The 144,179-nt window shown below is 43.5% G+C and overlaps 1 protein-coding gene across 4 annotated transcripts; it reads left to right on the top strand.

The window, feature by feature from the left end:
* The first annotated feature begins 30,271 nt into the window (after window positions 1–30,271).
* On the top strand, window positions 30,272–125,543 carry asph (aspartate beta-hydroxylase). Of its 4 annotated transcripts, none has more exons than XM_060897974.1 (10): window positions 30,272–30,498; window positions 97,180–97,332; window positions 98,178–98,246; window positions 103,973–104,026; window positions 109,245–109,313; window positions 110,084–111,031; window positions 121,524–121,553; window positions 121,757–121,795; window positions 122,986–123,021; window positions 123,937–125,543. In XM_060897974.1, the coding sequence occupies exons 1-10, from the start codon at window positions 30,459–30,461 to the stop codon at window positions 123,942–123,944; spliced, it is 1,446 nt and encodes a 481-aa protein (XP_060753957.1). In that variant the 5' UTR covers window positions 30,272–30,458; the 3' UTR covers window positions 123,945–125,543. The 4 variants fall into 4 exon arrangements, with proteins under 4 accessions (XP_060753957.1, XP_060753956.1, XP_060753955.1 ...); XM_060897973.1 differs by lacking the exon at window positions 30,272–30,498 and adding an exon at window positions 92,496–92,599 and having other exon boundaries at window positions 121,527–121,553; XM_060897972.1 differs by lacking the exon at window positions 30,272–30,498 and adding an exon at window positions 92,496–92,599.
* Window positions 125,544–144,179: the final 18,636 nt, after the last annotated feature.

Genomic DNA, 144,179 nt, shown 5'->3' with positions numbered 1-144,179 from the left:
TTGATGTTTTATTATGAGCCATGTACAGTATCCTAATGTTTTTTGTTTCTGAGTTACATGTTCGTTTGAAGGACTTGATGTACTAAATAACATAGTTGCACCCAGTAGTGTTGAAATTGGTAAACACCGCAGTTGCGGACATTTTGTAGCCTAAAATGATGTTATGATAAGCTTTAATAAAGGGCCCGGTCATTTGCCCCGCCCCCGGCCCGGCTCTGACTTGTTCCGCCACTGCTTAGGTTTGACATAGACTGCTTCGACGTGGACAACTTCTTGATGGCCGGCAAACACTGCTTGCATTGGACAGTTAAATTTTAGCCATTTTCAGTGATGTAGATGAAATGCTTCTTAAATTTCCAATGCTTGAAGGCGTCTGACATGACTGCTGCTTGAGCTGAACTGAACCGAACCGCGCGCTTCTTGCTGCTCTAGTGCTCAAGCACAGAAACAGAGTGGCGCTGCTGTTGGCAAACATGATAGGAAAACCCAGGACAGACAAGGAGCCATGGCGGGAAACGGCAAAATTATGCGCAAAGCAATAAAAATATCCTTGCTCATGTCGCAAAGGTTTTTGTTTTTCAAATGTAACTAAAATTGTAATTCTCAATATTTCCATAAGTAACTGTAACTGAATTACATATTTTCCTGTTGTAACTGTAACGAATTACAGTTACACTTTTTTTGTAATTAAATTACGTAACGTCGTTACATGTAATTCGTTACTCCCCAACACTGGCTATAAGACTGTATTAACATTGTAATTAGTGTGTGTAAATTATGCTCTTGTATTTAGAGGATAACACACTTGCAGGACACTGTCAACAATAAACTGGTTTTTCAGTGCAGCTTGTGCTATATTCTCAGTGCTGTTGATTAATTTATATACAAGGATATGAGATATGATCAAAAAGTTCAGAGACTGTTCCTAATGCTAATGAATGGAATGTAGAACAGTCAAGTGTGTGCAGCAGGAGAGAGCAGTAACTTTCATGAGTCAGTATACTGTGTGACGTCATGCTGTCATTATCAGGACCTGTGTTACATGTGTTTTTGGGACAACGTGCATATTTACGATTTTACTACGGACCTCAAACTTGAGCAGAGAGCAAACATCAAATTTTGTGTCAAATTCGGGAAAATGGCAACAGAGGTCCATGAACTGTTTCAGCAAGCCTACGAGCAATGACGCAGTGAGCCTGGCGAGGTGTTCTGAGTGACATTCGTGTGTCAACAGGGGCAGGAGTCAGGGCAATCCGACAATCCTGATGCACAATACACTCCAATTTCTTCAACCTTTTTGAGAGCTGTGCTCGTGAAGCATTTCAAAGGTCTAAGTTCCTTTACTAGATATAGCTCAGGCAAACAAATCTAAAATAGTGATCTGAGTTCATGGTCAGACAAAGACAAACAACTATCACTAATGTGATCCAAAACTCAAGAACAGGAAACTAAGCACAGGGTAGAACCAGGATACAGGATATATTTAACAGAATATATTTAACAGTTATTCCATGAAATCAAGTTGTAAATGAGCTGATAGGTGATGAGGTGTGTAGTACTGAGTTGTCTATAAGCCATGTACAGTGAGATTGAATGGAATAGGGTTAGTTGCATTTTGCGAGACGTTCACGGGCACATTGGGCACCTACGAAGTGGTCTCTCTTCTGCTCTGCACATTTTATTGAAGACTCGTACGAGACCTCTGATCTGTTGAGGAGCATTGGCTATAAGCCCGTATTGAAAGAGGGTGCAGTATCAACAATTAAAGGAAAATAAAACTATAAGAAAAGGAAAGTAAGTTCAGTTAAAGCTGAAAAGGCATCATCATCTAACATTTCTTCATCCTGGTCCATCTCACCTTCTAAACCCACTGCTTCTGTCTCTTTAACCTGTTTGGTTTGCTGGGGCATTTCCCCCTGACTGGGCTGGGGAATATTTGGGACAGTGTTTACCTCTTGCTCATCTTCTGTCACGGCATCACTTCTGGGTGTTTTCACCGCAGATGCCCCCTCAGTGCCCAGCTGAGCCACTATCCCCGGTGTTTCCACTGCAGGTGTCCCCTCAGTGTGAGTCTAAGACTTGATCCTGACCTGAGAGGAGCTGCCCTCCCCAGCCTCAATGTCTAAACCTGAGTTTTTGTCTGTGGTCTCACTCTCTGCCTATGCACTATACGGACAGAAAAAGCACTTATGTCCAACATCCACACACTCAAAGCATTTCATATTTCCTGAACTAGGGTAAACCATATAATACCCTTCCTCATATTTTACCCTAAAAGTGATCTCAAGTGATGGAGAGTTAAGGAACATATAAACCTGTCTCCACAGAGACTGAACATGCTGCAGCTTCGGGTCTTTATAGCTGAGGCGAACAGTTTTAAATCCGCTTGTGAGCTTCCCAAACTGCTGTAACTCTCTCTCCAGTGCTTTGTTAGGGATGAAGGGAGGCACTCCCTTCTGATACGGTCACTCAAGTGGTTGGTACAGCTAGGGTAGTGGAGAAACTACAACTATAAGAGGGTGCAGTATCAACAAAGAAAAATAAAACTATAAGAAAAGGAAAGTAAGTTCAGTTGCACCAGTTCTCCTGGAGTGTGAGCTGAGGGTTGTTGCTAAAACCCGGGACAGAACAAGACATATTATCACTCGGGCAGTGACCTCCCCACGGTTGTTGCTAAAACCGGTGACGCCCCGAGTTTTAGTAATTGCCTGAGCCGAGCAGTAATGGCAGAGTACTCAGTATGGAGAAAATGGAGAATGAGTGGAGCAGCCATCTGATTTCTCTGCCGGATATGCTTGCCTCAGCAGCAATATCTCGCCATTACGTGGAAGAAGCGAATGAACGGATAACTGAACGACCAACTGAAAGTCAGATTGTTTCAAAGCAATCGGCCACAAGATCGGCCTTCAAGAAATGAGAACACAGATGGGTAAGCTGCGACTCTCATTTGGATAGAAAACAACAAAAATACTCGTTTACCTACATTTAGATTAATAAATGTAACTTGTATTGTATATTTAAGTTACCTTATTTAATTTGCCTTTGAATGTGATTGTCTCAGTTCATCTGATTATTTAATTAGCCTTCTACGTTTTATCAGTGAAAATGCATGCATGTCCATGTATGTTGCATAAGTTATAACACCTCTCCTGTTTTAATGAGAGCCAACCCACAATCAATGAAGTCAAATCAGTCTTAGTTGAGCAAGTCGGTAACGGTATTTCTTACTTTCACCATAAATTTTTATTTATATGACTTTGGTCTATAGCTATCAAAGGCCTCGGCCTTAAAACCGGTTACTGCTGTGATGTCACATACTCAAGGCTGGCTGGCTCAGGGCTGGGGCAGCTTGAATGTCAACTTTGCAGTCGATTTTAACTCTCAAAAAAAAATTATATACTATATACTATATATTGTGATATCACGAGAGGCTGACCGGCTCTCGGCGGGACCCTTCAATCAGTGCAAGGACACAAGGTTAAAATAAATCAAGGATTTTAATGTTATGCCAGGAAATTAAACAGAAAAGGTAACTCAAAGTCCAGTGTTCAAACAAAGATGGACTCCCAAAAGTCAAACTCAAACAATGTCTCTGGCTTTAGAGCAACAAAATTATAGGCAGGTTTCCTTCAGTCCAATATCCCGTTCTCAGAACAAATAAAATCTTCTGCCTTACTTTGAGTCCAGTCAACAATCCCTGTAGTCTTTAGCCCGGTGGCCACCCAGTAGCCGGCATTCATAACACAGGTAAGTCCTTCGGTGCAAAATCCTTCAAGTAAGAATTCCAGATAAGCTTTTCAACAAATACTCCGCCCAGCAGGTTCCACTCAGCAACAGGAGTCCATGAACCTCTCTCCTCTCCCCTCCACATTCACACTGGGAGTTTTGAGCTCTCACAAAGCCCTCTTACTCATTAGGCCCTCATTGGCCACAGGTGTGTTGTCGTGTTGGGTGCTGAGGGTGAAGTTCCCAACTCCACCACCAGATGGAGTTATAGCTGCCAGAAGTTGGAGCCATCTGCGCGTGACATAGTGCCCCTCGATGACACAGCCTCTCGGGATATCACACATCCCCCCCCTCGGGACCGACGTCCTCGTCGGGCTGAAGGTTGCGAAGAGGACATCTCGCTGGGACAGGGCGTCCGCATTGCCATGGCACCTGCCAGCCCTGTTAGCAACAGAGAAGTTAAACGCTTGCAAGCTTAAAAACCATCTGGTAACCCTACTGTTTGTCTCCTTGTTCTTGGCCATCCACTGCAGAGGGGCGTGGTCAGAGATCACCGTGAAACACTGGCCCAGGAGGTAATATCGCAGGGATTCCAGGGCCCAGGTAATGGCGAGACACTCTTTTTCAACCATTGAATAGTTCTTCTCTCTAGGGAGTAGTTTTCGGCTTAGATATAGGATGGGATGCTCCTTACCTTCATGTACTTGCGCAAGTACAGCCCCCAGCCCCACCTCTGAAGCGTCTGTCTGCACCACGAACTCCCGCTTGAAGTCTGGTGCCACCAGAACCGGACTGGAACAGAGGGCCTGCTTCAGGTTGACGAAGGCTGCCTCCACCATGGGATTCCACTTCACCATCCTTGAGTGTCGTTTAGTTGTCAGATCTGTCAGGGGTGCAGCAATGGAGGCAAAATCGGCAATAAAACACCGGTAGTAGCCGGCTAGGCCCAAGAACAATCTCACCTGCTTCTTGGTGAGGGGTTTCGGCCAGTCCTGTATGGCCCGCAGCTTCGCCTCCTGGGGCTTGACTAGTCCCTGGCCAACGGTGTACCCCAGGTAATTGGTTTCACTGAAGGCCAGTCTGCATTTTTTCGGGTTTGCCGTCAGACCTGCATCCCTGAGGGAATCAAGCACAGCTTGTACACGGGGTAAATGACTGTTCCAATCCGGACTTTGAATGACCACATCATCTAAAAATGCAGCTGCATACCTCTTATGGGGAGCCAGGACCCGATCCATTAAGTGCTGGAATGTGGCCGGCGCTCCATGCAGACCAAATGGGAGCCCTGTGTACTGGTAGAGACCCTCTGGTGTGGCAAAGGCTGTCTTCTCCTTTGACGCCGGGGTCAGGCGCACCTGCCAGTGTCCTTTTGTCAGGTCCAGAGTGGTGAGGAACCGGGCATGTCCTAAGGAGTCTACTAAGTCATCAACACAGGGCATAGGGTATGAATCAAACTCTGACACCTCATTCAATTTGCGATAATCATTGCAGAATCTCACTGACCCATCTGGTTTGGGAACCAGGACAATGGGGCTTGCCCAGGCACTTTTGGACTCTTTGATGACTCCCAGCTCTAGCATCTTTCTCACCTCCTCCTGGATAGCCACCTTGCGAGCCTCTGGCACATGATAGGGACGCTGGGTCACTGTTCGGCCCAGGACGGTGCGGATCTCATGTTGGACCACCTCTGTGTACCCGGGGAGTGAGGAGAAGACATCTCAGTTGCAGTCCACCAGCTCTAGGGTCATCTGCCACTGGTGTGGGGATAGCCTGGCCCCACCTGAACCTCCTCTCTAGCAGGTTCTTTGGAGTCTGTCAGGGGCAAACAACTGAACAACGCCTCCCTGGTGTGCCATTTTTTCAAGAGGTTAACGTGATATAGTTGCTCAGATTTTCTTTGTGAGGCCAGGTGAGGCCTGTGACCACGTGTTTGTGTGTGTGTGTGTCAGGCCTGGTGACCACGTGTTTGTGTAGGCCTAGACTAACCTTGTGTGGCTAAGCTAAGGCAAAGGAATGCTAGCTAAGGTGTGTTTGTGAGAGGCCACGTGTCTCTAAGACAATACACTTAGCTTTGGATGCTAACAGGACAAAATGAGGTCACCCACTTGATGACCTCATACGGTCCTTGCCAGGTTGCCAGGAACTTACATTCCACGGTCGGCACCAGGACCAGCACTCTGTCCCCCGGCTTAAACTCTCTTGGCTGGGCAGGTAGGTTGTAGGAGGCCTGTTGTTGCCATTGAGCAGTCTCCATGTGTTCACGCACTATCGGGTAGACGGCCCTCATTCTCTCCTTCATGGCCCTGACATGCTCAATCAGGGTCCGCTGTCTGCAGGGTTGCTCCTCCCAAGCCTCCTTGGCAATGTCCAGCAGCCCTCTGGGTCTGTAAGAAAGCAATAGTTCAAAAGGCAAAAAGCCAGTAGAAGATTGGGGTACCTCTCTTACTGCAAACAGCAGGTATGGCAGCAGCTGGTCCCAATTCTGCCCATCCTCTTCAGTCGCCTTCCTCAGCATGGACTTCAGAGTCCTGTTGAACCGTTCAACCAACCCGTCTGTCTGGGGGTGGTAGACAGATGTTTGCAACTGTTTGATTTTCAACAGGGCACACAGGTCTTTCATCACCCGGGACATGAACGGAGTGCCTTGGTCTGTCAATATTTCCTTTGGAATCCCCAGACTGGTGGAGAAGAGGAAGAGCTCCTTGGCTATCTGTTTGGAGGTAGTCTTCCTCAGGGGGATGGCCTCCGGGTACCGGGTCGCATAGTCCAGGATGACCAGAATGTACCGATGCCCCCTGGAGCTTTTTGGCAAAGGCCCAACTATATCCAGTCCAATCCTCTCAAAAGGAGTTTCGATAATTGGCAAGGGGATGAGCAGGTTACGGTATGGGGGTTTAGGCGCCACCTTCTGGCATTCTGGGCAACTACGACAGTAATTCTCCGTTTCCTTGTGCACTCCTGGCCAGAAGAAATGCTCTAAGATCCTTTCTTTTGTCTTCTCTACACCTAGGTGGGCCCCCAGTGAATGTGTGTGTGCCAGATTGAGCATAGTCGCCTGGTGGGGCTGTGGTACAAGGAGCTGTTCATGCACTTTGTCATCTTTCTTCACCACCTGATGCAGTAGGCCCCGTATAATTGCAAAATGGGGGTATGTAGGGCTTGCTGTTACCCCCTAACAGCACGCCCTCTAGCACCTGCACATTTCTTAGGGCATTTGCAAGTGTGGGATCCTGCAACTGGGCAGTACCATACTGGCCTGCAAGAGGGGGAAGCTCCTCGATGCCTGGGGCATCTTCCTCGTCGGAGCTCGGAGAGCTTTCCGGGGCCACATTCTCTTCTCCAGTCTCCAGGCCAGTCTCTGTGTCAGCCTGGGTGCCCATCATCCCTGCGAGGGCAAAAGCGGGGATGCAGGGTTGTGCAGGTTGCCCTTGTGTGGTTGCCGGAGGAGTCTTACCTCTCTGACTGCAGGGTACCCAGGCTGGTCTCTGCTGGGCCTCTCTCCACAGCAGGTGGAAGGTTGGGCAATCTTGCCCAATCAGAACAGGAACAGGGAGGGAATCAACCACTCCCACCCTCATGTGTATAGTCCCCCTGGTGGTGGTCATTTTAAGTTCAGTGGTGGGGTACTCTTTGGTGTCCCCATGGACACAGGAAACTGGGAGAACTTTGTCAGTGGTCAGACACGATGGATCCACCAGGTCCTTACGCACCAAGGTGACGCGACTACCTGAATCTAACAATGCCTCGACATCACGGCAATTCACAGTCACTGGGCAGGTGGGGGGTCAATCTGGGGGCCCGTCTGCAGCCCTGACAAGTGATGCAAACAGCTGGGTGGAGGGTGAGCTGGAGGACCCTGTAGGTACAGTCTGTCTAAGAACTACAACAGTCCCTTTAAGGACTACAACTCCCATCACCAGCTTCCGCATTGACCTGCGTCACACGGGGGTGGGATCACCAATGTCACATCCTCCATGAAAGCATAAGAAACCTGGAAACTCCTAGCTCCTCCTCTTTTGGCACCGTGATTTCAACACGGACACAAGGAGGACTTCTCTCTCTCTCTTTCCATCTGGACTCCAAGCCATCTGGATACAAAGAGGATTCGCTCCATGAGCAAACCCAAAATAAGACGTCTTTTCTTCTCTTTCTTGCAAGATCCACAATTCAGCGCGATTTCTTTGTTTACCTTTGGCCACGGTAAAAATCCAAAAATCGCGCGATCTAACTCAAATGAGTTACAACCGTTTTTTATTTCTATTATCAAGTACATACCAAACTGCCACCAGGCAGTTAATTTAAAAGTTAGGAGTGACCGAAATTCCTCCTAATTATAATTCTGTGCACATTGTTTGATCAGAGACTTTCTTTTCATCACGAGCGACCATGCGTCGGACCAAGAAAATCCTCTGCTTCACGGAAGGCTTCACAACGGTGAAACTCCAAAGTCTCAGAACATCTCTTCATAATTTTGCTAAAGGCAAGATACTGAGTAAGACTGGCATTTGGGCAGATAAACCTAGTCTTAGGAATTAGCTTTTATTGAAGTAGTGTGAATTTACCTCAGGAACAGTTTGTTACACTGTAAACACGCAGCGTGTTGAATTGATTTATTGTTTTGTTTTAATCTCTCAGTTGTTTTAATAGATAGACTGTGCATGCTTCTCTTTATCCCTTACTAACATTTTAATTTCCTTATCACACATTTTGACCTTATCAAGGTTTCAGTGGATTCAGTACTGTTATAAGCTAGTGAAATTAGCCTAGGGCTAATTTCTTTTGTCCCGTTAGCATCCAAAGCTAAGTGTATTGTCTTAGAGACACGTGGCCTCTCACAAACACACCTTAGCTAGCATTCCTTTGCCTTAGCTTAGCCACACGAGGTTAATCTAGGCCTACATGAACACGTGGTCACCAGGCCTGACACACACACACAAACACATGGTCACAGGCCTCACCTGGCCTCACAAATACACCTCAGTTAGCATCCCACGCTAGCTTCTTTCTTTTGCTAGGCCATAGGCCTTACCACGTGGTCAACTCCTCCCCCACAAACACACATGGAGTTAGCTACCAGAGCTAATCCTTTTTGTAGGCCACACACAAGGCCTCTCTCTCTCTCCCCACATGCAAACACACCTTTGTCTTAGCTAAACACAAGGCTAATCTAGGCCTCCACACATGGCCACATGTCTCACAAACCCACCTTAGCTAGCTTCCCTTTGTCTTAGCTTAGCCACACAAGGCTAATTCCTTTGTTCTCCTCAAATCCCACGTGGTGATCCCTACACCACGTGGACACACATGAACATACCTAGCTAGCATCCCACGCTAGCCTTCTGCTCAGGCCATAGGGCCTTTCATTCACACACACACACACACACACACACACACACACACACACACACACACATCTCATACACACACACACACACACACACACCTCACTGTTTGTATATATTTCAACTGCCATTATCCATTTTTATCTGTTATAATAAATTCATTTATTATTGAAACTGTGTTTATTTGTGTTCCAATATCTTTGAAGTCCCCAATCTCCAAAGAATTCTAAAAGGTGCATATGATTTATGTAATATGGTAAATTATCATAATAATTTGGAATATACCATCATTTAGCTGTTTGGTAATTTATTATTAAGCACCAAAATTAATGGTATTAATTAATGAGACTGATTCCATGAGTGATTTAATGATATGAGACTGATTCAATGGAAATAATTCACTGAAAATGATTCAAATGAGACTGATTCAATTTTAATTATTAACCTTCAGATTTAATGAGATTGATCACTCAATTACCCAAATGCACCTACAACCCTGAAGTGGGCATAGGCTCGTCCACCAGGTTCCCACACTGCCAAGACATGTGTCCCCTGCCCCCACACCAGAAGCATTGTCGGGTGTCACCATCACGGGGAATCCTAACCGGACCTGGCTGGCTTCTGGCTCCCCCTGGAGCATAGCCAGGTCCTGCTGTGGCTGGGCTGGACCCCTTGGGTTTGTTGGGGTGGCCTCCCCCTGTCAGCAGTGGGGGCACAGTCCTGGGGTCCTTCCTGGAAGCATGGAGTATTTCTGTTGTGGCCTGGTACTTTTCCACAGCTTCAACAGTCAGTTCAGCGGTGGTTAGGGCTTGTTGGCTGATGAAGCGCTTCGCTTCATATGGCAGGGCTTGAATGTAGTGATCCACGACAATGGCCTCCACTACTGCCGCCGCTGTGGTTTTCTCAGGTTCCAGCCATCTCCTCGCGATTCTGGAAAGTTTGTGCATCTGCGCACGGGGAGCCTGGTCTGCTTGAAAGGTCCAGCTGTGGAAGCGTTGAGCCATACTGAACTTGGTGAGCCCATGTCTGCTGAGGATCTCAGTCTTCAGAGCATCATAGTTCGTCGTCTTGTCAGGGGGTAGGTCTCGGACAGCGTTCAACAACTCCCCCATTAAAAATGGGGCTAACAGTCCAACCCACTGTGCCTTGGGCCATCCTTCCCTAGTGGCCGTGGCTTCAAAGGTGTGCAAGTATGCTTCAACATTATCTGTAACCCCCATTTTGGAGATAAAATTGAGCAATCAAATCTTCAGTGTCCTCCTCGTACATGCACTATTATTGATGATTGAATTGCCCACATTCTCCACCATATGTGATATCACGAGAGGCTGGCTGGCTCTCGGCAGGACCCTTCAATCAGTGCAGGGACACAAGGTTAAAATAAATCAAGGTTTTTAATGTTATGCCAGGAAATTAAACAGAAAAAGTAACTCAAAGTCCAATGTTCAAATGAAGATGGATTCCCAAAAGTCAAACTCAAACAATGTCTCTGGCTTTAGAGCAACAAAATTATAGGCAGGTTTCCTTCAGTCCAATATCCTGTTCTCAGAACAAACAAAATCTTCTGCCTTACTTTGAGTCCAGTCAACAATCCCTGTAGTCTTTAGCTCGGTGGCCGCCCAGTAGCTGGCATTCATAACACAGGTAAGTCCTTCGGTGCAAAATCCTTCAGGTAAGAATTCCAGATAAGCTTTTCAATAAATACTCCGCCCAGCAGGTTCCACTCAGCAATGGGAGTCCATGAACCTCTCTCCTCTCCCCTCCACATTCACACTGGGAGTTTTGAGCTCTCACAAAGCCCTCTTACTCATTAGGCCCTCATTGGCCACAGGTGTGTTGTCGTGTTGGGTGCTAAGGATGAAGTTCCCAACACCACCACCAGATGGAGTTATAGCTGCCAGAAGTTGGAGCCATCTGCGCGTGACATAGCGCCCCTCGATGACGCAGCCTCTCGGGATATCACTATATATATACACACACACACACACACACATACAGAGGTAGTCGTCGACTTACGACCTATGCGACTTACGACCGATTGACTTTACAACCATCTGGTTATGACTGTCAAGTGTTTCCCAGCTGAGCTAGCTGAGCATACGACAGTTTCTGCCCCAGCTCCCGGCAGCGCACAGCATCCAGCCAGTGTTGACAGATACTGCTGACGGTTTCCAGCCCAAAATATGTTCAAAACCTGCCAAAATGCACTTAAAACCACCCAATCTGGCAACACTGCATCCAGCCTCTATTATGTGTGCAGTGTTTCGCTGGACAAACAACGAACGAGCTACAGCGTGCGTGCGGCTTAACCAGATCTTGTGCTATAACGTGCGCAGCTGGTAATCAAAGTAACTTTCACTTTTCTGTTCTGTTACACTGTTCTGTGTCCAATGTCCAAAATGAAAAGTTAGTTTTCAATTGTTCAGCTAAAAAAAGTAATTAAAACAATTGTGTTGTTGAAATGATGTGTTTGCAATTTATTTATAATCAAAAACTGATACAGGTGGATGAGTGATAGTGTGATAAAAAAGTACTATACTAGTACTACTGAGTGATAAGAAGTCCTAGTGAATGCTTGATAAGTAGACAATAATAAATAATTAGGTGTATTTTTCAGCGCACGCTGCGCGTGCGCACTATGGCTCAAAATAATATACCGGCAAGAAATAAAAGTTACCTTCACCCCTGAGTATGCAGTGTTTGACTTAAACCAAATAATGAGCCAAGGTAATGAAATAAGAAAATGTTGATAAAATAAGACTTTAAGATGATTACACATCACAATATACCGGTACTTACGTTCATTTAACATAGGCCGACTTACGACCAGATCGGTTTACAACTGGTCAGTCGTAACCAAATGCAGTCGTAAGTCGACGACTACCTGTGTGTATGATTATATATATATATATATATATATATATATATATATATATATATATATATATATATATCACACACACACACACTTAGTTTAAGAGTGGAGGAAGATCTACACAGGTGGACTACATACTCTGCAGAAGGGGTAACTTGAAGGAGATTGGAGACTGTAAAGTGATGGCAGGGGAGAGTGTAGCTAGACAACATCAAGTGGTCGTGTGCAGGATGAGCTTGAAAGTGAAAAAGAGGAAGATTAAGTGGTGGAAACTAAAAGAGGTTGAACATCAGAAGGAGTTTAGGGAAGAAATGAGACGAGCATTGAATGGTAATGGAAGTCTGCCAGAAGATTGGAATAATACTGCTCTACTAGTAAGAGAGGTAGCAAGGAAGGTGCTAGGGTGGTCATCGGGAAGGAGGAAGGAAGACAAGGAGACATGCTGGTGGAACAAAGAAGTGCAGGAAATTATAAAAGAGAAGAGGCTAGCAAAGAAGAATTGGGACGATTAGAGAGATGAGGAAAGCAGGTGGTTATACAGAGAGACAAGACAGAAGGCAAAAAGAGCGGTAGCGAAGGTGAAAGCAGATGCATACCAGGAGTTGTACGAAAGACTGGAGACAAAAGAAGGAGAGAAAGACCTGTACAGACTAGCTAGGCAGAGAAACAGGGAAGCGAGGGATGTACAGAAGGTGAGAGTGATGAAAGATGTAAATGGAAGTGTGCTGACAAACAAAGAGAGTGTATTAAGAAAGTGGAAAGAGTACTTTGAGGATTTGTTAAATGAGGAGAATCCAAGAGAGAAAAGGTCAGATTTGTTGGAGACAGCAAATCCAGGGCTGCCAACTTTTCAAAATTCCTTGGAGTGAGATTTTTTTTGGGGGGGGGTCGACAGCAAAATTTTTCCACACACCACGCAGTAAGTGGGAATTTTGTATTCAGTTTGATATTCACTCGTCCCCCTGCATTCTGGTGTTTTGTTTGTGGGTCGTCCAGCTGGAGATGGACAATGAAGGGGGGGGGTTGAGATTTTGGATTTAGTAGATGTTCCTGCATTCTGGTGGATTTTTGGAGTGGCCTGCTGTGCCATACCTACATTCTTACACGCCCTGACTTGCCAGGCCTTCAGCTTGTGGCCAACAAAAGCACCAAGTTTTGGCTTAAAAGCCCCCACACTAGAAAACTACAGATGACTGCCAATGTTCCTGTAGCCCTATAGACCTGTGTTTCAGATTTAAAGGCAAGTTCATGTTTGAAAATATTTCAGCAGCTAAGCCTAAACACCTTCTGAATTGAAACTAAATGTTAAGTTTTTAATAACTGTTGCAAAAATAAGATTGTCCCTCACTGACTATTCATTATGCATTTAAGGGCTTTCCCCACCACTGGGTTCAGCAGAAGATTGGCATGGGGAAAAATATCAACAGCAAAAGAACAAATAAAATGCTTAAACAGTAAGCAAAATGTGCATGTGCTGAAAAAAAAAAGCTGAACCTTGGCCATAGGTGGGAATGTGCACACAAAGTTGGGCTTAAAAATTGTGGTCATACTTAAATAAGCTATATTAATATATTTCTTATTAATTTATTTCTTATCTATGTTTCTTATTAGTAATAGAGCATTCGTCAGGGCCTGTTATCTGACAAATATTCTCTACCTGTCTTGCCCTCTTTGAAACCCTGTCTCCTCAGTATATTGTTCTGTCTTTTTTTTTAATTATTCACAATAAGTTCAAGTTCTTTGATATTACAGGTGACCATGCTTTATTTACTTTAACTGAGCAATTACATACATCATAAATAATTAAAAATAAATACCCTGTAAATAAACAATAGGTATGGTGGCTAATGGCTCTTCTTGCATTTGTAATATTATCTCTTACTTGCTTTATTTTACAACATTTCCAGTATGGCTTCAAATAAAGTCATAAAGTATGATAACATACAGTAAACAAACTAAAAATGCACCTTAATAAACGTGTGCTAAGAAGGTGCTCTCCCGTGCTGCTGTTTGGGGAAGATAGAGGCTGTGGCATGGCAGTAGGCCTATAATGATTTAGCATGCCTAGTACACAGCTCTCGATATGGCATTAAATATTCTCACAACACTTATAGGCTAAAACGATTAAGAAACTTTATATAAGTTCATAATTATGCCAGTAACACCACACATTGGCGTGCATATGTACAAACCTGTCTGAGACACCCGTCTTCAACTCGGATACCTTCTTCTCTCTCCTCTTCCTCTAAATTGACGGTAGGCAATTATCCAACTTCCGGCGAGTGCAGCATCATTAGATGCACCACCTACCATAGGGGAGTGTGTACAGAAGGGAACACCTCTCTGCCTGTTTAGCCATGCGTAAGGCGTAATTGATCGATCGCAAGTTGTTGGCGCGACGCAATGGGTAGCCGAGATCAGATAGATAAACTAGATTTTTTTCTAGTGTGAGAAATCGGAGGTATGGCGTGTGAGCGTGTGAAGACAATCAAATGCGTGTGTCTCATGCTCATTGCGTGAGAGTTGGCAGCCCAGGCAAATCAGAAAGCAGAGTCGGTTAGTAAGGATGAGTTGAGGGCAGCCATGAAAAGATTGAAGACTGGGAAAGCAGTCGGACCAGATGGTATCCCAATTGAGGCTTGGAGATGTTTGGGTGAGATGGCTGTGGAGTTCCTAACGAGATTGTTTAATAAGATCCTAGAGAATGAGAAAATGCTGAATGAATGGAGAGTGTGCTAGTTCCAATATACAAGAATAAGGGAGATGTACAGAGCTGCAGTAATTACAGAGGAATAAAATTGATGAGCCACACCATGAAGCTATGGGAAAGGGTATTGGAGGCGAGATTGAGAAGAGAGGTAGCAATCTGTGAACAGCAGTACGGGTTTATGACAAGGAAGAGCATGTCGGATGCAATTTTTGCTTTAAGAATGTTAATGGAGAAGTACAGGGAAGGCCAGAGAAAGCTACATTGTGTGTTTGTAGACCTGGAGGAGGCATACGATAGAGTGCCGAGAGATGAGTTATGGTATTGTATGAGAAAGAGTGGAGTGAATGAGAAGTATATTAGAGTGGTGCAGGACATGTCTGAGAACAGTGAAACAGCAGTGAGGTGTGCAGTTGGAACAACTGAATGGTTCAAGGTGAAGGTGGGACTCCATCAAGGATCTGCTTTGAGTCCTTTTTTGTTTGCCATAGTGATGGATCGCTTGACGGACGAAGTGAAAAACAGAATGCATGTGCATCAATGAGAATGGGGATGAGAGTGTTGTGAAGATGCAAGGAGTAGATGTAAAGAAAGTTGGTGAATTCAAGTACCTGGGGTCAACTGTGCAGGAAAATGGGGGCTGTGATAGTGAGGTGAGAAAGAGAATGCAGGCAGGGTGGAGCAGTTGGAGAAGGATTTCGGGAGTCATTTGTGATAGGAAAGTCCCAGCAAAAGTGAAAGGTAAGATGTATAAGACAGTAGTGAGACCAGCTGTGATGTATGGATTGGAGACCGTACCCTTAATGAAGAGACAGGGGGCAAAGTTGGAGGTGGTGGAGTTGAGAAGAAACCTTTATTCATCACATGCACACTTCAAGCACAGTGAAATTCATCCTCTGCATTTAACCCATCTGAAGCAGTGAACACATGCGCACACACACCCAGAGCAGTGGGCAGCCCAGAGCGCCCAGGGAGCAGTCAGGGGTTCGATACCTTGCTCAAGGGCACCTCAGCCCAAGGCCGCCCCACGTCAACCTAACTGCATGTCTTTGGATTGTGGGGGAAACTGGAGCACCCAGAGGAATGTTGAGGATGGAGCTGCCAGGCAAACGAAAATGAGGAAGGCCAAAGAGGAGATGCATGGATGTGGTGAGAGAGGACATGAAAGTGGCAGGTGTGGTAGAGAAGGATGCGGAAGACAGGGAGCAATGGAGATGAAAGATCCGCTATGGCGACCCCTAATCAGGAGCAGCCAAAAGAATAAGAATATATATATATTTTTTTCTTTTTTCCCCATTTATGCAGCATACAAGAGTCAAGGATGGAGATACTATCCACTCAGAAATGTATTTAAAAATAAAGGTTCTGCATATCTCTTTTAAGTTCTTTCAGGTTGTGATGAATGACAGGTTTGCATGAACTTGAACATGAGGGATGACAGTATTCATCGCTCATGAAGGCAGTGTTTGTATGCCGTGAGGAATCCAGAACAGAGTGGGAGCTGATGAGACAGTGTCAGGGGAAGAAATAATTTCAGTGTTCACAACAGAAAGTGAAAAGGAAAAGCTGTGAGCAGAGTGAGACAGAAATACAGACAAAAGATGCAAAAATAAACAAGCTGTTAGAAGGAATGGGTAGAATATCAGACTCAGTTTGGTTTCAGATATTCACAGCAAACAATGTGACAGCCTGGTTAGAGTCGACCCAAAGCTGGGGGGTGGGGTATCCATCCCTTCAAAAACAAGCAGCACTGCTTTCAGAAAAGTGAAAGGTCTGGGAACCAGACAGCCTTTTTTGTGTACTTAATATTTTATTGATCAGTCACCTCACAATCACCTCAGTCACCTCACAACCACCTCAGTTACCTCACAGTCACATCAAAGTAACCTCACAATCACCTCACAGTTACCTCACAATCACCTTAGTCACCTCACAATCACCTCACAGTCACCTCACAGTCATCTGACCAAGGCTTACTTACTGTTCCAAAGTTCACACTAAAAACAAAAGGTGATAAAGCTTTCTCTGTGATGGCTCCTAGACTTTGGAGCAGTTTACCTCCAAGCATTATGTCTGACTCTCTAACTATTTTAAGGTCTCTTAAAAAAAAAAAAAAGGTGTAGATGCTCTTGGCTCTTAATTTATTTCTTGATGTCTTGACAGTTATCTTTATTTATATTCATCATTTTTATATCTTATCTTTATATCTTATTTTTATCTTCCCTTTTATTCGAATCTTTACCTCGCCCTGGACAGATTCCACCAGGGGGTGAGGTATTGTTTTCGGTCGGGTTTCTTTGTTTGTTTGTTTTTTGTTAAGGATATTATGGGAAAATGGTTGGATCAATCTTTATGAAACTTTCAGGATAAATGGGCATTGGTCTCAAATAGAACCTCCAACATTTTGAGGGTCATCTGGTCAAGGTCACCAAAAAGGTCAAAATAGTTTTTGTTGTGGCTATTGCCTCATATAGAGGCGCTAGCCACTATGTCATTGTGCTGTAAGAATGTACGAGTGCAACAATTGTGCACTGCGCATGCGCATACACATGTTCCAATTAAAATGGCCAGTGAGTGTATAGAATTTGGTTCACCATTCGAAATAAATGGATTAGACTAAAGAAATTGCTTTCAAACATGTTTATGCTTATTACAGAGGGAAAGTGCGTTCCACTGAGCTCTAGCACCTGGCCATTTCCGGGAAATAAGAGTTTGGGTCATGGCGACAATGTGTGTATGTCAGCCTCGGTTCGGAGGTTTCAGTTTCGAAAACTGTAAGAGGTAAGAATAGAATAATATAAAAGTACAGACACTTGGTATATTTTACTTCTGTGATTTTTATATTGTTCATTTTTGGATTATGCTTCATTTTTGTGGCTACTGCCTCATAGAGTAAATATATATGCTATATTTACTGTAAGGCGGCACGGTGGTGTAGTGGTTAGCGCTATCGCCTCACAGCAAGAAGGTCCAGGTTCAAGCCCCGTGGCTGGCGAGGGCCTTTCTGTGCGGAGTTTGCATGTTCTCCCCGTGTCCGCGTGGGTTTCCTCCGGGTGCTCCAGTTTCCCCCACAGTTCAAAGACATGCAGGTTAGGTTAACTGGTGACTCTAAATTGACCGTAGGTGTGAATGTGAGTGTGAGTGGTTGTCTGTGTCTATGTGTCAGCCCTGTGATGACCTGGCGACTTGTCCAGGGTGTACCTCGCCTTTCGCCCATAGTCAGCTGGGATAGGTTCCAGCTTGCCTGCGACCCTGTAGAACAGGATAAAGCAGCTAGAGATAATGAGAATGGGATATTTACTGTATGGACATGGGATCAGAAAACTATTTTATTTATAAGCAGGAGCCACATGGACCCAAAGGGGACCTTTTTTTTTTTTTTTACAATATCTTCCTTCATATTCATTATAAGTGCTACCAGTCAATGTTTGTTTGGCCTGGCAACACTTGCTTTTTTCTGGAATGCCATTTGTAATTTGCATGTATTTCTGATTTGATTTAATGCATTTATTGGGGTGCTGGGGTGTCGGGGTGGGGTAGCATCTCTGATGGTAGCACCTCTGATGGGGGAACATGTCATGCTCTTCTGAGTAATTCATCCGCTTTGGTCCCCACCTAACACCCAACTCTCACCTGTGGCTCCTAGTAGCTGTTTGCATGCAACAGTGGCCACACCCCAGGCAATGGCTTCAACAGGCCGGCTAAACCAGGTGAGGGTAGCCAATGGGTCTTAACCCTTGGTGAGCTAAGGCTTGTCTACCTACGCATGTGAAGACTGGACCCAGCGGACTGCTAGGAAGAAACCACCAGTTCGGTTCAACGGGCAGAAAGGCAGACCCAGCAACATGTTGTGGAGTACAATTAGGGCACAGGGAGACACAAGAGGACACTGCTGGCCATCCACTGCATCCTGACCTATCTCCAGTCATCTTGACTACGTCTTGCCACTGGACCCAGATAAGCCAGGATGAGAGTGTGAGGCTGACGATCTGTGTAACTCTCCCTCAATTAAATCCAATTAAAGCACAAGTCAAGACATCACCCATCCCATTCCAAGTCCTGTGGCGATGGGCATGTGATGAAGCAGCAGGTGAGGATACACCGGGAGCTGTAGTCACAAACCCCCACACAGGCAGCCCAGGGCATTGGGTCGCTCTCTACTGGACAGAAGCAGCAGTGGAGTTCAGCAGCCCCCGGGTGTCTGAGCAGCCCTTTTTAGGATCACTCTGCTCACTTCCATGGTTTGAGGAAGGGGCTAGAAAAGGTGCCCTAAACATAGCCTGCTTCATCTTACCCTGGCCTGCATGCTGTAGCAGGCAGGGATCCCAACTTGCGGTCGTAACACCAAGAAGCAGAAAACATCAGTGACGTCTCTCAATATTGGCACATGGAATGCGCAAACTCATGGACAGCACCAAAGCAGACAGACCTAAGAGGCAGACAGCACTTGTTGCAAGGGAACTTGGCAGGTACAACATCCATATTGCAGCTCTGAGCGAGACCAGGCTCACAAACGAAGATCATCTGACAGAAGTTAAAGCCGGCTACACATTTTACTGGAGTGGCTGTAGCAATGAGGAGCATAATGAAGCAGGAGTGGGTTTTGCCATCAGGTCTAACTTGATCAGCAAGCTAACCAGCCTCCCCAAAGGATTGAATGACTGCTTCATGACCCTGCGGCTCCCTCTGAAAGGAAAGCACCATGCCACCTTCATCAGTGCTTATGCCCCCACTATGACAAATCCAGAGGAAATTAAAGACAAATATTATGAAGACTTGGAGACCCTCATAGCAGCTGTGCCTAAAGAAGACAAGCTCATTGTTCTTGGCGACTTCAATGCCAGAGTTGGTACAGACCACCAATCATGGGAGGGAGTCATCGGGAGAAATGGAGTTGGCAAGAGCAACAGCAATGGTCACCTATTACTGATGACATGTGCCACCCATGACCTTCTGATCACCAACACAGTCTTCTGCTTACCTAACCATAACAAGATGTCTTGGATGCACCCATGCAGTAAGCATTGGCATCTCATCGACTACATCATAGTCAGGAGAAGGGATAGGCAGAATGTCAGAGTGACAAAGGCCACGTGTGGCACAGATTGCTGGACTGACCACAAGCTCATCCTCTCAAAGCTTAACCTGCACATTCAACCAAGGCGGTGCCCACAGGGAAAAATGGCAAACAAACATACAACCCCGATTCCAAAAAAGTTGGGACAAAGTACAAATTGTAAATAAAAATGGAATGCAATAATTTACAAATCTCAAAAACTGATATTGTATTCACAATAGAACATAGACAACATATCAAATGTCGAAAGTGAGACATTTTGAAATTTCATGCCAAATATTGGCTCATTTGAAATTTCATGACTGCAACACATCTCAAAAAAGTTGGGACAGGGGCAATAAGAGGCTGGAAAAGTTAAAGGTACAAAAAAGGAACAGCTGGAGGACCAAATTGCAACTCATTAGGTCAATTGGCAATAGGTCATTAACATGACTGGGTATAAAAAGAGCATCTTGGAGTGGCAGCGGCTCTCAGAAGTAAAGATGGGAAGAGGATCACCAATCCCCCTAATTCTGCACCGACAAATAGTGGAGCAATATCAGAAAGGAGTTCGACAGTGTAAAATTGCAAAGAGTTTGAACACATCATCATCTACAGTGCATAATATCATCAAAAGATTCAGAGAATCTGGAAGAATCTCTGTGCGTAAGGGTCAAGGCCGGAAAACCATACTGGGTGCCCGTGATCTTCGGGCCCTTAGACGGCACTGCATCACATACAGGCATGCTTCTGTATTGGAAATCACAAAATGGGCTCAGGAATATTTCCAGAGAACATTATCTGTGAACACAATTCACCTTGCCATCCGCCGTTGCCAGCTAAAACTCTATAGTTCAAAGAAGAAGCCGTATCTAAACACGATCCAGAAGCACAGACGTCTTCTCTGGGCCAAGGCTCATTTAAAATGGACTGTGGCAAAGTGGAAAACTGTTCTGTGGTCAGATGAATCAAAATTTGAAGTTCTTTATGGAAATCAGGGACGCTGTATCATTCGGACTAAAGAGGAGAAGGACGACCCAAGTTGTTATCAGCACTCAGTTCAGAAGCCTGCATCTCTGATGGTATGGGGTTGCATTAGTGCGTGTGGCATGGGCAGCTTACACATCTGGAAAGACACCATCAATGCTGAAAGGTATATCCAGGTTCTAGAGTAGGAGTGTCCAAACTGATCCATAAAGGGCCGTGTGGCTGCAGGTTTTCATTCCAGCCATGCAGCAGCACACCTGATTTGGCTTATTCAATCAACTAACACACCCACCCTTTAATCAAGGGTGGGTGCGGCTGCAAGTATTTGACTGTGTGAAGACAGTTCAGTTGATTGAATGAGCCAAGTCAGGTGTGCTGCTGCATGGCTGGAATGAAAACCTGCAGCCACATGGCCCTTTATGGATCAATTTGGACACCCCTGTTCTAGAGCAACATATGCTCCCATCCAGACGACGTCTCTTTCAGGGAAGACCTTGCATTTTCCAACATGACAATGCCAAACCACATACTGCATCAATTACAGCATCATGGCTGCGTAGAAGAAGGGTCCGGGTACTGAACTGGCCAGCCTGCAGTCCAGATCTTTCACCCATAGAAAACATTTGGCGCATCATAAAACGGAAGATACGACAAAAAAGACCTAAGACAGTTGAGCAACTAGAATCCTACATTAGACAAGAATGGGTTAACATTCCTATCCCTAAACTTGAGCAACTTGTCTCCTCAGTCCCCAGACGTTTACAGACTGTTGTAAAGAGAAAAGGGGATGTCTCACAGTGGGAAACATGGCCTTGTCCCAACTTTTTTGAGATGTGTTGTTGTCATGAAATTTAAAATCACCTAATTTTTCTCTTTAAATGATACATTTTCTCAGTTTAAACATTTGATATGTCACATTTCACTTTATATCTTATAAACTATATTATTTTAATGTAAGTATTAGGCGGGACAAATAATAAAAAATTAGATTCAGTATCTACAAATAATAATAATAATAATAATAATAATAATAATAATAATAATGTGCTGTGACGTCATATACGTGTAATTTAAACAGGGCACAAACCCTTCAGAATTGTTCTGATTAACTTCCGGTTCTTATGGACTCTGTTATTTCTGAATGAACCACATAAAAAACTGAGATGAAGTTTGACACACAGATTTAGTTCTGTAGTTTTACCAGCAGGGAGAGACACGGAGACACAAAACAGCAAAGCCAGCGTCTCCTCCTGATCATTCTCTGTGTCTTGGATCTTGACTGCGTTCTGATCAGATTTTAATCACGTGCATTTACACGTGGAGTTCACTCAGTCAGCTCAAACTCTGAAACACCTATAAACAAGAAAGTGGGTGTTTTAATGCAATCTGCTAATTTGCATATTTATGGTAATAAACAACTATTACAGTAAATCTGCGGTGAAGCTTAAATTTTACTGATAGTTTATCACGAACAGCATTATTCTGTAGCTGTCTGATTTTCTTCTGCTTTGACTTCAGTTTTTATGCGTTGATCATCTGCACACACAATTAACTCAGGATTTCACCTCTATTATAATGTGAGGTTGCACGTGACCCTATAGTCTATGTGATGTGAGGTTTTCCTTTGAGCACTTCCTCAGGGATTTATTTTCTGATTTCTTGACACCATAGAAGAAACCAGTTTGAGGTTGTTTTATGTTGCACCAGTTAAATTGCTGCACTGTTCTTACTGGAGTGAGAGTTTACACTATCAAGGTAAGATTCAGGGGGCACTTGGAAAGGGGTAGGGAATCCCAGTCTGCTTTCACTGTGCTCTTTTCCTCTTCCTGAGCCTGTCAATTATCTTTGTTGTGTTATTGAATGAGAGAGATTTTCATTGTGCCTTCTGCTGGATTGTGATACGTTATGAAAAGTGGCATTTGTCACTCCCAGCTGTAACACTGAGGGATCTCCTGGTCCTCCTATTCCTGTCAAAGCAGTTATCTGGATCTCAATGCTGAAGATAACCAGTTGAATGCTGAACATATTTAGAAGTTTTGTTCCCTGAAAACTTTTTTTGGCTAATTCAGCTGATCATCATTTTTAGCATCATAAATCTTAAATGAAAAGTAATGGATGAGTAAAACATTACTGTTTGTGTTAAAGTGAAAACTGCACTAATTTTACTGATTGATTTTGAAGCAAAATAAAAAATTGCATAATTTGTATTTAGAAGAAACCTTTATGCACACATGCACACTTCAAGCACAGTGAAATTCATCCTCTGCATTGAACCCATCTGAAGCAGTGAACACACGCAGAGCAGTGGGCAGCCACACACAGCGCCCAGGGAGCAGTCAGGGGTCAGGCACCTTGCTCAAGGGCACCTCAGCCCAAGGCTGCCCCACGTCAACCTACCTGCATGTATGTCTTTGGACTGAAACCGGAGCACCCAGAGGAAACCCACGCAGACACGGGGAGAACATGCAAACTCCACACAGAAAGGCCCTTGCCGGCCGCTGGGTTCGAACCCGGAACCTTCTTGCTGTGAGGCGACAGTGCTAACCACTACGCCGCCCACATTTATTTCACATTATGATCGTGTTGACGATTGATTAACTACACTAACTGAACACACCCTGGACTCTACTTTCTGACCTGTCCTTAACTGATACTTGACGTTTCTTTAACCCAGACTTAGTTGATTTCACCTGGTCTAACAGTACTTTGACATTGAAGTCAAGAATTGATCTTTTTTTAATCTCACAGTCTGCTTTGTCTTTAGTTATAAATGTCATTCACTCTGCTGCACCTTTAACAGACCACAAATTCATAACTCTCAAGATGGGTGACCAACATAATAAACCAGCAATAAGGGGATACTGGAAATTTAATAATTCCTTAGTAAATGATGAGGAATTCAATGACTGTATTAAAGAACTTGTAAAAGAATTATTTGCTGATTGTAGTGATGGATACAAACAAAAATGGGAGTTTTTTAAGTATAAAGCTAGACTTATTGCTACTAAAAGATGTAAACTGATCAAGGCTAGAAGGATTCAGTTAGAAACTGAACTATTGCAACATTTAAATGGGTTAACCAAAGAAAATAATACAGAAGAAGAAAAATTAGAAATTAAAAATATCAGTTTACAACTGGATGATATTTATTTGAATCTAGCAAGAGGTGCCTTTGTGCGCTTTAGAGCCAAATGGCTGGAAGAGGGGGGGGGGGGGGAAACTCCAGTTTTTTTTTTTTTTTGCCTTGGAGAAAAGGAATGGTCAAAGGAAAATGCTGAATTCTCTTAATATTGATGGAAAAATCTGTAATGATGCTACTCTAATTTCAAAACATATTTATAATTTTTATAAAGAACTATATACATCCAAATTTAATAGTTGTACGGTACAGCGGAAGTGTTCATTAAAAAAATAGAGAAATACATCCCAACCGTAGATAATTCATATGTATTGCTTTGTGACTCTGGCATAAATAAAGCTGAGATGAAGAAAGCTCTCCTTTCAATGAAGAAAGGCAAAGCCCCAGGTATAGATGGGCTATCTGTAGAATTCTATGTTCATTTCTGGGAACACATTGAGAATATTTTGTATGTTTCAAGAACGCATTGAGCAGAGACATATGACTTCAACTATGAAGCAAGGTGTAATTTCTCTAATCCCTAAACCAGGGAAAGATGCACATTCTGTTGAGAATTGGCATCCAATATCACTGTTAACAATTGACTATAAAATTTTAGCGTTAGTCTTTGCAAAGAGATTTAAGACTGGCCTTGATGATATCATATCAGAGGCACAATCAGGTTTTATTAAAAAAATCGCCATATTACGAATAACATAAGATTGGTACTTGATCTGTTAGATTATTCAGATGAGGTACACTCTGAAGCTCTCATGCTACTGCTGGACTTTTATAAAGCCTTTGACTTGATTGAGCATCAGTTTATATTTCAATCTCTCAAGCTATTTGGATTTGGTCAACCCTTTATTAATATAATTCAGACGCTTTATAATGACAAACAGTTCAGTAATAGTTAACCATAACACTACCCAAAGATTTAATGTTGAGCGTGGAATAAGGCAAGGGTGTCCTCTTTCTCCCTTTTTATTTCTTCTAGTGACAGAGCTTCTTGCTTTAAAGTGCTGATGACACGTTTTTGACATCTTTGGCAATGTTTTATAACATAAAAAGTAATTCCCGATGATCCATATATTAATTCACGAAGGCGCCTATTTTACAAGTTATGATAAAAAACACGGCTATTTGGGCAAATTTGACGGGGCTGCAGCACCCAGGAGACAAAGGAGGAGGAGGAGGAGGAGGAGGAGCTATATGACGTCAGCAAAAGAACCTTCCTCCTAACTTACCAGTTTGTTGTTGATGCGACAGGTGTTCAGTTTATCATTATTAGTATTTTTATTATACATTATTATACATATACACACAGTTAATATGCCTTCGCTTTGTGTTGCAAGCTTTTGCTCCAAAACCCACAAGGATGGGGTAAGTTTATTCAAGTTTCCCAGAGATCCCGAGCTGCATGCGAAGTGGGTGAAGCAAGTCAGGCGCACTCGTGACAAGTGGGAGCCCTCACCAACATCCGTCCTGTGCTCTGAACACTTCGATTTGGATTGTTTTGACACCCTTCCCAGCTTAAAAGAATCTCTTGGGTGTGCAGTTCAGCACAAATGTGTGTTACTACCATCAGCAGTGCCTACACATTGTTGCCAGATTGGGAGGTTTCCCGCCCAGTTGGGCGGTTTCAAGTGCATTTTGGTGGGTTTTGAACATATTTTGGGCTGGAAAACGTCAGCAGTATGTGTTGCCAGATACTGCTGAAGTTTTCCAGCCCAAAATATGTTCAAAACCCACCAAAAAGCACTTGAAACCGCCCAACTGGGCGGGAAACCTCCCAATCTGGCAACACTGCCAGTATTCCGGAGGGGGTCTACTAGTAGCTATGCCGGATCCAAAGACAGTCCTCCTGTCAGAACATGTGTTGTGAAACGACATAAGATAAAGGTACGTAGAGCTATAGATTCTACATGATAATCATAAATGTAATCATAAAGTCAGCATGATATCAGTCGTGTATTTGCTTGTGAAAGCTTGCGGCTTTCATGTAACTGCCGCCTAGCAACGAGAGGCAAAGGGTAAAGAGGGTAGGCTATCATAGATTCTATTCGGAAGAGATCAACACAATTCTAGACTCCCAGAAGAGGAAGAGCTAGCACTAGAGAGTTCACCGGCGTTTTCATGCACCATTTCCATTGAGTAGAACCAGAGTAGAACAGCCAGTGAACCGCAGCGTGTTCTTCCGCTGACGTCACAACATGGCCGCGAGCCAAGGACCCAGTTTTCTTGCGCTGTGCAATTAAAAGTTGGATATTCGTGAAACAACAGCTTCTTTTCACGTAATTATAACAGAAATCTAACATGTTTGCCATGTTGTATAGTTTATTTAAGAAATTGCATAGAGTCATGTTCGTGTCATCAGCACTTTAAATATAGTTAATGACCCTGATTTAAAGGGTCTATCTATTTTTCAGAGGCTAATCAAAATATCGCAACTGGCAGATGACACGATTTTATTTTTGCAAGATAAAGAACAACTTCCCCATGCACTGGCTCTTGTAGAGCAATTTTCTAATGCATCAGGTCTCAAGTTGAATATTTCAAAATGTGAAATATTACCCCTACATGACTGCAACGACACCATAATGAATAACATCCCAGTAAAGCAAACAGTTAAATATTTAGGAATACAAATAACTAAGGACCCTAAGAATAGAGAGGAGTTGAATTTTGCAGGAAAAATAATTAAAGCCAAGAACATCTTTAACTCCTGGTTACAACGAGATCTAAGTATATATGGAAGAACTTTACTGTCTAAAGCAGATGGTCTTTCTCAATTTGTTTATCCCTCTCTTTCCCTATTTTTGAAAGATAAAACAATCAAACAGATCAACAAAATATTTCTGGATTTCATATGGAGAAATAAACCTCATAAATTGAAGAAGGAAGTGCTGACTGATTGTAAAGTTAATGGAGGTCTAGATTTCTTAGACTTCTCTAATACAATTGATTCCTTCAGGATTGGATGGATTCGAAGATGCCTTTTACAGCCTAACTCACTGTGGTTTTTTATCCCTAATCACATATTCAATAAATTAGGTGGTCTTTATTTTATTCTTAAGTGCAACTTCGTCCCATCTAAATTACCTATTAAACTTTCTAATTTCCATGCCTACTTGCCTGGAGAATGTGCTTTGTTCATAACTTCTCCCCCCATAAAGTCGTTATCTGGAACAATTCTGACATTACTGTGAGAAACAAAACTTTATTTTACCCTAAATGGTTTGAACATGGTATATGTGATGTTTTTCTTTGTTTGATAATTCTGGCACTTTGTTGACATATGAGCAATTTTTGTCACGTTATTACTTCCCTATACCCTTTCGTCAATTTAACACAGTAATCAAAGCAATCCCTCAAGGATTAGCTCTTCTTATTAAAAGTCACTTGTCATATCATTTACCTATTAATACTCCTTCTCCAGAAATTGTATTGAACGGCATTAATATATTTGATAAAAAAAATGTGACAATAAACATGTGCGTCAGTCTCTTCAACTCAGGAACAACATTTCTCCTAGAGGGAAATTCTTTTGGAACTCTTTAGTTCATAATATCAACTGGAAGAAGGCTTGGCTGCTACCTCACAAATATTGTATCACTAATAAAATAAAAGAAATTCATTTTAAGATTCTTCACAAGATTTACCCTACAAATGTAAATATTTCCAAATACACTGACATAAGTTTGAATTGTTTTTTTTGTGATAAAGAAGGTGAAACACTTGTACATTTATTTTTTGACTGTAAGATGGTAAAACAATTTCTAACAGACCTTAGTTTCTATCTTTTTGCGCAGCAGGGTCATTATGTTTTCACTCTTAAAGATATTTCCTTCTACTATGAAAACTCAACTGATTATTGTTTGAATTTTTAGTTAATTTTTATATTTTACAGGCTAAGTTTTTCATTCATAAACAGAAATGGAAAAAGAATCAGCCTCTCTAATATTTTTATTCTAGAAATGACCTCTCTTCTCAACTCTCTTAAGTTTGTACGTAATAAGAAAAATACAAGACTTCTGAACGTTCTCTAATATATATTCCTCTTGTTTTTTTTCCTTTTAGTTGATTAATGTAATTTACTTTGTCTTTATGTACTTGTTTTAGTCATTTGTTCTTGTTTTACCTTATTGTCACATGTCAATGTCATTGCTGTTGTTTTATTGCAATTTTAAAAAAAAACCCTGGACTCTACATTACTCGTACTGGTGTGTTTATTGGGAGGGAAAGTGAAACACAGTGATCCTAGTGGTAGCGTTCCTAAGCCAAGAGCCATAGTGAGGGAAAGTAATCTCATCGCCCCCTACTGGATGCGTTCCAACCTCTATGGCAAAATGAATGGGAATATCTTTTCAAAAAATTACATTTCGGGTTACACTTCAAAGTTAAGACAATGGCTTCCATATGTTGTGCATGTCGGGCAGCTCTATCGATCCTGGTGATCATACTTTATTTTTTCCACCGATTTGAATTGTTTTGAATGTTTTTTAATAAGCTGATCAAAGACTACACGGACCCGACGTCGCGTATGTGACGTCACTGCAAGTCTAGCGCCTTTCCAAATGTGTAGCAGGTAGCGGCGGCGAGTAGCCTACATCAACATGCCCATTTGTATCGCGTGGTTGGCGGAGTATTTCTGTACCAATAAGAAATGCATCCCTCGTGGGGATAACCATTACAGATCAGGGCATGTAGTCAACTGCCGCTATTCACAGGGAGAGCTGTCAGCACTCGGAAGGGCGAGTATGAAGAACAAAACTTATCAAGAGCCTACTGCTGACGGAATCTGAGCGACTCTGATAGACAGTTTGGTTGTAGTCCGTTTCTGACAGGTTAGGCGCAATTTCGATCTTTTAAAAGACAGCGAAATTTCACCTGATACTTTCAAATTTAGTAGATAATCCCAACATATACAACATATTTTTGGGGGGTGTACAAGTTCCACGTCATAACTTCGTGAGATTTTTTTAAAAAAAAGTGATCCTAGTGGCAGCGTTCCTAAACTGGGAGCCAGACTACTGAAAATCCCATAGACCCGATTTAAAAAAAAAAAATCCCACGAAGTTATGACGTGGAACTTGTACACCCCCAAAAATATGTTGTATATGTTGGGATTATCTACTAACTGTGAAAGTAGGTGAAATTTCGCTGTCTTTTAAAAGATCGAAATTGTGCCTAACCTGTCAGAAACGGACTACAACCAAACTGAGTCGCTCATATTCCGTCAGCAGTAGGGTTAGCTATCTGATCTGTAATGGTTATCCCCACGAGGGATGCATTTCTTATTGGTACAGAAATACTCCGCCAACCACGCTATACAAATGGGCATGTTGATGTAGGCTACTCGCCGCCGCTACCTGCTACACATTTGGAAAGGCGCTGGACTTGCAGTGATGTCACATACGCGACGTCGAGTCCGTGTAGTCTTTGATCAGCTTATTAAAAAAAAACATTCAAAACAATTCAAATCGGTGGAAAAAATAAAGTATGATCACCAGGATCGATAGAGCTGCCCGACATGCACAACATATGGAAGCCATTGTCTTAACTTTGAAGTGTAACCCGAAATGTAATGTTTTGAAAAGATATTCCCATTCATTTTGCCATAGAGGTTGGAACGCATCCAGTAGGGGGCGATGAGATTACTTTCCCTCACTATAATGAGTGCTTCAGGAGATCCACAGGAAGTTCAAAGGAATGAGCTGGTGATTTAATCCACTCAGCTTCCTTTGGTTTGGTAGAGAACTACAGTCACTAAAACAGTTTCAGTCTGTTCTCATGTGATCAGTACATGGCTAATTTAATTTAATAGTTAGAAAGACATCAAATATTCACTCTAGATAAAATGTTGAAGCAAATATGATCCCATTTGAACAAAATGTTCAGGACCCGTGGCTCACCGCAGAGGATATACACTAAAGTCATTTAATAATTTTGATCATCTGAGGATTTGACTTAATACACAAATATACAAATACACAAGTTGTTGAATTTACACAATATAAATAAGCGTAATTATAATAATATGCTTTTTATTTTTTGTTGATTTATTGCAGATTTTGAATTTTCATTCTAATCTAAAAGTAGTCAGAAAACAAACAAAAAAAATCTGAGATGGAAACCGCCTCACGCCTTTCTGTGAATGCGCTGGACAACTAAACAACCTTAAAATAAATGTATATACAGTTATATTGCACCTTTCTACTTTTATCTTTTATGGAGTAAACGCAGGAGGCGAATTCTCGCGATAAGTTCAAAAAGTAGTTGTAATATCGCGACAAGTGGAATCTTCCATCTTGCCACGTTCCAAAGCATGTAGTGGGCGGGGTTTAACCTGCGGCTATCCACACGATTGAATCAAGGCAGACGGTTCTGCGTAGTGATTGGTTGGATTTTCCTCTCCGCCCCACCTACAACTGCATTCCGCGTTCCTCACTGGCCGAATGCGGTGTCACTCAAAATCAGTGGTCGGGTTGCTATGAAGCTTCAGAGTGTGCAGGAGGAGGGATTGATTTTGATTTTACTGGGCTACGTTATTTAGCTTTCCACAAAACTCTGCCACCCGAAAGTCCGAGTGGGTTTCAGATTAAACGCCGCGGAAAGAGACAGAGGTGAAGAGTCGACTCGAGAAAATGGCCACCAAGAAAACCCCCCGAGGGCAAAGCAAGAAAGGTGTGTGTGTGTGTGTGTGTGTGTGTGTGTGTGTGTGTGTGTGCTAATAATCCCACAAGTTTGGAGTGAAAACAGACAGAGAGCAGAAAAGAGCTTTAGATTAGTGTTTATTACAGTTCAGTTAGTGTGTTTATTAAAGCAGAACTGATGGAGACAGAAGCAGATTTACAGCACACAGCTGATCATCCTGCAGCACTCATTCACCTCAGTCAATACGTTTATACTATTTTTTAAATAAATATCTTTATCACTGTGTGAATCTGCTTTATGAGAGACGGTTGAATGAATGAGAACAGAGTAATAACAGAGTAATAATCCAGTAGTAATCTCCATTAGTAATGTTTCCTTCCCGGCTGTGTGTTTGGCCTTCAGGTGTGTGTTGGATTTATGATTTATTTATGACCGAAAAAGGTGTGTGTGTGTGTGTGTGAGAGAGAGAGAGAGAGACTGAGAAGTTTTCAGAGTGTGGTGAAGTTCCACGTGGCTTTTCGCTCTCAGACCCTCCTCTTTTTACTTCATTACACAAAACTACAAATAAAAGTTGTGTAATAGCTGAACTCATCCCGTTTAGTTCAGTGAACCGCAGGATTAGGACTGGGTTTAGTTTTGGTTTTCTACAGTTCAGTCTCTATATTGTAGTGTTATTAACTGCATTAGTTATTTTAATCTTGTGTAGTGTAATAATTAAATTATGATCAGTTTAATTACAGGGTTAATAGTCGTGCTGTAAAGGTTTTATCTGTAATCTGGGAGGAGTTTTATTAGAAACACTGTGCTTTAGTTGCAGTTTATTGTCTGCTTCATTCTTATATGTGGATGTTAGTGATGTTCTCATTCATTAGATAATGAAGCCTGTGTTTGTCAAAAACACATTACAGCACAGAGAAATTTTTACTCTGCATGTTGCATAAGGAATTTGGGGTCAGGGTCAGCAGTGCTACAGCACCCCCTGGAGCAGAGAGAGGGTCAAGAGTCTCGCTCAAGGGCCCAACAGTGCTGGGGCTTGAATCCCCAGCTTTCTGTGCTCACTTCAAGCACAGTGAAATTCATTCTCTGCATTTAACCCATCTGAAGCAGTGAACACACGCACACACTCAGAGCAGTGGGCATTTCGAGCATGGCCTCAAGTTCTTCCCAAACCACCTTTTTTTTGTGTTCGGGCAGTCAGTAAGAGCAGCTGCACACTACTACCCCCGGGGGCGTCTCAATGTGGTGTTCTATGAGGTGGGTGCAGCCAGGCAGGGGCGAGAACATGTCAGAAAATTCTGTCTGCAACTGGGCGGCCTCCGTGAGCTGGGTCAGAGAGAGGTGGTCTCCACAGGGGACTGGAGCAGTGGGCGATGTCAATTTTCCTTTTTGACCCTCCGGCCCCAGCTCCGCCTTCTCCGGAACCACCAACGCCATGGGGACCTCCTCATTCCAACGTTTTAGCAGATTGAGGTGGTAAATCTGTAACACCCCACCCTTGTCCATTCGCCTCACCTCATAGTCGATGTCCCCGACTCGCCATGTGACCTCAAAGGGTCCTTGCCACCTGGCGATCAATTTGGAGCTCGACGTGGGCAACAACATGAGTACTTTATCTCCTGGTGTGAACTCCCTAAGGCGTGTGTCCCTGTCGTACAGATGGACTTGACGTTCTTGGGCCTGCCGCAAATTCTCCTGGGTTAGGTGCGTGAGTGTGTGGAGTTTGGCACGCAAGTCAATAACGTATTGAATTTTGTTTTTACTGGTTGAAGGTCCCTCCTCCCAATTTTCCCGTAGCACATCCAAAATGCCACGCGGCTTACGCCCGTATAATAATTCGAACGGGGAGAACCCCATGGAGGCTTGCGAGACCTCTCGCACTGCGAATAACAGGGGCTCGAGCCATTTATCCCAGTTACGTGCATCTTCACTTACAAATTTTCTAATTATATTTTTGAGGGTGCGATTAAACTGTTAGACTAAGCCAACCGTTTGTGGGTGATAAATGCTGGTGCAGATAGGCTTAATTCCCAGTAACCCATACAGTTCGCACAGTGTGCATGACATAAACGTAGTGCTTTGATCAGTCAGAATCTCTTTGGGGATTCTGACTTGGGAGATGACATGGAAGAGCGCTTCTGAAATACTATGTGCTGAGATATTGCGAAGAGGCACTGCTTCCGGATATCGCATTGCATAGTCCACCAGAACTAAAAGTGATAGCCTCGTGCTGACCGATCTAATGGCCCGATGAGATCCATCCCAATTCTTTCGAACCGGGTCACGATTAATGGCAGAGGGCGCAAAGGCGCTTTTGGAATGGCCGCTGGATTTACTAACTGGCATTTGCGACAAGCCGTACACCACCTACAGCCATCGCCGCAAATCCCTGGCCAATAGAACCGGGTCATTATTTGGACTAGTGTCTTATCCTGCCCCAAGTGTCCAGCCATGGGATTAAAGTGAGCCGCCTGGAATATGAATTCCCGGTGGTTCTTTGGGATTAAAAGCTGGATTATTGGTTCCTTAGTCCGAGTGTCCTGCGTCACTCGGTATAATCTATCCTTAATAATGGAAAAATAGGGGAAGAACAGGGTGGCGTTTGGCTAGAGAGTTTGACCATGGATTACTCTCACTTGGCCAAACGCATGCCGCAGAGTCTCGTCTCGCGACTGCTCTAACGGTTAATCCGCAAGGGAATCCCCGAGAGAGGGAGGAGGAGGAGCAGGCTGCTCCTCACTGACGCAGTGATGACGTAGACGGCTCTGTGACAGCCGCTCCCACCAATGCCACTCCGGGACCTCCCCTCGCTAAACTATGGCAGGCCCCACTCTTCACTAAACGAGTCATTAATTCCCTAAATCCTGGCCAATCAGTCCCCAGAATTATCGAGTGGGTAAGGCGAGGATTAACCGCCGCCTTTACTCTAAATTTTTCCCCTCGAAATAGAATGTGGACCGACACTAAAGGGTAGTTGTGGACATCCCCGTGCACACACACACACACACACACACAACACCTTCACTAATTGTGCTCTCCCCAATGCCTCGTCTTGCACCAGGCTTTGGTGGATTGAGGTCTGATTACAGCTGGAGTCCACCAAAGCCTGATACATATCCCCTTGGATGCTCACCGGTATGTGATACTCTCCGGCCCGATTGAGGGCAATCCCTGGCGCATCGGGGATCTGGACCACCGCGCCTACCTCCATCGCCAATCACTGATACTGGAGGTGCCCCGGTTACCCGCAGCACCAGCATACCAACCCCGGGCTCTCCCTCTGCACCGATGTTCCGGACATCACTCACCTGAGGAGGAGAAAACACAGACAAGGAAGTAAGAAACAGTAGGGCACCGCGGGTGCGGCGGGCTGGCTGGGGTGGAGCCGGCCCCTGCCTCCGTGGTGGGGGAATGGGGCGAGGATGGGTAGCAGAAAAAGAGAAGAGAAGACACGCTGTCCTGCCATCGGAACGGCTGCCATATGGTCCTCTGCCAGTTAGATCGCCTGATCCAGCAACGCCGGGCGATGGCACTGGACCCACTCCACTGTTCCTTCCGGAAGTTGGGCGACAAATTGTTCCAGTGCCACCAGGTCGACGATTCCCTCGGCGTCGCGGTTGTCGGCCCTCAGCCACCACCGGCAGGCGTCCCGGAGTGGCTGGCCAAACGCGAACGGCTGGCCGACCTCCTCCAGGCGCAGCGCGTGGAAGCGCTGCCGTTGCTCTTCCGGGGTGCGACCCACACGTTGGAGGATGGCCCTGCGGAGGTCCGCATTGACCAGCCGGCTGTCGGCAGGGAGCTGCAGCGCGGCCAGCTGCGCCTCGTCCGTTAGCAGGGGGAGGAGGCACGCCGTGCGCTGTTCCACCGGCCAACCCCACGCCTCTGCTGCCTGCTCAAAAAGAGCGAGGAAGGCCTCGGGGTCATCATGCGGACCCATCTTCGTTAGGGTGAGGTGGGGAAGGTCTGTGGTGGTGGAGGACCCCGCTGACGTGAGCAGGTGCCGGAACGCCTGGCGATCTTCTTGCTGCGCCAGCACCAGGGCTTCGATCTGTTGTTTCTGCTTCTTCTGGAGGGCGATCAGCGCCTGGTGCTGGCTCTTTTGGGCCATGGCGAGGGCATGGACCAGGTCCATGAAGGGGGAGGACTGTTCCCTTCTAAGAAGAAGAAATCTTTATTCATCACATGCACACTTCAAGCACAGTGAAATTCATCCTCTGCATTTAACCCATCTGAAGCAGTGAACACACACACGCACTCAGAGCAGTGGGCAGCCACACCAGAGCGCCCGGGGAGCAGTCAGGGGTTTGGTACCTTGCTCAAGGGCACCTCAGCCCAAGGCCGCCCCACGCCAACCTAACTGCATGTCTTTGGATTGTGGGGGAAACCGGAGCACACCCACATGTGGAGAACATGCATACTCCACAAAGAAAGGCCCTCACCGGCCTCTGGGTTCGAACCTGGAACCTTCTTGCTGTGAGGCGACCGTGCTAACCACTACACCACCGTGCCGCCCAATCCCAGGTTTCGGCACCACTGTAAAATCAGAGCAGGTGGGTGGAGCACAGAAGCATGGCAGGCCAGAACTGAGTTCTTATCAAACTCCTTTATTTTAGCTTTTACTTTCACACTGTCCCAGTCACACGCAGAGTTAGGGTTAGCAGGGAGACACAGCCCTGATCAGACGCCAACAGTAGGTCATTTACTACTTTAACCAGAGCTGTCTCTGTGCTATGATGAGGTCTAAATCCTGACTGATACATTTCATGGATGTTATTCCTATGTAAATATGAGCATAACTGCTGTGCCACAGCTTTTTCTAGGATCTTGGAGATAAAGGGGAGGTTTGATACTGGCCGATAATTGGACAGCTGACAGGGATCAAGGTCAGGTTTTTTAATCAGGGGTTTGATAACTGCTAGTTTAAAGGATTTGGGTACATAGCTGATCCTAAGAAAATAATTTATTATTTTTAGAAGCGGTTCAATTACTTCAGGTATTCTCTGAATTTAGATAATGTAGCTCCTCTTAAAAGGCAAATGATCAGAGAGAAAAAAAATTAGCACCCTGGTATAATGATGACACTCGCACTTTAAAACAGATCACTCGAAAATTGGAATGTAAATGGCATCAAACAAAATTGGTAGCATCCAAATTAGCGTGGAAGGAGAGCTTCCTGAAGTATAGAAAAACTCTTAGTGCTGCTAGATCAACATCTCTCCTCCCTAATAGATTATAAAAATAATCCTAGATTCCTATTTAATGCTATAGCAAAATTAACCAGAAATAAGTCCACTATAAACACATGCACACCTGCAGTATGTAGTAGCAATGACTTCATGAATTTTTTCAATTACAAAATTGAAAATATCCAACAAAACATTCAAATTGCTGGGGGGGGGGTGCTATTGAGCAGGCCATGGAGTAAGCCATGTTTTGCGAAGCTCTGCTAAATTTTATTTTTAAACTATATCTCTAGCGCTTAATGTAGACTGCTATCGTCCACATATACATTTGAAGTCACATACTTGTGACCTAGGTGGAGTTTAACTTGATATTTTGTCAGCGGCGAAGAGCCTGCGACAATTCTCCTACACCGGGCGAAATACTGCTAATAGCAAACAAGCTAGCATGGCTGATGTCAAAACCAAACTTCTTGCCTCCCTAAAAGAAGACCCCTCGGCCCTAATTAAGTCAGAACTGAAAGATGCCCTTGCTGGTGAATTTGATGCTGTGAAAAGTGAAATACAGGTGGTAAAGAACGAGGTTGTGAACAGTGTCTCCAGACTTCGCGCTGACCTAGACTTGATGACAACTAAGGTGTCTGACATGGAACGCAGCCTGACAACATATTCAGATGATGTAGTAAGTCTCCAAACCACAGTCAGCAAACTTCAATCCGAAGTGTTGGATTTACAGCAAAAATGTCTGGATATGGAAGGGAGAATGAGGAGGTCAAACATCCGAATATTGAATGTACAAGAGGAGGCTGGATCGGGCTCTCCCTCTTTTGTCACACAACTGCTTAAGGAAGTGTTCAACATGGATAAAGATGTGATGGTTGGCAGATTGCACCGAACGCCCCAACCAGCCAAAGCTAAGGGGAAACCTTGTGCCATTATCACAAAATTGCACTATCAGGACTGTGTGGATATACTTCGCCAGGTGAGGCAGGTGGGGGATGGCCTGAGATACGGGGCAATACCCATCTCTGTGTTTCCGGATTATCCTCCCTCTGTGGCGCAGGCAAGATCTGCATTTAACGACATTAAACAATTGCTGAAGGGTCATGCGGATGTACGTTATGGAGTAGGTAATACACCCCGCTAAGCTTCGCATCACCTACAACGGAACTAAGAGAGACTTTGTGGATCCAAGTCAAGCGATGTCCTATGTGAAATCGAACATCGTCGAAGGTGAGAGACCCACGTCTAATGACTGACATTATACCTGGACTGTTCTCGTCTCATTGCTGAGTTAATGATGAGTGTAAATGAAAGTAGCATAGCCACTAACAAATCTTTAGATTAATAGGTAGGCTAATGGCCTTCAACTTTTGTTGACCTTCTCGATATTTAAGTTATATTACGCCACATTTCTTTCCCTATTTTTTTTTTTTAGATAGGTCTGGGTTACAATTTAAAGTTACTTGTATGGACAGTGGCTCTTTTTCATTTTTGTTTGATTGCTCATTGAAAGAAGTACTTTTTATTTTTGTTACATTATTTGGCAGAGCGCCCTGCTAGAAAAGGAGTTCCCATAACAAGCACACATGTGGATACAGCTGTAAGGGGTTTAGTGTTCACCTTGTTCCAAGTGACAGGGGGAGGGATATAATCGCACCAGACGTTCGTCTTTTTTTTTGTTTTTTGGAGGACATGTTTTTCATCTCATTCATTTCATTATCTCTAGCTGCTTTATCCTTCTACAGGGTCGCAGGCAAGCTGGAGCCTATCCCAGCTGACCATGGGCGAAAGGCGGGGTACACCCTGGACAAGTCGCCAGGTCATCACAGGACTGACACATAGACACAGACAACCATTCACACTCACATTCACACCTACGCTCAATTTAGAGTCACCAGTTAACCTAACCTGCATGTCTTTGGATTGTGGGGGAAACTGGAGCACCCGGAGGAAACCCACGCGGACACGGGGAGAACATGCAAACTCCACACAGAAAGGCCCTCGTCGGCCACGGGGCTCGAACCCAGACCTTCTTGCTGTGAGGCAACAGCGCTAACCACTACACCACCGTGCCGCCCCGGACATGTTTTTGCTTTACTTATTTTAGTATGGATTCATCAGTGGTCATGCACATGATGGAACATGGTTAATACACAGTTGAGAGGAGATACAGGTTGCCCAGTTAATTTTGTTAGCTGGAACGTCAAATCTTTGAATCACCCTGTTAAACGCAAGAAAGTGCTTTCACACCTCAGCCAACTTAGCCCATGTTTACATTAGACCGTATCAGTGGATCATCAGATTAACGTTTTTAAAACGATTAACATGCACACAGCAACACCAATACACGATTTGCGTGCACACAGCAACACCAATACACGGATACGCTCGGCTCCGCAGGCATCCTGCGCTCCAAATCACTCCGCCCTGAACAGCGAGTGCCCTCTGGAGGGTGCGCACTCCGGCCCTGCGCAGCTCACAGAGCGCGCGAGTGAAGTGCACAAGCTGTGATTCGGGACTGAGCCGCTGTGTGTGTGATCCCAGCGCATATCACTTACCACTTGCAAGTAGAAGGATGGCAAGCCTAAAGACAATCATAACTACACAATGGGCAGTATTTGCATCAGTATTTGCAGTATTTTCATACTTTTATACTCTTTAATGAAAGGTGATACAAGGCGGAAGTCCGCGCCGTTTTTCAGCAGTCGCGTCACATGACCAACGCCAGCGAATCAGGAAGGTGGATGTCACAGTGACGTTGTCCAATGACGACGCCAGCTAGAGCTCAGCACAGTGTATCCGCGTATCTCAATGTTTACACAGCACCGGAGCTGACACGATCTGGATTGAATACGTGGACCCTGGCGGATTCCCGTTTCCCGGCGTTTCCAGGCGGTTTAATGTAAACAGACAGTGCATCCGCGAAGAAAACGAGACAGATACGGTCTAATGTAAACTTGGCCTTAATGTAGGAATAGCTTTTCTTCAAGAAACACAGTTACGCATATGTGACCAATCCAGATTGAGGGGGAACTGGATAGGCCAACTATATCACTCCCGCTTTAATAATAAATCAAGGGGCACAGCTATTCTAATCAACAAAAATGTCCCATTTGTAATGTCAAAGGTAGAAGCAGACAGCTCTGGGAGGTATATTATAGTTACAGGTAGATTGTATGAAACTCCAGTCATCCTAGCTAACATATATGCACCCAATTGGGATGATGAGACTTTCTTTTCAAATTTTTTTGCCTGTTTACCAGATATAAACTCTCATTATTTAATTTTGGCAGGGGATCTGAACTGTACTTTTTCCCCTCTAGACCGTAGCTCACCTAGAGTGATACCTCAGACTAAAGCAGTCCAAACCATTGAGCTATTTCTCCAAACGTATGGTGTCTCAGATGTTTGGCAGTTTCAGAACCCCACTTCTAGATGTTATTCCTTTTTTCCCCCCCATGTCCAAAAGACATATTCACGAATAGACTACCTTTTTGTTGATAACCATCTTCTTCCTATTGTTAGTAAGTGTGAATATCATACAATTGTAATATCTGATCACACCCCTTTATTGATGAGATTAGACATGCCGACATCACAAGCCACTTACCGCCCATGGCGCTTAAATAATCTATGGCTTGGTGATGAATGTTTTGTTCATTTTATTTCATCTGAAATATCAGCATTTGTGGAACGCAATACAACACCAGGCATGCCATCCTCAACTATATGGGAATCTATGAAGGCATATCTTAGAGGACAAATTATTTCTTACTGTGCCCAACAGAAAATGGGGGAAATAGCACACCTTTAGAAATTAACGGATAATATATCACTTGTGGACAGGTTACTTGCTCAGACCCCATCTCCTGACCTATATAAGCAGAGACTGATGTTACAGACAGAATTTAACCTTCTGTCTACTAAACACACAACAAACCTTCTCAATAAAACACGTCACAAAATTTATGAACATGGAGAGAAAATAGGGAGAATCCTTGCACACCAGCTGCATCAAAAATCTGCAGCTCAGTGCATATCTGAAATAAATGATGACTCAGGCACTAAACATATCAACCACTCACAAATTAACCAAACATTTCATAGATTTTACTCCAAGTTATATACTTTAGAATCACAAAGAGATGACAGATTGTTCAGGTCTTTTCTTTATCAAATCAAAATCAAATCAAATCAAGTTTATTTGTACAGCGCTTTTAACAATAAACATTGTCGCAAAGCAGCTTTACAGAATTTGAACGACTTAAAACATGAGCTAATTTTATCCCTAATCTATCCCCAATGAGCAAGCCTGTGGCGACGGTGGCAAGGAAAAACTCCCTCAGACGACATGAGGAAGAAACCTCGAGAGGAACCAGACTCAAAAGGGAACCCATCCTCATTTGGGCAACAACAGACAGCCTGACTATAATATTAACAGTTTTAACAGGTATAACCCTCAACTGTCCTCATGGGGCCGTCCTTCACAGGAGTGGGGCGATAAAACTCCGACCAGACACAGGGCACCAGGATGGATCAAGCAGGTCCGAGGGGCAGAAGAGGCCAGCATCTCAATCCCAGGATCAACATGTAACTCAGAGGGACGGGGGGGGGGGGGGGGGGGGGGGGGGGGGGGGAGAGAGAGAGAGAGAGAAAGAAAACATGTTGTTAGGTATGCCCTAAAAATGACAAGTATTAAATCTGTGTGGTAGGCTCGCAGAGACGAGAGTCTTTACATCAGGCATGACACACAATGGCATGTTAATATGGTAAAAAAAAATATATCATGACCTGCTCTGGCTGGATGCTTGATTGGGTGATGGGAGCACACTCCTCACCAATGATGAGATGCAGATGGGACCCTTAGGCCTGGCCAAGACAATTCAGTTACATTTCACCGGGTCTGGGACATGCGACAGAATGTCTGACGGCCGATTCCCTGCAGGCTACGATAGCCAGTCGAGGTCCACACCGTCTCCACCAAAAGATTTCCTGTTGACTCCATGTAACTCAGAGGGACAGATTTGGAGTGGGGGGGGAGAGAAAGAAAACACAGGTGGTTAGGTATGCCCGATGTCACCTGAATAAGTAGGAACAGTATACATATTGCACCGAGTACAAGCAGGGACTCCGGCAACTAACTATGACAGCATAACTAAAAGGAGAGAGCCAGAAGGTAACACAGGCATGAGGGAGCCCCGGGACATAAAGCAGCCAGCCACTGCACCGTCAACAAACTCGAGTGAGCAAGCGAGTGGGGACTGACAGCATCCATACATCCCAGTTTACCAAAACACTCTATGTCTGAGGACCCTCCAGATCTACTCCTTTACCTCATAAACATCATTAATAAAAGGCTTGACTAAACAGATATGTTTTCAGCCTAGACTTAAATGCTGAGACTGTGTCTTTAGTTCATTAAATATCCCTTTAGTCAAGAAACAAATGGCATCTGAACTTGAACAGGCGTTTACAGAAGAAGAATTATTTTCTGCAGTGAAATCTATGCAAAATAGCAAATGTCCTGGACCTGATGGCTTCCCCAGCGAATTCTTTAAAAAGTTTGCCAAAGAACTAGCCCCCCTTCTACTTCTTGTATTTCAAGAGTCTTTCATGGCTGGATCATTACCCCCAACCATGCGTCAGGCTGTTATATCTCTTATCCTCAAAAAGGAAAAAGATCCTTTAGAATGTGGCTCATATCGGCCAATTTCTCTACTAAATGTTTATAGTAAAATACTTGCTAAGATGTTAGCTTTATGGTTGGAAAAAGTACTTCCATCATTGATATCAGAGGACCAAACAGGGTTCATTAAAAATAGGCAGTTATGTTCTAACATAGGTAGATTGCTCAATGTCCTTTATGATCCCACTCCACCCAAAGGCACTGAGGTATTGATATCTCTGGATGCCGAAAAAGCCTTTGATCGGGTGGAGTGGGATTACCTTTTCTACACTTTGAAATGCTTCGGTTTTGGACCAAAATTTATACACTGGATAGAGACCTTGTACTCTTTGCCTATGGCAGCTGTTCAAACTAATGATAACCTATCGGCTTTTTTCAATTTACAACGCGGCACTAGACAGGGATGCCTCCTGTCCCCCCTTCTATTCGCCTTAACTATAGACCCACTGACAATAGCACTACATAATAGTATTGAAATTAAAGGTATAATGAGAGGGGGGGCTGAACATAAAGTCTCACTATATGCCGACGACATGCTAATATATATGGCTGATCCTGAGGCAAGTCTACCAAAATTGCTGGAGCTGTTAAGTAGCTTTGGTAAGATATCAGGATATAAGGTTAATGTGCAGAAAAGTGAGCTTATGCCTGTTGACCCCTCTTGTCAGCTGACTACAAGCCAACCTCTACCTTTTAAAATATGCACACAAAAAATTAAGTATTTGGATAACCCATAGATTTAAAGATCTATATGAAGCCAATTTCCTTCCACTTCTAAAATGCTTGAAGAATGACTTGGATCACTGGAATCTTATCCCTCTGTCCCTTGGGGGGGGGGGGGGGGGGGAATAAATGTCATCAAAATGATCATCATGTCCAGGTGCCTGTTTGTTTTTCAGTGTATCCCTGTCTTCTTAACCAAGTCTTTCTTCATAAATGTAGACAAACTTATGTAGTTTCATTTGGAATGGGAAAAACCTGCATATACGTAAAGAAGTTATGCAATGACACAAACTACATGGTGGGCTTTCCCTGACCAACTTTCAGTATTATTACTGGTCTGCTAACATTAAAAATATACTATTTTGGATTCACTGCCCCGAACATGAAAACGGCCCCAAGTGGTTGCAGCTTGAGAGAGTGCCTTGCAAACAAGTTTCCCTGCATGCATTAGCCTGTTCCAAGATACCTATCACAGAGCCTATATCAACATTCTGCATTAATCCCATTGTGAGACACTCCCTCAAGATATGGACACAGTTTAGACGTGCTTTCTCTTTAGTTGAAATGTCTAGGAAGGCTCCTTTGGTGAGAAACAATATGTTTACACCCTCTATGACAGACCGTGCATTTAGGCTCTGGACTGAAAAGGGACTGAGAACAGTTAAAGATTTATATGTTGGTGGGACCTTTGGGTCTTTTCAACACCTACAAACACACTGACATTCCCAACTCACACTTTTTTAGATATCTGCAACTCCGTAGTTTTGTTTCCACACACTTTCCTTCCTTCCCATCATTACTGCCAGATTCTCTTGTAGATAAATTGATAAAAATCCCCCCTTATATCAAGGAGACCATAGGAACTGTGTATTCTCTACTTAGTATGGAGAATCTGAAACCATTAACAGCATTGAAACACAAATGGGAAGAGGACTTGGACATTGAAATACCAGACACACAATGGCAGACCACTCTCAAAAACATACATACATCCTTGATCTGTCTACGACATACTGTCACTCAATTTAAAGTTGTTCACTGTTTACACTGGTCCAAAACAAAGTTGGCCAGAATTATATCTGATATTGACCCGACATGTGACAGATGTAATGCTGAGCCAGCCACACTAGCACATATGTTCTGGAGTTGTCCTAGACTGAGTTCTGGGAATCAATTTTTGCTTTCTTATCTAGAGCTTTGGATGCTCACATTGACCCATCCAGTCCTCTCAATAACTGCCGGCAAGAGGCGATTTTGCTGCCTACAAACGCTCCATTGCCGGCTACTCACAGTGGTTTTTCAAAGAATTGAAATTCATAAGTTTTTACTTCATAATTTATACTTCATAAAAATAAAATTTTGCATTCAGGATCACTCAGAATTCACCATTTAACATCTACATTTTCAAAATTTTCCGGGGGAGGACCCCCGGACCCCGTTCTTTTTTTATACATCACGGCGGCGGCTAACGCAGCCTCTGCTCAGCTTACGCTTAACATGGATCCCAGACGGCCACTATTTAATGGAATTCCACTATTTTTCTAGCCAAAGTATTTTTTTTTAAATCTCTTGTATATGCATTAAAAATATATTTGTTTAAGTAAAATGACCAGCAGAATACGTTCTGATTTGGTTTGCTTGTTTAGCGATGTTTTCGTCGGCTTTGTTTGTTCTCGCTGACATTCGGGAACACTCGGAAGTTAAATTGATGTAAATACCGCAAGACTGTACGCGATAGAACGGGAACACAATATGGCTGCGTCCATTTGCTAGAAAACGTGTTTTAACTCCGTTCGTGCTTTTGTTTCTAATGCGTTGAACTTAATATGTCGTGGAAAGCGTAGTTGCACTTAGCCAGAGAGGAAGTTGAAGCCAAGAAGAGATTAATGAATGTGGTGAATACAGAACTTGAAACAAAAGCTCATGTGAACAGAGTAGCCAAGAAACTATCCAAAAGAGCACTGCAGGAACATCAGAAAAAGCAGAAGGAAAGATCAAAGAAACAAAAGCAGAGAAAACTGGAGGAAAGATCGCAGAATGCACCCCAGAAAAGAGCATTAAATTCCTCTGCAGTGAAACCTTTCAAAAAGAGAAAGGTTTAAATCAAATATCTCCAATATTTGCTGTACATATGTATATATCTAATATTGCTGAAATCACCCCTCCTAGAACTGCCACCTTATTGAGCAGGAATCTGGTTCACATTGCCAGCAGTAAGTCAGACCTGTTCCCAGTGCATGCTGGACTCCGGCAGGGCTGCCCTTGGTCACCGGTTCTGTTCATAATTTTTATGGACAGAATTTCTAGGCGCAGCCAGAAGCCGGAAGGAATCCTGTTTGGGAACCACAGGATTTCATCTCTGCTTTTTGCAGATGATGTTGTCCTGTTGGCTTCTTCAAACCAGGACCTTCAGCATGCACTGGGGCGGTTTGCAGTCGAGTGTGAAGCGGCTGGGATGAGAATCAGCACCTCCAAGTCCGAGGCCATGGTTCTCGACTGGAAAAGGGTGGCTTGCCCTCTCCAGGTTGGCGGAGAAGTCCTGCCTCAAGTGGAGGAGTTTAAGTATCTCGGGATCTTGTTCACAAGTGAGGGAAGGATGGAGCGTGAGATCGACAGGTGGATCGGTGCAGCCTCCGCAGTGATGCGGTCGCTTTACCGGTCCGTCGTGGTGAAGAAGGAGCTGAGCCAAAAGGTGAAGCTGTCAATTTACCGGTCAGTCTACGTTCTGACTTTCACCTGTGGTCATGAGCTTTGGGTAATGACCGAAAGAACAAGATCGCGGATACAAGCGGCCGAAATGAGTTTCCTTCACAGTGTGGCTGGGCGCTCCCTTAGAGATAGGGTGAGAAGCACAGTCACTCTGGAGGAGCTCGGAGTAGAGCTGCTGCTCCTCCACATCGAGAGGAATCAGCTGAGGTGGCTCGGGCATCTTTTTCGGATGCCTCCTGGACGCCTCCCTGGGGAGGTGTTCCAGGCATGTCCCCCCGGGAGGAGGCCCCGGGGAAGACCCAGGACACGCTGGAGGGACTATGTCTCTCGGCTGGCCTGGGAACGCCTCGGTGTTCTTCCCGAGGAGCTGGCCGAGGTGTCTGAGTAAAGGGAAGTTTGGGCTTCCATGCTTAGACTGCTGCCTCCGCGACCCGGCCCCGGATAAAGCGGAAGAAGACGAGACGAGATTACTGAATCATTGATTTCTGCTCATATTCATGATTTTTGAAAAATGAATGTGGCTTATATTAGACTAGTATTGACATTAACTCGAAACAAAAAAAATAAACAAATGAGATGAACTATGGATACTATTGTTATATTATAACAAAATCAGTGGAATATTTAGGCAAGTATATTCTTCAAAGCTACATTTTCGTCTAATTTTTATAAATAATTTTTTTTTGCCACTTATGTCATAGATTACAAAATATGGCATCAAATAGATACACATTATTGTTAAATTCTGTTGCTTTTCTATGTTAAATCTATGTAAAAAAAAAATGTGTTCTATAGCATCTTTAAATGTTAAACTCTCAACAGCTTCAGGGGGCTTCCTGTACCCCCAGCAGGCACGCTGCCCCTGCACCCCGCAAAGGGCTTGCAGCCCCCTTGACGCATGCTGATAGTTTCTTACATTCCTCTATTTTTTTCAATTACTGCTGGGATCCCTGGCTTAACCTCTGCCTACTACTCTTTCTTACTTGCTCCTTTCTCAGAAACATATTGAGAGGGCTGCCCATCCCCAGTAATTGCCATTTTTGGAGTAACACCTGAAGAGCTAGGCATAGGAAAATGGAGCAAAATGGTGATAGCATTTGCAACATTACTTACCAGACGCATTATATTAGTGAAATGGAAAGATAAAGCCCCGCCTACATTCAAACACTGGATTAATGATCTCATGCACTATCGAATACTTGAAGAAATTCAATATCATATACAGGGTAATAACCTTAAATTCTGCTATATCTGGCAACCTGTCCTCACATTAGTCGAACAAATGGACTCTAATGACATTGTAATGATATAAATCCTACTGCTTTCCTCCTCTTTTTATTTATTTATTTAATCAAATGATGAAAGAAAAAAAACAAGAATGTTAGTTTTAATTGCAACATTTATTATAATTTTTCATTATGTATGTTTTCACATTAAAGTGCAAGAGACTATGTGAAAACATACATAATTTCTTCTATTTCTGGTGAGCAGATCGGTTGATGTGTGTGCTATAGTGCATACACAGGAAAAATGACTGAGCAGTTTTTTCCAGAGTTAAAAGTATTTTCTTCAAAATAGTTAATTTTACTCCATGTCGGGTTTAGAGAGTACAATTTGGAGTGGGAGCAAAATTTCAGAGTAATTGTCAGCGGTCTCAAAAGTAGCCGGTCACCGGCGGCAAATCGCCGTCTGTGGCTTGTTATGCCGCCGGCTATTGTCAGTCGGGTCACAAAATTTAATATTAAATATTTCTGACAGCAAAAAAAGTTGTGAACGTAAATTACATCCACTATGTCATGTATGTCTGTTGCCGCGTCAACTGTGTTTACATCCTCGACATGAGTGCAGCCATTACTGCCACCTGTGTTGCCAGATTGGGAGGTTTCCCGCCCAATCTGGGCGGTTTTAAGTGCATTTTGGCGGGTTTTGAACATATTTTGGGCTGTAAAACGTCAGCAGTATCTGGCAACATATTTTTTTACTTAATACAAGAAGTTAATGGATGCCAACATTTTTGCCAAAATGGTATTTTATTTTCCATTGTTTAGGCAGCTTCAGCATCATACTGTGAGATTCTGTTCAAATTGTTTTTTTCTTCTATGAAGCCTGAGCCATTTATTTTATTAGTTTATAATTATTGTTTAATTTAGTCTTCAGGAGAGACTGCCTGCACACAGTACTAGTATTAATAGTTTTTATTTCTTACATGAAAGCTGAGGCATTTATATTATATTTTAAGGTAACTTCATGTTGTGCTGTGAGGTTCTCTGCACTTTAACTTTTGAACCAACAGGTGCATTTGGATAAGTAAAGCCTATTTTTCTGCATTTTTGCAGTCCTGGTAATCTTTTATATTGGTAAAGTTGTTTATAGGATCATTTCTCAGTGTCTGTTTTTTTAATCAATAGTTTTTCAGTAATAACTTAATATTTAACATATCACTCAATTTTAAACAACCCCCACGCCTCCCCATGGGCTGCCCCCATAGTCTCCAAAATTTCTGTGGGAAACACTGGCGTGCGTAACAACGCTAATCAAGCTTAAGCTAGACGACCCGCCTCAAATACCCATCCCAGGTAAATGTTATCCCAATTTTAGATGACCTGTTCCAAACCATCCCGCCCCATGAAAAATTTGTACTTGCATATCTCTCTCTCTCATATATAATATATATATATGAGAGTGATTCCACGCTTATGGGTACTGAAATGGGGACATGAACTTATTTTTAAAAATTCACCTAAAACCATTTGTTTTTTTACCATCAGGTCACAAAACATGTAATCTTTAATGAATGATATGTTAAAAGATAACTTTAATTTTCTGAGATGTAATAAAAACATATTTATATGCCAAAGTCAGAACGTAACAGAAGTGTTGTGGACATATAGATTCTCAATTTTAACAATGTAGAATTACTTTTTGAAACATAGGAAGGTGATGTTTTAGCAAATATAATTAATAAACATGTGTAGTAGAATAAACATACACATTCTTTCAATAAGATTAACATGGTATATAGCTAGATTGTAATTAATTTGTAACAGACGCGAGATGGACAATCGTAACAGAAGTAATGTAACAGACATCATTTTGGAACTCATAGGCTTGACTTTGGCATATAAATATGTTTTTATTACATCTCAGAAAATTAAAGTTATCTTTTAACATATCATTCATTAAAGATTACATGTTTTGTGACCTGATGGTAAAAAAAGAAATGGTTTTAGGTGAATTTTTAAAAATAAGTTCATGTCCCCATTTCAGTACCCATAAGCGTGGAATCACTCATATATATATATATATATATATATATATATATATATATATATATATATATACATACACACACAGGGCCGGTTCTGGAGGGGTAGCAACGGTAGCATTTGCACCCGGGACTGGTGTGGAGAGGGGCCCCCAAAAATAAGATAAAATAAAAAATAAAGAGTTCTCTCTGCTCCTGAATAAGTGCATTACTGAGTGTCTCTGAGCAAAGGAGAGCCTGAACGTTGCAGCCTCCCTATTGGCTGTTTATTGGTTGTTTGTAAAAATGTATCAATTGTTGCCCTTCCCACGGGAATCATCGCGGGCTCGAGAGACGAGACCTGACGGGTTAGTTCGTTGGTAGCAGAACAAAATGTCTGGACACAAATCGGGTTTTCAGAAAAGGAAAGAAAATAAGCGCAGGGTCGAAAATACAAAAAAGGAGGCAGAAAATGCAAAACGAGTATACTGTATACGTCTTGGCTTAGTAGACGAACAGAAGAAATCGAGGACACAGGGATGGTTACTTTTTAAGGCAGCCCGCCGTGGCTGCGCAGGCTGTCAGTTGTGTCATTGAACGGTTACTTTTTAAGGCAGCCTGCCATGGCTGCAGGCTTATTTATTATAGCCCATTTAGTTAAAATAGTTGATGTAAAATGTTTATAGTTATAGTTATGTGATAGTTGTCCTGATTTAGACTGGTGTGTGTGTGTGTTTTTTTTTTTTTTTGGGGGGGGGGGGGGGGGGTTGCGCGATGTTGCACCCGGGCCCAGATTAGGGCAGAACTGGCCCTGTATATATATATATCCCTGCACGCTTTGCGTGCATTATGTCTGCCGCTGGCAGACATTTTACCATTTTGCACCCTGCTGTAAATTATTTGTACCCTGCTATTCTCCCAAACTTTGAAGCCCCTGAATTGTGTAACAGAGTAGGTTGTGGCTCTGAGCTGAGTAAAATAGTACAAGAGTTAATTTCAAGACACACTGGGTTATAATAATAACACACTGGTAATAATAATAAATAAAAAGTAAAAAGTCCACCAAGTAGGGGTCAGGATGTAATTCCCGTGGTGTAGCAGCCACAGTCCCACCAAAAGGCGCACGAAAACAAGTCCCACATCTCCAGCACCGCCGCCGTGACGCCGTCAGCAACATTGCTCGAACACCACGCCATGGATCCACAAAGCGAGCAGAGAAGCTCCACCATGCAGAGCGCTGGTATGTCCCAAACCGCCTGCACAACCGCCGCGACGCCACCGAGCAACACCGCTCGGAACATCACGCCAAGCGTTAAAGCACAGAGCGCTGGACAACCACGATGTAAAATGAGCAACGAGCTCCCTGCAGTCCACAGCTGGGAGCACAGGCATCACCCACAGCGAACCAAGGCCTGGAGGGAACCGACGCCCCAAACTGGGTCTGAAGCTAAACCACAACCAGTGGACAAAACAAACATCAAACTACACAAACACACAGAAAAAAATTGAAAAAGAAATAAAATAAAAAAAGCTCTGGTGAGAAGTGGCAGCCAGAACGCGCACGACGTACTCTCAACCAGAAACGGAAAAAAAAGCGTGGTAGAAGCAGCGCTCGAAACTAACGGTGTCCCGACGTCCCGGGGACCATAAAAAATGTCATCGGGACACAAAATTATCATATCTGGGACAATCCCGGGACAATGGAAAAAAAAATATCTAGAGACGACAATTCCCCCGGGGGAAATCGTGAGAGTGATGCAGTGCGCGTAGCAGTCACAGTTGCCGGAGCTGAGCTGGACTGTATTTTTCTCCCTCTCTGCTCAGCGCGCGGGTGGGGGAGGGGCACACAAAAAGGGCAGCTTTCCGTCAGAGCGCTCCCTCCAAACAACGGGGGTTTACACGAAAACGGAAGGAGATATTCACAAAATTATTTCACATTGAGTGCCACAAGGGTCTCCTGAACACACTGATGTACTTTTTTTGTCTGTAGTGTAAAAATTGAGGTCACTAGAGCGAGTTAAAAACGAGTGACTTTTCTGATTTAACAGTCTGTTAGGACTTGGACTGTTTTGGCCTCTAGAGGGCGCTGTTATTTCCTTTTCGTGTCTTGTTTATTTTGGCCTCTAGAGGCCGCCACTGTTCCTGTGTTTTGTGTTTTTGTTAATTGCCTGTTAGTCCTAATTATCTTCACCTGTGTCCTTAATTAGTTTGTGTATTTATACCCCTGAGTTCAGTCCTCTTGTCACAGAGTCTTTATGCTGTTATGTTTATCTCCAGTTTCCTCTGTACCGTGTTCTTTGTTTTGCACTTTGCTTTTCTGGTTTTTTGGCTTTTTGTTTTGTACCTTTGGATATTTTTATTTTTGTGATCTTCTGAGCTTTTGCATTTTTGCCTTTTCCTTTTTGGACTTTGAACTTTTGATATTTTATTTTTCCCTTTGTCTTCCCAGTATTGGATTATACTCTTTGTTTTTGTTTTTTTGTTTTGCCCTGTATATAGTGTATATAGTATAAATAAACCTTTTGATACTTTTTCTACTTCCGCCTCACGCCTCTGCATTTGAGTCATCCCCCTGGTGGCCTAGTGGGGGTTTGCTGGATTATCACACCAACGAACCAGGTTCGAATCCCAGCAAAACCCTAACAGAAAGACTCCGTCATGACCGACTCAGCAGAGGCTGCTTCAACTGTCTACCCGGCCAACCTTCAGGGAATTATGGCAGCTTTGACACGCTTCGGAGCGACCATGGACGCTCATGGACGTACGCTCACCAGCCAACGTGAGGCCCTTGCTCGCCACGAGGAACTGCTTCAGCAAATTGGGAAAACCCTGGCACAGCTGACATCTCTGCCTGCATCTCCTGCTCCTGATCCAGTTCCTGCTCCTGATCCAGCTCCTGCTCCAGTGCCTCCTGCCATGCTGCCTTCTTCACCTCGCGAACCCAGCCTTCCTGCACCACAGAGGTATGACGGCAAGCACAGTGAGTGCCGAGAGTTCCTTACCCAGTGTCAACTCACCTTTGAGCTTCAGCCTACCACCTACACTACGGATCGCCGCAAGATTGCCTTTGTGATCACCTTATTAGCTGGTAAGGTGCGAGCCTGGGCTACTGCTATCTGGCAAAGACAGGGACCTGAGTGCTTTGATTTCCAGCTGTTTTCTGAAGAGATGCTTCGGGTCTTCGATCAGGCAGACATCAGTACCGACGCAGCCCGAAAGCTCATGTCCATCCGGCAAGGAGGAAGCGTCGCAGATTACGCCATCTCGTTCCGAACACTCGCAGCAGTAAGTGGATGGAATGAGACTGCCCTGGTGTCAGCCTTCCACCATGGTCTGTCTGACCCCATCAAGGACGGTCTGGCCTCTATTGGATGCCCAAGTGACCTCGAAACCCTCATCTCACATGCTATTTGTCTGGACAACAGGTTGAGAGAACGCCACCAAGCCTTGAGCCCCCCCAGCCTCCCTACCTCTACCTGGAGACCATCTACCTCCTTCAGTGACTGTCCAGAACCCATGCAAGTGGGTCGTACTCGCCTCTCCGCATCTGAGAGGGAGCGCAGAAGGAGGGACAAGTGCTGCATCTACTGTGGCAAGCCTGGTCACTTCTGAGCATCATGTCCCGAACTCTTGGGAAAAGGACCGCCCCGTCCAGCCGAGGGAGGGTTGTGACGGGGCCTACCCTCTCTCCCGGACTCCCTGGTCAAGGAATCTACATCCCGGTCTCCATCTCCTGGGGTGAGTCTGTCCACTCTTGTCAAGCTTTGATAGACTCAGGGGCGGCTGGGAACTTTATGGATATTCACTTCGCCCAAAGCATCAATATACCTACTGCACCTCTTGAAGTCCCTCTGTCTGTGTCTGCCCTCGATGGCCAAGCGTTAGGTGATGGAAGAGTCACCCAAGTTACTTCTCCAGTCTTCCTCCAGTCTCAAGGTCACAAGGAAGAAATATCCCTGCACCTGATTCCTTCACCTGAGTTCCCAGTTATTCTAGGCCTTCCTTGACTTATTCGCCACAACCCTCGCATAGACTGGGTAACAAGCCAGGTTGTGGAATGGGGCCCTGCATGCCATGCCTCTTGTCTGCTCTCTAGCTCTCCTGTGTCTCCTGCCGAGCCCCCTGATCTCACCGAGTTATCTCAAGTTCCCACAGAGTACTGGGATCTCAAGGAAGTATTCAGCAAGAGCAGGGCCGCCGTTCTTCCTCCGCACCGGGCCTACGACTGTGCCATCGACTTGCTCCCTGGGACTACCCCTCCTCGTGGCAGACTGTTTTTCCTCTCTCAGCCAGAATGCAAGGCTATGGAGGAATACCTCAAAGACGCCCTGGTCTCTGGGTTCATTCGACCCTCCACCTCACCTGCTGGTGCCGGCTTCTTCTTTGTCGGCAAGAAGGATGGGGGGCTTCGACCATGTATTGACTACAGGGGCCTGAACAAGATCACTGTGCGCAACCGATATCCCCTTCCGCTGATGTCCACTGCTTTCGACCTGCTCCAAGGCGCCACCGTCTTCACCAAGTTGGACCTACGGAACGCATACCACCTCATCCGTATCCGACAGGGAGACGAGTGGAAGACTGCCTTTAACACCCCGTCTGGGCACTACGAATACCAGGTGATGCCCTTCGGACTCACCAACGCACCAGCTGTTTTTCAGGCCCTAATCAACGACGTCTTAAGGGACATGATTAACCTGTACGTCTTTGTCTACCTCGATGACATCCTTATCTTTTCCAAGACCATGCAGGAGCACCGCCACCATGTCCGCCAGGTTCTCCAGAGGCTGCTACAGAACAATCTGTTCGCCAAGGCCCAGAAATGCGAATTTCATGTTCCCGAGGTCTCCTTTCTGGGATTTATTGTACGGACAGGCCAACTCCAAATGGACCCTGCCAAGACCCTGGCCGTCCGGGACTGGCCTACTCCCAAGTCCGTTAAGGAGGTTCAGCGGTTCTTAGGATTCGCTAACTTCTACCGCAAGTTCATCAGGAACTTCAGTTCTGTGGCAGCACCCATGTCAGACCTCACCAAAGGGACAGGTGGATCTTATGGCTGGTCTCCTCAGGCAGAAAAGGCGTTCAAAGACCTCAAGGCCCGCTTCTGCACGGCACCCATTCTGGTCCTCCCGGACACCTCCCAACCATTCATCGTGGAGGTGGACGCCTCGGACAGTGGTGTCGGCGTGGTACTCTCTCAACATTCGGAAGGAAAGCTGCACCCCTGCGCTTACTTCTCCCACCGCCTGAGTCCTGCGGAGTCCCGGTACGATGTGGGGGATCGAGAACTGTTAGCGGTCAAACTGGCCCTTGAGGAGTGGAGGCACTGGCTGGAGGGAGCGCAACATCCATTCCTGGTTTGGACTGACCACAAGAACCTGGAGTACCTCCAGCAAGCCAAGAGACTGAACCCTCGACAGGCTAGGTGGGCCCTGTTTTTCAGTCGGTTTGACTTCACCCTCTCGTACCGTCCCGGCTCCAAGAACACCAAACCTGACGCACTGTCCAGGCTGTTCTCTGCCACTAACAGGGAGAATGAAGTCGGGCCTATTATCCCGGTGTCCCGGATTGTGGCCCCTGTCCGCTGGGGTATTGAGGAGGCTGTTCGACGAGCCCAACGCCAGGACCCCGGTCCTGGGACGGGGCCACCGGGCCTCTTGTACGTCTCACATCAAGCCCGGGCCAAGGTTCTCCAGTGGGGTCACTCTTCCCCTCTCACCGCCCACCCGGGAGCTCGGAGGACCCTGGACTTCCTGAAAAGACGCTTCTGGTGGCCTAACATGGAGCAGGAAGTAAGGTCATTTGTCCTGTCCTGTGAGGTTTGCACCAGAACCAAGAACCCACGACAGCGTCCCCAGGGTCTCCTGCATCCTCTGACCATTCCCCGGCGTCCCTGGTCCCACGTGGCAGTCGACTTCATCACGGGTCTCCCTGAGTCACAAGGTAACATGGTCATTTTGGTCATTGTTGACAGATTCTCCAAGGCCTGCCGCTTCATACCTCTGTGCAAACTCCCCTCTGCTCTTGAAACAGCGAAACTTATATTTAATCATGTCTTCCGAGTCTTTGGTCTTCCACAGGACATCGTCTCAGACTGAGGGCCCCAGTTCTCCTCCCGAGTGTGGCACGGGTTCTGCAAGGTCATCGGAGCCACTGCCAGCCTCTCCTCTGGGTTTCACCCACAGTCTAATGGTCAGACGGAGAGGCTCAACCAGGACCTGGAAACCACCCTGCGAGGCCTGGCTATGGATAACCCGACATCATGGAGCACCTGGCTGCCATGGGCAGAGTACGCCCACAACACCCTGCAGTCATCGGCCACCAAGCTGTCGCCATTCCAGTGCCAATTCGGGTTCCAGCCACCTCTGTTCCCGGACCAGGAGGAGGACGCGGGGGTGCCCTCGGTCAACCAATATGTGAGACGGTGTCGCAAGACCTGGAGCAAGGTCAGGAAGACCCTCATACAGACCTCCAGAACCAACCAGACTCAGGCCAACCGCCACAGAAGACCTGCACACACTTTCCGCCCTGGACAGCGGGTTTGGCTGTCCACTAAGGACCTTCCGCTGCGGGTGGAGAACCGCAAGCTTGCTCCTCGCTACATTGGCCCCTTCAAGGTGGTGCGCAGGGTGAACCCTGTCTCCTACCGGCTCCAGTTGCCCTGGACTCTGAGGATCAACCCCACTTTCCATGTTTCCCTGTTGCGGCCTGTACTGACGTCTACGTATGCCCCTGCCCCTAGGAACCCCCCACCCCCCCGCATCTTCCAGGGGCAGACTGTGTTCACTGTGCATCGCCTGCTTGACTCCCGCCGGGTCCGCGGCGGGTTGCAATATCTGGTGGACTGGGAGGGCTATGGTCCTGAGGAGCGCTGCTGGGTTCCTGCTCGGGATGTCCTAGATAAAGAACTGTGTCGGGACTTCCATTCGGCCCATCCGGATCGCCCTGGGAACGTCAGGAGACGCTCCTAGAGGGGGGGGGTCCTGTTAGGACTTGGACTGTTTTGGCCTCTAGAGGCCGCTGTTATTTCCTTTTCGTGTCTTGTTTATTTTGGCCTCTAGAGGCCGCCACTGTTCCTGTGTTTTGTGTTTTTGTTAATTGCCTGTTAGTCCTAATTATCTTCACCTGTGTCCTTAATTAGTTTGTGTATTTATACCCCTGAGTTCAGTCCTCTTGTCACGGAGTCTTTATGCTGTTATGTTTATCTCCAGTTTCCTCTGTACCGTGTTCTTTGTTTTGCACTTTGCTTTTCTGGTTTTTTGGCTTTTTGTTTTGTACCTTTGGATATTTTTATTTTTGTGATCTTCTGAGCTTTTGCATTTTTGCCTTTTCCTTTTTGGACTTTGAACTTTTGATATTTTATTTTTCCCTTTGTCTTCCCAGTATTGGATTATACTCTTTGTTTTTGTTTTTTTGTTTTGCCCTGTATATAGTGTATATAGTATAAATAAACCTTTTGATACTTTTTCTACTTCCGCCTCACGCCTCTGCATTTGAGTCATCCCCCTGGTGGCCTAGTGGGGGTTTGCTGGATTATCACACCAACGAACCAGGTTCGAATCCCAGCAAAACCCTAACACAGTCAAAGCGCAGCCACGTTTATAATGTGAGTCTATGGGGCTGCGCGCCTGCCCTCTCCTCACTTTCAGGCTTCTTATTCAAAAACTGCAAGTCCTATCGCTCAGGGAGACACATTGTGTGAATCAGGACAAGTGTGGCTACTACTTTTGAGAAAATTGTGTGTGTAGAGTGAAAATTGGGGCTGAAAACACAGTTTAAATGAGAAAGTTTGAGCTATTTTTTCCAAGCTCTCTACACTCTAACTTAACGAGCTCCACTGGTGTGTAACGCAATAGACACCCATTATAAAGCCGGAATTTCTCCAGGAACCCACATGGTGTTTGAGCTGGGTCTGAGCCAAAAGTATAGAACCTAGCAAAAAGTTGAATGCCAGATCCACAGAGGAGAAGTTTCTCTACGTTTTAAAGTTTGAATCATGTCTCTAGGTGAAAGCATGCCAGAGCAACGGATGTTTGAAAATGTGTGTAGTTTTTCAAATAATTCCATAGAAATGAATGGGAAATTTATCTAGGTCAAAGAAAATGAAATTAAGCACTGTAAATAATGTAAATGATTTCTATGACTAAAGGTTACAATAAAAAAACCTTGCATTACATTGCTTTGTTTGCACTTATATGATATGACACTTTTATCCAAAGTGACTTTACGGTTTTTTACAGTGTTACAGTCCCTGTAGCAACGTTGGGGTAGGTGCCTTGCTCAAGGGCATTTCATCCATTGATGGTATGGCTGATGGCTTTCAAAACATCTCTGAATGGGGCAACAGGTATATTACATAAAAATGGATAACGGTAATGGTGAAAATGATAAGTTGGCCTTATGTATGCCAACAGATATTCAAGGTATAAGTAGATGAAATGAACATAAAAGGGGTCTTATTTTCAACTAAAGTGTACTGCAGATGTAGGGAGTTGAAACATTTTCTGAATGAGCTAGTTGGCCCCTTTAAATAAACGGGTATCTATTCATACAGTGAGATCGCCAAAGTTTAATAAACTGAAAATGCAATAACTGTAATTTTGAAGTAGATGATGTATAGGACATGTGTCACTTGTGTTTTGTGACTTATGGTAAAAATGATATAAAGGGTTCAAAATCGCATAGTTACAAATATAATAGTAACTTCATATGATAATATTAACCACTGGTTATTTCAGAGAGGAAAAAACGGGGACACTATTGCTTCCATTCGGGACAATACAACACAGAATTCGGGACCACTGGGGGACACAAAGAAAAAAAGTTAATTTCGAGCCCTGGGTAGAAGGATATGACTTTGAAAATACCGCTTAGATTTGTTGAAATTTACAAAATCAGAGCATACCAAAATTATTAGTGCCAGAAGATACCCTCAGACCCCAGAGGCTTAAAGTCTACCGACCTTGCAGGTAAATGGACCATAGATGTTCAGTATACACAAGGTACCAATGTTCTTCACTTATATTTTTACCATCATGTAATTAATAAAATTCATGATTCATGCAATTAATAAAAAAAAGTGTGATTACCATTATTGCTATCTATGATTACAATTACTGGTACCTCGATTACAATTATAAATTACAGCATGTTTCCTGAGTAAAACTACAATTACATTATAATTGTAATCAATTACATTTTTATGTAATCAATTACAATTACCCCATGTCTAACAATTATCCAATCAAAGTTGATAACTCTGAGAGATTATTTCACAGGCAGAGAGAAACATGTAAACAAGGAACAGGCCCAGGAATCAGGAAACCAGACACAGGAAATAAGGCTTGGTAATACGTACTGACATCGCGTAATACTTCGCACCACGTGTGCGTTCTCTCAATCCTTATATAAGGTGCACTGATGCGTCTTAATCATGTGCAGGTGAGCCTCCTTAACAGCACACATGCGAGAGTCCGCTTGGCACGTGCACAGTCACCGGATACTTGACTCAGGTGGGGGTTTGGGCTCAGGACAGAACTTGGACTCTGGGCTTGGAGTGGGCATGTGCTCTGGACTGGACTCGAGCTCAAGCTCTGGACTTGACTCAGGTATGGGCTCGAGCTCTGTCTGCACATCGCTTCGGTCCTGCTCAGGACCCGGTGGTGGGACAATGACGTCTTCATAGCCAGGTGGCGGGACGAAGGCATCCTCATAGCCAGGCAGCAGTGGGATGACGACATCCTCATAGCCGGGCGGTGGCGGGACGATGACATTCTCATAGCCAGTTGAGGCAGAGGTTGCTCCATTGTCTTCTGGCACTGCCTCTGGAACAGGCTCAGGTTCTGGCACTGCCTCTGACACTGTAGCTGACACAGGTACTGGCTCTAACACTGGAGCTGACTCTGGTGCTGGCGCCAACGCTGGCTCTGGAACTGACTCCAACTCTGGCACTGGAGCTGAGACAGGCACTGGCTCTGGAGGTGACTCTGGCACTGGGTCCGACTCAGGCACTGACTCTGGAGCTGACTCCAACTCTGGCTCCAATGCAGGCACTGGAGCTGATGCTGACTCCGACTCTGGTATTGGCACTGGTTCTGGAGCAGATGCTGACTCTGACTGTGGAACAAGCTGTAGGACTGGCTCTGGAACAACAGCCTCTAGGAAGGACTCTGGAGCAATGGCCTCCTCTGCTGCCACTGCGTTGGCCACTGGAGGGAGCTCTGGAGCAATGGCCTCCTCCGCTGCCACTGCGTCAGCTTCAGCCATGATAGCCCTCTCCCAAAAAATTTCATAGGGGTCCTCTTCTTCTAATGATTCATAGATGAACATGAGTATGTCAAAAAATGTCTGTGAGCTCTGAAGACAAAGGGTGCTTTACTTGGATGAGGTACTTCACCCATCTGCAAGCTCGTCCAGCCATCCAAGTGAGCATAACGCTTACCCAGACTGGTTCTGGTGGCTTGGGCTCTTCGAGATCTGCACAGAACAGGTTACACTGCAGGCCAAATCCCCTAGGGTGATATATTCTATGGTACGGTGCTAGGAGGTCCATTCCAAAACACTGCCAGAAATAAAAGGCTAGGGGTTGACATAAGGGAACCTGGTAGATGCGTGGAATGGCGAACTGGATAACTTCCGCTACAGCCATTGTGTTGGCGAAGTATTCGTTCAGGGATGCGGTAGGAGATAGATGGATGTACAGGAGCAGTTTTATTTAAAGCAGTGAAAACACACACAGGCAAACAGTCCAAATCGGCAGGCAATATCAAAACCATAAAATGAGCAAAGGGTCGGGCAAGGCGCGCACGGAATATCACAGCCAGAGAGACACTCCTCACAATAATGAATAATACTGTCCAGATCACTTCTACATCCATAGAGACCCCTTTGAATGTATACTGTGTTCACTGACTATCAGCATCAGTACTTTACAATGAACTGCTAGTTACACACCATTAAAATGGCTCCTGTGCAGTATATTTACTTACTTGTGCAATACTACCTGGGTAATATTACCTGTGCAATACACTTATGTTAACTGTATATCTGCAAACACATATATACGTGTGTGTGTGTGTGTGTATGTATATATTATATATCTTTTTTTTCTTTTGATATTTTGCTGCTCTTTTGCTGCTGTAACAATGTAAATTTCCCTTTGTGGGATAATAAAAGGTGATCTTAAACACAAACAAGGAACAGGCACAGAAATCAGGAAATCAGACATGGGAAATAAGGCTTGGTAATACAACTCCGATTCCAAAAAAGTTGGGGGGACAAATACAAATTGTAAATAAAAATGGAATGCAATGATGTGGAAGTTTCAAAATTCCATATTTTATTCAGAATAGAACATAGATGACATATCAAATATTTAAACTGAGAAAATGTATCATTTAAAGAGAAAAATTAGGTGATTTTAAATTTCATGACAACACCACATCTCAAAAAAGTTGGGACAAGGCCATGTTTCCCACTGTGAGACATCCCCTTTTCTCTTTACAACAGTCTGTATACGTCTGGGGACTGAGGAGACAAGTTGCTCAAGTTTAGGGATAGGAATGTTAACCCATTCTTGTCTAATGTAGGATTCTAGTTGCTCAACTGTCTTAGGTCTTTTTTGTCGTATCTTCCGTTTTATGATGCGCCAAATGTTTTCTATGGGTGAAAGATCTGGACTGCAGGCTGGCCAGTTCAGTACCCGGACCCTTCTTCTACGCAGCCATGATGCTGTAATTGATGCAGTATGTGGTTTGGCATTGTCATGTTGGAAAATGCAAGGTCTTCCCTGAAAGAGACGTCGTCTGGATGGGAGCATATGTTGCTCTAGAACCTGGATATACCTTTCAGCATTGATGGTGTCTTTCCAGATGTGTAAGCTGTCCATGCCACACGCACTAATGCAACCCCATACCATCAGAGATGCAGGCTTCTGAACTGAGCGCTGATAACAACTTGGGTCGTCCTTCTCCTCTTTAGTCCGAATGACACGGCGTCCCTGATTTCCATAAAGAACTTCAAATTTTGATTCGTCTGACCACAGAACAGTTTTCCACTTTGCCACAGTCCATTTTAAATGAGCCTTGGCCCAGAGAAGACGTCTGCGCTTCTGGATCATGTTTATATACGGCTTCTTCTTTGAACTATAGAGTTTTAGCTGGCAACGGCGGATGGCACGGTGAATTGTGTTCACAGATAATGTTCTCTGGAAATATTCCTGAGCCCATTTTGCGATTTCCAATACAGAAGCATACCTGTATGTGATGCAGTGCCGTCTAAGGGCCCGAAGATCACGGGCACCCAGTATGGTTTTCCGGCCTTGACCCTTACGCACAGAGATTTTTCCAGATTCTCTGAATCTTTTGATGATATTATGCACTGTAGATGATGATATGTTCAAACTCTTTGCAATTTTACACTGTCAAACTCCTTTCTGATATTGCTCGACTATTTGTCAGCGCAGAATTAGGGGGATTGGTGATCCTCTTCCCATCTTTACTTCTGAGAGCCGCTGCCACTCCAAGATGCTCTTTTTATACCCAGTCATGTTAATGATCTATTGCCAATTGACCTAATGAGTTGTAATTTGGTCCTCCAGCTGTTCCTTTTTTGTACCTTTAACTTTTCCAGCCTCTTATTGCCCCTGTCCCAACTTTTTTGAGATGTGTTGCTGTCATGAAATTTCAAATGAGCCAATATTTGGCATGAAATTTCAAAATGTCTCACCTTCGACATTTGATATGTTGTTTATGTTCTATTGTGAATACAATATCAGTTTTTGAGATTTGTAAATTATTGCATTCCATTTTTATTTACAATTTGTACTTTGTCCCAACTTTTTTGGAATCGGGGTTGTACGTACTGACATCGTGTAATACTTCGCACTGAGTGTGTGTTTTCTCAGTCCTTATATAGGTGCAATAATACATCTTAATCATGTGCGGGTGAGCCTCCTTAACAGCACGTATACGAGAGTCCGCTCGGCGCGTGTGTAGTCCTGAACGTGCCTGAGAGTCCTTTAGGTGTCCAGGACTGACAGAAACTTTATTTGGGGTACAAACGTGAAATTTATTTTGCAGCAAACTATGCCTTTGATATCATGTCAAGATATTTGAAGAATAGAAAAATGTATAGCAGACAGTCTTGTCTCATATTACATCAAAAATGTACAATATCAGTATATTTTTAAATATAAACTTAATTTTCACTCATCACTGATGGGATATTTAAACAAAGTTGACATGAATATTGTGGGCTTGTCAGAATGCAGGTACTTACAGATGTATGTGCAGAAGATGAGAAACAAACTGTAAATGAAGCCAAAACGAGAGACAGAAATTGTGGTCTGAGACTAGCGAGGGTTGGGCGATCAGCGAACAACTTGGTCTAGATAAGACAAAGAACGAAAACAAGAAAGGGCAGAAAAAGAGTCAGAGAATGATAGGCAGTCAGAGAAATAAAGCTTGGTATATACTGAAATGAGCAGAACAATACTTCACACTGAAGTGGCATGTGTGAGAGGCTTAAATAGGGAGAGCGGTGATTAGGAAAATGAGTGTCAGCTGAGTTCAATAATCAAGAGGCAGAGGGCGCTGTGAGACTTGGGAGTTGTAGTTTGAGGTGTCCATGTTTGTAGTCAGGGCGTTCTCAGCCAATTTACTGACAACAACCCCCTCCTGAGGAGCTCTGGGAGCTATATTCTTCTTGGGATGACCCCTACCTCTGGGTGCAGGTTTGTCAGGGTGTTGAGTGTAGAATTCTTGCATGAGCAGTAGGTCGAGGATGTCTTTGGCGGCGACCCAGCTCTGTTCTTCAGGGCTGTAACCCTCCCACTCAACTTTAACAGTACAGGAACCTTAAACAATTTGGAATTAAAAGTTCGTGTTGGACTCACAGTCCATGCTGGGGCTGCTGTACGGGATGGACAGATGGTACACTGCCTGAGCTGGTGTTCGGCACCCCCGCAGTAAAAGCATAAGCCCTCCCGTTTCCTCCTGAGACGTTCAGACCGTGACAGTCAAGCATGTAACACTTCCATAGGTGAACTTAGTCCAACATGCATTGTTCATCTTTGCAGGCGAGCTCGCTGAGGATTTCTGGACGCAGGCCTTGACGAAAAACAGTCTTCAGAGCTGGATCATTCCAACCACTGGCTGCTGCCAGTGTCTTGAATTCCAGGGCATAGTCAGCCACGCTCTGGAAACCTTGACAAATATTGAGAAGGCTTTCTCCTACCGCAATTCCCTCGGGTTCATGGTCGAAGATCCTCTTAAATTGGGCGAGAAACTGCTCATAAGACTTCGTTTGCTCCTCTCCTTGGTTCCAAACAGCACTGGCCCATCAGAGTGCTTAGCCCGTGAGAAAAGAGAGGAACTTCATAATTTTATGTTCATCAGACAGGTGAGGCATAGTAGCAAAATACATGGAGCATTGTAGCAGGAAACCCTTACATGGATTCATGTCCTCAGCAAATCTTTCTGGAGCCGGAAGTTGCAGCGCGGGGCTCAGAGGAGCTTCGGGACACACGAGGAGGGCCTGCGACATCACAGAGGCTAGTTGCACCATCCATGTGTTGAGGTCCTCTAGCATCTGCTGATGTTCTCCTAGAAGGTGTCCCTGAGTGTTAAGCGCAGTCTGTTTTGCTTCCTCCGCTACATCCATGGTGGCAAAATACCCTGTCAGAATGCAGGCACTTACGGATGTATGGGCAGAAGAAGACGAGAAACAAACTGTAAACGAAGCCAAAACAAGAGACAGAAATCGTGGTCGGAGACTAGCGAGGGTCGGATGATTGACGAACAACTTAATAGAGACAAGACAAAGGCCAAGAAAAGAGTCAGAGAAACAAGGCTTGGTATGTACTAAAATGAACAGAATGATACTTCACACTGAAGTGGCATGTGTGAGAGGCCTAAATGGGGAGAGTGGTGATTAAGGAAATGAGTGTCAGCTGAGTTCAATAATAGGGAGACAGAGGGCGCTGTGAGACTTGGGAGTTGTAGTTTGAGGTGTCCATGTTTGCAGTCAGGGCGTTCTCAGCCGATTTACTGACAGGGCTCAGATCCGAAGACTAAAGTATTATCAGTATATTTTATTTAGGCTACAACAAGCAAAATTTTAAATGTAAATAAAGTTGTGTGAATTCGATTTTGTTTTCCTCAATGTATACACTGAATTTGAGCTTTTAATAAAGTCAAGCATTTTAAATCCAGGGAACATAGCTATAGACTGCAGTGAGCTTGTTGCACATTTTGACATCGTGGTTGTCCGGCGCTCTGTGCAACAGTGCTTCAGTGCCTGGAGTAATGTTCCGAGCGATGTTGCTGTGTGGCGTCACGGCGGCTGTGCAGGCGGTTTGGGACATACCAGCGCTCAGCATGGCGATGTGTTTGTGCTCGCTTTGTGGCTCCATGGCGTGGTGTTCCAGGCAGTGTTGCCCGGTGCCGTCGCCGCAGCTGTGCTGGAGGTGTGGGACTTGTTTTCATGCGCCTTTTGGTGGGACTGTGGCTGCTATACCATTGGAATGACATCCTGACCTCTATTTGGGGGACTTCCCCCCCCCCATAATTGTAAAACGACCTTGGGTTTTGAGAAAGGCACTATATAACTTATTATTATCCTACACCAGAGTGAGTGTGAATATTTTACACTGTTTTATATCTGAGTAAATTCTCATTCCATTCCGTAATGAGTCTGAAACACTCCTGTGTGTCGTGGAGATTTCTGCAGAACATTCAGGAGCATGTGGTACGTTTAGGGTGTTTTAATTTGATATTATTTCACTATTAGACATATAAAATGATCATCATCTCTTTTTTGTGTAGTGACTGTGGTTATTCTCTGTACTGAAATATAGAAATATTCTACAGAGTTTATTCTGTAATGTCAAGTCAAGTTTTTTTGTATAGCACTTTTAACAATAGACATTGTCACAAAGCAGCTTTACAGAATCTGAATGACCCAAGACATGAGCCAATTTTATCCCTAATCTATCCCCAATGAGCAAGCCCGTGGTGACGGTGGCAAGGAAAAACTCCCCCAGACGACACGAGGAAGAAACCTCGAGAGGAACCAGACCCAAAAGGGAACCCATCCTCATTTAGGCAACAACAGACAAAATGACTATAACATTAACAGTTTTAACATGAAGTCAGTTTCGTTGATGTTATAAACTCTTCATTGATGGAAACTTGAGTGCAAAACTGTTCATGACAACCACAGTCCCAAAGTTAGCAAGTCAACTGTAGTCCTCAGCCACAAAAGCATTACTGTAAGTGTCCAGAGTGTCTTCCAAGTGTGACCTCCAACTGTCCACATGGGGCCGTCCTCCACAGGAGCGATGCGATAAGACTCCAACCAGACACAGGGCATCAGGATGGATCAGGCAGGTCCAAGGAGCAGAAGAGTCCAGCACCTCAATCCCAGGATTGACATGTAACTCAGAGGGACAGATTGGGGGGTTGGGAGGGGGAAGAGAGAGAAAACACAGGTTGTTAGGTATGCCCAATATCACCTGAATAAGTAGGTACAGTATACATTTTGCGCTGAGTACAAGCAGGGACTCCGGCAAAACTAACTATGACAGCATAACTAAAAGGAGAGAGCCAGAAGGTAGCACAGGCATGAGGGAGCCCTGGGACATAAAGCAGCCAGCCACTACACCATCAACAAACTCGAGTGAGCAAGCGAGTGGGGGACTAACAGCATCCATACATCCCAGTTTACCAAAACACTCTATGTCTGAGGACCCTCCAGATCTACACCTTTATCTCATAAACACCATTAACAAAAGGCTTGACTAAAGAGATACATTTTCAGCCTAGACTTAAACGCTGAGACTGTGTCTGATTCCCGAACATTACTTGGAAGGCTGTTCCATAACTGTGGGGCTTTGTAAGAAAAGGCTCTGCCCCCTGATGTAGCCTTCACTATACGAGGTACCAGCAGATAGCCTGCACCTTTTGATTCAAGTAGGCATGGCAGGTCATAAAGGACCAGAAGTTCCCTCAGGTACTGTGGTGCGAGACCATTCAGTGCTTTGAAGGTCAATAGTAGTATTTTATAATCAATACGAAATTTGATTGGGAGCCAATGCAGTGTGGATAAGACAGGGGTGATGTGGTCATATTTTCTAGTTCTACTAAGAACTCTTGCTGCTGCATTTTGAACTAACTGGAACTTGTTTATGCACTTATTGGAACATCCAGACAGTAAGGCATTACAATAATCCAACCTGGAGGTAACAAAAGCATGGACTAGTTTTTCTGCGTCATGCAATGACATTAAATTTCTTATCTTAGCAATATTTCTGAGATGAAAGAAAGCTATCCGGGCAATGTTATCGATATGAGTTTTGAATGAAAGACTGGGGTCAATAATCACCCCGAGGTCTTTTACTGCTGCACGTGAAGAAGCAGAAAGGCCATCCAGAGTTACTGTGGAATCAGAAAACTTACTTCTAGCTGCATATGGTCCGAGTACAAGTACTTCAGTCTTGTCAGAGTTAAGCAGAAGGAAGTTAATAAGCATCCAGTGTCTAATGTCCTTCACACATTCCTCAATTCTATTAAGCTGGTGTCTCTCGACTGGTTTTGCAGAAACGTTCAACTGTGTGTCATCAGCATAACAGTGGAAACTAATACCATGTTTACGAATAATATCACCCAGAGGTAACATATATAAAGAAAAAAGCAGTGGACCCAAGACAGAACCTTGTGGAACACCAAACTTTACCTCAGTACGTCTAGAAAAATCACCATTTGCATCAACATACTGATAGCGATCAGTTAAATAAGAGCTGAGCCAGGAGAGGGCCGTTCCCTTAACTCCCACAACATTTTCTAGTCTACCCAGAAGAATGGAATGATCAATGGTATAAAATGCTGCACTAAGGTCAAGCAACACAAGCAGTGTACAGTTATCACAGCCCAGTAGCCCCTGTAGTAGAACTGATTTAGTCAGACGATCTTGTGTGAGCTGCTCAACAGTGGAGGCTAAGACTTCACGCTGGTTGTTGTAGAGCGGACAGTGTAGCAGATAGTGGGCAACAGTTTCAGAGGACGAACCACAGGAACACACTTTTTCTTTTATCTTCATTACATGCAAGGTGGTGTTTAATGGGCTCCAGTCCATTCTTAGTCTGGCAGCAAGGATGTTGTAATGCCGGATACCCTGTCGTCTATACGCCTGGTGTTGCCTTGGAGTCAAGAGGTAGTCCTTGCACATTCTCTTGAAGGTGTTTATGTTGTTGGCGTCCTTCAATCTCTGTGGAAGTTGATTCCAAAGAGTTGATGCATGTGGAATGAAGGTGGACCTGTACAACTTTGTTCTACAGCGGGGTACGTGAAGATGAGTTGTGTTGCGGAGCTGAAGTCGAGTCGTTCTCTGTTCACCTCTTGTTGAGGGGATGAGTGACTGCAGGTGTACTGGTACCAGTCCATTCATGAGCTTGTGCATTATCACCATGGAATGATAGTGCCTCCTAGTGGCCAGACTGTCCCATTCAAGTTCTTGTGCAAGGCTGGTACTGGGGGTCCCCTTCATGGCTCCGGTTATAAGGCAGCCTGCATGGTATTGCACTTTGTCAAGCATCTTACTTGCTGTACTACTGAGATCTCCCAGCAGTACTGATGCGTATTCTAACTTAGATCGTATCATGGTGTTGTAGGCTGACTCAAGGGCCTCCCTACTTAACTTTCCCTTAAGTTTGCAGAGAGCACCTAAGAGTTTCCTGGCTTTGCTAGTTTGTGCTTGTACATGTTCATTCCATATCAGGGACTGATGGATGGTGACTCCAAGGTGAGTATATGATGACACTTGTTCGACAACTTTTCCAAGGATGTAAATAGATGGTAGCTGTACATTCTTCCGGTCTGACTTGATGCAAACAACCTTACATTTATCTGGGTGAAGTTCGAGACCCCAGTTTAAAAACCAGGTAGAGACAGTACGCAGGTCTGCATTGATGGTGTCAGCTACTTCCTGGGCGGTTTTTGCTGAATTGTACAATGAGGTGTCATCTGCAAAGCAGTTAGTGTTTGACTTGCAAGGAAGGTCTTTGATGTCATTGAGATATACAAGGAAAAGTAAAGGTCCCAGTATACTCCCTTGTGGCACTCCTGCTACTGTTGTCCCCCAGGAGGATGAAACACCGTTAATAACAACACGCTGTTGACGGTTCATTAGATAGCTGTAGAACCAGTGGATCAGCGGTCCTCCTACACCATAGCGGGTCAGCTTGTAGATAAGCCCTTGGCGCCAAACCGTGTCAAATGCATGTCTGACATCAAGAAATACAGCCGCAGTACAAGCTATGTCTGGGTCTTCGATGGATTTCGCCCAGTCGTCCATTGGCGTATCAGCTGAAACACAGTACCGTCTCCCTTTTTGAATCCAGACTGGTCTTTGTTAAAGAGGTTGTTACTTTCCAGATGAGCGTACAGGTGATTATGGACCAGTCTTTCAAGAACTTTGGCAACAGTTGGTAGTAGGGCTATCGGTCTGTAGTTCTGGGGGTCTGTTCGGTCGCCCTTCTTGTAAACAAGGGTGATGTTACACTGTTTCCATTCAGTGGAGAATACTCCAGAGTCCAGTGAGTGGTTGAACAATTCCTTTAAGGAAGTACATATTTCAGGCGCAGCCTCCTTAAGTAGTCTGTTCGAAATACCATCCGGGCCCGTTGCTTTGTTTGTATGAAGGTTCTGAAGTACCTTGAGGACATCTTCTATTGAGAACTGGAGTACATTGAGTTGTTCAAAAGTAAACATTGGGAGTCTCTTTGTCCTGTCAGGATGCTTCGAGTCCTTGGTAACATTAACGAACAAGTGGTTTAAGAGTTCGGCTTTGTCCCTGTCTTTGTTGACTAGTAAACCCTGATTTAAAAGTGCTGGAATGCTCGTCCTTCCCTTTCCAGTCAGCCTGCTCAGTACTGACCATAATAGTTTTGATCCATCAGGGGTTCTGATCTTGTCGCCTATGGACGCGTAGTACTCTTGCTCGGCTTTGCGGAGTTCAGAAGCCAGCGTGTTCTTGTACATGGTGTAATTTGCCCAGTTCTCCTGTGTTCGGGACGCCTTATAAACTTGGTAAAGTTCAGTCTTCTGTCTAATCATATCTAATAAATCAGGGGTTATCCAGGGCTTGTGGGCTCGGCCACCTACTTTGACCATTTTGTTTGGAATTGTATTTCTAGCAATTTTGAGAAATTTAGTTTTCCAGTTATACCGCATATCATCAACGTGGCCTGTCATACATGAGGACCAGTTGGCTTTTCGTAACTCGTGCCGAAAAGTATCAAAGTTTGCCTTATCGTACATCCATATATGTCGCTTTACGTTGTTACTAGGTAAATGCATATTCAATTTACATACTACTAAACAGTGATCAGAGGTAACTAGGGGAGCTAGTGTATACATATGATTGATTCTACCAGGGTCAGATAACATAATCAAATCTAGTACACTACTGCTAGTTTGTGTTAACCTTGTACCCTCGTGTTGGGATTGATAGAGTCCATATCTGTCAATTATGTCCGCTAGAAGGTGTCCATTTTGGTCGGTAGTCGATCCTCCCCAGGCTGTGTGATGGCAGTTGAAGTCACCGACTATGACTACCTGTCCCTTTTCTATCGCTGCTCTGGAAACGCTTTGTTCAAATTGCTCATAAAAGTTCTCTGGAGCAGATGGAGGTCTGTAAACACAGGCTACGAGGACCTTGTGTCCGCCCACATGATCCACAGGTCCTGCCAGTGGCTGCTGCATGACTCAAGGTCAGGTCTGCGTTTGCAGACAAGGTGATCATTGGCGAGTAATGCTACCCTGCCTCCGACTTGGCCTTTGCGATCTTTCCTGAACAGTGTAGTGTACCCAGGCACTCAGACAGAACTGAAGAAGCCTTTCGGATGAGAGGTGAAACGTCTTCAAGAATCTTCAAGCAAGTCCAGTTGCTCTCTTTTACCACCCACAGTTTACCATGACCTGGATGACTGAGAATCTTCACAGACATGTACCCAGGTATGTTGATGTCAGAGTCTAGCACAGAGTCGTTAAACCATGTTTCAGTTAATCCGATGATGGAAATGTTTTCGGTTTGTAAGTGAAGTTCAAGTTCGCTAAGTTTGGCTGCACCTTGGCCACAGTTGGGATTCAGACTTCTCACGTTGGATGTTGCCACAGTCAGGTGGTGTGCAGGACCCGGATTTGGACAAATATCACCAGCAAGAAGCAACATACAAGTACTCAAGAAGTAGAGTGTTCTTCTATGACTAACAACAGTAGACATGCTAAATGCCTTGTTCGAACATCGTGGTATTAAACGAGTTAAGCAGAACAAACCGAGTGGATTGGGGGCGGTGATCCTTTTCAGTAAAGCTGCGATGTCTCTCGCTGTTTCCGCCGAACTGCGCACTGATCCGGAGCCGCTGCCGCTACGCTGTTTGTTGAGGCCCAGCATGTTGTTTGTTGAGGCCGTACTTTCCCCCGATGTCGTGTATGTATTTTTTAACCTGTTTGTTTGTTCTCTTTAACCTGTTTGTTTGTTCTCTTTCCAACCACTATGAACCACTGCCTCACAGGATGCGCCAAAAAAAAAAAAAACACACCTCATGCTCTAAAATCATAAACCATGAGTTTTAACCATGTGACCATTTAAAGAAATAAGATTTTCAAGCTTTCAACTTGAAAATAACTCAAAACACACATCATTAACCATACTGAAGAGCCACATTTTACACAGTGTCCCAAATTTATGGAATTGGGGCTGTACTGCTGTCATGCACGTTTGTTCTCTTTACATGAAAAGACAAAACACACAACATTAACCATACTGAAGAGCCAAGTGGATCAACACTGATTGAAAAACCAGAGACAAAATAAATATCCTTGTATTAAACATTAACAGAATTAAAGCAGACTGATGCATTTCATGGATGTTATTCCTATGTAAATATGAGCATAACTGCTGTGCCACAGCTTTTTCAAGGATCTTGGAGATGAAGGGGAGGTTTGATATTGGCCGATAATTGGACAGCTGACAGGGATCAAGGTCAGGTTTTTTAATCAGGGGTTTGATAACTGCTAGTTTAAAGGATTTGGGTACATAGCCAATCGTAAGAGAAGAATTTATTATTTTTAGAAGCGGCTCAATTACTTCAGGTATTATCTGTTTGAATAGACGTGTAGGTAAGGGATCTAGTACACAAGTTGAGGCTTTTGATGCCGAGATTAATGAAAGTAATTCAGTTTCTCTAAGGGGAGTAAAACATTCTAACTGATGATCTGAGAGAGTTATATGGTTAACTACAAGGTCACTTTCATTGTCTGACCTTAAATTAGTAGTTTGAATTTTTTTTGTCGGATATTCTCAATTTTGTCATTAAAAAAATTCATGTCAGCCCTGCGATGACCTGGTGACTTGTTCAGGGTGAACCCCGCCTCTCACCCATAGTCAGCTGGGATAGGCTCCAGCTTGCTTGCGACCCTGCACAGGATAAGCGGCTACAGATAATGGATGGATGGATGGAAAAAATTCATGAAGTCGTTGCTACTACATACTGCAGGTGTGCATGTGTCTATAGTGGACTTATTCCTGGTTAATTTTGCTACAGTATTAAATAGGAATCTAGGATTATTTTTGTTATCTTCTATTAGGGAGGAGAGATATGTTGATCTCGCAGCACTAAGAGCTTTTCTATACTTCAGGAAGCTCTCCTTCCACGCTAATTTGAACGCTACCAATTTTGTTTGATGCCGTTTACGTTCCAATTTTCGAGTGGTCTGTTTTAAAGTGCGAGTGTCATCATTATACCAGGGTGCTAATTTTTTCTCTCTGACCATTTTCCTTTTTAGAGGAGCTACATTATCTAAGGTATGGCAGAATGTTGACTCTAAGCATTCAGTTGCCTGATCAAGTTCTGCAGGGGCTGACAGTGACCCAATCAAAGTTGATAACTCTGGGAGATCATTTATAAAGCTCTGTGCAGTAGTTGACGAGGCTGGTGTATATAACTGTATCCAGGAGGACTCGCTTCATTTAATGCTATATATTCATTTGGTTTTATCCATGTTTCTGTTAAACAAAGTACATTAAACTCCTGATCAGTAATGAGTTCATTAACCATTAGCGCTTTAGATGTAAGAGATGTAATATTTAATAGCCCCACCTTTAGATCAAAGGAGCTGGCAGCGGCTGTACAGTTCAATCCTGAACATCTGTATGACGCTAATGAAAATGATCGCTGAAAGGATTAATTATACTGACTTGGAATTTAATTTCCAAATACCCTTGACTGAAGTTTGTATGAAATGTTCTACATTTATTGACCGAATTCAACAACTACTCAGAGACTTTTTTGAGTAAATGTTTTTTTCTGTTTTCTCAGCACACAAAAATATCAATTCTTGTCTGTAGTAATGTCACACACGTTACAGATGGCGGATGAAATCTGTCAGATAATCCAGGCCTCGACATTAGCACTTGCCCGATGGCCCGGCGGTGTTTTTTACGTCTTTCGGGCCAGTTCGGGCCACTAAATTTGGCCAAACAGTGGCCCGGGTGGGCCAGTACGTTTTCGATACAAATTAACAATTTTATTACTCATATTTTACCCAGAATTGTGAAGAAATTGTTCGTAAAACGCACCTTTTCGATACAAGGTCCGCCATCTTTGTTTTCGTCACGCTCCGCTCCGCAGCATGAGTGTGTCGTCTTCGTGCATCTTCGGAGATGTTCGGCGCTGTTCGGAAGCGTGTTGTTTGAGCTTGTCACGGCTTTTTAATCAACCCAGATCATTGACAAACTTACTATCTCGAGTCCGCAAGTATGGATGATCGCCATTCTCCCGTCTTCAAGCAGAAAAGATGTCAAGTTTGAGCTAAAAACAAACAAACTTCTCATTGTCCGATCGTCGCCATCTTTATACCACTTTCTGCCTCTTCCACTAGAGAGTCCAGTGGTGTCATTCATTCATAAATACGATCGTGCTTAAATTAACTCTCAGGTGTTAACGAACGGCTTCATTTTGAACTCAGCAGCCAATCAGAGCGCGCAACGTCATGCTCAGTTTACAACTCGCCGAATATGGCGCCAAATCATCAAACAGCATTTCAACACACGCGCTTTAGCTTCAGATGGTGTAAAATCGTTCAGACTTTGTATATTAATATCAAAATTTCAGGATACACTGCCAAGAAATATGGCTACACGTGTATCAACTTTTAGTGATTAAAGAATGAAGTATAAATGTTGGTTGTTATGACTGAAATAGAAGAACAGAAAAAATAATGTGGTAAATTAGATCTGATCCCATATATTATATTATTCAAATATCCAAAGATGATGAAATCTATCAAAATAGCCAAACTAGGTCTACATTAGTTCATTCATCTTATCTCATTATCTGTAGCCGCTTTATCCTGTTCTACAGGGTCGCAGGCGAGCTGGATCCTATCCCAGCTGACTACGGGCGAAAGGCGGGGTACACCCTGGACAAGTCGCCAGGTCATCACAGGGCTGACACATAGACACAGACAACCATTCACACTCACATTCACACCTACGCTCAATTTAGAGTCACCAGTTAACCTAACCTGCATGTCTTTGGACTGTGGGGGAAACCGGAGCACCCGGAGGAAACCCACGCGGACACGGGGAGAACATGCAAACTCCACACAGGAAGGCCCTCGCCGGCCACGGGGCTCAAACCCGGACCTTCTTGCTGTGAGGCGACAGCGCTAACCACTACACCACCGTGCCGCCCCTACATTAGTTCATTACAACAAAAATAATAACTATTCTGACCCTCTCTGGTACAACCAGACCATGCTAAACCCAGTATACCCCCAGTTGCTAGGGTATCTGCTGTTGCCATGGCAACGGTTTATGCAAATGAGCTGAATTTGCAAAAATTTACTACTAGTTCCCCCAAGGACATATCCTGAAAATTTGGTGTTTATATCTTGTCTTATTAAAAAAATATAACATTTCACCCCTTTTTGGCTCACCTGAGCATACCTGTTAATTAGCTGATTAACAGGTAATTAGGGTTATAAATCACCCCCGAGCAGGTAAGGCTTTGCAAAAATCTCACTAGATTATTCCCCAAAGTCCACCCTTTCAGGAAATGTATGGTTTGTCAGTGATTCTCATGATATTTTATTAATTAAGAAATAAAACTTCTTCATGGGCAATAAAAATGCCCATTTAAATCCAGCATGATAAGGGTTAGTATGCCACCCTCACCTTTCATCCAGACTTGGGACTGGCCTGTGTGTGTCTTGTGGCTATTATATAAAGGTGTATATATAAAAAGTTCATTGTACTTCTATTTCTATAAGAATATCTACAGTGGTGAGAATTCAATATCTACAATGTTGAGAATATATGAGCCAAAGTTGAAACCATGACAAAAAAGGAAAATATGTCTCCATCACACAGGGTGGGTTACAGGCAAAGCTTATTCTATAAACAAGTTAGTTGCATGGTGAGGCAAAACTTAGCTTATTCTAAAACTTAGGCCATGTACACACGTAGCCGGGTATTTTTAAAACCGAACATTTTCCCCCCCTCCGTTTATAAAAATGTTTTATCCACACCACCTCGTCTTCGAAAAAAATCCCTTCCACACATAACCGAACATCTGCGTTTTCAATCACATTCATAAGCATTCCAAACCTGTAGATGGCATTATTTCCCCAAATCCTACCCCCTAATCACATCAGAATAGCCCTCTGTTGGCGTCACTTCCGCCTAAACATAAAACATGGCGCCAAGCTCGTTCGTCTGGACAGACTCGGAGACAGAATTGCTTCTAAACACAATTTTGGAGTATAAACTTCAAAAGACGCAAGAAAACGTTGATTGGGAATCTTATCAGTAGTTGGGCTTCTAAAATTAAACATGTAAATAGCACCTGCACAATAATTAACGCTTTCAAGGCACTACTCCGATCCATTACTCTTTGTCCATGCTTAATCTGGCTTCTGCAGTAAACAAAGGTTGCACGTTTGACGTCAGGGCAGATTTGTTGTCATTTTTTTGGCGCAGATTGTGACATTCTAAAACTCAAAACTCCGGTTATCTCTGTCTACACGAAAAGGCATACACGGAGTTTTCAAAAATCTTCACTTTGCCCGGAGTTTTTTTAAATATTCGTTTTTGATGTGTTTTGATGTGGATGACAGGCCAAAACGTAGAAAAATATCTTCGATTTAGCAGATACCCGGCTACGTGTGGACGGGGTCTTATACAAACAATCATTAATGTAAAACAGTAATCAACAGCATGTGTTAAACGAACAGAGAACAAGAACAAAGGAAATTTTTAAATGTAACTAAGAAATTGATAGAACAAGAAATGCAAACCATAAAATATCAATGTGAACAAACAATAAAGATATAATAATGTTAGCAAAATATGAATAATCTTATTTTCATTAATTTCACCTTAAAATGCACCAGAATGCACGAATATGAATTGAAAAATCAAAATTTTCCGGGGGAGGACCCCCGGACCCCCCTCTTTGTGCAAGCACCTATGGTGCTTGCAGTGGCTGCCTGTGGCAGCCGTGGTTCGGGTACCGCACACATTGAGGCCACCACATTTTCCATTTGGGCCAGTAACTTTTCAATTCCACTGGCCCAATGGGCCACCAGTGGTAAATGCTTAATGTCTAGGCCTGTAATCACTTGTGAACATAGCAAGTTTATTGAATTTAAAATCTTATATGTGTTTGCACATCCTGATTATCATGAGGTTTAAAGGTACAATAGGTTTTGTTTTGGCTGCCATTACTTGCTCACTGGAATCCAAAAGTAAGCTTTTCCAGACTACAATTTAAATAACCATGATTTAACACACCATAGTTTTTAATATTTAATTAAGCACACTTTATATATTGTACCTTTAGGCCGATGAAATCTAATTATGCTCAGTCCATTGACTCCTTATGTGTGTGTTTCTATAGAGTATTTACACTTTGTTTTATTTCACGCGTCTAATCTGTGGCCTCTCAGCATCTGAAATGAGCCCTGTATCATGCTGTACTGTAAACATCTTCTAGTGCATTTGTCTATATTTGCGTTACGTTTTTGCTGTTAGACGCTCTGACGCAGAGTTCTGAAGTAATGGTTTACTATTGAACAGTGATACTGTGAGCAGCAACACTAAAGTATACAAGTGAGACTTTCCCTTTATACATACCAAATGAAGAAAAAAAAGTCCAGACAAAATAGAAGGGGATGAATGTATTTTCACAAATAAAAAATAATGTTTATGGAATAAACTCTCCTGTAGTTGTGCAGTAGAATATTCTGTAAGATTTACTCACACAGACATCAGTGTTGTTTTCATTACATTACAGGCATTTAGCAGACGTTTAGCATCTTATCCAGAGCGACATACAATGAGCGCTGGATAAGATAGCGCTGGATAGTGTTTCTCAACCACTGGGCTGCAGCCCATTAGTGGGCTGTGAAGTGCCATCTAGTGGGCCGCAAATTTTTTTCAAGTTTGAAGCCAAATACGAAATAGTTCAGAATGTGGTTGTGTCCCAAATCCAGTAGCTGGTTTTGCCAAACACTTTTCAAGTGGAATAAAAGCATTTGTGGGTAAATTAAGAAGAACAAACCTTTATTTTGTCACATTTCTCTTCTACATTTAACGTGCGCACATAGAGAGAGAGAGAGAGAGAGAGAGCACAGTGGTCAGAATAAATAAATACGTTTGTGGGTAAATTATATGGATCTGTGATGACTGCTGGAAGAGAAGAGCAGGGAGGATTGAGAAGTGAGTGGCTGTGGTTTGTTTACACCTGATACTAAAAGTTGTAGCGTCCTAGCAACCACTGCAAAGACGCGGACAAAAAACCCAGAAATTCCTCCTTACCCGGACAAAAACGATACAGGATTTATCTTGTAGTGTCCTGATCCCCAGATCTTTAACCCACACGCATATAAAAAGTTGTTCTCCTCCATGCTCTTCCAGGTTTTCATCTGTGTGTCCATGTAGACGATGTCTGCAGCATCAGGGAGTCTAAGATGTCGGGGAACTCAACGGATGGATAATTTTCCAACTCATAATGAATGAATGAAAAACTTTATTTAAACACAATAAGTTGATCAGCAGAGCTGGTGGGGTCGTGCATGTACAGATACAAATAATTACAAATACAAAAGATTAAAAATAAACACAATCTTTAAAAAAAACCCTTAAAATCTATTGATTATCTGTTAATTATCTTCACATTAAGTTAATCAGCAGTATGCATAGCTATTGTCTTTGTATTTAGTTCCGGCTATAATATGATCAAATTTTATTCTACTAATGTCAAATTTAGCGAGTAAACCTTTCTTTCATAGGAAAAATCCTTCTTTGTTAGCGTGTAAGGATCTAATCCCATTGAGTGGTTTCTATATCCACTTCTTTTGAGTGAACTTCTTGGTTTTAATAACTTGCTTGTTTGCTGAACACAAACATGGCAGTAAGTTCTTGTGTTAATGGACCAGACTCCACTTTTGGATCATTAATCCCTTTTGACTGAGAATGACCTGCATGCAGGGGTTTGGCTTCTGGCTCATCCATACAGTTTTAAATACAAATCCTACAATTACAAACAGATGGTTTTTACTGCATTTATTTAATTCCTGGGATCCCATCTGTAACAGGGAGTGATGTCGCATCCCATTAATACACTTTACAGTAGATTAGATTCTAATAGAATAGATGAGCCAAAATAATTGAGGACCTTTTTTTAATGGGCCCCAACTTGTTACGAGTATGAATAGGTGGGCCTTAAAGTAGAAAAGCAGGGATAAAAATTTTCCACCAAATGGCGGATTTCCAACTTTTTCAGACCAAAATGATCGTTTTTGAGATCGATGTAAATCCGTTGAGAAATTTTCGGGGGGGGGATGGTTAACGATCTGTGGTCACCTTATAACGCAGACATCCCAAGTCTCCCGAAAGTTCTGGAAGTCTCCCGCATATTTATAGTGGCTCCCTGATGCCCGGAAATTGGATAATATCTCCCGGAATCTAGAGCAAGCGAGCAAGAGCGTGCACGCGAAACATTAATGTCTGCATCGCGCATCTTAGAATGTGCGCATATGACGGAGCGCGAGAGAGAGACTGCGTGTGTGCCTGTTCATGTAGCGCATGCTAGACAAAGAGCATCCTGATTGGGTTACTCAGCAAAATAAGCCAATCAGCTTTCAGTGTGGGCGGGATTTTTTCTCTTTTCTCGAGGACCGAAGTTTTCAGTTCAGTCAGTGCAGCCTACAGGATCGGCATGGCAGAGAGAGAGTGCGCCCCAAAAAACGAAAATACAAAACCCACTTCAGCTCAGATTACACAAAAGAATCTCCCTGTCTAATAATCTCCCTGTCTAATAATCTCCCTGTCTAATAATAATCTCCCTGTCTAATAATCTCCCTGTCTAATAATCTCCCTGTCTAATAATAATCTCCCTGTCTAATAATAATCTCCCTGTCTAATAATCTCCCTGTCTAATAATCTCCCTGTCTAATAATAATCTCCCTGTCTAATAATCTCCCTGTCTAATAATCTCCCTGTCTAATAATAATCTCCCTGTCTAATAATCTCCCTGTCTAATAATCTCCCTGCCTAATAATCTCCCTGCCTAATAATCTCCCTGTCTAATAATAATCTCCCTGTCTAATAATCTCCCTGCCTAATAATCTCCCTGTCTAATAATAATCTCCCTGCCTAATAATCTCCCTGTCTAATAATAATCTCCCTGTCTAATAATCTCCCTGTCTAATAATAATCTCCCTGTCTAATAATCTCCCTGTCTAATAATCTCCCTGTCTAATAATAATCTCCCTGTCTAATAATAATCTCCCTGTCTAATAATCTCCCTGTCTAATAATCTCCCTGTCTAATAATAATCTCCCTGTCTAATAATCTCCCTGTCTAATAATCTCCCTGCCTAATAATCTCCCTGCCTAATAATCTCCCTGTCTAATAATAATCTCCCTGTCTAATAATCTCCCTGCCTAATAATCTCCCTGCCTAATAATCTCCCTGTCTAATAATAATCTCCCTGCCTAATAATCTCCCTGTCTAATAATAATCTCCCTGTCTAATAATCTCCCTGTCTAATAATCTCCCTGTCTAATAATAATCTCCCTGTCTAATAATAATCTCCCTGTCTAATAATCTCCCTGTCTAATAATCTCCCTGTCTAATAATCATCTCCCTGTCTAATAATCTCCCTGCCTAATAATCTCCCTGTCTAATAATCTCCCTGCCTAATAATCTCCCTGTCTAATAATCTCCCTGTCTAATAATAATCTCCCTGTCTAATAATCTCCCTGCCTAATAATCTCCCTGTCTAATAATCTCCCTGTCTAATAATCTCCCTGTCTAATAATAATCTCCCTGTCTAATAATCTCCCTGTCTAATAATCTCCCTGTCTAATAATCATCTCCCTGTCTAATTATCATCTCCCTGTCTAATAATCTCCCTGTCTAATAATCTCCCTGTCTAATAATCATCTCCCTGTCTAATAATCTCCCTGTCTAATAATCTCCCTGCCTAATAATCTCCCTGTCTAATAATCTCCCTGCCTAATAATCTCCCTGTCTAATAATCTCCCTGTCTAATAATCTCCCTGTCTAATAATCTCCCTGTCTAATAATCTCCCTGCCTAATAATCTCCCTGTCTAATAATCTCCCTGTCTAATAATCTCCCTGCCTAATAATCTCCCTGCCTAATAATCTCCCTGTCTAATAATCTCCCTGTCTAATAATCTCCCTGTCTAATAATCTCCCTGCCTAATAATCTCCCTGTCTAATAATCATCTCCCTGTCTAATAATCTCCCTGTCTAATAATCTCCCTGCCTAATAATCTCCGTCTAATAATCTCCCTGTCTAATAATCTCCTTGCCTAATAATCTCCCTGCCTAATAATCTCCCTGCCTAATAATCTCCCTGTCTAATAATCTCCCTGCCTAATAATCTCCCTGTCTAATAATCTCCCTGTCTAATAATCTCCCTGTCTAATAATCATCTCCCTGTCTAGTAATCTCCCTGTCTAATAATCTCCCTGCCTAATAATCTCCCTGTCTAATAATCTCCCTGCCTAATAATCTCCCTGCCTAATAATCTCCCTGTCTAATAATCTCCCTGCCTAATAATCTCCCTGTCTAATAATCTCCCTGTCTAATAATCTCCCTGTCTAATAATCTCCCTGCCTAATAATCTCCCTGTCTAATAATCTCCCTGTCTAATAATCATCTCCCTGTCTAGTAATCTCCCTGTCTAATAATCTCCCTGCCTAATAATCTCCCTGTCTAATAATCTCCCTGCCTAATAATCTCCCTGCCTAATAATCTCCCTGTCTAATAATCTCCCTGCCTAATAATCTCCCTGTCTAATAATCTCCCTGTCTAATAATCTCCCTGCCTAATAATCTCCCTGTCTAATAATCTCCCTGTCTAATAATCTCCCTGTCTAATAATCTCCCTGCCTAATAATCTCCCTGTCTAATAATCTCCCTGTCTAATAATCTCCCTGCCTAATAATCTCCCTGCCTAATAATCTCCCTGTCTAATAATCTCCCTGCCTAATAATCTCCCTGTCTAATAAGGGTCAACAATAATGACAGTTTCGTGTGATGTACTGTTTGCAGCAGTGGTTTCAGCATTGCCCATGGTGGCTTAAATGATTGTAAAGGACATATATTTTAAGTTCGTTTCTTAGACAAGGATTTTTTTTTAAGCTTGTTACCTCGTTAGCAGTTTCGGCGAGAATCTCCCGCCTTCTTCAGAAACAGTCACCAGATGTCGAGTGGTGACTTGCCTTATCAGCTGATGTTGCATTACGTTAACGATATGCATAACACGATAGCGTTATGTTAACGAGGTAACAAGCTTAAAAAAAATCCTTGTCTAAGAAACGAACTTAAAATATCTGTAATAGTTAGACATAATGAACATCCACTACATATTGTAAAGGACATGTTGAGGTGAGGAGTGTCAGTTCATGTGCATCATATTTAGGTCTACAACAGGCTGGCATGAAAAGACCAAACTTATTGAAGATTTCTGTAAAGTAACAATGTATGAATATACATCATATATATCACATATATATCAAATACACGTCATATATAAGTGTGTATCTTTTATAAATGAGGTTAGCTTATCTAATGTAGCATGTTGGGGAGAATCATAGTATCATATCTATATTTCTGATAAAATTTTAGGTATGATAGCGTGTATAACTCTCCTACTTATTGCTCATTTCATGGGGGGGAATTGCTGGCGTGTGCCGCGCGGGAGCGTCTGCCCACATTTTTTAGGCCGAGATGAACTTACAGTTTTTTATTTAAAAAAAATTTCCAATATGTAATGCCCATTGTACATGCCTGTTCTTTAACTCAAAATCACCATCTCGATCTTCAGCTTGCCCGTATGGTATCTGTATTACATTACACAACATCCTGTCCAGATAAAACCTCATTAGTCCACACAACAGTTGAAAGGGAAGTGATGAGTGATGTTGAATGTTGCCTGCTTAATATGCAAGAGCTCCTGCTACCATGATAACATCAGAAGAAAGCTTAAGAGAATTATATGACAGAACTTTTTTCTGGTTTGCACTTCATTGTAAAGGATTAGAGTATTCAAAGACATGAATAGCAAAAATGCAGAAATATAATACTGTAGAGCTCATTTATATTAAAAGGTGCATTGATTTTTTGAAATCATCAAATGTGAATTGATTAAAAACAAGTCTCTTGTACCATATTAATCATTTTCACCTGGGAGTCACCAAGAAGGGGAATTTATTTCCAAATACATCGCAACTTTTCGCTGATAAAATGAATGGTTTTGGGGTAAAAAAAAATAGCCAAAAATCATTAGCTCCTGCCCCCTGGGCCCCCACCGGGGCTCTGCCCCTGGGCCCTGCTGGGTGCCTGCGGCCCCCAAACCCCCGTCTTTTTTCAGATTTTTAAAATATTTTTCATTCTCATCCCTGGAATAGGTTGAGAACCCCTGCTTTAGGCCACGGCTGCCCCCAGGCGGGAGCTATTTTTATCTTCAGGAGTTATTTAGTGACATAATGAACAGTTTTTATTCACAACAGTCAGTAGATATGTTTAGATTTAAAGACACCGGAGTTTTTGGCCACATTGATATAAGTGTGTGTGTGTGCGTAAAAGCTGTTCGTTCATTCGATGTATTTTGTTGTGTGAGTAATGCTGTGCTCCTGCGCCTTCTTTCAGTCGGTGACTGGCGCTCCGGGGGCTGAACACGTGCTACAGCATGAGCTCTGTCACGACCCAATTTCCTCCATAACGCAAAACCTGCTGTCATTAAACACCCTGACTGACTGATGGTCGGGTCAGGTTTGTGAGAGTGTTAGGTTGTGTACTCGTGTGCTAGTGTGTGTACACAGAGTGCAGGTGTGTACTTGTGCTGGTGTATAGTTGTGTGTTGAATAATTGTGTGACGCTGATTGGACACGTGTTTGTGTGAGTGTGTGTGTTGAATGTCTTGGTGTGCACGTGTTAATCTGCATGTGTGCTGAATGACGAGGTGTGAACACATGTTGGTGCGCTCGTGTGTGTTCAGATGCCAGTGTGTGCATGCTCTGAATAACTCGGTGATGCTGTGTGTGTACGCATGCCACACACTGGTGTTCACATGTGCCTTGAATGACTGGGAGCAGAGGCTGAATGTGCACCTGTGTTGATGCATGTGTGTGTTGGTGTGCACACGTGTGTGTGTGTGTGTGTGTGTGTGTGTGTGTGTGTGTGTGTGTGTGTGAGTGAGTGAGTGAGTGTGTGAGTGAGTGAGTGAGTGAGTGAGTGAGTGAGTGAGTGAGTGAGTGTGCATGTGTGTACTAAACAGCTGTTTGTAGCTCCTGATGCTTAACTCTGTATTGATATTGTATTAGGGTGTGTGTGTGTGTGTGTGTGTGTGTGTGTGCTGACTCATCACTGTTGCTGATGAAGCCCACAGTATCAGCGTTATCAGCTCTATTTGATTTGAGGTGTACTTTGCAGTGCAGTCGTGAGTCAGCAGTGTGAACCAGCAGATTTCCGTGGGTTAACGCCACAGTGTGTCAGGTTTCAGTAGCGCAGTAGCACTGCCACGCTCATCCACGGCATCCTCTGATTGATGGCTTTGGAAGCAATCCCATTATAATGTAGACAGTCAGTAATGGTGTGTATTCCTCCACACCTGTGACCTTGTCAGAAGTAGCAGCTTCCTTGAACATGTTCCAGTCTGTGTGTTCAGATCAGTCCTGAAGGACATGTTGGCCCTGCCCACATGACCGGGTGTACTGGGTGATTAGGCAGCTCTGAGTACAGGTGTGAACAGGGTCAAAGGCACATTGGGATCTGATCACTCGGCCCACATTCGGAGGTGGTCTAGGCTGCATACCACCACATTGTTTTAGCAGTGTGTATGTGAACGTGTCCTGGGTCCTGTTGAGGATCCACCCACTGTACTGATGTTCACTGTGTCAGTGTACACACTCATTCACACACCAACGGCGTCGTATTAAAGTGCAACATCATCATCATGCTGAATGCTTTAATTTCTGACAGATAATGAACCAGAGTTTACACTACACTTCTTGATGGCCAGTATGGCTGTTAATATTCCAGAATTCCGGCCATATAGAACACATACCAGACATACGGTATATTTTAAATACCTGTATAATGACGTATTTGTGATGAAGTGTTTCAGGGGTTATTTTTGTCCCGTTCTTCCTGTAAACAGGTCTTAAGATGTGTAACAGTACGGGGTCGTCGCTGTCATATTTTTCATTTCTAAATGCTCCACACATTTTCTATTGGGGACAGAGGGGACACGCCCTCCTCTTCCACAGCCACGCCTTTGTAATGTGAGCAGGATGTGGTTTTGCATCGTCTTGTTGAAATCTCCCTGGAAAAGACGTCGCCTTGAAGGCAGCAGATGTTGCTCCAAAATCTCAGTGTACTTTTCTGCATTAATGCTCCATCACAGAAGTGTAAGTTACCTTTGCCAAGGGCACTGACCCAACCCCATACCATGATACACGCTGACTTTTGGACTCGTTCCTGCTAACGGTCTGAATGGTCCTTTTCCTGTTTGGTCTGGAGCACACGGTGTCCATTTCTTCCAAAAAAGACCTGGAATACTGATTCGTCTGACCACAATACCCGTTCCCACTGTGTGATGGTCCATCCCAGACACCTCCGAGCCCAGAGAAGTCGACGCCGCAGTTAACATAAGGCTTCCTTTTTGCACAGGAAAGTTTTAACTGGTGTTTGTGGATGTAACTCCGTATTGTAGCTTGATAAAGGTTTTCCAAAGTAATCCCGAGCCCATGTGGTTCTATCAGCTGTAGATGAATGACGGTTCTTGATGCTCTTACAGTGTTTCACTCGCTTCCTCTACTGAGCTCTGAGACGGGCGGCATGGTGGTGTAGTGGTTAGCACAGTCACCTCACAGCAAGAAGGTTCTGGGTTCGGACCCAGTGGCCGGCAAGGGCCTTTCTGTGTGGAGTTTATATGTTCTTCCCGTGTCTGCGTGGGTTTCCTCCGGGTGCTCCGGTTTCCCCCACAATCCAAAGACATGCAGGTTAGGTTAATATGGGACGGCCTTGGGCTAAGGTGCCCTTGAGCGAGGCACCAAACCCCCGACTGCTCCCCGGGCGCTATTAGCATGGCTGCCCACTGCTCTGGGTATGTGTGTGTGTGTGTGTGTGCTCATTGCTCACGTGTGTGTGCATGTGTGTGTTCACTGCTTCAGATAGGTTAAATGCAGAAAGGAAATTTCACAAGTGTGTGATGAATAAAGTTGTGCTTTCTTTCTTTTCTTTTTGCTGTCTGAGGGATCGGAGATCACAGGGGTTCAGATTAGGCTTGAGCCCTTTACACACCGAAACTCCTCCAGATTCCTTGAATGGTTTCATGATATTATGCGCTGTAGAGGGTGAAATATCCAAATCCTTCCTATCATTGTTTCAGGAACATTGTTTTTAAAGATTTCAATAATTTTCTCATGGACTTGTTGACAGACTGGAGATTCTCAGCCCATCTTTACTCCTCAAAGACTCGGCCTTTCCTGGATACTGATTTTGTACCAAATCACGATTATAGTCACCTGTTGACATCACCTGTTTCACATCACATCATTATTTAATTGTTTAACTCATTACTCGCCCTAAATTTCCCCACCCTGACTTTTTTTGGAATGTGTTACAAGCAGGGGCTTAGCCAGGATTGAGACGTTTGGGAGTGTTTTTCTGAAAGTACAGAGTGTAACTTGGTCGCGACCAGGTGTATATATATATATATATATATATATATATATATATATATATATATATATATATATATATATATGTTATAACAAAGTTTAAATTTAGTTTCTTTTTCATTAACCGGAACTTTACAAATCACTTTAATTATCAATAAATTCTTCTAGAAATTCCTGCAATAAAAGCAGAAACCTTAAATTATAATTTCTAGTGCACTTAAGACAAAAAACAAAATCCAAATTGCTGCAATCAAGTCGTATTACACAGAATACATCTGTGAAGTAAAAGTGAAGTTAAGTTACAAATGAAAGGAAATTTTCCTGTAGTTACTTGAAATGTAAATACTAGTGCACTAGTGCATCTCAAAATATTAGAATATTGTGAAAAAGTTCAATATTTTCCATCAGTTATTTAAGAAAGTGAAAATGTTATATATTATAGACTCATTACACATAAACTAAAATGTTTCAAGCATTTTTCTATTTTAATTTTAATCAGTATGGCATACAGTACAAAAACAAAAATACCCATCTCAAAATATTAGAATATTTCATTTCGAGTTTGAGTAAAACAGTATGAACACAGTGTATCTCTCGGTCTAGTTCAGTACACACAACCACAATCATGGGGAAGACTGCTGACTTGACTGTTGCCCAGAAGATGATCACTGATGCCCTCCACAAGGAGGGTAAGCCACAAAAGGTCATTGCTGAAAAGGGTGGCTGGAAAAGGTGCGCAAGCAACAGGGATGGCCGCAGTCTTGAGAGGATTGTCATGAAAAGTTGATTCAAGAACTTGGGAGAGCTTCACAAGGAGTGGACTGAGGCTGGTGTCAGTGTATCAAGACCCATCACGAACAGACATCTTCAAGAAAGGGGATACAACTTTCGCATTCCTAATGTCAAGCTACTCCTGAGCCAGAGACAATGTCAGAAGTGTCTTATCTGGGCTAAGGAGAGAAAGAAATGGACTGTTGCTCAGTGGTCCAAAGTCCTCTTTTCAGATGAAAGTACGTTTTGCATTTAATTTGGAAATCACGGTTCTAGAGTCTGGAGGAAGAGTGGAGAGGCACAGAATCCAAGGTGTTTGAAGCCCAGTGTGAAGTTTCCACAGTCTGTGATGATTTGGGGTGCCATGTCATCTGCTGGTGTTGGTCCACTGTATTTTATCAAGTCCAAAGTCAACACAGCCATCTACCAGGAGATTTTAGAGCACTTCATGCTTCCATCTGCTGACGAGCTTTTTGGAGAAGCTGATTTCCTTTTCCAGCAGGACTTAGCACCTACCCACAGTGCCAAAACTACTACCAAAATGGTTTGCTGACCATGATATTACTGTGTTTGATTGGCCAGCCAACTTGCCTGACCTGAACCCCATAGAGAATCTACGGGGTATTGTCAAGAGGAAGATGAGAAACACCCGACCTAAAAATACAGATACACTGAAGGCCACTATCAAAGCAACCTGGGCTTCAGTAACACCTCAGCAGTGCCACAGGCTGATCACCTCCATGCCACACCGCATTGATACAGTAATTCATGGTAAAGGAGCCCCAACCAAGTATTGAGTGTATAAATGAATATACTTTTCAGAAGTTGGACATTTCTGTATTGTAAATCCTTTTTTTGATTGATCTTAGGGAATATTCTAATAATTTGAGATACTGGATTTCCGATTTTCATGAGCTATAAGCCATAATCATCAAAATTAAAACAAGAAAGGCTTTAAATATTTCACTTTACATGTAATGAATATAGAATATATGAAAGTTTACCTTTTTGAATTAAATTATGAAAAAAAGGAACTTTTTCATGGTATTCTAATTTTTTGAGATGCACTAGTACTGTAAACAATACAAAAAATTCAATAATAATGGTAGTTTATGAAAGTACTATTTAAGATAATGTAAATCTTGGCGAAAGAGAAACCAGTCGAAACTGAAAGAGTGAAAGTGATTATCATGCCGTTACCATGGGAACAGTCTTTTATGAATGTGTAAGTGGGCTCTCAGCGTACCAAGTCCGGTGTGACTGAGGAAGGGGACAAGTTTTATGTTTCATCTAATTTAAAAACTATATTATTTGGCAGTAGGCACATAGGAAAGTTTCTGTCAATATGTTTGCCATGATAAACTTGTGAAGATATTTTTGGGGCTTTTTTTTACCTTTATTGGATAGGACAGTGTAGAGACAGGACAGGAAATGACCTCAGGTCAGAATCGAACCCGGGTCCCCAGATTTATGGTATAGCCGCCTTAGCCACCTGAGCCACAATGCCCCAAGCTTGTGAAGATATTTATCTAAATACATGACCTACTCATTCTAAACCTGCCGAGTTTCACCGGAGAAGCTCTCAAAACTCGTAGTATTTTGCTTCCATTCAAGCCTCATTTTGAAGTCTGACCAATAAGAACACTACATTTTTGGCATTAAATGTGATTTTCTCGATTTAACTTCCATATATGGAAAGCAAGTGTGCCGGGCACACCCCGGGAAACCACTGACCGTTGACAAAAATGTCCACAGAAATGCACAAAATTACTTCACAAAACAACAACATTTCACAAAATTTTGGTTAGCACCGGTTAGTATAAAATTTATAGGCCGTGTTTGGGGATTTATGGCCGTGTTTTTTGAGAATTGGCTGTGTAAAACACAGCTGCACGGCTTGCTAGCTAAGCCTATGGTTGCAGGACTGAAGCTCAGGAATGGATGGATCTAAACAAAGGAAATAAAGTTGATCAACAAAACATGAAATATCTTGGGTTCATTCTGTCTGCAATGAAATACAAGTCAAAGTACATTTACAAATCACTGCTTTCTGTTTTTTGTATTTCCTACACCATCCCAACTTTTCATGGTTTGGGGTTGTGAAATAATAATAATAATAATAAAATTTGCTATAGGCTTTTTATCTTGCACCATGCTTAGTCACATGATCAAATACTCAGTCACCCTTCTTACACAGATATTCTGTGATATTGGAGTAAAGCAGCATCTCAGCATTTCAGCTTTAGTGATTTACACTGAACTGAATAAATCCGGAATGACGCTGCTCCAGTGTGTGTGTTTACACTGTGAGATGCTGTTCAGCAAGCGGAGGTGTGACGTGTCACAGTGGAGACTATCTCACAGCGGAGATAGTGTGACGTATCTACGTGTGGGAAATCCGAACACTGCGATCACACCAGCGCTGCTTTAAACACCACGGCGGTGAACTGAGGGTTGAGGTGATTTTGTTATCTGTCATATTTATACCCCTCTACAAACACAGTCACTGAGCATCATATGGTCATGTGATCACTTCTGTTAAATAATTCACCTTTAAAGGAAACAACAGCCTCGATATATATGATTGTGTCCTTCAGTCTGTCACAGAAAACTGCTTACAAATGGAGAGAGAGAGAGAGAGAGAGACAGACAGAGAGAGGTAATGAGCAAGAAAGGAGTGGATGGAGAGACTCATGCGAGAAACATGACTGAGGATCAGAAACATGTTGGAGGAGAAAGTGAAGAGAAACAGGAAGTGATGTGAGACAAAAAGACTTGCAGATCTTAGATGCCATAGACGGAGATGTTTGAATTCGTGCTGCTCTCAGAAAGAAGAATGTCAGTGTTAAAGTGCCACACCCCTGTCCCGTCGTGCCATCTGTCCCTTTAACACACACACCGATTCCGGCTCTGTTACTACCAATCACTCAGCTAAGAGGGGGAACAACACACACACACACTGTTCCACATTCAGATGCTTTAAACAGAACATGAGGAAGAGTGGAAGGAGTCAGAGTCCTGCCTTTAACAGATTGTGGGAAAGGGTCTGTGAATCTCTCACTGTCATAACAGCGGGGATAAAACCAAACTTTTGCAGAAAATAATAAGTTGTCTTGGCAACATATTTTATAGGTCACATAATATTAGGCAGTTTAATATGCTACTAATGAAATTATTTCCCAAAGGAGATTTTGGCTGTTGATATTTTCATCTGCTGGACAGCAACACGTGATACCGGCTAAAACACAGCATATGCCAGCTAACATCGACCCTGCTAAACACGGGACATGGACTACTGTCTCCCGCTGGTTACAAACAGCGCATTTGGTCTTTTCAAACAGAATTAATGGACATGTTTATTTGCATATAGAGCAGAAAAGTGAGAGATGATCACAAGTGGTCACTTGAAACGTATGTGGGGACACAATAAATGCCAGGTGAACAGACGTACTTGGAGCTGTCCTGGTCACCCACTACACATGTTCATACCACGTGTGGACAGGACCTTTGTCTACTTTGCTGCTTTGGAGGAAACTGCTTGGTTCCTTGCTGTAGTCTTCATTATTTTAGGTGCTAATAAACAGCCTTCTGATCAAAGCACGCATGCAGTTTCTAAACAGATCAAAAGGTCGCTCAGGTACTGTGCTGAGAGACCATTCAGTGCTTTAAAGGTCAGTGATCGCATTTAATATTCAATGCAAATTTTGCTGGGAGCCAATGCACTGTGGGTAAGATAGAGATGATGTGATCAGTTTTCTAGTTTCAGTAAGTAATTCTTTCTGCTACATTCTGAATGAACTGGAGCTTGTTTAGATTAGATTAGATTAGATTAGATTAGATTAGATTAGATTAGATTAGATTAGATTAGATTAGATAAAACTTTATTGATCCCTTTGGGTGGGTTCCCTCAGGGAAATTAAGATTCCAGCAGCATCATTACAGATAAACAGAGAAAAGAAATGGAGAAAAACTTCTAGATAAATTAAAATAAATTAAGTATTTACATATACAAATATAAAAGAATAAGATATGGGGAAGAGAGTAAGGGGGAGGGGGGAAGGGGGGGCAGCAGGAGAGATATTGCACATTTATATATATATATATATATATATATATATATATATATATATATATATATATATATATATATGTCCTCCTGTTCCCCCTCCTCCCCCCCAGAGAGGAGTTGTACAGTCTGATGGCGTGAGGGACAAAGGAGTTTTTGAGTCTGTTTGTCCTGCACTTGGGAAGGAGCATTCTGCCACTGAACAGGCTCCTCTGGTTGCTGATGACGGTGTGCAGAGGGTGACTGGCATCGTCCATGATGTTCAATAGTTTGTCCATAGACCTCTTCTCTGCCACCATCACCAGAGAGTCCAGCTTCATGCCGACCACAGAGCCGGCCCGCCTGATCAGTTTGCCCAGCCTGGATGTGTCCTTCTTGGATGTGCTGCCTCCCCCAGCACACCACGGTGTAAAACAGGACACTGGCAACCACAGACTGATAGAACATCCACAGGAGTTTCCTGAAGATGTTAAAGGACCGCAGGAAGTACAGCCTGCTCTGTCCCTTCCTGTATAAGTGATTGGTGTTGCAAGTCCAGTCCAGCTTGCTGTCCAGCCACAGCCTGAGGTACTTGAAGGAATCCACAGCCTCCACCTCGACTCCCTCGATCAGAACTGGTCGTGACCTTGGTCTGGACCTCCCAAAGTCAATGACCAGCTCCTTGGTCTTCGAGGTGTTGAGCTGCAGATGGTTCCTGTTGCACCACACAGCAAAGTCCCTCACCAGGCTCCTATACTTCTCCTCTCTGTCGTCACTGATGCACCCAACGATGGCTGTGTCATCGGCAAACTTCTGAAAATGACACAGCTCCAAGTTGTAGCAGAAGTCCGCGGTGTACAGGGTGAAGAGAAGAGGGGCCAGCGCCGTGCCCTAGGGTGCTCCGGTGCTGCTAATTACAGTGTCAGACGTGATGTCCTTCAGCCGGTTTATCCACCTACTAGAACATCCAGAGTTACTGTGGAATCAGAAGACCTACTTCTAGCTGCATGTGGTCCGAGTACTTCAGTCTTGTCAGAGTTAAGCAGAAGGAAATTAATAAGCATCCAGTGTCTAATGTCCTTAACACATTCCTCAATTCTATTAAGCTGGTGTCTCTCATCAGGTTTTGCAGAGACATACAACTGTGTGTCATCAGCATAACAGTGGAAACTAATACCATGCTTATAAATAATATCACCCGGAGGTAACATATATACAGAAAAAAGCAGTGGGCCTAAAGGCTCACTCACAACCTGCCGTACGTGCTGCTACGGGTGGTCTACAGTAAAAAATTTGGCAAAACCGTGCTTGAGACTTGTGTGACACTTGCGTGTGTTCAGCGCCGTAGAAGGTCGCAGACTGCCCATGGAGACTTTTGGTCCTGCACATGCAAATTCTACAAGTCTTGTGATAAATCAAGAACGCATACACTACGTACGGGACCTGTACTCCTTTTGTACTCCTGAACCAAGTCAGCAGCGCGGCTAGTAGGGGCTTTTTGAGGTGACAGTAAGACGCATGAGTGATGCACGGTCATTGTATGAGTGACGTGCCTCAGAAGTACTACACAAGTACTCCACACTTGCTATTTGTGCGGCCCCCAAGACAGAAGTACATCTCACTTTCTACCCCTATGTGTGGTGTGCACGCAGCGCACGCAACCCGCACGCGACACGAGGGGCAAGACTCTGGGTATATATATCGGGGAGGAACCAAAGAACCGATCATGTAGTGTGTAGCATTATAGAAAGGAAGAAGACCACCTCATTTGCTGTTTTTATTTGAGTATATGTTAATTTACCATGCAAATGTCAAATAATAAAACATGAGTATAAGAGAATAACACATTTTATTACACTGTAAAAAATCACAACTAAATAGCCCAACAGTTTGAGCACTGAAACACACTTTGACTCCGAGCTGCTGTCCTGCTCCTGCTGAGTGGTGGGACGGGGTGTCGGGATGTCCTTGTCCTCATCACTGAGCATGGCACAATGGCCTGACAACGATGATGGGATTGCCGTGTCCTCACTTCTGGACGTCATTAGCTGAAACATACATGAAAATCAGCATATATAATATTAATTACATAAGCATATAGATACTGAAATGAATGTTTAAAGCATGTGCATTTACCTGTGGAAATCCCTCTGGCGGGCTGCTGTGCCTTCTGCCGGCTTGAAGGCAAACTTCTCCCTGTCCGTGCGGGGCTCGCCGGTGCTGCTACCATCATCATCAAATTCTTCCTCCTCCTCCCCCTCTGCTGTTTCAGGCTGGGTTACTTCACTTTTGCTCGCTTCTTCTTGGGTCCCATTTTCTAAACTTTAAACTGAAAATTTTTAAATTCTTCCCACAAAATATCTAATGTTCTTCAGTCGAAAGACAGATGCAGAATGCTGCAGACACGCTGGTTTTATACCCACTCTGGGCATGCATCACATGCTAGTTATGAGTGATTGTAACATGCTAATCACATGCATCAAGCACGCTTCACAAGTGCGGCCCGAACTCGTAGCGCAGGAAACTGGTAAAATGCAAGTCTCACACACTCCACACTCACTGATCATGTGCATCAGATATACGCTTTCCACGGGCTAATGACACAATTTTTCCCATGCCTCGAGGAAGTCAGGTGTGCAACCTGTACTTGACAAATACTTTGCCCGTACTCCTCCCCCAAACTTTCCCCCGGGTTCACTGCGACCCTGTGGCACGGCTGCGAGCTACCAAACCCTGCGACCCATGCGTGTCCAAAACACTTACGGCGGGTTGTGAGTGAGGCTTAAGACAGAACCTTGTGGAACACCAAACTTTACCTCAGTATGTCTAGAAAAATCACCATTTATATCAACATACTGATAGCGATCAGTTAAATAAGAGCTGAGCCAGGAGAGGGCCGTTCCCTTAACTCCCACAACATTTTCTAGTCTATCCAGAAGAACGGAATGATCAATGGTATCAAATGCTGCACTAAGGTCAAGCAACACAAGCAGCGAGACACAGCCCTGATCAGACGCCAACAGTAGGTCATTTACTACTTTAACCAGTGCTGTCTCTGTGCTATGATGAGGTCTAAATCCTGACTGATGGATTTTTAATTATGATTTCTATGCAAGTATGAGTCTAACTGCTGCGCTCAAACTTCTTCTAAAGTTATCTAAAATCCCTGAGAGCAGTCCGTGTTTTCTGATTCAGTGAGAGCAGCAACAAGAAATACCAGCACACACTGTCATGCTGTCATAGTAAGACACACAAACACATGCTCTCTCTCTCTCTCTCTCACACTCACACACACAGGTTCACTACTGGTTTAAAAATAACTGGACCAATGTCCGGGTTCCATGGTGATTGGAACAAAAAGCTGTGCAGCTGCTGCAGGTCTCTGGTTGGGACGTGTCTGAGCTGAGTGACGCTGTGTGTGTGTGTGTGTGTGTGTGTATTGAACAATGGGGGAGCCGAGGGTCGAGCTGACGGCGCTAAACGAAGAAGGAGGTAAAGGAAAAACTGAGTGTTTGGGAACAAGTGTGAGGTATTTACAGAGAAACTGTTCAGCTGTTGAGATCGGTTACAGGATGGAGTTTATCCTCAGAGCTATGATTTAGATCAACTCGAGTACTGACAGCTGTATTTTATAGATTTATAATGTAGTGTGTGATAGAGACGATATTATTATAACAAGTTTCAATAGTTCATACAGCTCAACACTGCTACACTTAGATAACTTTTTCTTTTTAAACAACTTTAATTGGTGTTCAGTTTTATTTGTATAGAGCTTTAAACAGTAGACACTGTCACAAAGCAGCTTTACAGAAAAATATAAATTCCAGAAATACATTTTAAATTTATAAATTTATCCCGAATGAGCAAGCCTGAGATGGTGGTGAGGAAAAACTCCCTGAGACAACACGAGGAAGAAACCCTGAAAGGACCCAGACTCTAAAGGAACCCATCCTCATCTGGGTGATAACAGATAGCATGATTATAAATCATTACTCTTCTATAGCTGTGTATAGAGTCAGAAAGTGTTATTGTACAGAGAGGAACTTATGAGCAGTTTATGAACATCCGAGTCCTTTCTGAACTCATTCTCGCTTTAACTGAAAGTCTGCTGCGTTCAGTGTCAGTGTTCAGTGATGGAGACCTGAGTACAAAGTGTTCTTAGCGCTTTCAGTCCTAAGGCAGGGTTCCCGCGGGTCCTTAAAAAGTCTTAAAAAGTCTTAAATACAACTTTCGGTTTTCAAGGCCTAAAAACATCTTAAATTGTTTGGAATGACTGGAATTTTTGAAAGGGAGGTATTAAATTTAATATTGGACCGAACGAGTGAAATGTCTCCATCCGGTTTGGGGTACTTTTTTAACCGTAATTTTAAAAGTGACCAGCGCACCTTTTGGGGGCAGCATTGGTTTTGTGCATTCCGTAGATCAAGAACTAACGTTAGGAGGCTACTGGAGGCGGTGTGGTGTGGTGTGGTGGAGGCAGTGTGGTGTGGTGGAGGCGGTGTGGTGTGGTGGAGGCAGTGTGGTGTGGTGTGGTGGAGGCAGTGTGCTGTGGTGGAGGCAGTGCGGTGTGGTGTGGTGGAGGCAGTGTGGTGTGGTGGAGGCGGTGCGGTGTGGTGTGGTGGAGGCAGTGTGGTGTGGTGGAGGCGGTGCGGTGTGGTGTGGTGTGGTGGAGGTGGTGTGGTGTGGTGGAGGCAGTGTGGTGTGGTGGAGGCGGTGCGGTGTGGTGTGGTGGAGGCAGTGTGGTGTGGTGGAGGCGGTGCGGTGTGGTGTGGTGGAGGCAGTGTGGTGTGGTGGAGGCGGTGCGGTGTGGTGTGGTGGAGGCAGTGTGGTGTGGTGGAGGCGGTGCGGTGTGGTGTGGTGTGGTGTGGTGGAGGCAGTGTGGTGTGGTGTGGTGGAGGCAGTGTGGTGTGGTGTGGTGGAGGCAGTGTGGTGTGGTGTGGTGGAGGCAGTGTGGTGTGGTGGAGGCAGTGCGGTGTGGTGTGGTGTGGTGGAGGCAGTGTGGTGTGGTGTGGTGGAGGCAGTGTGGTGTGGTGTGGTGGAGGCAGTGTGGTGTGGTGGAGGCGGTGCGGTGTGGTGTGGTGTGGTGGAGGCAGTGTGGTGTGGTGGAGGCAGTGCGGTGTGGTGTGGTGGAGGCAGTGTGGTGTGGTGGAGGCAGTGTGGTGTGGTGGAGGCGGTGCGGTGTGGTGTGGTGTGGTGGAGGCAGTGTGGTGTGGAGGCAGTGCGGTGTGGTGTGGTGGAGGCAGTGTGGTGTGGTGGAGGCAGTGCGGTGTGGTGTGGTGGAGGCAGTGTGGTGTGGTGGAGGCAGTGTGGTGTGGTGGAGGCGGTGCGGTGTGGTGTGGTGTGGTGGAGGCAGTGTGGTGTGGTGCGGTGGTTAAGAGTGAGAGATGCGCAGGTAGCTTACGTGAGCACTAGAAAGCGTTGATAATTATGGGAAGATGTCTGTTTAACAACAAGTGGTTGGGGGATGACAAATACCCTCAAAATAAGGAGAAGAATCGTTTGTGATAAAAAGCGCTGGATCGCACAAATGTGTTTAAAGACGGTAACGCAGCGCTGGGGACACGCCCACTGGGAAACTGGTTTTTCACCGACACGAGGCGCGCGCACGTTAGAGGTCAAGCGCTCCGGAGTGAAACGCAGGGGGGTTCGCACATGCGCACAAGAGTCAGGTGGAAAATGGGGCTTATAGGAAATAATAATAATAATAATAATGATCAGCATCATTTTTTACATAATTAACATTGTTTATTGTACTAAGTTAAATATAAATATATAAACAACCTTTATTTCAAAGCTCAATTAAAAAGAACTCCAGAAAATACAATAATTCTAAATATAGTACAATATAAATAATTTGTACAAAAAGTTTTTTTGTTTTATTACTTATCATCTACAACAGTGTTTTTAATATAATAATAAGAATAATATTAACAACCACTAATAATAATTAGTAGTAATAGTAATTATTATTGATTATTAATCATTACTACTTATGAATTAGTGATTAAGTACTAGGGATTATTAAATGTTATAAAATTAAGTTATTAAAATTATTACAAATAATTATTAAAAAGTAGTAATTGGTAGAATACAAACAAATACTCATGGATAAAAGATTTTTTTTAAATAGTGAATATTGATATAAAATAACTGGACTACTAATAATAATAAACAATAATACTACAAGTAATACTTGTTGTTAATGTTATTATTATTATCAGTTCAATTGTTATATCAATGTTCACTATTAAAACCAAATTATTATCTATAATCCATGAATAATTGTTTGTATCACTACTACTACTACTACTACTACTAATAATAATAATAATAATAATAATAATAACTACTTTTTTAATAATAATTTTAACTAATCTTATAACTCAATTTTATAGCATTTTAATAATCACTACTTATTATTTATTAGTATAATTTAGTAGTTGATGATAATAATAATTACTACTTATTATTAAATTAAATTTTGATAATCACTGCTTATTAATTAAATAGTTATTAATAATACTGAATTATAATAATTGCTACTCTATTATTAATATAGCTAATAAGTAGTGATTATTAAAATGTTATAAAATTGAGTTAATTTTTTTATTATTAAAAAAGTAGTTATTATTATTATTATTATTAGTAGTAGTAGTAGTAGTAGTAGTAGTAATACAAACAATTATTCATGGATTATAGATAATAATTAATGATTATTTTTGAATAATGAACATTGATATAACAATTGCACTGATGATAATTAGTTTAGTTATTACAACACATTAATATTGATAATGGTTATGAAAGGTGACAGTAGTTTTTCTGTGTTTAATGTAACGCTCTGATGATTGTATGAATGCATAAACAGGTTTACGCTGTTACCTGCTATAATGCAGAAGATACTCGAGAACTTCCTCAGCCAGCTGTATACTGTACCACACTCACACTGAGTTTGCTGTCGGACACAAAATCACACATCATCAGAGATAATCTTTGGGGATTGAAATAATGCCGGCTGAGGTTGTTCAGCTGGTTCTACTTGCCGTTTATTGTTTTTGTTTTTGAAATGATTCATGGTGTTTTCTCCAGTAAACCCCAGTCTTCTCCTCGCTGCTACAGTAGTTCTGCAGCCCAGAACACACGGCTTTGCTTCAGCTGTTTGCTGTCTAAGAGTTGCCATTGATGCACCCTGTTGTTCACCAATTGTGTTGCAGAAAACAGTTTTAAGTTGTCGTATTTATCATTTTCTTTGCTATGGTACAGTCTTAATTTTTCCATTTAGAGGTCTTGAAAAGGTCTTAAAAGTCTTTAAATTTGTACTTGAAAAATGTGTAGATACCCTGTAAGGCTATCTGAAGTGTTTAGGGAATTTCACACACACACACACACACACACACACACACACGTGTGTGTGTGTGTGTGTGTGTGTGTGTGTGTGTGTGTATGTGAGACCCAGAAGAACATAGGAGACTCAACACCTGTTCATTCTCTCTCTGCAGTGTGTGTGTGTGTGTGTGTGTGTGTGTGTGTGTGTGTATTTATAACACTAACCTTTTCAGCTCCACTCTGATCTTCAGCTTTAATTCAACACACTTTCAGCCTGAGACTCTATTTCAGCTGTGATGTTTCTTTATTTCTGTTGGCGCTGAGGAAAATCAGTCAGTGGTTAAACTTCACACACACACACACACACACACACACACACACACACACACACACACACACACACGTGTCGTTGGTGTAACTTGACATAGTAACAATGAGAACCATCCAAATCTGCAGCTGGAGTTGTGGCATAAAGTATCGTTATCTCTATCAACCATCATCATCATCACATTCAATATGATAGAATTATTACAACATAATTAAATTTTGTGTGCATGTGTGTGTTTGTGCATACAGGGCTGAGCTGCTGCATACTGAATATGTTGTGTATATGTACTGAAAATTAATTGTTTGCTGTTTAAAGGCTGTAACTTCACACACACACACACACACACACACACACACGGGTGCCTTTCTGTTATAATCCTGTACACTGGTTTTTGTGCTCATTGTGTCTCTTTGTTTAGATGCCAAGCCACAGATGAATAAAAATGGGAAAAAGGGCGGCGCTGCAGGCGGGGCATCGTTTTTTACCTGGTTCATGGTCGTGGCTCTTCTGGGCGTCTGGACCTCTGTCGCTGTTGTTTATTTTGATCTGGTGGATTATCAGGGAGTCATTGGTGAGTCTGTCATCATCATCCCCAGACTGTGTGTTTATCTTACAGGAAATGTTCTTCTGAAACCTAAAACATTAAACTCGCTTTACCACATGCAGTCACAGTCTCTCTCACAGACGAGTCACGTATGTGTGTTTCCTTCAGTGATCTAAAGTGAGAGGGATCCTTTAAACAGCCACATTAATCATATTATCCGCTGAATATCACATCCTTTACCTGATTCTCAGCTTGTGTCGCTGTGTTTATTTAACTGAACTATAGTATATCAGTGTGTGTGTGTGTGTATCATGTGTATTCTGGTGTTAATTTTACATGCAGCCAAGGCAAAGGACTTGCGGTATAATATTTCAGAGATTTTACAAGGTATGATTTCAAATTCAATAAAACACATGAGACATTTCATCCTCCATCACATGGCTGCACTGAGCGCACACACTCTCAGCAACACGTTAGAAACAATATAAAAATTATCAGACATACTCTCACCGTCCACTTTATTTGGAACACCTGTCCACCTGCTCGTTCATGCAGTGATCTCATCAGCCAATCAGGCGGCAGCAGCACAGTGAATACACTCCGGCAGACACATCATAAGCTCCAGTTAATATTCACATCACACATCAGAATGAAGAAAAAAAATGTGATCAAAAGCAACAAAAGCATGAATCAGTAGAGACGAGTAGACTGATCAAGTGAACAATGAGACTGAAAATCATCATAAAAGGGACACATTAAATAAAATTGTTTATAAACTGTTAAAATCACACAGGCATAAAATAATTCAGCTTCATTTATTTCAGTCTTATTTTGAATAAAATCACTGAACTAAATATCAATGAATTCTTTAGGTAAACTCTCGTCCTATGATGCTGACGGAGATGGAGATTTTGATGTGGAAGATGCCAAGGTCCTGCTGGGTGGGTGCACAAACTTTTTCACATCTATCACAGTATTTTGCACAAAGTACAGAACGGAATATTTAATACATTTTGGTTTCTGTTGTATGGCTGACTTTGGTTCATTTTTGTTCCACCTTAAATACAAACTGCATGTGCATGAACGCGCGCGCGTGTGTGTGTGTGTGTGTGTGTGTGTTAAATCAGAAGTGTACCTCCATGTAAATGTGGATTGTTTACTTGATCAGACTGAGAAGTGTATCTCAGGCTGCTTTATACTTCTGCACTACACTTTGTTTGTGTGTGTGTGTGTGTGTGTGTGTGTGAGAGAGAGAGAGAGAGATGAGGGGGATTGTGGGTAAGTGTGGCACGCTCAGAGGCGGTCCTCACTGTGCTCTGAGTCACCTGGCCTTCAGGTTCAATCTAATTGGTCGAGGCGGGGCTTGAGACTCTTCCTCAGGTTTTATCAGTGATATTGCCACAAATACGTCTCTTTTCTTTTTCTTTTTAAACAGCAATTAATTCCTTTATCATGTTCCAGAAGTTTCCATGTCGGGACTGGAGGCAGAGGTGGGCATGGCAGTAACACCATTTTAATGTGTAGTTGGTAAAAAAAAAAACTGACAGAATCTGATAAGAAAAATCTCACTTTAGGTTTAACGTATTCAGGCTGTTAGGGTCTGTAACGCAGCCCCTTCTGTATGATAAAACTCTCACATTGGGCTGAAGGTACACAGCAAAATCCCCAGTGTTGAATTAACACCCAGAGTGTTGAATTAACACCCTACTGTGTTTATATATGTCCAATTGGACACAAATTAACTCTGAAAGTGTTAATTCAACACTGAGGAATTTGCTGTGTACAGGAGTAGAACGAGCAGGCAGATGAGCAAGGGCTTTATCACGCTGGAGTTCATGATAATGTCCAGTTTAATCCTGCAGGATCACACACTTTACTCTGTCTGCTTGAGTGGCGTCTCAGTGAACACACTCCATGTAGGAGATGAGAACCACAGCAATTCAAAAACACATCAGTCTGAAGCTTTGCTCAGGGATGAACAGAAGTGTGGAGATCAACATGAGTTAAAGTTCTTCAGTGAAGGAACTGGTCAGTTCTCCTGAGTACAGACAAGTGGAAATGTTTCAGTGAGGCGTGATGTCTAATCCATCACTCAAACCTCCTTCTCTTTCCTCTGCACGTCTCTAAACTGTGTTCTGTAAATATGAAGACAGACGCGCGCGTGTGTGTGTGTGTGTGTGTGTGTGTGTGTGTGTACAGGTATGCTCTCTTGCAGAAGTATAAACCAGGTGTTAGTGGTGTTCACTACAGAGGGTTTAGTGCCCAGCTCTCGTGTCTCTGCATGTCCTCTTTCTCACTTTGCTTCTTTTTTCGCACTTTCACTGCTTTATGACTTTTATCTCCTTCAGCTGTTTTCCTTCTGAACCTCACCTTTAACTTCCACTCACTCTCTTCTTCTATTTTCCTGCTCCACCACCGTGTCTCCTGTTTCTCTCCTCCACTCTCTATCTTTCCCTCTCTCTCTCCCCTTCCTTCTCTCTGCTCCTTCCCCCCTCTTTCCCTCCCTCTCCCCCTCCTTCTCTCCACCCCTTCCCCTATCTCTCTCTCTCCTTCTCTCTGCCCCTTCCTCTCTCTCTCCCCCTCCTTCTCTCCATCCCTTCCCCATCTCTCTCTCCCTCCTTCTCTCTGCCCCTTCCTCTCTCTCTCTCTCCCCCTGCTTCTCTCCACCCCTTTCTCTCTATATCTCTCTCTCCCTTTCCCCGTCTCTCTGCCCTTTCCTCTCTCTCTCTCTCCCCCCCCCATGTTTGATAGGACTGACTCGAGGCAGCAGTACAGAAAGCTCCGAGTCCCTTGAAGAAGTGCTCGATATTTTAGCTGAAGAAGGTTCTGATTGGTTTCAAGGCTTCTTCACGTTCCTCTTTGATGCTATGAATCCGTTTGAAATGGTCGAGGATGATGAATCTGATGCTGCAACAGACGAAGTTTCCAGCGCGTCTCAGACGGAAGGGGTTCAGGGTCAAAAGACATGCGTCATTTTAGGACTTCAGAACCAGTAATTCTGATTTTTTTCAACACACACACACACACACACACACACATTATTGGAGGAGATTTTATTCTCTGATTTTCTCTCATAAGGAAGAGGTTTTTTATTTCCAGCGGTCACTTAAAAGGACTTAGAAAAATGCTCGATGTTTTTCAGCTGTAAATATTTTGTGTGTAAAATCTGGCTGTTTATCTTCTGCAGCACTTTTCTAAAAACTATTTAATGATGATGTAAAACATCACTTTTCTCTGCAGACGAGGCCTGTGCTGAGATTTAATACTTGTACCATACGCGCTGAATCTGTTACTGCAGGTTACGAGATTATTGCTCTCTATTTATCCACACTCTCAGCAGTAACTCCTTCAGTTTCATCAGAATCACTTTCATTTCCTCGCCTCGTCTCATTCCTCAGCTCACACACAACCTCAGGTGTTTACACGCAGCAGTGAGGAGCTGATTAACACCGCAGCGCACACACAGAGTTTCCTCAACTCAGCCGTACTGGGGCAGTGGGACGATATCTACACTAGGGGGCTAGCGGGGGCTTCAGGAAACAGCCGACCTCCTGCACACACATGCGCGCGCACATTTCCTGCAGAATTCCTGTGCAGTCCCCTGTTTTACACAGTCCACACGTTCCTTCTCTGCCTCGTCTCTGCGCCTCGCTGCTTCTCTAACTGACTTTAAACCCAAACACACAACCGGCATGTTCAGGTTTTAATATTTAACACATTTACTATGATTCCTTTGATGTTCTTGTGGATTATTTAATCACTTTTTCACTAATGAGCTTCAGAGCAATAATCGTGTTTTCAGGTGAATTTCAGTCTGCAGTGTTTATTAACTCTGGTGAAGATGATGAACTGGACTCTAATTAATCTTCTCTCAGAGGTGATGTTCATATCCGCGCGACTTCCTGCTTTACTCCGATCTGCTGTTTTAGCTCAGAAATGTAAATGTTTCCGGAACATTCCTGCTGCTTTAGACACCTCAGTCTCTCAGAAGTGGAATTTAATGAGTGTTTAAAAAGGCGATAGAGGGACACAATACAGCGACGTCCTCATGACCTGATAGGAAATAAACCCCTGTCATTAATATCTGGCCTCCTTTAATTTTTTACATCGCCACAGCAGCGTAAGTTCTTCAGCAGTGTTTTAATGACCGCAGAACCTCAGCAGCATCACGTTGGGGCTGTAAAGGACACGGACAGTGTAGGAGACCCTCAGAGACACCGATCCCTCACAGTCCTCCTCCAAAAGAGTAAAAACAGAGCTGATGAGTAAAACATGAACAGTCCTGTGGTTTAATAAACTCATTTAATTTTATTTAATTTTATTTTATAAACATCAAAGAACCGCTTTCTATTTAAAAAATAAAATAATAATAATAATAATCTGTTATTTAAGCCTGAATGCACTCGTTTACATGCCGTGTGTGTGATATTAAACCTTCACACCACACTGTTACGGGTTCCGAAAATCACAATATATTATATTACAAATACCATCATAAAAATCACTGCCTGTGTGTTTTACTGGTTTTAGATCTCAGGATGTCGGCAGTGTCCTTCAGACTGAACAGCATTCTGGGATTTTCATCTCGGAGAACAGCACGTGGGATTTAATTTAAAATGATGGCGTCTGAATTTATTATCAATGAGAGAAATCTCTGGAGCTTTATTGTGTTTACTGACAAGCTTATTGACCATTTGTGTATTTTTCCCTTCATGTACCAGAGGAGAAACCAGGGGATTTGTCCAAGGAAAGAGGTATTTTAATTCAAACCAGCGTTTGGTGTGAAATTAGACCTTGGGGGGTTTTTGTTTGTTTTTTTGCAAGTTGCATGATGATTTTGAGAGTTTGAGTTTAGATGCTAATTAGCAGAAGCGTGAGAAAGTGTGACGTTTGAGAATCTGCTCTAACGTGTGCTGATCTGAGAAGTTTCTTTTAACCATCAAACATATGAAGTGCTTCATTTCTCATTATTTTAATTGATTCAAAACAATTCTAAAAATGTCTAAAATAACTTGAGTTTTTTGGCTGTTTAAGGTTTTGTGAGTTGACGTCCTGCTGACGTCAGAGGTGTGTGTGTGTGTGTGTGTGTGTGTGTGAGACATCCTTCCTCTGTCACCTGTCAATCAGAGGAACAATAACCAATCACAGGTCTGTGATGTTGGCGTGTCACTCAGGACCGTTAGCGTCTTATGTTGTTCGCGTTCTCCATTGCAGCCCGTAGCGTTGTGACTCGGCTAAACACGGGGAAACACAAGATCAGAAAAAGTAAAAATAATTAATTATTAAAGGTAAATAACTATGCAGTGATGCAGACATGGCCTTTTTCAGAGCTGTGATGGTTTTGCATCTTTAATGAGACTAAACTTTGGTGACTTGCGCAAAGACCCTGCTGTGTGGTGTTTAAACGATCTGCTGGAATGATGAGCTCATCAGTGAAACTCTCACTCTGTAGAACAATCTCATGCCAAAGATGTTGGTCTGAAGCTGAGAGAAGCTCTTAAAGAGCAGCTCACCATCATCCATGAGAGAGTGGAGGCCAGAAAGATCGCCAGGATGGCGCTGGCTGAGGTGAGGAGCATCCTGGCTAAGGAGGAGGAGGAGAAGGTTCTGGAGAGGATCCGAGAGGAATCTGAGCTTAAAGCCTGGGAGAGAGCTGAGGCTCGACTGCAAGAGGAAGGAGAACGGATAGAGAGGGAGGATGTGGATAAGGCCATGGAGAGGATCAGGAGAGAGAAAGAGCAGAGAGAGAGAAAGGCAGAGAAGGTAAAAACACACAAAAAAAAGAAGGAAAAGCCAGAGAACGAGAAGGAAACGTGGAATAAAGCTGCTGATGTCTGGGATAGAAAACCTGAGAAAGATGGAAAAGAAGCGAAAACCCCCAGAAAGAAGCTGTAAGACGTCGTTATGTAAAGAACAGATGAGTTGTGAGCGTTTTAAATCTGTTAGGGATCTTTCCGGTGTCCGAGCGAACAGGTTCAGAGTGTGGAAGAATAGTTTTAGTTCTTAAATAAAAACTCTTAATGATCCACAGAGTAACAACAGTTTTACACCAAATGAGATTTAAATCTGAAACCGTGAACAAATCCATCAGGTTTGACGTCATACATTTTATTCACAGATGTGTTCAGCTGCTCAATAGTTTTAAACAGCGAGTTGTGATCACATTACTCCTGCTCACTTTCAGAAAGTAGTTGCTGCTTCTTTTATTTATTTATATGAAGTTTTGTGTGTATTACAGTATGGACACTGACTCCGACTCTGATTTTACTGAAATGAATAAAACACCTGAAGGTTTTGTCACTCTGAGTTAGAGACGGTTTCAGAAAGAGATTTTAACTGCTGATGAAGAAATGAAGACGCAGCGACACTGAACTTATTGTTTCTTTAAGACAGATTGAGACTTTTATTGTGTAAAATATCTGTCTGATCTGATATTTCTCTGATTTTCTTTCATGTGTCATGAATAAAAATGTGTGGAACAAAATTAAGCCAAAGATCAGTCCATGTTTGTTTTTAAATCAGTTCAGTTTGAGTACCTGAGGTACCGTTAGATAATTATGGTTCTGATCCATCATTGATTTGAACCTAAACTCTTTTGCACTCCATGTGAGAGACGTGTTTTTATAAGATGTCGTGCCTCGTGTACATCCACATGTGAAATCCTCAGGACTGAAGGAGAAGCCAGATGTTCCAGCCTCCAGACCGACCACTCCCGCTGAAGGTAAAAATCACACAAGACAAATGCTTTAATTAAAACACACAGGTGTGTTGAATGATATTTGCGATCATTCATGTGATGAAAACTGATGGAAAGCTTATAGGAAAAATTAATGATGACATCATCTTGTTTTTTAATAACAAACTTTGATGACTTCATAATGCTGCTCCCCTTCAGCAGAAAGCATGATCACAGCCATTCATTTTCTTAAATATTTACGTAACTGTAATATATTTTATACCAGGAGCCCAAACGTAGCTCGTCATTCTGCTGCACGTTGGTTTTATTTGCGCTGAACTTTGTGCTCTAGGAACCGAGCAGAATCTGGCGAAAAGTGGATCATTAACCCTGTGAGCCAAGAGCCAGATTAACCACGTGTGTCTTCCACCTGACTGCTGGGACACTTCCCCCGATAAACACACTGACTTAGAAATGACACACACATATAAAAGTCAAAAGTTTGTACACCCCATACTCTACTCATTCACAGGGTTTCCTGTATTGTGATGATTTTCTACACTGTAGAACAAAACTGAAGACATCAAAACTATGAAATAACATCTGGAACGCATCTGGAATTATGTGATGAACAAAAAAGTGTTAAAAAACAAAATGTTTGATATTTTAGGTTCTTCAGGGTATCCAGCATTTCCCTTAATGACTCTTTCCATGCTATTGTCATTATCTTAACCAGCTTCATGAGGGAGTCATTTGGAACACTTTTCAATTAACAGGTGTGTCTCGTCAAAAGGTAATTAGTGAACGAGTTTCTCCCTTCTTAATGTGTTTGAGATCAAAACAGTAAATAATAAAAATACAGTAAACAGCCCAATTCCACAATTGTAGTAATGCATATTATGTCAAGAACCGAACAGCTAAGTAAAGAGAAATGGCATCCATCATTACTTTAAGACATGAAGTGACTTTTAATTAATAAAAATAAAGAAAAAGAAATTGAATTAGAACTGCGACCCTGTAGAACAGGATGAGCAGCTACAGATAATGGATGGAAATTGAATTAGAAGGTTGGTGGTAGAAGAAAGCAACTGGACTTGTTTGAAGATTCTTGAAAACGTTTCACCTCTCATCCGAAAGCCTTCCTCAGTTCTGTCTGACTAATAGGGAGTATCAGGTATTTATCCTCTCATGGATCATCATAGAATCAGAATTCTGATGGCTGCATAGTAGGTGACTGATAAATGATGTCTTAGACCCCCACCTCTGTTCAGTGATGGCCGTTCCAGGTTGACAAAAAAGAACGATCCTCTCTGGTTAAAATGTCTGCCAGTTTTCTGGAAGTCCTCTCATACTCCTGCACCAGTCGAAGGGATCTCATCCCAAAGTGCGTAGAAACATGTCTGTGAAGAGTCTCAGTCATCCAGGTCATAGTAAACTGTGGGTGGTATGAGAGGACTTCCAGAAAACTGGCAGACATTTTAGCCAGAGAGGATCGTTCTTTTTTGTCAACCTGGAACGGCCATCACTGAACAGAGGTGGGGGTCTAAGACATCATTTATCAGTCACCTACTATGCAGCCATCAGAATTCTGATTCTATGATGATCCATGAGAGGATAAATACCTGATACTCCCTATTAGTCAGACAGAACTGAGGAAGCCTTTCGGATGAGAGGTGAAACGTTTTCAAGAATCTTCAGACAAGTCCAGTTGCTCTCTTCTACCACCCACAGTTTACTATGACCTGGATGACTGAGAATCTTCACAGACATGAATTCCAAACTATTGCTTGGACTACTAGATATTTTTATACAGCTATTATATTTATGCAGATTGCTCATATATTTAATTTAGCCATGGCCAATCCCCATCCACCAGACACATCTCTCCTATTAGATGACAGCTACCCAACCAGGCTATGAGGCTATCCACCAGCAAACCACATCTTTTCAAACTGCTGCTCAGGCAGCATCGGGCGTGGTCGAACACGCCTGCAGCACTATCCACCCAGTTCCATATGCATGAGCTCACAGATGCCCATGACTGGAGTCACTTGTGATTGACAGGATGCCACCCCTCCCTGAGAGCACAGGGACAGCACTTCTGAACACAGATGGCTGCAGCATCATCAGGATTTGAACGTGCAATCTCCAGATGATAGGATGAACGTTTTTCTGTTGCATCACTCAGGAGAAGTTACTAGTTTTCTCAAGTCTTGAACACACAGCGTGTTGATAAACTGATTTTACCACATATTTCACACATCACTGTTGAGTAAACCAGCTGAAGAAACAAATTTTCACATCAATTGTACAACCTCAATTCTGAAAAAATTGGAACACTATAAACCGTAACTAAAAACAGAATGCAATGATTTTCAAATCATGGAAACCCTGTATTTCACTGAAAATAGTACAAAGACAACATATCAAATGTTGAAACTGAGAATTTTTTTTCTTTAAATATGTTCATTTTGAATTTGATGTCAGCAACACATTTAAAAAAAGGTTGGGACAGGGACGTGTTTATCACTGTGCTGGTTCACCTCTACTTGTAACAACATTCTGTAAACGTTTAGGAACTGAGGAGACCAATTGCTGTAGTTTTGAAAGAGAAAAGTTGTCCCATTCTTGCCTGATATACAATTTCAGTTGCCCAACAGTTCAGGGTCTCCTTTGTCGTATTTTGCATTTCATAATACACCAAATGTTTTAAATGGGAGACAGATCTGGACTGCAGCAGGCCAGTTTAGCACCCGGACTCTTTTACTACGGAGCCATGCAGTTGTAATATGTGCAGAAAGCGGTTTGGTGTTGTCTTGCTGAAAGAAGGAAGGCCTTCCCTGAAAAAGATTTTGTCTGGATGGCAGCATATTGCTCTGAAACGTGTTTATATCATTCAACATTAATGATGCCTTCCCAGATGTACAAGCTCCCCATGTCATGTGCACTAACGCCCCCTCATACCATCACAGATGCTAGTTTTTGAGCTTTGCACTGATAACAAGCCGGATGGTCCCTCTCCTCTTTAGCCTGGAGGGCGTGGGGTCCATGATTTCTAAAAAGAATTTCTACTTTTGATTCGTCAGACCTCAGGACAGTTTTCCACTTCGCCTCAGTCCATCGTAATAGAGCTCGGGCCCAGAGAAGTGGGCGGGGTTTCTGGATGTTGTTTATATCTGGTTTTAACTTGCATTTGTGGATGCAGTAATTAAGTGTTTTCACAGATGATGGTTTTCTGAAGTGTTCCTGAGCCCATACAGTGATTTCCACTACAGACACGTGTCTGCTTTTAATGCAGTGTCTCCTGAGGGCCTGAAGATCACAGGCATCCAGTGTCGGTTTTCAGCCTTGTCTCTTGCATACAGAGATTTCTCCAGATTCTCTGAATCTTTTAATGATATCATGTACCATAAATGATGCGATCCCCAAATTCTTTACAGTTTTACATTGAGGAACGTTATTCTTAAACTGTTGCACTGTTAGCCCATTCAGTCTTTCACAGAGTGGTGAACCCCGCCCCATCTTTACTTCTGAGAGAATCCACCTCTGTGGGATGCTCTTTTTATACCCAATCATTGTACTGACCTGTTTGTCAATTAACCAAATTCGTTTTTTTTAACATTACACAACTTTTTCAGTCTTTTGTTGCCCTGTCCCAACTTTTTTGAAATGTGTTGCTGACATCAAATTCAAAATGGGCAAATATTTTTCAAAAAACAATAAAATTTCTCAGTTTCAACATTTGATATGTTGTCTTTGTACTATTTTCAATGAAGTATAAGGTTTCTATGATTTGCAAATCATCACATTCTGTTTGTATTTACAGTTTACACAGCGTCCCAACTCTTTTGAAATTGGGGTTGGACTTGACGCTCTGAACTAACAGACTTTATTATCAGTATTAGGAATGTTTAGAAGTGGAATATTGATGCACTCCACGTTTCTGTTCTTTACTGTCCCAACACTTATCCTTCGTCCCGTCATTACTGAAGCAGCTAATTAGCAAAGGCTTGATGTTGAAACAGAAATGAAAACCACTCGTCTGTTAAAAATACGAACTGTTCTGAGAAATAAAGTATGCATTCTTTTGCCCAGTGAAAATGTGATTGTAGCTGTTCATATCTGCAAATATATCCGCGGACTTCTGCTACAACTCGGAGCTGTGTCACATTCAGAAGTTTGCCAATGACATAGCCATCATTGGGTGTATCAGTGATGACAGAGAGGAGGAGTATAGGAGCCTGGTGAGGGACTTTGCTGTGTAGTGCAACAGGAGCCATCTGCAGCTCAACACCTCGAAGACCAAGGAGCTGGTCATTGACTTTGGGAGGTCCAGACCAAGGTCACAACCAGTTCTGATTGAGGGAGTCGAGGTGGAGGCTGTGGATTCCTACAAGTACCTCGGGCTGTGGCTGGACAGCAAGCTGGACTGGACTTGCAACACCAATCACTTATACAGGAAGGGACAGAGCAGGCTGTACTTCCTTAGGAGGCTGCGGCCCTTTAACATCTGCAGGAAACTCCTGTGGATGTTCTATCAGTCTGTGGTCACCAGTGTCCTGTTTTACACCGTGGTGTGCTGGGGGGGGCAGCACATCCAAGAAGGACACATCCAGGCTGGACAAACTGATCAGGCGGGCCGGCTCTGTGGTCGGCATGAAGCTGGACTCTCTGGTGACGGTGGCAGAGAAGAGGTCTATGGACAAACTATTGAACATCATGGACGATGCCAGTCACCCTCTGCACACCGTCATCAGCAACCAGAGGAGCCTGTTCAGTGACAGAATGCTCCTTCCCAAGTGCAGGACGAACAGACTCAAAAACTCCTTTGTCCCTCATGCCATCAGACTGTACAACTCCTCTCTGGGGGGGGGGAGGGGTAACAGGAGGACAGAGGACGGGAAGGAGCAGTAGCCTAGCCTGACAATAAGCAATACTGGACAATGTGCAATATAAAGTGCAATATCTTTCCTGCTTCCCCACACACACACACACACACACACACTTACCCTAACCCCACTTCTCCCCCCCTCCCCCCTTCCTCTCTTCCCAATATCTTATTCTTTTATATTTGTATATGTAAATACTTAATTTATTTTAATTTATCTAGAAGTTTTTCTCTATTTCTTTTCTCTGTTTATCTGTAATGATGCTGCTGGAATCTTAATTTCCCTAAGGAAACCCTCCCAAAGGGATCAATAAAGTTTTATCTAATCTAATCTAAATCTAATCTAAATCCAGCACCTTTCCATGTGTTCTCTAGCCCCAGAGCCTGTCGTAGAGGAACAGATCCACACTGCTAAAGTTGAAGAAACAGCTCAGCTTCCTCCAGGTAGGATGAAATCACAGCTGTTAAAGGAAAACTCTGGGATTTGTTTAACCTGGGCCCTATTTGCCCATCTCTTTGGGTCCAAATATTTACTCAGGACAAAAACAATCAAAATCGGTCCAATACTGAGTTACAATGCTATGACTAGCAACCGCAAAACAGCTATACAATATGATTCTATAGGGGAAGCATCCGCGTCAAAGTACAGCACTTGTTTTGGCCTTTGACAGACTCGATGTTATTATAAACATCTGACAACATGGAAAGGATCCCAACAGAGATACACCTGTGTGTGTTTACCTCTGTAACTAAAGAAACTGTAGAAAATGACTGTTTCTACACTCAGTGTTTTACCTTTCTGTTCTTACACTCTCTGACGCAGCGCCACATTCAGTGCCTGGAGTCAGTTCTCACGTGGAGCTATTTGCTGATGGTTACAAAAGAGATCCTTTCCATGTTATGACACTCATCCATATCATCATAACCAGCTAAATAATCAGCATTACTTTGGAAATCGATTTCCTCATGAATTCTGCACGACTTCCCTTTATTTAAACATCAGAAACATCTGTTTAAATTTCCACTATGTTCTTGAGAGATCTTCACAAAATGCATGGCGTTAGATCGATGCAGGTTCTCAGTCATTTGCAGTGTGGAACAAAACGTTCTAGACTTTTTGATACAGTTGCTAAAAATATCCTATATATAATAAAATAATCACTTAAGTACAACAATAAAGCACAACATTAAGAAAATTAAAATGCATTCCTCAGAGCCTGAGGCCGTGGAGGAGGAGGAGCCTGAGGCCATGGAGGAGGAGCCTGAGGCCATGGAGGAGGAGGAGCCTGAGGCCATGGAGGAGGAGGAGCCCGAGGCCATAGAGGAGGAGGAGCCTGAGGCTGTGGAGGAGGAGCCCGAGGTCGTGGAGGAGGAGCCCGAGGTCGTGGAGGAGGACGAGGAGGAGCCCGAGGCAGAGGAGGAGGAGGAGCCCGAGGCAGTGGAGGAGGAAGTAAAAATGATGGAAGAACAAGAAGAGGCTCCTGAAGAAGAGCCTGAAGTGGTGGAGGAGGAGCCAGAAATAGCAGAGGAAGTGTCAGTGGAAGAGGAGGCAATAGAAGAAGCTATGCTTGTTAAAGAGGCCATCAGAGAGGCAGTTGAGGAACACACCCCTGCTGAGGAAGTTGTTGAAGAACCACTTGAGGAACCTGCCCCTGTTAAGGACATTGTTGAAGAGGCAGTTGAGGAACCCACCTCTGCTGAGGAAGCTGTTGAAGAGCCAGTTGAGGAACCTGACCCAAATGAGGAAGCTCCTGAAAAGCCAGTTGAGGAACTTGCCCCTGCTGAGAAAGCTGTTGCTATAGAGGAAGCAGCTTTTGATGAAACTGTGGAAGAAGTAGCACCAGTTGAGGAGGTAGTTGAAGAAGCTGCCCCTGTTGGAGAGGCTGTAGAAGAGTCACTTTCTGTTATAGAGACAGAAGAGGCAGCACCAGTTGAAGAAGTAGCTGAGGAAACCGTTCCTGTTGAAGAAGTAGCTGCTGTAGAAGAGGCCGTTAAGGAAGCTGCAGCTGCAGTTGAGAAAGTAGTGGAAGAAGCAGCAGCAGTTAAAGAAACAGTTGAAGAATCTGCCCATTTTGGAGAGGCTACAGAAGAGACGGCTCCTGCAGAGGAAGTGATGGAGGAGGTCTTAACAGAAGAGCTTGAGGTTGCAGAAGATTATCAGGGTGAGAATTCTGTTAACATTTACTTTAGACTGTTTAAACACACTGTTTAAACGACATTAAGATATTAGATTAGATTAGATAAAACTTTATTGATCCCTTTGGGAGGGTTCCCTCAGGGAAATTAAGATTCCAGCAGCATCATTACAGATAAACAGAGAAAAGAAGTAGAGAAAAACATCTAGATAAATTAAATTAAACTTTTACATATACAAATATAAAAAGAATAAGATATGGGAAGAGAGGAAGGGGGAGAGAGAGGAGGAGAAAAAAGGGGGGGCAGCAGGAGAGATATTGCACTTTATATTGCACATAATATTGCACATTGTCCGGTATTGCTTATTGTCAGGCTAGGCTACTGCTCCTTCCCGTCCTCTGTCCTCCTGTTACCCCTCCTCCCCCCCAGAGAGGAGTTGTACAGTCTGATGGCATGAGGGACAAAGGAGTTTTTGAGTCTGTTCGTCCTGCACTTGGGAAGGAGCATTCTGTCACTGAACAGGCTCCTCTGGTTGCTGATGACGGTGTGCAGAGGGTGACTGGCATCGTCCATGATGTTCAATAGTTTGTCCATAGACCTCTTCTCTGCCACCGTCACCAGAGAGTCCAGCTTCATGCCGACCACAGAGCCGGCCCGCCTGATCAGTTTGTCCAGCCTGGTTGTGTCCTTCTTGGATGTGCTGCCCCCCCAGCACACCATGGTGTAAAACAGGACACTGGTGACCACAGACTGATAGAACATCCACAGGAGTTTCCTGCAGATGTTAAAGGGCCGCAGCCTCCTAAGGAAGTATAGCCAACTCTGTCCCTTCCTGTATAAGTGATTGGTGTTGCAAGTCCAGTCCAGCTTGCTGTCCAGCCATAGCCCGAGGTACTTGTAGGAATCCACAGCCTCCACCTCGAGTCCCTCGATCAGAACTGGTCGTGACCTCGGTCTAGACCTCCCAAAGTCAATGACCAGCTCCTTGGTCTTTGAGGTGTTGAGCTGCAGATGGTTCCTGTTGCACCACACAGCAAAGTCCCTCACCAGGCTCCTATACTCCTCCTCTCTGTCATCACTGATACACCCAACAATGGCTGTGTCATCGGCAAACTTCTGAATGTGACACAGCTCCGAGTTGTAGCAGAAGTCCGCGGTGTACAGGTTGAAGAGAAGAGGGGCCAGCACCATGCCCTGGGGTGCTCCGGTGCTGCTAATCACAGTGTCAGACGTGATGTCCTTCAGCCTGACGTACTGCGGCCTGTCAGTGAGGTAGCTGGAGATCCAGGTGACCAGGCAGCGGTCCACTCGCATTCTGTTCAGTTTGTCCTCAAGCAAAAGGGGATGGATGGTGTTGAAGGCACTCGAGAAGTCCAAGAAGAGGATCCTCACTGTGCCATTTCCCTTATCCAGATGTGAGTGGGCTCGGTGTAGTAGGTAGAGGATGGCATCTTCCACACCAACACCTGCCCGGTACGCAAACTGCAGACAGTCCTGGGCATGTTGTACCTGGGGTCTGAGGAGGCTGAGGAAGAGCCGCTCCAACGTCTTCATCAGATGTGAAGTGAGTACCACCGGTCGGAAGTCGTTCAGCTCGCTGGACCAATTCTTTTTGGGAACTGGAACGATACATGATGTCTTCCAGACAGTGGGCACTCTCCCCAGCTGCAGGCTGAGGTTGAAGATGCGTTGGAGTGGTTCACCCAGTTCAGCAGTGCAGTAGTCGGGGACACACCTTGTCCGGGCCTGCTGCTTTCCTGGGGTGACGCTTCCTCAGTTGACCTCTGATCTGGTCTTCAGTAATGCATGGAGGAGTCTGTGTTGAGGTGGGGGAGGAGGGGGCTGCTGTGATGACTGGGGGGAGGTGTGTTGAGGGAAGAAGGAGAGATGGCTGCAGTGAGTGGGAGGGTGGGGGGGACGTGGGCTGGTTGAACCGGTTGAAGAAGTCATTCAACTCGTTCGCCCTCTCCACTGTCCCCTCAACGACTCTGGTCTTTGTGTTGTGGCCTGTGATGGTTTTCACACCTTCCCAGACCTCCCTCATGCTGTTCTCCTTCAGCTTCTGCTCCACTTTTCTCCTGTAGCTGTCCTTAGCTTCCCTTATGCAGCGTTTCACCTCCTGCTGTGCTGCTTTCATCGCCTCCCTATCCCTGCTCCTGAAGGCGGCCTTCTTCCTGTTGAGGACAGCTTTGACTTCCTGTGTTACCCATGGCTTGTTATTAGGGTAACACTGTACAGTCTTAGTGGGGGAGACCACGTCTGCACAGAAGTTGAGGTAATCTGTCAGACAGTGTGTCAGCCCCTCTATGTCCTCACAGTGTGGGCTAAGCAGCACATCCCAGTCCGTGATGTCATAGCAGTCTCTGAGGGCATCTTCCATTTCAGGGGACCACCTCCTGATGGAGCTAGTTGTTGCAGGCTGCCTTTGAACCAGGGGGGTGTACTTCGGCTGTAGAAGAACCAGATTATGGTCAGACTTCACAAGTGGGGGGAGGGGTGTGACTCTGTATGCATCCCTCACATTAGCATACAGCAAGTCAGTTGTCCTGTTGTTCCTTGTTGGACAATCCACAGACTGGTAAAAAGCAGCCAAAGTAGAGTATTTGGCTATATTTATCAGGTTACTTGTATCGGAGGAGGATGCTGGAGTTCCACATCACTGTCATTTCATCGTCTGTTCATTAGTGTGACAGTGTACACTACAATTACGTCGCACAGTAGCACCTTCAATCAGATGTTGCTATCAGAACATTTTTAATGAATAAATGAGCTTATTGAACTCGTACATGATACCTGTATCTGTACTGATGCGTCCTGAGCCTTAAACAGTACAATTTTATATATATAATATAAAAAAAAGTTGGTTTGAAGATATGAAGTTTATCTTCTTGTGTTGAGAATATTTTCACTTGTTTACTTCGCTCACTCGTGATGTATACATTCACCACTTTTTATATATATATATATATATATATATATATATATATATATATATATATATATATATATAAAACTTGAAGATAAACTTCACATCTTTGCACGACCATGTACAACCCCAATTCCAAAAAAGTTGGGACAAAGTACAAATTGTAAATAAAAACGGAATGCAATGATGTGGAAGTTTCAAAATTCCATATTTTATTCAGAACAGAACATAGATGACATATCAAATGTTTAAACTGAGAAAATGTATCATTTAAAGAGAAAAATTAGGTGATTTTAAATTTCATGACAACAACACATCTCAAAAAAGTTGGGACAAGGCCATGTTTCCCACTGTGAGACATCCCCTTTTCTCTTTACAACAGTCTGTAAACGTCTGGGGACTGAGGAGACAAGTTGCTCAAGTTTAGGGAGAGGAATGTTAACCCATTCTTGTCTAATGTAGGATTCGAGTTGCTCAACTGTCTTAGGTCTTTTTTGTCGTATCTTCCGTTTTATGATGCGCCAAATGTTTTCTATGGGTGAAAGATCTGGACTGCAGGCTGGCCAGTTCAGTACCCGGACCCTTCTTCTACGCAGCCATGATGCTGTAATTGATGCAGTATGTGGTTTGGCATTGTCATGTTGGAAAATGCAAGGTCTTCTCTGAAAGAGACGTCGTCTGGATGGGAGCATATGTTGCTCTAGAACCTGGATATACTTTTCAGCATTGATGGTGTCTTTCCAGATGTGTAAGCTGCCCGTGCCACATGCACTAATGCAACCCCATACCATCAGAGATGCAGGCTTCTGGGGGCATACATGTCAACCTTTGGTCAATCAAACCTGTATAACCAACCTCCAAAATCCGTATTTCCCTTATAAAATCCATATAAGAGGCAAATTAAAATAATTTACCTAAAATTTGAATGATAATTAACAATGATATATCCCAGTTACTTTTTATTCAATATTAATAACAATAAACCTTCAAAATGAATACAAAGCTCCAATGTTTGACAAAAACACAAAGTGTTATCAGCGTAGTTACGAAGGAAATACTTCGTTGTTTAGAGACAGGTTTCACCGAGCGGCTATTATGCGCGAGACTTCATATTAGCCACAAAGTCAGGAAAATCTGTTCGTAAAATTACGTTATAATGACCAAATACAATGAAAAGTATTTTTCCAGTCTCACCTGTGAAAGGTAATCCCATGTGATCTCGTTTGGACGGTAAACCTGTTGGTACAGTTAAACGCAGCACATGAATGAGGCATCTTTATTCTCGGCTACTGTCTAGACGCTATACCAGAGACGGCTGAAGAATCTCCACTTTGCCACATCCAATATGGCGGCGAGGATGACATATGATTCTACGCAGAAGGCGGCATCTATGTTTATATGTCTATGACTTCACGGTTGGCGGGATTCTCGCAATGCGGTGTGCGCATGATCAAAAGTGGAACGAAGTCTCGCTACCACAAGATAACGCGCGATTTCATAAGACTCTTTACTGGCTGTCTGTGCTTTCTGTAGTGTACGGTATGTTTGTAAATGTTATGCGCTCTTTTATCATCGTGGGAATTGATTATAGCTCTAAATAAATATTGAAGTTTTTTTAAAGAATCCGTATAACTTTATTTATACACCCGTATACTACGTTTATTGAATCAAATCCGTATAAAATACGGACATTCCGTATAGGTTGACATGTATGTGTCACGTAAAAATGTATTTCACTCAACTGTATAAAATAAACCAGTTGTTTGAGAGTGAAATGCATTTTATTTCAAATCCATTGGCCTCTCTGTGAATAAATGTGTAATAATCTAGATCCCTTGTGATCAGTGATTCTGTAGGCTACAAATGTAGGCTGAAGCATAAAGCATAGCCTACTGAAAAAACAATGCTAAAGATTTGGAGTTGACAAAGGTTATTTTGCAATTATTTTACTGGTCTGGCCCACTTGAGATCAGATGGGCTGTATGTGGCCCCTGAACCAAAATGAGTTTGACACCCCTGGTCTAACAGCTGCAGGAAGGAATGATCTGCGGTAATACTCCTTCACACACTTGGGGTGGAGCAAACTTCTGCTGAAGGACCTCTGCAGTCCAGCGAGTAAGTCCTGTAGGGGGTGGGAGTCGTTGTCCATCATAGATGACAGCTTAAGGCCAATTTATGCTGACAACCCAGTCCTTGCAGATGGCGTCTGCGAAGCCCCCCCCCCCTTCGCAGACGCTCTGCGCGCACCTCCCAAAAATTGTGACCACCGCAGACAGCGTTGCAGACAAGAGGGCTCTGATTGGTCCACTCTACATCCGCTGTACACGCACTTCCGCTTCCCTACTTTCCCGGTTTGTTTTGTTTTCATGACCGCCATTTTTAAAAACACGAGCGAAGATGGAGCAGCATGAAGAGCGGTTGATCGAGGAAGTGAGGAAGTACGTACATCTATACGACTCCAGTTCTAGTCATTATCTCTATCTCCGGAGGATAAACACTCCACTAACCACACCCACCAACTATTCCTAGCGATTTCGCGACTTCGCGCCCCCTTGCGTTGTGGCGGTGAATAACATCGCGCACGCCTATTACTCCCTGCTCAACGATAAATTACAACTGTCTGCGAAAAGCTATCTGCGAAAGCCTTGTCGCAAGAGCATGCTAAGGCCTTTAGCCATCATCCTCCTCCCACCCACTACCTCCACTGGCTCCAGGGTACATCCCAGCACAGAGCTGGCCCTCCTGATCAGTTTCTCCAGTCTCTTCCTGTCAGCTGTCAGTATGTGTGTGTATATATACAGTGGGGCAAAAAAGTATTTAGTCAGTCACCAATTGTGCAAGTTCTCCCACTTAAAAAGATGAGAGAGGCCTGTAATTTTCATCATAGGTATACTTCAACTATGAGAGACAAAATGAGAAAAAAAAATCCAGAAAATCACTGTCTGATTTTTAAAGAATTTATTTGCAAATTATGGTGTAAAATAAGTATTTGGTCAATAACAAAAGTTCATCTCAATACTTTGTTATATACCTTTTGTTGGCAATGACAGAAGGTCAAACGGTTTCTGTAAGTCTTCACAAGGTTTTCACACACTGTTGCTGGTATTTTGGCCCATTCCTCCATGCAGATCTCCTCTAGAGCAGTGATGTTTTGGGGCTGTCGCTGGGCAACACGGACTTTCAACTCCCTCCAAAGATTTTCTATGGGGTTGAGATCTGGAGACTGGCTAGGCCACTCCAGGACCTTGAAATGCTTCTTACGAAGCCACTCCTTCGTTGCCCGGGCGGTGTTTGGGATCATTGTCATGCTGAAAGACCCAGCCACGTTTCATCTTCAATGCCCTTGCTGATGGAAGGAGGTTTTCACTCAAAATCTCACGATACATGGCCCCATTCATTCTTTCCTTTACACGGATCAGTCGTCCTGGTCCCTTTGCAGAAAAACAGCCCCAAAGCATGATGTTTCCACCCCCATGCTTCACAGTAGGTATGGTGTTCTTTGGATGCAACTCGATGGCGGCGTAGTGTGTTACTGATGGTAGCCTTTGTTACTTTGGTCCCAGCTCTCTGCAGGTCATTCACTAGGTCCCCCCGTGTGGTTCTGGGATTTTTGCTCACCGTTCTTGTGATCATTTTGACCCCACGGGGTGAGATCTTGCATGGAGCCCCAGATCGAGGGAGATTATCAGTGGTCTTGTATGCCTTCCATTTTCTAATAATTGCTCCCACAGTTGATTTCTTCACACCAAGCTGCTTACCTATTGCAGATTCAGTCTTCCCAGCCTGGTGCAGGTCTACAATTTTGTTTCTGGTGTCCTTTGACAGCTCTTTGGTCTTGGCCATAGTGGAGTTTGGAGTGTGACTGTTTGAGGTTGTGGACAGGTGTCTTTTATACTGATAACGAGTTCAAACAGGTGCCATTAATACAGGTAACGAGTGGAGGACAGAGGAGCCTCTTAAAGAAGTAGTTACAGGTCTGTGAGAGCCAGAAATCTTGCTTGTTTGTAGGTGACCAAATACTTATTTTACCGAGGAATTTACCAATTAATTCATTAAAAATCCTACAATGTGATTTCCTGGATTCTTTCCCCCCATTCTGTCTCTCGTAGTTGAAGTGTACCTATGATGAAAATTACAGGCCTCTTATCTTTTTAAGTGGGAGAACTTGCACAATTGGTGGCTGACTAAATACTTTTTTTTGCCCCACTGTGTGTGTATGTGTGCATATATATATATATATATATATATATATATATATATATATATATATATATATACACACACACACACACATACTGACAGCTGACAGGAAGATATATCAGGGCTTTACATTAACGTTTTTGCTCACCGGCCATTGTGGCTAGTGGTTTTCCCGAGTCACGAGCCATTCAGCCTTTTCACTAGCCACAATTTTGTTGCCAGGAAATCACAGTTTTTTCTTCACCGTGATACGTTAAAGTTCGGAAGATCTAGATTTAATTATGAATGGCAGCGTATAATGTATCTCTACAGTAGCACTCAAGTATTCAGTGCTGTTAAGGTCGCTCCCTATATGAAAACATACAACCAATTCAGACAAAAATATAAACAGAGTATTCTGTTTATTGAACTCAAATTCAAGCCCCTTACAATTTGAAATATCGTATAATATGAAAAATAGCATTCAGTACAACTGAACTGATTCTAATATTAAAAGTCCAATTCAAAACATTTATCATTAAAAAACATTTGATGTTTTGATATGCAAGTATTATGTGTATTATCAAGTATTATTATGTATTATCTATTAATAGTGTGTGTGTGTGTGTGTGTGTGTGTGTGTGTGTGAACATGTGTAGAGAGAGACATTAAATGTCCTCATTACATTCATCATCAGATGAGTCTGAATGGTTGATGAAAAAGGGTCTTCGTGACCTGAGGCTTCCAGCAGGCCGTAAGTTGATAGCTGGGGCGGATCAACTAATTTTACAATTGCGTGAACGTTTCTAAACAGCAGCTCCATCCTCTCCAGCTCAGCCGACTTCATGAAAGCCAGGGACTTGAAAGCAATGCTGTCCTGTAGTGAACTAGCCGTCTTCACCTGTTTTGATGTTATAGTACCGATGTGTGCATTTGCCTTTTCGTGGTCCTTTATAGTTTCGAGTTTAAATTACTGGTGCCTTTCTTTGCCAGACTTTCTACAGTCTTCGCTGTACATGGTATTTTCGGTTTTGCTATGAACTAGCCAATCTCGCCCGAACTTCCATTTGTCATTGAACTGTCTTATCTTCCTATTAGCGTCTTGTTCATCTCCATGGCCGTAGCCAGTTATGAGGCTACTGAGGTCTGGACCTCGGTCATTTTTAAGAGCTGAAAATACATTTGTACGCTAAATATTCAACTGGGGCGGCACGGTGGTGTAGTGGTTAGCGCTGTCGCCTCACAGCAAGAAGGTCCTGGGTTCGAGCCCCGTGGCCGGCGAGGGCCTTTCTGTGCGGAGTTTGCATGTTCTCCCCGTGTCCGCGTGGGTTTCCTCCGGGTGCTCCGGTTTCCCCCACAGTCCAAAGACATGCAGGTTAGGTTAACTGGTGACTCTAAATTGACCGTAGGTGTGAATGTGAGTGTGAATGGTTGTCTGTGTCTATGTGTCAGCCCTGTGATGACCTGGCGACTTGTCCAGGGTGAACCCCGCCTTTCGCCCGTAGTCAGCTGGGATAGGCTCCAGCTTGCCTGCGACCCTGTAGAAGGATAAAGCGGCTAGAGATAATGAATGAATGAATGAATGAATGAATATTCAACTGGATAAAAAAAAAAAAAAAGAATAACATTAAAATGTCTCCGTAAAAAGTGCATTGTTAATTATGTTAAACGTTGATTCCGTCTTCTGTGTGTGTTTCGTGCGCTCGGCTTTGAGACCAAGAACACAAAAGCGAATGAGCGCGCGACTTGGGGAAGGAATGCAGTGCAGGAGACACGGGGTTTCCATGGTAACCATCAGCACACTTTCATGAAACTGTTAAATTTAAATTTTCGAAGCAACGCAGTTGTAACCTACCTTATTTGTGATTTTAAAAATAAATCATTCGATAAGCCAAAGCAATAGAGTGGAAAGTTTCAACTTATGTTTGCCTTGGATAACTTTGCCTAAAACATGGTGGTGTATACTGATTTTTTTTCCCAGAATTTTTTTTTGTTTAGGTGTAACGGATGCCAGATTGTTAATGTATCTTATGCTTAGTTTACACGTACCCGGGTATGTATAGAAACGGATAACCCCGCCTCTCCGTTTTCAAAAATATCCACGATTACACCAGACCGTTCTCCAAAATATCTGCATTTACACGGCTCCGCATAGATACGCGGCTAAGCACTATTATGAACATGCCAAACATATAGGTGGCAGTATAAGGAGAAGTATAAAGCCATATTAGCCTATCAGAATCGTGAAAATACAAATGACATGACGACGGCAACGTTGGTAAGCAGCAAGCCTTTGTCTTGGTGGGAGGAAAAGTGCCTGAAAAACTGCAACCCTCTTCGCAGTCCCTCTCGTCTGCTCCTCATAAAGCAGTTGTAGTCCTATTTGCAAATGCAAACAAACCAAAAGTGTTTGCAAATATGTAAAAAGGACGACCACCCGTGTTGCATCCATGAGACTGTCAAATCAAAATATTGAGTGCCTGACGCAAATATTGTTCTGTGACACATATCGTGACGTCGGGAAAACCTAAAACTCCGTTTTCCACTATTTACACGCAGACATGAAAATGGAGTTTTCAGAAATCTCCACTTTGCCCGGAGTTTTCAAAGATATCTGTTTTCAGTGACTGAAACCTCCGTTTACATGTAAATGAGAGGTGCAACCGCATAAATAAATATGCGTCTTCATAGATATCCGGCTACATGTAAACGGGGTCTCAGTTCTATAGGCTACATGGTGAGGGGATCTTTTGTCCTCATTGCTTGGGCCAGATCAAACCATTAAACAAGCTTCAATTATTCTTACTCTTGCCACATACATGATTTTTTTCAAAACTGATGATATTCAGTTCAAACACCATTAAAAGTAATTTTAATCTGCCCCTTTTCCCCGAGCAGCAGGGTTTGAAACTCAGCTATGTGCTGCTACATAGTGCACTTGTCAGTCGTCAGCAACTTTGTTGCTTCGTTCATTAACCGCAGGTTACCGCATCACTGATTTTATCTGAGACGTTAACGAACGTTCTAAACAATTCTAACATGTTGTCAGAATGTTTATGCAGGTGCTCATGGGAGTTGTAGGCGCGTAATATTACATTGCAATGTGTTTGTTATATCAGATGCCTTCAGAGAAAACAAAATTAAAATATATTGTCATACCACAGAATAAACCACCCGCCAAAGTGGCTAGTGAGACTAAAGTTATTACCTGCCAAAGCCCAATTTTACCCGCATTTGGCGGGTGGGCGGGTGCTAATGTAAAGCCCTGATTTTTTTTTTACTGTATACAGATGAAGCGCTCTTAAATTCTACGAGACATAAGTGAAGATTTAAACTCACAGTATAATGTTGTTAATGGTGATGATCATGCCTTATTTCACTTCCACATTAATATTCACTGTAAATGTTTTCAGAAGACGACACACAAGAAACAGAAGAAACAGGTGAGTTAATTTTGTAATGAAACGTTTTTCTTTCTTTACAAAGAACTTTACATGTATTTGACAGCATTACAGTTTTTCTCCTGACCACATTAGTTTAAACAAACAGACAGAAATAAATAAATAAGCAAACTTTTATTTATTTATTTATTTTGATTTTAGAGCCCTAAGTGTCTCTAACACTGGTGTTTATTTATTAATTTTAGAGGAGGTAACGGAAGATGAACAGCCAGAAGAATTTACAGGTTGGGCAATAAATCACACTGCTCTAGTTTAATTTACATTTCTCTCATGGACATTTATACAAATGCAAAGTTTAAAGCGAGGCGGCCTTTCGAGTTCATAAACTCGGTGAAATTTAGTTCCCTTTGAAATGTGGTGATTGTGATATCTGTTTATTTCTGTAATATCTCCCAAAATATCAGGCCATTCTGTGGCTGGGAAGTTATTTAATTTGAGGGGATTAAAGCAAATAATGTGCATGAAATCGCTCGCTTCGCGCAGTCAAGCAGACAGAGGAAGTCCGTGTGCGCATGCACAGGTTTACCTTCTTCTTCTCGGTTTTATGGCAGCTGGCATCGCCCTGCGATGACCTGGCAACTTGTCCAGGGTGTACCTTGCCTCTCACCCATAGTCAGCTGGGATAGGCTCCAGCTTGCCCGCGACCCTGTGCAGGATAAGCGGCTACAGATAATGGATGGATAGGCAGCTGGCATCTACAGTGTTGCATTACTGCCATCTACAGGTTTCCCTTTGAGCGTGCACTGACAGTTCCATCATTCTGTCGCTAAACGAACAGCTGATCACACCGAGGTGCTTGCTGAGCGCCAATACTTATTAGTTTGGTCCTGCGTTTCCTTTCCTTCATATATAACATAACGTCTTTCCTTCTCGCTTTCCGTTACTATAGTCGGTTTTTCACGTTTCATTCGCACACTCACGTCCTCCATTTTTCTCTCCTGTTTCAAATTTGTATCCCACAATGCCTTGTGTGAACGGGGAAAGCCCACCACGTGATGCTTTACATAGTATCTTGAATTGGGTCATGGTGAAGCAGCAAAAAATAGCGGAGAATTTAGGGCCACGTGGCTTTAAATTCATTAATTGTTCTATTTAAAAAAAACTAATAAAATTGGAAGTCTGTGATTCAGATTCAGTAGCTTTCAGTCACTAAACAAAAATAATTGGGTGTTGGGAAAATTCTTTTTATGACCTACACTTGAAAAATCTGAAAGGCAGTACAGCTTTAAAGCTGAATCTGACAAAAACATCAACGATTCAAATACTAAAGCTTTTTCCATTTATTACTGTATTTTTCTTGGTTTAAAGATTTAACTGCTCTTTACGGAAGAGAATTGATGAGATACAGAGTAGAAATTGTGATTTTAATTTAATCTGTATGTTATTAATATGTTTCTCTCTAATATCTGAACAGAGGATGTAGAAGAACAGAATGAGGACGAGGCGACGGGTAAAACTCCATCTCTAACTCTTTCTGAATGTTCATGTGTTTACAGTCAGGACTTTATTACAGAACCCCATACACACACTCCTTTATCCTCAAATCAGAAAAAAAACACGTGTTTTAGATTAGGACACTTCCGTCCAACAGTGTGTGTGTGTGTGTGTGTGTGTGTTGTGAGAGAGAGGGAGTGAGTGTGTTGTGAGAGAGAGAGAGTGTGTGTGTTGTGAGAGAGAGGGAGTGAGTGAGTGTGTGTGTGTTGTGAGAGAGAGGGAGTGAGTGAGTGTGTGTGTGTGTGTTGTGAGAGAGAGGGAGTGTGTGTGTTGTGAGAGAGAGGGAGTGAGTGAGTGTGTGTGTGTGTGTTGTGAGAGAGAGGGAGTGAGTGAGTGTGTGTGTGTGTGTGTGTTGTGAGAGAGAGGGAGTGAGTGAGTGTGTGTGTGTGTGTTGTGAGAGAGAGGGAGTGAGTGAGTGTGTGTGTGTGTGTTGTGAGAGAGAGGGAGTGTGTGTGTTGTGAGAGAGAGGGAGTGAGTGAGTGTGTGTGTGTGTGTTGTGAGAGAGAGGGAGTGAGTGAGTGTGTGTGTGTGTGTTGTGAGAGAGAGGGAGTGTGTGTGTTGTGAGAGAGAGGGAGTGAGTGAGTGTGTGTGTGTGTGTGTGTGTGTGTGTTGTGAGAGAGAGGGAGGGAGTGAGTGTGTGTGTGTGTGTGTGTGTGTTGTGAGAGAGAGGGAGTGAGTGTGTTGTGAGAGAGAGGGAGTGAGTGTGTTGTGAGAGAGAGGGAGTGTGTGTGTGTGTGTTGTGAGAGAGAGGGCGTGTGTGTGTGTTTGTTTTTCCAGGTTGTTCCTGCTGTTACCCCACATAAAAGATTGAAAGGTGAAGCTTTATGTAAAATTGTCAGAAATCTTGTGCTTATTGCACTTTGTGTTGCAGAAACGTAAGGTTTGGCACCCTGTATGGCGGCGGTGTGAGGATCCTCCCACTACGACTGAGCAGCTGCAGTGGATTAATAGAACACCAGCATCCTGATCAAATCCTTTAGGCTTTTTATTTCATTTTATTAGATGTTCAGATGTTTGGATGTTAACACACCTGGTTTTCTTGTGTACATGTTTGAGTTGAATTGATTTTTTGATTTTTTCCCGTTATTCCTCTTCCTGTTCCTTTTCCCTCATGAACATTCAGCTCTGTCATTCCCCTTCTGAGCTTCTCCTTCCATTTCTGTTAGACGATAAAGTGACATTGTTGAGTTTGTTGAGAATCAAATGACTTCCTGTGTATTGAAGCTGCTTTGTGAGTGTGAGATCTTCACATTGTGTGTTAATGTGAAGTATGACACAAAGTTGCACTGATGTTTATAATGGCTTTCACTCTTCACTTCACGAAGCTGTGCGTGTGTAGCCTTTGAGCCACGAATCTCTTTGTGACATTTCATTTTAATTGTCAGCTCATTTTTCACTCATCACTTTAATTGTACACAGAGAGGCTTCTTAGGTTTCCAGGAGGATTCAGTAATTCATCAGCTTTGTGTGACAGTTACAGGTGACGCCTCACATCGTATCGAGTATCTCTTTATCTCTTGTTCATGATTATTATTATTTTATTTCACCTCAGTTCCATTTCAGCGACACTGATAACCTGAAAGTGTGTTAGCAGTGCCAATACTTATGACATCACCATAAGCACATAGGTTCTTACTAATCATGGTTTATAATAATTATAGAAAAACAGTTGTGTTCCACTTTCACCAGCATCTTTAACGTTTTTAATTTCAGTGAAGTTCGTTCAGGATTCTGTTTCATCAGACATCAGAAACGACTTTTCTTTCTTTTTCTTTTTTTTAAGCTCAGATACACGGGTGTGATGGTGATTAGTTAAAGTGTTCACACTAATTGTTCAGCACATGTTCGCTTTAAGTGCACTAGCGGAACAGAGAGACAACTCCTCGTTAATCTCATTACCGTCTCTCACCACGGCGTTTTATTCCTGAAGTGTTTCATCCTGATGAGTGTTTCACTCGTTACACTTCTGTTGCTGCAACACTGATTTCACAAACACTAAAAATTTGCAATTTAGATTTTAAACATTTAATTTTTCCGAGAACACTTGAGGGCCCCTCCCCACCCACACACACACACACACACACAACCCATATGGAGTAAATGTGAATTTGTAAAGTGGTATTAACTCTAGGTAATTAACAATAGTGTTGTGGGCTTCTTTTTTTTTTTTTTTAAAGATTTTAAAGTATTTCTGTGGAGATGTATTTTAGTGGGAGACGTTTCTAAGCCATAAGTGGGACATGAGATTTGGAGGAGAAAGAACCACAAACCAGCAATAAATCCATCTGCAGGTGATTTAATGCAGTTCTCATTGAAACAGGATTTTATTTTTGATTTGGTTTACATGATATCCTGCTGTAGGGGTCTAACACACTTTAACTTATTGCAGTTTTAGAGACTTTCGGGTCACAATTCTGTATTAAAGTGTCAGTTTTCTGTTTGAGAGCTGCAATAAAGTTTTGGGACAAAAACGTTTAACTTTGGTCTGAGTTGTGTCATTAATAACCAGATTTTTAGTACACTTCCTGTCCACACGGAAAATCAGATAAACTGTTAAATACATTGTTAAATGGATGGATGATGACGGTATAAACATTTCAATTTTTTTTTTTTAAATCAGACTCTATACATTCTGCGAGTGTGAGATTAAACAGCTAAAACTGTCAGGAAACTGTTTATAAAGCGCATTTTAAAGCGCACTTCAGCTTAACCGTTCTTGTATTAAATAGCATAACAATGCAAGTAACATTAATTACAAATAATATTAATTATATAATATATTGAATAATGAAAAACGTCACTGGACAAAATACGCCTTCAAACCCCACAAGCTCCGCCCCCTTCCACAATAAACAGGTGCTGCATGACCTGTATTTGCATACTGGAATCTAATTGGTTCTTCTATGTGATGATGCAATAACATGCTCCTGTCAAAGTGTTGATGCACATTTTTTTTTCCCCAATCGAGATGTTCAGGTGTTTCATAAAAGAAAAACTCCAAATTTCATGCTTTGTCTGTCTGCACTTGAGTGACTAACCAAACCTCTTTCACTCTCACTGACAATTACAGCCCTGAATGGAGCAACAGAACAGCAGACTGCTCCTGACAGTGATGGACAGATGAACACACTGCTGTCAACCTTCAAGACGTAGGAATGAAAATCAGCAAACTGAAAGAAACAACTAGAGAAGAAAGAAGTTTTTAGTTTCTCATTAATATTGAGTTTTATTTGTATAGCACTTTTAATAATGGACATTGCCACAAAGCAGCTTTACACAAATCTGGATATAAATTTATTTCAATTTTTCCCTAATGAGCAAGCCTGAGGTGACGGTGGTGAGGAAAAACTTACTGAGACGTCATGACGAAGAAACCTTCTGGAAGAAACCAGATTCTAAAGGAACCCATCTTCATCTGGGGTGATAGCGTAATTTATCTGTGTTGGTAAAAGACATAAATGATGTTTTTTTTTTTAAACTTTTGATCTCAACACAAAGAAATGAAAACTCACTTGGGAATTTTCAGATCCAGCTGGATCCTTCTTCAGCCATGATAGACTGTGGCTAAGAAGTGATGTAAGAGCGTACATGTGCTCTGACAAGCTTAGTGTAGATCTCCGGAAGTTGGTATCGCCCCCCGTATCTGCAGGAAAATTCCCAAGTGAGTTTTCATTTCTTTGTGTTGAGATCAGAAGTTAAAAAAAAACATCATTTGTGATTATAAATTATTTCTCTTCTATAACTGTGCTATAAACAGTGCTAATTGTGTTAAAAGGAACTTGAATATGAGCATCAACAGAGTTCTACGTTTAAAGGCAGAGCAGGTAATTTTGGAGAAACCAGCAAGAGTAAGTTAGTGTCATGTTCCGCTCCAGACATCCACTCCGGAGATTAAGGATCTCTCACGCCAGCGCTGATCTGGATCCAGGACAGGAATTCCTTCTCACCTGTATTCACTTCCTGGTTTTCACTGCTGTGTATAAATAAGCGCCTTCTCAGACTCAGACTTTGCCAGAATGTCTCATTTGGTTCTTTAGCCGTTTCTGTGCCTCTCTTGCTGTTCATGATTATTCTGTCTAGTGACTTTTTCTTGTTCATGGTTTTTGCACTAGCATTCTTCTGGTTCATGGTGTTTCTTGCACGAAGGGTCTTTTCTTGTTCATGGTTTTTTGCACCAGCATTTTTGTCTTTGCCCATCTCGTGTTTTTGTCAAGTTGTTTGTCCCATTTTGTCCAGACTATTTTTGCCATTTGTATTTTGTCCTGTTTGTTTACCTTTTTGCCACGCCCTTTCTTCCCTGAATTAAATCAAATTATTTATTGGATTACTGTCCGTGTTCTGCTTGTGGATCCTAACTTCACCATACCTCCACCCACCCTAACAGTACGTTCGTTCTGGCCAACATGGATCCAGCGGAACTTGCCCATCTGAGAACGGCTATTCAGCAGCAAGGGATTCTCCTCAGGACCCACCAACAAGACCTACAACAAATTACCCAGAACCTCGCCACCCTGTCCAATGCACTCAATCTTTTCACCATGCAGATGCAGCACTGTCAGTCCGTGCCTACCCCTGCTCAGCCGTCTCCTACTTCAGCTCCTGCCACCGCCTTTCTCCACGAACCGAGACTTCCAGCGCCTCAGCCCTACAATGGAGAACCAGGTATTTGCAGATCGTTTTTGTCTCAATGTTCATTGATCCTAGAGCTGCAACCTCTGGCCTTCCCCACAGAATGCTCCCGGGTAGCATATACAATAATGCTCCTCACTGGCAAGGCCAGAGAGTGGGGAATAGCGGTCTGGGATGCAAATGCACCCTTTTGTTCCAGTTTCAAGGATTTCTCCGAGGAGATGAGGCAAACTTTCGACTATACTCTGCCCGGCCGGGAGGCAGACAGAGAGTTCATGGAGCTGCAGCAGGGGTCCCGGTCTACCTTGGGTTACGCCATCGAGTTCCGGATGTTGGCGGCTTCATGTGGTTGGAACGAGAACGCCCAGATTGACACTTTCCTGGACGGCTTGTCCGACGCCATCAAAGACAAATTGGTATCGAGGGAACTGCCGTTAGACCTCTCCAGCCTCATGGACCTCGCCAACCGCATCAACACTCGGATCCAGCAATGAAGGAGAGAGAAGAACCGCCCCAGACTCACCGCCTCCCACCGCGTCCGTCGAACCCATGCAGGTAGACTGGGTTCGGGTGTCAGTGGAGGAACCACATCGCCGGCGGAGCACGGGGGCCTGCTTCTACTGCGGTCAGCTGGGACACATCTGCCGAGCCTGCCCGCTAAAAGGATGAGCCCACCAGTGAATCAAGGGGCCCTGGTGGGCAACGCTCGGAACCAGTCCCCCGCTAATCGTCCATTACTTCCTGTCATCATTATCCATAACAACCAGCATCACCACCTCCAGGCCCTCGTCGACTCAGGGGCGGACAGGAACCTGATCTGCTCCACCACTGCCAAGCGTCTGGGAGTCCCGCTACTTGCTCTTGACATCCCTCTCACTGTCCTGACACTCAGTGGCACTGGCTTGACCAGCATCACTCACCTTACCGCCCTGCTCACCCTAAGGATTTCTGGTAACCACTCAGAAACCATCCAGCTTCACATCATGAACAACCCCCACGTACCCATCATCCTAGGATTACCATGGTTAATGCAGCACAATCCCTACTTTAACTGGACTAATAACACCATCCTAGACTGGAGTTCTTCCTGCCTGGCCTCCTGTCTGAACTCTGCTCTGCCTCCTGCCAAACCACCGCAGCCCTCAACCAGCGAGTTTCCCGACCTCTCTCACGTGCCTCCGGAATATCTGGACCTTAAGCTAGTTTTCAATAAGACCTGAGCAGTGTCCCTCCCTCCTCACAGACCCTAGGACTGTGGTATTGACCTCCTACCCAGGACAGCGCCACCCAAGGGACGCCTCGATTCTCTTTCCCCCGCCAAAAGACAAGCCATGGAAAAGTACATCACCGAATCGCTGGCAGCTGGGATCATCTGCCCCTGCATTGACTGTCAGGGTCTCAATGCCATCACGGTCAAGAACCGCTACCCACTACCGCTCATGACCACGGCCTTTGAACTACTCCAGGGAGCCAAGGTATTCACCAAGCTAGATCTATGCAATGCATACCATCTCATCAGGATCAGGGAGGGGGACGAGTAGAAGACAGCCTTTAACACCACCACTGGTCACTACGAGTACCTCATGGTCCCTTTCAGCCTGACCAACGCGCCCACAGTCTTCCAGGCACTTGTTAACGATGTCTTAAGGGACTTCCTAAACATCTTCGTTTTCGTGTACCTGGATGACATCCTGATCTTCTCCCGCTCCCTGGAGGAACATCGAGGTCACCTCCAGTAGGTCCTCCAGTGCCTGCTAGAGAACAAGTTGTTCGTCAAGGCAGAAAAGAGCGAATTTCACCAGAGCTCTGTCTCATTTCTGGGATTCATCATTTCCCCAGCAAGGATCCAGATGGACCCCCTCAAGCTCGAGGCAGTTGCTGACTGGCCCACCCCATCTTCGAGACGAGAGCTTCAGCGCTTCCTAGGATTCGCCAACTTCTACAGGCACTTCATTCGCAACTTCAGCACAGTGGCCCGACCTTTCTCAGCCCTGGCCTCGACCAAGACCCAATTCAAATGGGGGGAGGAAACAGAGAAAGCCTTTTCCAGTCTCAAGCACAGGTTTACCACAGCACCCATTCTCACCATACCCGATCTGACCAAGCAGTTTATTGTTGAGGTCAACGCTTCCGAGTCAGGGGTCGGAGCTATACTTTCCCAGAAGGCCAGTGACGACAAGGTCCACCCATGCTGCTTCTTCTCCTGCCGGCTATCCCCAGCCGAACGGAATTACGACATCAGCAACCGAAAACTACTGGCTGTTAAACTAGCCTTGGAGGAGTGGAGGCACTGGCTTGAGGGGTCAGTGCTCCCCTTCCTAGTCTGGACCAACCATAAGAATCTGGAGTACCTCAAGTCTGCCAAATGCCTTAATTCCCGTCAAGCCCGTTGGTCTCTCTTCTTCTCCCGGTTCAACTTCATGCTTTCCTACCACCCAGGCTCCAAGAACAGCAAACTCGACACCCTGTCCAGGATGTTCTCCTCCCACCAAGAGGAGTCCAAGCCACCTGAGACCATCCTTCCTCCACGCTGGCTGGTGGGAGCCACCATTCTAGAGGTTGAGACACTCGTGCAGAAGGCCCTGGAGCAGGACCCCGGTGAAGGTAACCCCAACAACATTCCCCCTAACCATCTGTTTGTTCCCGGTCCTGTGCGAACCCAGGTGCTGCAGTGGGGTCATGGCTCCAAGCTGGCCTGTCATCCGGGAGCCGCCCAAACCCTGGCGCTCATCCAGCAGCACTTTTGGTGGCCATCCATCAAGGAGGACGTCCAGGAGTTTGTGGCAGCCTGCAACACATGCTCCCAGAACAAGATAGCCAATCGACCCCCTGCTGGCTTGCTAAGACCCCTCCCATCTCCACATTGACCTTGGTCTCACATCACCCTGGACTTCGTCACAGGACTCCCCAACTCAGGTGGCAACACATGCATCCTCACTGTCATTGACTGTTTCTCCAAGACCGTTCATTTCATTCCTCTGCCCAAGCTCCCCTCAGCCAAAGAAACCACCGAACTACTTATCTAGCACATTTTCCATCTACATGGACTGCCCACTGACATCGTTTCTGACCGGGGTCCTCAGTTCACTGTGCAATTCTGGAGGGCTTTCTGCAAACTCATCAGGGCCACCTGTAGTCTCTCCTCAGGCTTCCACTCACAGACCAATGGCCAGGCAGAATGGGCGAACCAGGCTTTGGAGGTTGCACTCAGATGCATGGCATCCAGGGATGCCAGTTCTTGGAGTAAGTACCTACCCTGGATCGAGTATGCTCATAACACTCTTCCTTCATCTGCCACAGGTCTCTCACCCTTCCAGTGCTCCCTAGGTTACCAACCACCACTCTTCCCCAACCAAGAGGAGGAGGTCGCCGTACCCTCTGCCCAGATCTTCATACGCCCCTGCAGGAGGACGTGGGCATTGGCCCGGAGAAAACTCATTCGCTCCGCCCTAGCATCCAAGAGGCAGGACGACAAATGCTGCTCCAAGGTGCCCACTTACTGGGTGGGGCAACGAGTCATGCTCTCCACACCATCTGTCACTCAGAACCATCTCCCGCAAGCTGGCTCCCAGGTACCTAGGAGCCTTCCTCCTCAAAAAGGTAATCAATCCATGTTCTGTCAGACTGGCACTACCACTCACCATGTGACGCATCCTCTGGTCTCTAGTTCTTTGCTCCCACACTCCAAACCCCCTCCTCCTCCCAGGCTCATCAGTGACTGTGTAGGCTTCGCCGCCAAGAAGCTACTGAAGGTGTGGCGGCGAGGCAGAGGACTCCAGTACCTGGTGGACTGGGAAGGTTACGTCCCGAGGAGAGAAGTTGGGTTTTCTCATCTCTGACTTCCACCAGCAACACCCCAAAGCTCTTCCTAAAGCACCTGGAGGTGCTCGTTGAAGGGGGGGGGTACTGTCATGCTCCGCCCCGGACATCCACTCCGGAGATTACGGATCTCTCACGCCAGCGCCGATCCGGGACAGGAATTCCTTCTCACCCGTATTCACTTCCTGGTTTTCACTGCTGTGTATAAATAAGCCATTCTCAGACTTTGCCAGAATGTCTCGTTTGCTTCTTTAGCCATTTCTGTGCCTCTCTTGCTGTTCATGGTTATTCTCTCTAGTGACTTTTTCTTGTTCGTGGTTTTTGCACAAGCATTCTTCTGGTTCATGGTGTTTCTTGCACTAAGGGTCTTTTCTTGTTCATGTTTTTTTGCACCAGCATTTTTGTCTTTGCCCGTCTCATGTTTTTGTCAAGTTGTTTGTCTCATTTTGTCCAGACTATTTTTCCCATTTGTTTTTTGTCCTGTTTGTTTACCTTTTTGCCACACCCTTTCTTCCCTGAATTAAATCATATTATTTATTGGATTACTGTCTGTGTTCTGCTTGTGGATCCTAACTTCACCATACCTCCACCCACCCTAACAGTTAGATTCAGAAATTATCCAACCGAAAAATCCCACCCCTCCCTTCAGGCCTCCTCTCAAAGCCACTCCTCCCCTGCCTGACTACTGCTGGAGGATGAGTCCATGAGAGTGAGTGTGTTGGGGAGGAGCTTAGCATGTCATTGTTATATCCAGCAACCACATGTCCCATTCATGTACAAGAAAACACCTAACATTAACATTCTGAATGTAAAGAACAACCATGGCTGTTATTATGACTCCTAGTTGTCGATGAGTTCACCAGCTTCAGCAGCGTGTCTGCAGTGTGTCTGCCTCACCTTGTGGGAGACTGCGCTCACGTGCAGTGAGTTCAGGAGCAGAGTGCGGCAGGGAGAGCCATCAAGCACTAAGACTGTCACAGATGGAGAGTTTTTCCTTTTTATTGTCAGATCATTTGATTTATTCATTGCTGTTGGGATGGAAAGACAATTTCAAGAAATGATGTGTCAAAAGAAAAGAAAAAAACCTACACCCCCTGCCCTGCCTTGAAGCCCTAACATGAGAAAAACTGAGCGTCCACCAGATGGCATTCTAACACAAACTTTATATCCAGCTTACACTGAGTGGTCAGTTTATCAGCCCCTCCCACAGAAGCCACGCTGTGATCATACAATGACTGACTATAGATCATCTGTTACGTACTACAAAGTATTGACACCCCTCTGCCCCACAGGAGCAGCACTGAAGTGCCGAGATATTATTGGGGTGAAGGTTTATTCTCAGCATTGACACTGACATTGGTGTGTGTGTAAAGTCTAGAGTGATTAAATGCAATGTGTGTAAGCTTATTTAAGCATATAGTGCAATATATATTTTTCATTAAATATCACGCTGGCCAAAACTTTGACAATACCATTACATTTATCATGTCAGATTCTAAGAGAGGAAAACATAAAAATACACAATGCATCTATCTAGAAGAAGCTTATTTAACAAATTTTGTGAAATACCAGTCTCTTCCACAGCAAATATCTGGTCCTGCATACAAGTGTCAGCTTCTTGTTTTCATGCTGTACTTGGCAGTTTGGGTTTACTGAGGTAAAGTTTGGTGTTCCACAAGGTTCTGTCGTAGACCCACTGCGTTTTTCTTTATATATGTTCCCTCTAGGTGATATTAGTCGTAAGCATGGTATTAGTTTCCAGTGTTATGCTGATGACACACGGTTGTATGTTTCTGCAAAGCCAGATGAGAGACACCAGCTTAATAGAATTGAGGAATGTGTAAAGGACATTAGACACCGGATGCTTATTAACTTCCTTCTGCTTCATATTTTATTGTACTTTCACTTTCCTTTTTGTACTTTCCACTTTCGCTTTCCTTTTCCTTTTTTTCTCCATTTTTTTTTCGGAAGAATGCCAAGACCGGAAGCTTTCTTTTTTTCTCCTCCTGCATAAAGACCACAAGCGGAGGCCATCCACATTGGATCTGCTTTAATATAAACAGATCTTCGATTAAGGTACATGAATCTCTTCATCATGCTTGTTCAGTGTGCTGAGTGCAGGATGTTTAGTCATTCTTCCTCCATCGCTAGTGATAGCTTTATTTGTGAAAAGTGTAGATTAGTTAGCTCTCTGACAGAGTTTTAGAAGCATATATCCAGGCTTTAGAGAAGGCCAGTGAGAATGAGAACAGTGTAGTTTCTGTAGGGGAAAGTCTGGATGCCCTAGATGGAGTTAGAAATCCCCTGACTCCGGCATTAGAGCCCTTACAGTGGGGCGAATGGGTGTTGACTTGGCGGCATAAGCGTAGAGCCAAAGCTACCACTGAGGCTCGCCCACGGGAGCACCATTCCTCTCTGCGTCACATGTCAAACAGGTTTGCTCTCCTTAGTGATGCACCCGCTGAGAAACCTGAAAGAGCTCTGGTTATAGGGGACTCTATCATACAGCGTGTGAAGTTAGCTCAGCCTTTAGGGGCACCAGCAGCTTTAGTCAGGTGTATACCGGGAGCCAGGGCGCCGGACATAGCAAGTAATCTTAGGGTCCTAGGCAAACACAGGTTCTCAAAGATAGTTATCCATGCAGGAGCTAATGATCTATGCCTTCGTCAGTCTGAGGTTACTAAGAGTAACTTTGTAGAGGCGTTTAAATTAGCAAAGGCAATGTCCGATGCTGTAGTATGCTCTGGCCCCATCCCAATGCGGCGTGGCGATGTAGCTTACAGCAGGTTATGGTCGCTGAACTGCTGGTTGTCCAGGTGGTGCTCTGAAAACAGTGTGGGCTTTATAGATAATTGGGCTAATTTTGAGGGCACTGCTGGCCTGTTAGGGCGGGACGGTATCCATCCCACTCGGGAAGGTGCTGCTCTCATTTCTTGCAGCATAAGTCATAATCCCAGAACAGGTCTAGTTAACTTCTGAAAATCCAGAGCCAAGGCCAGGGAGCAGACAAACAGGCTAAACCAACTGTCTGCTAGCTGCACAGAATCGTCACTCAGGGTCCACTACATCGAGACTGTGTCTGTTCCCCGAGCTCAACAAAAAAGTAGAAATACTCAGAGTTTGTTCCAGTAACCTAATCAATATAAAATTATGGCATACTGACTGTACAGCCGCTGCCAGCACATTTGATCTAAAGGTGGGACTATTAAATATTAGATCTCTTGCATCTAAAGCACAAATGGTTAATGAACTCATTACTGATCAGGAGTTTAATTAATTATGTTTAACAGAAACATGGATTAAACCAAATGAATATATAGCATTAAATGAAGCTAGTCCTCCTGGATACAGTTACATACACCCAGGGCCGTCTACAGGGGGGGTCAACCGGGTATTTTGTCCCGGGCCCAGGCATGAGGGGGGGCCCAGAACTGGTCCCTCATGAAGATGCCATTAATCATTCTGTTTCATTTCAAAATGTGTTGATTTGGGGGAGAAAAATGTGCTATATTTGCATTCAATGAATGATTTCTGGTTCTTTTGCCTTTATTGTCTTCGAAAATAGATTCAAGAACCCACCTACCACCCCTAATGCAGAAATGGTTTGGTCTTTGATTAAGGCGCCAAATAACACGGCACTATTCCATCATAACGCTTCGACAATAAGCATGCGAGCCCGTTTGCCAACATGCACAAGTCAGGAGCAAAGAAAAGAGAAAAAGAGATGAAGAAGCCAAGAGCCTCAGGGGCTCACTGCATAGATATTTTAGAAAAGATTCAGATGATGCAGCAGGTGGTGAAGGCAGTGGGGCAGCTGAGCCAGGTAAGACACAGATAACTTTTTTCCAGCCCCGTAATGTAACCCCAGCACGCGCGACGCGCCATTCATAATTATAAAGTAGGGGATAGCAGGGTACACTAAGTGAACACTGAAATGCACAGGGCATTGAATTATTTCATAAACATATCGGTTTAATAACACTGTGTTGCATATATCTCAATGAAGCAAAGAATAGCACATTGGCCCGCAATCATATCCAAATGTTTTAGGCACGCTTGCTGAGCTGCACTGAGCTGGACTCCGGTTAGCTGAAAGCCCGTGGAACGCTGCCTCTTGTTAATTAAACCTTATTTTGTTGGAAATCATCCCGTGTAGATATGACGGCATGTGAAATTGCCAGCTAGATAGAGTTTTATGAAACGAATGGGCTATAAATGGGGTGTTTTGAGGTTAGTCTGATGCAAACCATTAAACTTTCGCTTAGACTGGATACTCTTCAAACAATTCCCTTGCTCAAGTGAAAAATGATAGGCCTGTATGAAAAGCGCAATTAATGAAAGTAGCCTAATAAGCCCTAAATGAATAAAACAACCTCTGTTTTATTGTTGTTGCTTACACGTTAAGATTTTGAAATCTTCTCGGTCCAGTTCTATATCCAGGGAACATTGTAATCCTTTTGGTTTATCTGTAATAAACGGGTCAGCCCCCAGGTCAGATAGGCTAATGTTACGTGGTTGGGAGGGTGTCAATTTTTTTTGTAACATTCTAAATCGAGTACGGAAAGGACGTTTATGAAAAACAAGACAAAAAAATACACTGAAAAACTCACTGTACACATCACTAGTGGTGATGCTTCTATGTTCAGATTTTGGGAAAGCCATAACTCCGTTCTCATTGAGGCCCAGTTCCATCCCGTAAACAATCATTTTGGTTTATCAACTACCTGCGCTCAAACATGTCACAGGAGAGGCTCAATGGGCTGGCTATGCTCTCTATAGAGCGCAAACTTGCAAAGAAGCTGGACTTCAATGACCTTATTGACGACTTTGCCACAGCAAAAGTCCGGCGCATTGCATTTCGCACCTGAATAGTTGCAGACTAAGGAAATGTTCAAACTGTAAATATGTTGAAATGTTGAAATAAAATGGTTGACTGTTATAATGGGCTTGGAATACCTGTTATTTAAGGGTTGGAATGAATGGAGACTGTGAAAAGAGGGGTTCGGTGTGAGTGGTTGCTGTGTGGCGATGTGCGTGCGCGCGTATGTGTGTGGGGGGGCACTCAGATTATTTGGGGGGGGGGGGGGGGCACTCAGATTATTTTGTCCCGGGCCCAGCCAAAGCTGTCAACGGCCCTGCATACACCAGCCTCGTCTAACTGGCAGAGGAGGAGGCATCGCAGTTATTTATAATGATTATCTAGGTTTAACACACAAACCTGGTTATAAATGTAATACATTTGAAGTTCGGGCAGCACGGTGGTGTAGTGGTTAGCGCTGTCGCCTCACAGCAAGAAGGTCCGGGTTCGAGCCCCGTGGCCGGCGAGGGCCTTTCTGTGTGGAGTTTGCATGTTCTCCCCGTGTCCGCGTGGGTTTCCTCTGGGTGCTCCGGTTTCCCCCACAGTCCAAAGACATGCAGGTTAGGTTAACTGGTGACTCTAAATTGACCGTAGGTGTGAATGCGAGTGTGAATGGTTGTCTGTGTCTATGTGTCAGCCCTGTGATGACCTGGCGACTTGTCCAGGGTGTACCCCGCCTTTCGCCCGTAGTCAGCTGGGATAGGCTCCAGCTTGCCTGCAACCCTGTAGAACAGGATAAAGCGGCTAGAGATAATGAGATGAGACATTTGAAGTTCTTCATACTAATATAATGTATGTAAAACAAGAAAAATAAGTCTACCCAGTTAATTCCATTACTTATTATTTATAGGCCCCCAGGGCCATATTCTGAGTTTCTTTCTGAATTTGCAGATTTTATCTCAGACCTGGTTATTTCCTTAGACAAAGCTTTAGTTGTCGGAGATTTTAATATTCACTTCGATAACCCAGAAGACCCTTTGAAAATAGCGTTTGTGTCCATTTTAGATTCAGTAGGGGTTAATCAGAATGTCATAGGACCGACCCATAATGGTGGTCACACCCTTGATCTAATACTAACATTTGGGTTAAACATAGAAAATATAGTCACACTTCCACAGTCTGAAGTTATCTCAGATCATTATCTCATCTCATTCAAAATATGTCTGAGTAATAATATATGCACCTCACCACGCTACTGTATTAAACGTACATTCACGTCAACTACTGCACAGAGCTTTATAAATGATCTCCCAGAGTTATCAACTTTGATTGGGTCACTGTCAGCCCCTGCAGAACTTGATCAGGCAACTGAATGCTTAGAGTCAACGTTCCGCCATACTTTAGATAATGTAGCTCCTCTTAAAAGGAAAATGGTCAGAGACAAAAAATTAGCACCCTGGTATAATGATGACACTCGCACTTTAAAACAGACCACTTGAAAACTGGAACATAAATGGCATCAAACAAAATTGGTAGCGTTCAAATTAGCGTGGAAGGAGAGCTTCCTGAAGTATAGAAAAGCTCTTAGTGCTGCGAGATCAACATATCTCTCCTCCCTAATAGAAGATAACAAAAATAATCCTAGATTCCTATTTAATACTGTAGCAAAATTAACCAGGAATAAGTCCACTATAGACACATGCACACCTGCAGTATGTAGTAGCAACGACTTCATGAAATTTTTTAATGACAAAATTGAGAATATCCGACAAAAAATTCAAACTACTAATTTAAGGTCAGACAATGTAAGTGACCCTGTAGTTAACAATATAACTGTATCAGATCAGCAATTAGAATGTTTTACTCCCCTAAAAGAAACTGAATTACTTTCATTAATCTTAGCACCAAAAGCCTCAACTTGTGTACGAGATCCCTTACCTACACGTCTATTCAAACAGATAATACCTGAAGTAATTGAACCGCTTCTAAAAATAATAAATTCTTCTCTTACGATTGGCTATGTACCCAAATCCTTTAAACTAGCAGTTATCAAACCCCTGATTAAAAAACCTGACCTTGATCCCTGTCAGCTGTCCAATTATCGGCCAATATCAAACCTCCCCTTTATCTCCAAGATCCTTGAAAAAGATTAGATTAGATAGAACTTTATTGATCCCTTTGGGAGGGTTCCCTCAGGGAAATTAAAATTCCAGCAGCATCATTACAGATAAACAGAGAACAGAAAATAGAAAAAACTTCTAGATAAATTAAATTAAATATTTACATATACAAATATAAAAAAGAATAAAATATGGGGAGAAAAAAAAGGCCAGCAGGAGAGGTATTGCACATTATATTGCACATTTATATTGCACATTGTCCAGTGTTGTACAATATTGTACTACTTTTTTCATATCTTTTTTCATATATTTGTATATGTAAATACTTAATTTATCGAGAAGTTTTCTAAATACTTAATTTATCGAGAAGTTCTCTTTTTCTTCTCTTCTCTGTTTATCCTGTAATGATGCTGCTGGAATTTTAATTTCCCTGAGGGAACCCTCCCAAAGGGATCAATAAAGTTCTATCTAATCTAATCTAATATTGCTAAGATAAGAAATTTAATGTCACTACACGACGCAGAAATACTAATTCATACTTTTGTTCCCTCCAGGTTGGATTATTGTAATCCCTTACTGTCTGGATGTTCCAATAAGTGCATAAACAAGCTCCAGTTAGTTCAAAATGCAGCAGCAAGAGTCCTTACTAGAACTAGAAAATATGACCACATCACTCCTGTCTTATCCACACTGCATTGGCTCCCAATCAAATTTCATATTGATTATAAAATACTACTATTGACCTTTAAAGCACTGAATGGTCTCGCACCACAGTACCTGAGTGAACTTCTGGTCCTTTATGACCCGCCACGCCTACTTGGATTAAAAGGTGCAGGCTATCTGCTGGCACCTCATATAGTGAAGGCTACATCAGGGGGCGGAGCCTTTTCTTACAAAGCCCCACAGTTATGGAACAGCCTTCCAAGTAATGTTCGGGAATCAGACAGAGTGTCAGCATTTAAGTCTGAAAACATATCTGTTTAGTCAAGCCTTTTGTTAATGGTGTTTATGAGGTAAAGGTGTAGATCTGGAGGGTCCTCAGACATAGTGTGTTTTGGTAAACTGGGATGTATGGATGCTGTCAGTCCCCACTCGCTTGCTCACTCAGTTTGTTGACGGTGTAGTGGCTGGCTGCTTTATGTCCCGGGGCTCCCTCATGCCTGTGTTACCTTCTGGCTCTCCCCTTTTAGTTATGCTGTCATAGTTAGTTGCCGGAGTCCCTGCTTGTACTCGGTGCAATATGTATACTGTTCCTACTTATTCAGGTGACATTGGGCATACCTAACCACCTGTGTTTTCTTTCCCTTCCCCCCACCCCAAATCTGTCCCTTTGAGTTACATGGAGTCAACAGGAAATCTTTTGGTGGAGAGGGTGGAGACCTCGACTGGCTATCGTAGCCTGCAGGGAATCGGCCGTGAGACATTCTGTCGCATGTCCCAGACCCGGTGAAATGTAACTGAATTGTCTTGGCCAGCCCTAAGGGTCCCATCTGCATCTCATCATTGCTGAGGAGTGTGCTCCCATCACCCAATCAAGCATCCAGCCAGAGCAGGTCATGATATATTTTTTACCATATTAACATGCCATTGCTGTGTGTTATGCCTGATGTAAAGACTCTAGTCTCTGCGAGCCTACCACACAGATTTAATTCTTGTCATTTTTAGGGCATACCTAACAACCTGTGTTTTCTTTCTCTCTCTCTTCCCCCCCCCCCAATCTGTCCCTCTGAGTTACATGTTGATCCTGGGATTGAGATGCTGGCCTCTTCTGCCCCTCGGACCTGCTTGATCCATCCTGGTGCCCTGTGTCTGGTCGGAGTTTTATCGCACCGCTCCTGTGAAGGACGGCCCCATGAGGACAATTGAGGGTTATACCTGTTAAAATTGTTCATGCTATAGTCATGCTGTCTGTTGTTGCCCAAATGAGGATGGGTTCCCTTTTGAGTCTGGTTCCTCTCGAGGTTTCTTCCTCATGTCGTCTGAGGGAGTTTTTCCTTGCCACCGTTGCCACAGGCTTGCTCATTGGGGATAGATTAGGGATAAAATTAGCTCATGTTTTAAGTCGTTCAAATTCTGTAAAGCTGCTTTGCGACAATGTTTATTGTTAAAAGCGCTATACAAATAAACTTGATTTGATTTAGAGGATGGCGTCTTCCACACCGACACCTGCCCAGTACGCAAACTGCAGACAGTCCTGGGCATGTTGTACCTGGGGTCTGAGGAGGCTGAGGAAGAGCCGCTCCAATGTCTTCATCAGATGTGAAGTGAGTGCCACTGGTCGGAAGTCGTTCAGCTCGCTGGGCCAACTCTTTTTGGGAACTGGAATGATACATGATGTCTTCCAGAGGGTGGGCACTCTCCCCAGCTGCAGGCTAAGGTTGAAGATGCATTGAAGTGGTTCACCCAGTTCAGCAGCACAGGTCTTCAGAAGTCATGGACACACCTTGTCCGGGCCTGCTGCTTTCCTGGGGTGAAGCTTCCTCAGTTGACCTCTGACCTGGTCTGCAGTAATACATGGAGGAGTCTGTGTTGAGGTGGGGGAGGAGGGGGCTGCTGTGATGACTGGGGGAGGTGTGTTGAGGGAAGGAGGAGAGATGGCTGCAGTGAGTGGGAGGGTGGGGGTGATGTGGACTGGTTGAACCAATTGAAAAAGTCATTCAACTCATTCACCCTCTCCACTGTCCCCTCAACAACTCTGGTCTTTGTATTGTGGCCTGTGATGGTTTTCACACCTTCCCAGACCTCCCTCATGCTGTTCTCCTTCAGCTTCTGCTCCACCTTCCTCCTGTAGCTGTCCTTAGCTTCCCTCATGCAGCGTTTCACCTCCTGCTGTGCTGCTTTCATCGCCTCCCTATCCCTGCTCCTGAAGGCGGCCTTCTTCCTGTTGAGGACAGCTTTGACTTCCTGTGTTACCCATGGCTTGGTATTAGGGTAACACCGTACAGTCTTAGCAGGGGAGACCACATCTGCACAGAAGTTAAGGTAATCCATCAGACAGTGTGTCAGCCCCTCTATGTCCTCACAGTATGGGCTAAGCAGCACATCCCAGTCCGTGATGTCATAACAGTCCCTGAGGGCATCTTCCATTTTAGGGGACCACCTCCTGATGGAGCTAGTTGTTGCAGGCTGCCTTTGAACCAGGGGGGTGTATTTCGGCTGTAGAAGAACCAGGTTGTGGTCAGACTTCCCTAGTGGGGGGAGGGGTGTGACTCTGTATGCATCCCTCACATTAGCATACAGCAAGTCAATTGTCCTGTTGTTCCTTGTTGGACAATCCACAGCCTGGTAAAAAGCAGCCAAAGTAGAGTCCAGAGTAGCGTGATAAATGCCTCAGGGTGCTGTGTCTGCAGCCTTGCTGTGACAGAGTGAATCCTCTCACATGCAGCGGCTGCGGCTGCCCTCGGAGGGATGTAAACACAGATGATGATCACGTGACTGAACTCTCTCAGCAGATAATATGGCCGCAGGCTAATGGCTAGCAGCTCCAAGTCCGTGCAACATAAAACTATCGTCATGGAGATATGTCCCGGGTTACACCAGTGATTGTTAACATAAATGATGAGTCCCCCACCTTCGCTTTTCCCGCATGTGTTAGTGTCTCTGTTGGCTCTCACAGCAGTGAATCCCCGCAGATCCACATTAGCATCCGGTACAAGGTGTGTTAGCCATGTCTCCGTAAAGCAGTGGGCAGATATGCTACAGCACCCTGGGAGCAGTTGGGGTTTAGGGGCCTCGCTCAAGGGCACTTCAGCCCAAGGCCGCCCCATGTTAACCTAACTGCATGTCTTTGGACTGTGGGGGAAACCAGAGCACCGGAGGAAACCCATGCAGTCACGGGGAGAACACACAAACTCCACAAAGAAAGGCCCCCCATCGGCAATTGGGCTCAAACCCAAAACCTTCTTCCTATGAGGTGACAGTGCTAACCACTACACCACTGTGCTGCCCAAAACGTTGGTGATACACTTCCAGTCCCAGCTCACAGGCTTTAAGAACAGCCGCCATCACCTTTAGATAAACTCTGGAGTCACCGGGGCTTAACGCTGAATATTCCTCCTGCATTTTGTCTGTAAAACACACTGCAGCAGAAGCATTCAAACATCAGACCAATTACACAGCAGTGAAACTGGCCACTCTTCCTGAACCCACAGTGAAACACACAAGTACGCAAAATACAGTGGCATGGCTTTTAGACACTTAGTGGTAATAGCACCGAAAGCAGAAAACGTCCAGAACACTCAAGCAACTGAACTTTCTTCAAAACAATAATTTTGAATCAAGAAATAACAAAAACACACAACAATTCACGATATTTACGAGTATACAGGCTAAAGGTCTATTAAACTTTTACATTGGAAAAAAATACTAACAAAATCGATCAAGTTTAACGAGAAACAAAAAACAAATTTACTTAAACATCTTTGAAGAAATATTATTATTATTACTACTATTATTATAACCATAAATAAATGTTTCAAACATCCAGATGGTTTGTTTCACAGAGAAAGTCTCAGACACCAAATATTAATATTTTACTTCAGATTACTGCTGAAATAAAATGTACATTTCGACTCTCAGACCCACTCAGATCAGTTCACAGTGAAATACTCTGAACTCACAATAAACAATTCATTTTACTGTAGGATTGTAAACTTCAAAGGTCACTATTTCAGTCAATATAACTGAAACAAACAGACTATTTAGATGCTTTATAAAAGGGACAGGTGGCACGGTGGTGTAGTGGTTAGCGCTGTCGCCTCACAGCAAGAAGGTCCAGGTTCGAGCCCCGTGGCCGGCAAGGGCCTTTCTGTGCGGAGTTTGCATGTTCTCCCCGTGTCCGCGTGGGTTTCCTCTGGGTGCTAAATTGACCGTAGGTGTGAATGTGAGTGTGAATGGTTGTCTGTGTCTATGTGTCAGCCCTGTGATGACCTGGCGACTTGTCCAGGGTGTACCCTGCCTTTCGCCCGTAGTCAGCTGGGATAGGATCCAGCTCGCCTGCGACCCTGTAGAACAGGATAAAGTGGCTACAGATAATGAGATGAGATAAAGGGGACATTTCAGATTGGAACACGATCAAACCTACAACTCTGATTCTGAAAAAGTCAGCATTCTGTGTAAAGCATAAATAAAAACAATATAATGATTTACAAATCCTTTTCAATCGACATTCAGTTGAATACAATACAAACAAGGTATTTTATGTTCAAACTGATAAACTTCATTGTTTTTTTAAATATACACGCCTTCTGAATTTGATGCCTGCAACACGTTCCAAAAATATTGGGACAGGGACAGGTCTACTGCTATGCTACATATTAAAAGAGAGATCACATTGACCCCTGGATTCCACCAAGTGCAGTTCTGTGCCATCACACCTGGGCGGTCATGTGATCATATGATTTTGAAGAGAATTACTTTAAACTTCAACAGAGAAACGTGTTGACCTTTATTGTGAGCACGGAGTGGGTCACTGTGAACTGATCTGAGCGAGTCTGATTGGTAAAATATCTGAAACGTTCCTTTTATAAAGCAATAAATACTGTATTTGCTGCAATTACATTGACAGATCTTGTGATTTTGAATTGCAATAACTTTAAAATTCTGCAGTAAAATTAATTGATCATTGTGAGAATCATTTGAAACATCGTTGTTATAATGCATGAAAAAATAGTCTAATAGTAGAAAGTTAAGGTCACTTGCTTTCCGCTTTCAGTGCTATTTCCTTTAAGTGTTTAAAAGTCTTACAAT

This window comes from Neoarius graeffei, chromosome 17, assembly GCF_027579695.1.
Source record: "Neoarius graeffei isolate fNeoGra1 chromosome 17, fNeoGra1.pri, whole genome shotgun sequence".
Classification (NCBI taxonomy): domain Eukaryota; kingdom Metazoa; phylum Chordata; class Actinopteri; order Siluriformes; family Ariidae; genus Neoarius; species Neoarius graeffei.
Note: the sequence above shows the minus strand (reverse complement) of the source record. Positions and strands in the feature narration are given on the sequence as shown.

Bases quoted from the DNA above. Each gene is read 5' to 3' on its own strand.
- asph (XM_060897972.1), top strand. From the start codon at position 92,554: ATGGGGGAGCCGAGGGTCGAGCTGACGGCGCTAAACGAAGAAGGAG. The intron at 97,333-98,177 runs GTGAGTCTGTCA...TGAATTCTTTAG, and splicing joins GGATTATCAGGGAGTCATTG to GTAAACTCTCGTCCTATGAT. The intron at 109,314-110,083 runs GTAGGATGAAAT...TGCATTCCTCAG, and splicing joins AACAGCTCAGCTTCCTCCAG to AGCCTGAGGCCGTGGAGGAG.